The sequence below is a fragment of the Oryx dammah genome, unplaced genomic scaffold (assembly GCF_014754425.2).
Source record: "Oryx dammah isolate SB20612 unplaced genomic scaffold, SCBI_Odam_1.1 HiC_scaffold_8, whole genome shotgun sequence".
Lineage (NCBI taxonomy): Eukaryota > Metazoa > Chordata > Mammalia > Artiodactyla > Bovidae > Oryx > Oryx dammah.
Window position 1 is genome coordinate 36,868,400 of NW_024070192.1, and position 129,567 is coordinate 36,997,966.

General features: G+C 46.3%; 5 protein-coding genes and 1 pseudogene across 12 annotated transcripts; 2 read left to right on the forward strand and 4 right to left on the reverse strand.

Annotated features, from left to right (window-relative positions):
• Nucleotides 1–258: 258 nt before the first annotated feature.
• On the reverse strand, nucleotides 259–60,858 carry KIAA0753 (KIAA0753 ortholog). 5 transcript variants are annotated; one of them, XR_005721602.1, is made up of 18 exons: nucleotides 56,275–60,784; nucleotides 55,225–55,385; nucleotides 46,959–47,583; nucleotides 44,977–45,083; nucleotides 42,884–42,946; nucleotides 42,261–42,476; nucleotides 40,082–40,292; nucleotides 31,835–32,070; nucleotides 30,461–30,627; nucleotides 28,729–28,848; nucleotides 27,571–27,660; nucleotides 24,352–24,430; nucleotides 23,215–23,298; nucleotides 19,754–19,939; nucleotides 17,916–17,997; nucleotides 12,627–12,754; nucleotides 11,926–12,150; nucleotides 259–1,780 (listed from the first exon to the last, which is right to left on the reverse strand). XR_005721602.1 is itself a non-coding variant. In XM_040243691.1 (18 exons), exons 2-18 carry the CDS (start codon nucleotides 55,315–55,317, stop codon nucleotides 1,663–1,665), a joined length of 2,823 nt encoding a protein of 940 aa, XP_040099625.1. In that variant the 5' UTR covers nucleotides 55,318–55,385; nucleotides 60,791–60,858; the 3' UTR covers nucleotides 259–1,662. The 5 variants fall into 5 exon arrangements, 2 of the variants coding, with proteins under 2 accessions (XP_040099625.1, XP_040099623.1); XM_040243691.1 differs by lacking the exon at nucleotides 56,275–60,784 and adding an exon at nucleotides 60,791–60,858 and having other exon boundaries at nucleotides 12,634–12,754; XM_040243689.1 differs by having other exon boundaries at nucleotides 12,634–12,754.
• On the reverse strand, nucleotides 5,495–6,389 carry LOC120866147 (annotated as a pseudogene).
• Nucleotides 60,859–61,147: 289 nt separating the features above from the next.
• On the forward strand, nucleotides 61,148–63,679 carry TXNDC17 (thioredoxin domain containing 17). 2 transcript variants are annotated; one of them, XM_040243693.1, is made up of 4 exons: nucleotides 61,148–61,379; nucleotides 62,225–62,306; nucleotides 62,731–62,806; nucleotides 63,439–63,679. In XM_040243693.1, the coding sequence occupies exons 1-4, from the start codon at nucleotides 61,160–61,162 to the stop codon at nucleotides 63,505–63,507; spliced, it is 447 nt and encodes a 148-aa protein (XP_040099627.1). In that variant the 5' UTR covers nucleotides 61,148–61,159; the 3' UTR covers nucleotides 63,508–63,679. The 2 variants fall into 2 exon arrangements, with proteins under 2 accessions (XP_040099627.1, XP_040099626.1); XM_040243692.1 differs by lacking the exon at nucleotides 63,439–63,679 and having other exon boundaries at nucleotides 61,159–61,379; nucleotides 62,731–63,432.
• Nucleotides 63,680–64,916: 1,237 nt separating this feature from the next.
• MED31 (mediator complex subunit 31) lies at nucleotides 64,917–71,307 on the reverse strand. The gene is made up of 4 exons (XM_040243694.1): nucleotides 71,181–71,307; nucleotides 70,256–70,333; nucleotides 69,696–69,792; nucleotides 64,917–65,289 (listed from the first exon to the last, which is right to left on the reverse strand). The coding sequence occupies exons 1-4, from the start codon at nucleotides 71,206–71,208 to the stop codon at nucleotides 65,097–65,099; spliced, it is 396 nt and encodes a 131-aa protein (XP_040099628.1). The 5' UTR covers nucleotides 71,209–71,307; the 3' UTR covers nucleotides 64,917–65,096.
• Nucleotides 71,308–71,391: 84 nt separating this feature from the next.
• Nucleotides 71,392–107,489, forward strand: CUNH17orf100 (chromosome unknown C17orf100 homolog). Of its 3 annotated transcripts, none has more exons than XM_040243697.1 (3): nucleotides 71,392–72,357; nucleotides 74,397–74,555; nucleotides 107,142–107,489. In XM_040243697.1, exon 1 carries the CDS (start codon nucleotides 71,659–71,661, stop codon nucleotides 72,034–72,036), a length of 378 nt encoding a protein of 125 aa, XP_040099631.1. In that variant the 5' UTR covers nucleotides 71,392–71,658; the 3' UTR covers nucleotides 72,037–72,357; nucleotides 74,397–74,555; nucleotides 107,142–107,489. The 3 variants fall into 3 exon arrangements, with proteins under 3 accessions (XP_040099631.1, XP_040099632.1, XP_040099630.1); XM_040243698.1 differs by lacking the exon at nucleotides 107,142–107,489 and adding an exon at nucleotides 82,518–82,557; XM_040243696.1 differs by lacking the exon at nucleotides 107,142–107,489 and having other exon boundaries at nucleotides 74,397–74,603.
• On the reverse strand, nucleotides 93,603–120,014 carry SLC13A5 (solute carrier family 13 member 5). The gene is made up of 12 exons (XM_040243695.1): nucleotides 119,835–120,014; nucleotides 114,118–114,246; nucleotides 113,718–113,854; nucleotides 111,185–111,372; nucleotides 110,019–110,184; nucleotides 108,321–108,443; nucleotides 104,497–104,706; nucleotides 103,423–103,523; nucleotides 102,276–102,394; nucleotides 100,129–100,290; nucleotides 96,943–97,080; nucleotides 93,603–95,797 (listed from the first exon to the last, which is right to left on the reverse strand). Exons 1-12 carry the CDS (start codon nucleotides 119,934–119,936, stop codon nucleotides 95,672–95,674), a joined length of 1,701 nt encoding a protein of 566 aa, XP_040099629.1. The 5' UTR covers nucleotides 119,937–120,014; the 3' UTR covers nucleotides 93,603–95,671.
• Nucleotides 120,015–129,567: the final 9,553 nt, after the last annotated feature.

The window sequence follows — 129,567 nt, forward strand, 5'->3', positions numbered from 1 at the left end:
ATCCACTTCACATGGATATGAGGATTAAATAAATTAATACAGGGAAAGCATTTAGACCTATGGCTGGTACATAGTATGTGCTCAATAAATGTTAGCTTTCATTATCATGTATTTCTTTCTGGGGGAGGATGAGAGGTGGCAAATAATCCACTATACTCATATTAAATATAAAAGTATTCTCAGTGGTTCCTGTAAATCCCATTTCGCTTTGCCTGAGGGGAAAAAGGATATGTAAATTATTTTAAAGCAACATGTAGATACTTTAAAATATCAATTTTATTTAAAAAGTCAACAATAAAAACTGCCACTCAAATTATCAATAACAGACGCTTCTATCAATTCAAGTGTACATTATGTAATTCCTCAAATTAAAGACCTATAATTTCCCTTGAGGCCTTTTAAATTCTGAGGTTATATAAAATTAAGCAGGAAAACATTAACATTAAATGAAAATCAAATTTGCACAAGTACGTGTGATCAAGCAGCTTAAATTATCACCTGAAATCCTTGTACTTCAGAGGCAAATCCCAGATGACAACACTGTATGAGCTGTAAAAAGATTCACATTATTCCGTGGGGTGTGTCTCACGTCACTTGTTCTCTACATGTCTTTCACCAGGCCTCAGGCAAAAAAAAGTGAGGGGAACTTTTTCCAGGCAGTGGCCTTATTTTAGACACGTTCCTTTTCTTTTTCTGAACTCAGTTTCTGAAAGCACAAGAGGCTTTCCTCCTGGTAAAACAGGACTTATAAGACGTTCGAGGACTAAGCTGTTGTGGTTCTTAAGTTTATTCCTGTCTTGGGGGAGACCCTGTCATCTTCACACCATCCGATCTATTCTGTCCTCCCACTCAGGCTCCCTTCCGGTGCGGAGACATAAGACACTCGTGACCTCAGCAGAGAGGAGTGAGCTCGTACCTCCGCCCAAACCCCAGAGAAGGCCAGCCTCTCCTGAGGTCCATAAACCTCCTCTGAATTCAGAGTTTTGTGTATCAGAATACGTCAGCTCACAGCAACAGAAGACTTGAGGGACTAAAAATGTGAAGAAGCACCTAGCAACTGAGAATGAGAGGAGCGTGTGTTTGCTGTTACACGTGGATAACTGCTGGGTTCCTATTTTAGTAAGAGAGCAGGGCTGGGCAGCATAACCAAGTCCTGTGCTGGACAAAAGTCTATAACCCAGCAGGACAGGTGTCCTGGTAGGAACTGTCAGAGCAGGAAACATGAGCCAGGTGATGGGACCAGACAGTAACTGCTCTTGTGCAGGCATCAGGGCAGGTCAACAGCAACTTGAATCCCTGTGTGAAGCAGACTTAGTCTATTACCTTTCGGAACCTTCTGATCACCAAGCTGAGCCAGTGGAATGACCATGGTATTTCAATGGGAAAACTACACATTCAGAAAATATTATACTGTCATCGATTCATGTTTCCTGGGCACTCATAAATAAGGACACATCCCGTCATAAGCTATCAGAACCATTCGCTCTGACAATGAGAGGATCAGAGTGAGGCGGGTCCTTCCTCCCAGTGGGCAGGCGCGTCCTTCCTTCCTCTTCTGGGCCTGGAGGGACAGCTGAGGACAAAGCCTTCCTGTGGCTAAAACCAAGCGGGGGTGCCACCCCTTGGCCAGTGTGACACGAGGGGCCCCGCCTTGGAGAGCCGTCACGTAGCAGGTTCCAAGAATTCTGAGGTGAACACGGCTTCTGCGTAATCTTCACACATGTCCTGCAGTTCAGCAGCCACAGCCCCCAGGGCTTCGTCGACCAGCTCTTCTGAAAAGCTGGAAGACAAACAACACAGCTAAAGGTACATAGAGCCAAATATGGGAGCCGTTCTGTTACTCAGTTGAGGAACTTACCAAGTCACTTTTAAGATTTAAACGGAAATTCAAAAGACCAAGAATAGCTAAAGTATTTTGGAAGAAAAACAAGGTGAGAGGTCTTGCTTCCTTAGACAGTAAGAAGGTGGTGCTTAGACTCCAAAGTCAGGCTTGAGGTAGGGGCCTGTAACACCTACTGGAGGGACCTCACCCTCGAGACAGCTGAAGCCAGAGATGGCCAGACACTAACTGGCTTGACAGAGGTGGCCGGACACTAACTAACTGGCCCAGCCCACTTCCCACGGCTTACCAACTGCCTGACAGAAGAAAGGATGGGGGCCTTCTTTATGGGACAGGGGGCAGGAAATTGCCAGTTTCTCTACACACACACAAACACACGCAGTACTTCTGGATACATTTCCTGAAAACAAAAACATTCTCTTAAATAAGCCTGATACAATTATAAAAATCTTAACATTGACACACATACTACTACTATCTTGGAGAAGGAAATGGCAACCCACTCCTGTGTTCCTGCCTGGAGAATCCCACAGACAGAAGAGCGTGGCGGGCTACTGTTGATGGGGTCACAGAGAGCTGGACACGACTAAGTGACTAAGCACAAGCACAACACTGCTATCCAGTCTTACCCACAGACCTTTTCAATTTTTCTGCCAACTGTCCAAAAGAAGTCCTTTGAAAGAAAAGATTCTGTAGACTGTCCAGGACTCACTGGAGGACCGCGTGTGGCAGCCAACGGTCAGTCACACGTCTTCAGTTCCATCTAGAATGGTTCTTCAGTCTTTGTGCGTTATGATCTTAACATTTTTTGAAGAGTAGAAGCTTTGTTTTTAAGACTGTCTCTCAGTGTGGATTTGTCTGACGCTTCCTCATGGTCAGGTTCACGTTCTATGTTTTGAGAACAAATGCCCAGAAGGGATGCTGTGTCCCACAGTGCATTATTTGTCTTATTACGATGAGGGTTAATTTTTGTCACTTGGTCATGCTGATGTCTGCCAAGTCTCTACCCTGTAGTTACTACCTCCCCTTTGTAATTGATACGTATGTTGCAGGGAGATACTTTGAGACTATGTAAATATTCTGCTTCTCATCAAACTTGCAGAATCAATTATTACAAGGTTGCCAACACCGATTTTCTAATTTCATCATTCCTTCTCTGTTCAATAGTTGGCATGCTACTGTATGGAAGAGCTTTCCCTTCTCTATTACTTATTTATGAATTTATGTATCCATTCATTCATTCATATCAGCTTGGTCTTATGAATTCTTATTCAACAGTTTGCAATCTGTTTTTATTATTACTTATTTGATATTCAGTGTCCTCCCGAATGGCCGGCAGGAGCCCTTTCAAGTCAGCTCCTACGTCCTCTTGACATGCCCCCAACATTCTCTGAACACTTCCACTCTGGCACAAAATGAAGTTTCAGGCTCATCTTACATTTTCCCAGCCCCAGTCTCGGAACTGTCCAATTCTTCAAGGAGCCCTGGTGCCTTGTCATGGAGAAAAGTATCTTAGAAACCACAATCTGGGTACCAAGTGAGCTCTCTGCTACTACGTGTGTCACAGCTTCCAGGCCCTCTCAGCAGACAGGCTCAGACAGAGCAGTGCAAGGACACACCACCCGTGTCTATCTCTGTATCTATCAAAAACCATAGGTCATAATACCGCCAATCTCACTTCAAAACAGAGGATTCATTCTAGCCTCCCCCCTGAAACCTGACTCTCATTATTCACAATATACTTACTCAATCAGTACTAAAATACAGAGAAAGTAATTTTAGAATTGTTAACCCATGCTGCTGGGTAAAAGAAACTTACTTACTAGAATCTAACATGTGTTTACAGTCTTTGTCTTTAGCCAGAGGGTACAGAGTCAAAATACTACATTCAAAAGTGACTTAGACAAGTTCTTACCTGTACGTATCCCTTTAGTGTGGCTATTTCTTGGATATACAGTCAGTTTCTTCCTGTATTCCAATTTAGGGTCGCTCAACATCCTCCAAACCTTGTTGATTTGGAGGGTTGTATAGGAAACATTAACAATTCTGAAGTATACAAGAGATGAAATGAAGCTAAGTGTCCCTCCCCTTTTGCTATCCCTTCTACCCCATTCCTGTCCCAGCTGTTTTGTGGTTTTGTTTTTTTTTTGAGTGCGGGGGCAGCTAATCTGACCATCTTTAGTCTTTTAATGGGTGTGTAAAGTGCTCCTTCATTAATGTAATTCTGATACAGCTGACCTTCTACTACTAAAATACTAAGTATTTTCTTTATGTCTATTTGTTCTCTCTTCTTTCTTAACTTTTTTAGGATTCTGTGATTGTTTAAATTACTTTTTCACTTTTAATTTGGGTATTATACACTATTTTACTATTCTTTTAGGGGCCACTCTAGATTACAATAAGCATCCTTGACTTAAATTATAACATTAATTGATATTCTTACCAGTTTCCCAGACAATGCAAGAACCTTAGGACACTAACTCTATTTATCCTCTTCCCAATTTCTATGCTACTGTTATCATGTACTTCAGTATATATTCATACACCCCCATAAGATATCAGTTTATTGTTTTATACAGTCAATATTCACTTGCCTACTATTGACTTTTTCTTAATTCATGCCTTCTTGTATTTCTGACTTTTCATCTGTGACTGTTTTTGCTCTGCCTGAAAAATACCCTTTTGCTATTTCCTACAGTGACGGTCTACTGGTAATAAATTTTTGTGGCTTTGTTTAGAACCTTTCCTGCCTTCCTTCTTGAGGTACATTTCACTGGGCTTACATCCAGACTGGCAGCTTTCTCTTTTGGAGCTTTACACCAGGGCATCTAGCCTCCACTGTTTTTGTTTCTCCATCTTCTTTCTTCTGGCTGATTTTTAAGATTTTTTTCTCTTGGTCTTTCATTTTCCAACAATACTGTGATATATGCTACATATGGATTTCTTTTTTTTTCTTGCTTGGGACTTTTAGAGCTTCTTGAATCTGTGGCTTGATGTCTAGTGTTACTTTGGGGAAGTTATCGGCCATGATCTCTTTGGATGTCCTTCTGACTCATTCCCTCTCCTTCCTCTCCCACGACCCCAGCCACATGTGTATTAGACCTTGACCTTTATCCTCCATGCCCCTCATCCTCTCTCTTCATTTCCATCTTTTTGTGTGTCTCCATGTATCACTCATGGCTTCCCAGGTGGCACTAGTGGTAAAGAACCCACCTGCGAATGCAGGAGGCATAAGAGACCCAGGTTTGATCCCTCGGTAGGGAAGGTGCCCTGGAGAAGGAAACGGCAACCCACTCCAGTTTTCTTGCCTGGAGAATCCCATGGACAGAGGAGCCTGGCGGGCTACAACAGAGGGTTGCAGAGTTGGACACGACTGCGACAAATTAGCACAGCACATGCTTCACTCTATAGACATTTTCTTCTATGTCCAAGTCTCTAACTTTTTTCTCCCCCGACCCCAAAACAAGATATATTTTATTGGTCACCATTAAAGTCTGAGTTTTAAGCAGATTCATGGACTGGTGGCTCATATCCATCAGTTCGTCCAACTTTAGCACCTGTCTCTTCCCCAGGAGCTTTTTCAGAATGACTACCTTCACATGCAGCTCCATGAGTTTTCCCCATTCAAACTTAGCTTCCTCAGCATTTTTACTTTTCTAACAATAATGTCATGGAGCAGATAAACAGATTGGCAAGCTTTTCTGCCTTTTCCAGTGCTGTCTGGAATCAGTTTACCGACTGCCTCTTTCAAGTCACCTGTCTGCAGCTCTCGGTCATGATTTCCACCATCTTGTGGATTTGGTGAAACTGATGGTGCTGGGCATAAGAGGTCTTCCAAATCTTTTTGTTGCCTTTTTTTAGTAAAACCCACACAGAAGAGATGAAGCAAATAACTGTTGCTAGTCTTGACATCAAAGCGAGCTTCACTCATGGTCTGCCATTTTTTGACCATGGAGCACATTTTGTCAGACCATATCATAGAAATTAATCAGGCAGCGTTTGCCCTGAGCATCCACAGTAATTAGCTTGAATTTTCTAAATGCAACTGTATCAGTCACAGATCAGCAAGGCTGACTTCAAAAACATGACCCTTGAGGCCATCATATGTGATCTGGGTTGAGTTCCTGTGACTAGTGTTTTCCCAATATTTCTTATATTGAACATAGTTGGTCCTTTCACATCATACCAATGTTTCTTAGAAAATAGGTCAACCACTTTCTTCTTGGCTCCCTTTTCACCTCCTTTCATAAGATGCTTACTCATGCTAACAACCATGGTGCTACTCAGAGAGCCAAAAGGCTCTAATTTTTTCTTTTGATGTTTCTAATTTGTTATTAAGCCCATTTGATGAGTCGCTTATCCCATGGATGGAGGAGCATGGTAGGTTACAGTCCATGGGGTCGGTCAGATATGACTGAGTGACTTTACTTTCACCTTTCACTTTCATTTCAGAAATTGTATTTTTTAGTTCTTGCATGTCCACATGGATTTAGTTTTACTCCCAGTTCTCTGCCAAAATTCTACCTCTATGTACACAGTATGCACAGTTATTTTATTTTATTTATTTTTTTTTCACAGTTATTTTAATATCTGTGTCTGATGGCTCTAATATGTGGAGCTGCTGTGGGTCTGTTCTTGTTATTGTCATGTCTCTCTGCTGCCAGGCTTTTTTTACCATTTATCAGACACTAAGTTTGAAAACTGCAGGAATAATTTAAATCCTAAGATGGTGTTATAAATCTTCAGAGAAAAGTTAAGTTTGCTTCTGCTCAGCGGCTATGAGGCAACAATCTAGAATGACTTCAGTTCAGTCTCAGGAAGTGAGACAAAGAGGAGCTGAGTGGAGTCCTGGCAGGGCCTGCCGGCATCCAGGTCACCCTTATTCCAGAGTGCCACCCTTCAGGGTCCCCATCAGAAGTGAGCAAAGTTCATCAGGTCAGCCCTCGGCAAGCCCTTAATCCCCACCGCTATCCTCTGATCTGAAAAGACCACTGAAAGTGCCATTCACCTTCCCCCAGAACTGACAGTCTAGGGTCAGTCTTCTCCAGGATCCTGGCCCAGTTATTCCTTATTACCTAGTTAACTTCCTGGTGCCTTCAAGCATATATGTTTTATTTTGGATCTAGCTTTTCTATTAACAGTGATCCTCAGTGGGAGAGGCGGTCCAAATTACCAAGTACATTCTTACTAGAAGCAGAAAGGATTACTTGTGCTTTCGTTTTGTTTTGTTTTCTTTTTATGCTTGCTTTGCTTTCTATATTCCTATCACTAATTCATCCCCAAACTATGAGAGAAACACAAATACATTCAATGTGTGCTCCCAATACAAGCTCCAAAGCACATTAGGTAATGTGTTTGTTTTCTTCTTTTTTAACCTTTCTTACCCTTACCCTGCCTTCCCTGTCTGGAAACTATTCCTCCTAGAGCCCTCTGTCCTCCTATTCTAAAGGACACTGAATTTATGCTCACTGAAAAATTCTCTTGGAGGGACTCCCTTGGTGGTCTTGGTTAAGACTCTGCACCTCCTCTGTAGGGGGCTCAGTTTCGATCCTTGGGTGGGGAACTAAAGATCCCACATGCTGCGTGGTGCAGCCAAAATTAAAAAAAAAAAAAATTCTTGAAAATAGCTTTTGCCGTTTTCCTGGAAATTCCATGCTCAGTTCAGTTCAATTCAGTCGCTCAGTCGTGTCCGACTCTTTGCGACCCCATGAATCGCAGCACGCCAGGCCTCCCTGTCCATCACCAACTCCCGGAGTTCACTCAAACTCATGTCCATCGAGTCGGTGATGCCATCCAGCCATCTCATCCTCTGTCGTCCCCTTCTCCTCCTGCCCCCAGTCCCTCCCAGCATCAGAGTCTTTTCCAGTGAGTCAACTCTTTGCATGAGGTGGCCAGACTACTGGAGTTTCAGCTTTAGCATCATTCCTTCCAAAGAACACCCAGGACTGATCTCCTCTAGAATGGACTGGTTGGATCTCCTTGCAATCCAAGGGACTCTCAAGAGTCTTCTCCAACACCACAGTTCAAAAGTATCAATTCTTTGGTGCTCAGCCTTCTTCACAGTCCAACTCTCACATCCATACATGACCACTGGAAAAACCATAGCCTTGACTAGACGGACCTTTGTTGGCAAAGTAATGTCTCTGCTTTTCAATATGCTATCTAGGTTGGTCATAACTTTTCTTCCAAGGAGTAAGTGTCTTTCAATTTCATGGCTGCAGTCACCATCTGCAGTGATTTTGGAGCCCCCCAAAATAAAGTCTGACACTGTTTCCACTGTTTCCCCATCTATTTCCCATGAAGTGATGGGACCAGATGCCATGATCTTTGTTTTCTGAATGTTGAGCTTTAAACCAACTTTTTCACTCTCCTCTTTCGCTTTCATCAAGAGGCTTTTGAGTTCCTCTTCACTTTCTGCCATAAGGGTGGTGTCATCTGCATATCTGAGGTTATTGATATTTCTCCTGGCAATCTTGATTCCAGCTTGTGCTTCTTCCAGCACAGCATTTCTCATGATGTACTCTGCATAGAAATTAAATAAGCAGGGTGACAGTATAAAGCCTTGACGTACTCCTTTTCCTATTTGGAACCAGTCTGTTGTTCCATGTCCTGTTCTCACTGTTGCCTCCTGACCTGCATATAGGTTTCTCAAGAGGCAGGTCAGGTGGTCTGGTATTCCCACCTCTTGAAGAATTTTCCACAGTTTATTGTGATCCACACAGTCAAAGGCTTTGGCATAGTCAATAAAGCAGAAATAGATGTTTTTCTGGAACTCTCTTGCTTTTTTCCATGATCCAGCAGATGTTGATGTTGACAATTTGATCTCTGGTTCCTCTGCCTTTTCTAAAACCTGATTGAATATCTGGAAGTTCACGTGTTAGAGTTCCCAAATTTCCTAAATCCTGTCTTCCTCTTTCTCATGTTGATGGTAAACACCCTCTAGAAGCTTACTGAGAAACTACATTTTTTGATACTTGGCATACCTTAAACTGTCTTTATTCTATACTTTTATTTGATAATTTAGCTGGGCACAGAATTCCAGGGTAAACTTTGGAAGCATGCTCTTATATCCTGTAGCAGGGCTGCTACTGACAACACACCCTTCTCATTTCTGACTATTTGAATGTGCCCGGTTCTAACTCTGGAGCCTTGCGTTATCTTCTCCTTACACGAGGATGCTTGCATTTCCTGTGCACAACATGTCATGATGTGTTCAGTTTCATTTATTCATGCATTTATTCACCCATGCACTTGCAGTGAACAACTGGTGAATCCTTTCAATCATAGAGACTAATGACTTTCTGGAGATTCTTATAGTATTTCCTCATTAGTTTTCCATTCCTCCTTTTCCCCTCTTCTCACATTCTGTAAATCTTGTTAGTCCAATGTTTTCTGTTATAGTGGCCTCTGTAGCTTTCATGGTTTCCAGAAATGTTGGGATCTCTTAGTGATCTGCTCTATTCAAGAATGAAAATTTCAATTAAACCTCCTATGCTCTGATTCCCTTGCACCCATGCATCCCTAGTGCTTCTCCTTCCTGAGTCTTACCAAGATTCTTCTGCACAAATTAGCTTGATTCTTGGCTCCACCCTCATCAGGTTCTTTGCTCTCTCTGGTCTGGTAAGTCATTGCCCATTTGTCTAACTGCTCATGGCTTCCAAAATTTTCCTGCTGGTTCTTATCTGCTGTCATTGATGGTTTCATGCCTTTTATTCAGTCTTTCAGTGACATACAGTGAGATAGGGCTACAGGGAGTAGAGATAAATCATATGTTCAGTCTGTTCTTTTCAACCATCTCCTGATTTGTTTTTCCAACCAGGAATCCTTAAGAGTTTGCTTTCATTAAAAGCATCACCACCTTAAACCTTTCCTTTCAGAATCATGCTTTTATTTATATCCAGTTTATATTATCTGCCCCTTCTGATCACTGGAATAGTCCTTTTCTCCAGGTGAAGGGAGGAATGGAGACAGTAAAATAAAGAGGAAAAACTCAGCTGATTTCTCCCTCACCCAAGAGGCTATCAGATGAAGCCAACTATCCTTGGATATTTCTTCAAGATTAGATCAATACACTTCTCATCTTTGGGACACCCAAATAAGAACCAAGAGAGATCAAAAACAGAGCTAGAATATTTAGATGTGCTGTCACTTGAGGGTCAAGGACAAGAGAGGAGAACATCTGTGAAATTCAGGCATATTTTAACAACTCTAACCCCTATATCTTACCCTATTTGTCCTCACAGGGGGAGAGAGAGCTTCCCCCTACATTTACAGAACTGTAACAAAATGTATCATTAATCAAGTGGTAAGAACAATACAGGGAACAGTCTATCTTCTTTAGCTTATTTTAAATTTCCCAAGATGCTAGTTAGCCTAATCAATCCAGACAAGCTCTGTGCAAACCAATGGGCATGCTACAGGGCTGCAGGTTAATGCATGGAAGCAAGGCAAGTTTACTCTACTCTCCTCCCCAGGAAATATACGTGGCATCTCAACCAGAACAAAGGGTCTTCACATACTTCAAAGAGTACGTATATTATGAGAAATCTTAGGACTTCAGGTTTGACTTAAGGGAGTGGACATGTGATTATCTCTGATCCCACCCAAATCCCCATCATAATAAAAGGAGATAAACGAACATATGAAACTACATGGAGAAAAAGACAAAAGTAGATGAGACAGGTAATCAAAACGACTCAGCAGTTCAGAGGAAATGCAGAGGAAGCAGAAACCTTAGGGTGCATAGCGGAAGACACCAAGGAAAAGCAAGCTGATCTGTCTCACAGAACATTACAAAGTCTCTGGAAGTAAGAGAACCAGGAACCATGAAAGTGGAAAGAAGTACTGGGTAGGAGATGAGAACGCAGATTGAGACTGCAGGATGAGCTGGTAGACTGATGGGTCTCTACCCCTGCTCGTGGCAGCTACGTGACTATCCCTCCTTCACCCCCACAAAGGAAGGGAGGCATATTCTTTGGGAAAAATAAACCAGGAATTTAAAACTCAACCATATCATCAGTCAAATATGAAGATAAGACACTTTCAAACATATAAGTCTCAGGAACTGTCCTGTGATACACAAAGCAGTATAGCCTCCATCAAAGTAAGGGAGTAAACCAGGAAGGAGGAAGACACGTGGGAACAGAACACAAGGACCCTAACGTGGGAGGGAGAACCTCACGCCCAGGGTGGTGATGAAGACGTGTCAGGACAAGAGCCGCACCGCAGATCTAGACAGTGGTTGGGCCAGGCTGGGGTAGAAGGAAAGAGAGTCTCAGGAGAAAGAGTCGGGGTGGAGGTGAGATTAACCAACACATCAAATCATGAGGAAAACTATGTTGAGAGGTGTTGGCTAGAATGTGAAGAACTTGAAAAATATATTTAAAAAATAAGCAACTTGAAAAGAGGCAATTATTAACTCCTAGAACATGTTTGAAACCTGTTCAAGAAAGATGTCATAACAGTATACTCTGGGTTCACTGATGAAAATTATCTGCTCGTATATAATAAAACGATACTCGTAAGGAATTTAAATTTGAGCACTATTTCTAAAGAATGAATTTGCACACATCTTTCAATTGAATATTTACATGAAATGGGTATTCTTCAAATATCTAGCAGCAGTGGGACTGTCTTCTGACTCCACAGAACTCCCCTTTCTCAGGGGAGGCGACAGCCAGAAGGAGAAGATTAAGTGTAGTAAGGTCTATAGACCCGCTGTCCTGTTGCAAGTCTGACCTGACCATGAAGACTTCAAGATCGTAACTGCTTCCTGCCCAGTCATAATTCACGTTCTCTGATGACGCTGACCTCACTAACACCAACAGGAAGCCTGCCCTGAACAAAGTTTCTACCTCTGGTGGAAGGCTGTGGCATGCTCCTCGGGATGGCATCAGCCATGCTGTTTTCCCATCTCCTCTCCCTGAAGGAAGGCATTTGGCAGAGAAAGCCTGTTCCCCAGCCCGGAGCAGCCACTGGAACTCCAGGGCCCAAAAGCTCGGCCTGAGACCTTGGCCAGGCCTTTCTGCAGTCAATTTAACACATGGCACCCTGTTCCTCAACAGAGCACAAGCCCTCCTACTGACCTTTCAGCTATGAGCCATGGGTTGAAGGAGCCCACAGCCTCGTGCGCAATCACTCGCAGGTAGTGCTCGAAACGGCGGCAGTAGTCAAGGACGCTACGACGCATGGCCGGCGGGACAAAGAGGGCAGCTCGGCCTTCTGTCTGTTGAGCATCTTCTGAAAGGGAAGGAAGGGGAGCTTCTCTTTTCTCCGATCTCTCCTCTGTTCCCACACTTTCATCCAGGGAACTGAGAGCAAATGAAAATGATGAGAGCATTCAAAATCATCTACAAGTGAGAGTAAACCGTTAATGCATCCTGATGGTTGGACAACCAAAGGCTGACCTTCATTTTCCTTCCTCATGCTGCATCAAACCCAACATCACCACTCACTGTTTCTCCTTTACATGAACCAACCATCCTCATGGGAGCAACATCTGGACGAAAGAATTCTTAAAGCAAATCTTGCCGTAATGACTTGCAAAAGTCACCTGTGCCACTGTGATGCTTTCAATCGTAAAAATCAGCTGTTACTAAAGGCTCCTTAAGATGCAACACACTCAATGCCCATCTTATAAACACACTGTTTTGCTGGGCCATCTTGGAGTTTGGCAAGATCTTGGTCAAGAGAAGAATCTCTCTCTGTCTTGTGGTTATTGAAGGAATGCAAAATCTAATAAGGTCAAAGGTAACCAACTACAAATGAAATCAGACAGGCTCATTACCACTTACGCGCCATTGCAGGGCCCTTCTAATACGATGTTCACATCTGGGTCTTTTCGAGTTGCAGTCTTTGTGATCCTGATTGGATGAGGAGAAAGAGGCCTTTCACTTACTGCTGGAAACTTCTGGTCTAGAAAAGGAGAGGCATAAAATGACTATATGTAAAGAAATGCTGGAGTAGACATCAGAGCTGTCCTAGTGGCCCGTAACCTGTGAGGAAGTTCACAGGCATGTCTCTTAAGCGTAAGGGTTGAGCTGGCAGTGCAAAAGGCAGACAATGCCTCTGTTCTACCTGAAAAGGTGAATGTAAAAGTTATCAAGAAACAAACCAATAAAGGAGTTAGTTTTAAGAAATAAGGAACTTGTTTCAAAGCTTCTGTCAGCTCTGAGGTAGACTCCTTGAAGAGGCCTGTGCAAAGCCAGGTTCCATTAGGATCCACCCCCCATTCAAGGAGTCTTGAGCAGTTGGGTTTGTTTTTAACCTTTAAATTATCTGATTACTGGAGAAGGGGAAAAAAAAAACACTCAACACCTGAACACCTGACTAGCTGACAATTTGTGTCTGAGCTTCACTGGGAAAATCTGCATGATGATAGTCAAAACATTAACGTATTAACTATACATTGTGGCAGGCTTGACAGCTCTTTGGAGCTTTGGATTATTTATCATTTTAAACACATCTCAGATATAAAAAGAAAATTGCCCTTCTTTGAGGTAAAGAGCATGTATAAGTCAAACACCTTTCTCTGACTCATGTATTTCTTTGTTTATGATTTTTTACGCACAGGACTACTGTATAGTTCCTTCCCTGGTGATCCAGAGGTTAAGAATCCAGAGGTTAAGACTCCACACTTCCAATGCAGGGGGTGTGGGTTTGATCCCTGGTTGAGAAACTAAGATCCCACATGCCATGCAATAGTGGCGAAATGTTTTTTTTATTTTCAAGAACTTTAAAAAAATATTAACAAAAAGAAATACTGCATAAGTCAGTTTTTATAAAAATATTACTGAAAGCACAATCAATTTTCAATTGACTTCAGAAAAGAGAAAATAAGAGATACAGATTCGACACTGCACAATTCACAGATCACTTTAAATTTGGTTTATGTGATACAACTAAACATACAATCAGAATAATTAGAGATAGAGGGTTCTTATGAGGATTTCATGATTCTGGATTTAAAGTATCCACAAATTCATTTCAGCTCTCGGTGTTCTTCAAAGCTCCTTTGAAATGCATACCTAGACTCCAGCAGAGTCAGAGATAGTGACTAATAATTTAAATTGTCCTTGAAAAAGAGAACACTGAGTCCTTGGTAAGGCTATCTTTTGCACGATGCAACCTGACTGTGGCCAATGGCCAAACCAACAGTGAAACAGTTGCCCTTCAGCACTCCCTCTCCTCTGCTTCCAAACCGAAAGATGCTCACTGATTCACTAGGCAGTGATGAGAAGGCTCCTCCCCGGGTCATGCCCCTGCTAGGTGCAGCTGGGATACTACTTAATATGATAAACCTCTCTGGCTTATTTGGGAGACATAAGGACCCTCCCGGAAGCAATGGCAACTCACTCCAGTACTCTTGCCTGGAAAATCTCATGGAGGGAGGAGCCTGGTGGGCTGCAGTCCATGGGTCTCGAAGAGTCGGACACGACTGAGCGACTTCACTTTCACTTTTCACTTTTGTGCACTGGAGAAGGAAATGGCAACCCACTCCAGTGTTCTTGCCTGCAGAGTCCCAGGGATGGGGGAGCCTGGTCAGCTGCCATCTATGGGGTCGCACAGAGTCAGACACGACTGATGCGACTTAGCAGCAGCAGCAGCGGCAAAGACCCTCCACAAACATCTCTAACAGGGTAGGATGTGGCAGAAGTCTATGGGAGTTCACAGGAAGGAGTGAACATAAGGTGGGCCTGGACGAATGGTTCACCTGTCATGTGAGGACAAGCACAGAAGCTGGAGCAGGGCTAGGGGGGAGAGAGAGAATGAGAGGAACAAAGAACAGAGCTTGCAAAATTACCACAACTGGGGCTTCCCTGGTGGCTCAGTGGTAAAGAATCTGCCTGCCAATGCAGGAGGCACAGGTTTGGTCCCTGATCCAGAAGATTCCACATGCCGCGGAGCAACCAAGCCAGTACGCCACAACTATTGAGCCTGCGCTCTAGAGTCTGAGAACCTCAACCACTGAGTCCACATGCTGCAACTCCTGAAGCAGGCATGCCCTGGAGCCCCGTGCTTTGCATCTAGAGAAGTCACCACAATGAGAGAAGTTTGCCCACAACCAGAGAGCAGCCCCTGCTTGCCACCCACGCAGCATCGAAGACCCAGCACAGCCATAAATAAATAAACTACCAAATGGCACACTTTAAAAACAATTACCCAAACTGAAAGGAATGAATCTCTATTGTGTTTAGATGGCTCATTTTTCAGTCCAAATGTGACACAGAGAACACTTTTCCTAAGAGAATACCCCAAACTCATACTCTTTTAAAGAAGTATATGTACATATGCTGCTATTATAAATCTTCCATACCCACAACTTCCTTTCCTTCTCTTAATATTCACAGTACCAAAAATCCTTCAGAGGTAATGTTTAACCACATTTTATTTTCCTTCTTTCATTGAGTAAAGTAGTAACTGATAAGCATAAGTCAAAGAGAACTTGAGCAACACACCCCAGCCCAAACTGCGACACTGGCCTAGCAACTGCAGCCAAAAGGCATATGTATGAATTTTTAAAAGTGGAAGAGAAAACAAAGTCTTTTCAACAAATGGTGTAAGAACAAATGAATATCCATTAGCAGAAGGAAAAATGAACCTCAACCTCTACCTCAAACCAGAGGCAAGTTTTATTCAAGATGGATCACAGGCCTACACATACAAGCTGAAACCATAAAGCTCCTAGAAGAAAACAAGAGCTTCTCTTCTCAACTTGGAAATAGGCAAAGGTTTATGAGATCAAAGAAAACAAAATCTATACAAGAAACATTGGATAGCTTAGACTTCATCAAAATTTAAAATGTTTCCTCATAACAAAACACATTTGAGAAAATACATACGTGAGCTACAGATGGGGGAAAACATTTGCAAACACTCACCCGAGTAGATTAGTGGCTGCTGGGAAGAGATGGGGGAGAATGAGAAGTGATTGCTAATGGAAGCTGGGATTCTTGTTAGGGTGATGAAAATGTTCTGGAATTAGACAGCAATGACATTTGCAACATTCTGTAAATATACTAAAAACGACTCGACTTTAAAAGGATGAATTTTATGGTACATGAATTATATCTCAATAGAGCTGTTTTGAAAATAGTATATATATGGCAAAGAATTCACACCCAAATGCATGAAGAATTCCTATAACTGAAACATAAAAAGACAATCCAATTTTTTTTAATGTAAAAAAAAAAAAGGCCTGGACACTTCATAAAGAAAGATACACAAATGAGTAATAATTACCTGAAAATGTTCTAAACATCATTATTACCAAAGAAATGAAATTAAAGCCACAAAGACATATTGCTACGGGCCTACCAGAATAGTTACAATGAAAAAGACTTTGACAATTCAAATGTTGGCGAGGATCTCTAGCAGTAGGAACTCAATGCAGGGAGTGTAAAATGGTACAGTCACTTTGGGGAAATGTTTGACAGTTTTTTTATAAAGTTAGACATGTGCCTAGCCCATAATCTGGCAAATCTACTCAGGTTTTTATCCAAGAGAAATGAAAACCTATGTCCATAAAAAGATTACACATGAATACACTCAGCAGATTTCTAACAGACCCAAATCAGAAACAATCAAATGCAGATCTGCAGGCAAACGGCTCAGCTAGATGTGGTGCCTGTGTACAGTGGAACAATGCTCAGCAGCAAGAAGGAACGGACACCGACACAAAGCGTGGCAGGCTGAACAGCGGCTCCCCAAGACGTCCAGATTCTGACCCCTGAAACCTGTGAACGTCTCCCTCTATAGCAGGAGGTACTTTAAGGATCTTGAGATGGGGAAAGTAACCTGGATCACTGGGATGGACCCTAAAGGTAATCAACAAGTCATTACAATAGGCAAGCAGAGGAAGATGTGCTCAGGAGGAGAAGGCAATGTGAAGGCAGAAGCAGTCTGGAGTAATACAGCCAGGAACGGAGGCAGCCTCAGAAGCTGGAAGAAGGAACCAGCCCTGCCAAGCCCTTGCTTTTAGCCCTTTGAGACATTCAGACTTCGGACCTCCAGGAATTCGTTTGAGAATAAATTTGTTTTAAACCACTACATTTGTGCTATAACTTGTTACTAACTTAAGCTTGTTACCCTAGCAACAGGAAACGAGTAATAGATAAATTATAAGACATCATGCAAAATGAAAGACAAAGGGTTAAATACATGTATGACTCCACTTATATGAAATTCCAGAATAGGCAAAATTAATCTAAAGTTAAAAAAAAAAAGCACAGTGGTTCGCTGGTTAGGGGGGCACTGACTGGGAAGGAGCACAGGGTGACGGAAGGAGTGTGGGTAACAAAGATGCACCCATTTGTCAAAACTCATCAAATAGTACAGTTAAGATCTGTGTATTTCATTGATGTAAATTTTATCTCAAAAGGAAAAAGAACCCTAAGTAAATATGAAGCTCTAGTTGCTGATACACAGGTTGAAATGTTTCGGGTAAGATGTACTGATGTCTGCGACTTACTCTAAAATGCATCCAAAAGTAACATGAATTGATGGGTGCTTAAAGACTTTGATGCTGGGAGGGATTGGGGGCAGGAGGAGAAGGGGACGACAGAGGATGAGATGGCTGGATGGCATCACTGACTCGATGGACGCGAGTCTGAGTGAACTCCGGGAGTTGGTGATGGACAGGGAGGCTTGGCGAGCTGCGATTCATGGGGTCACAAAGAGTCGGCCATGACTGAGCGACTGAACTGAACATGTGTGCTCAGTCATCTCCGACTCTTGCGACCCCATGGACTGTAGCCCACCTGGCTCCTCTGTCCATGGGATTTCCCAGGGAAGAATAATGAATGGGTTCCATGCCCTCCTCCAGGGGATCTTCCCAACCCAGGGTTCAAACCTGCGTCTCTTGTGTCTCCTGCACTGGCATGCGGATTCTTTACCACTGAGCCACCTGGGAAGCCTGAGAGGCTAAGGAGATATATGATAAAGCAAATATAGCAAGATTTTAATTGTAGAATCTAGAAGTATATATGAGTATCCACTGTACAACTTTTTTCAACTTTTCTGTATGTGTGAAATTTTTTATAGTACAATGTAGAGGGAAAAGTGGGGGAACACTCACCATTTTTTTCTTCCTGCATCCAAAAATGAGGATCGGTATATACAATTTTATTATATCTTTGGCGAACTGTCTCCTGGTATTTCTTAAAAAAAAAAAAAAAAAGATTAATTTATGCAAAAAAAAATTAGTTTCATTACAAATCAGAGACTAGGAAGGTTATAACAGTCCAGCAGACATTTGATAGACACTTAGCCAGAAAGCAGGCACCTCCCAGGCCAGGAAGCGGTTAGCTCATGAGGGGTAAGTGTAAAATAAAATGAGGCAATTAATCTATACTAATTAATCTAATCTGGACCAGCACTGCCCACTAGAATCTGAATTGATGATGGAAATGTTCTATTTTCCCCCTGTCCAATGTACTAACCACTAACTACTGACCACTGGAAATGCAGTGATGTATTTAATTTTAATTGGTTTGCATTAAATGGCCATGTGTGTAAATGGCCGTGTATGTAAATGGCCATGTGTGTGGCTATAGACTACCATTTGGTAGTTACCCTCAAGAAGGGGAAATCAGTTACAAGACTAGGATAAACTACACATTTTTAAATTGTCAAAAACCAACTAAATGTTATCTTGCCTATGCTTTTGGTTTAGCAGCAAAGCCAAAACGAGATCTCATCCAGGTGGAATTAAAATGAAAATTCTGAGCTAGGAGTCAGGGACCTGGATTCTCAGCCCAGCTCTGGTGGGAACTTTTGGGTAGCCTTGGCCATGTCACTCACTCCCTTACTGTGTCTCAATTTCCTCCTCAGAACCATCCAGGGCTTGGTTTGCATAATGTCTGAGGTCTAGAATTCTCTAAGAGCATTCTAAAGCAGTGTCACAGGAATTAAGACAGGTAAAGTTATCTGTGTTTTCCCAGGATCCAATGGGAGGGCAGCATTTACAAGCTGAGGGATAGAGACGTTGTTGGTCCCATTTGTAGGACTGGGCTCTGGCCCAGCGTTTTTGGTATCACATATTAACGATGAGTTATGTGTCAGGTAGTATACAGACACTTCATACCTCATTTTGTCCTTAAAAACACCCTCACTTAATTAAAAAAGACACATGTACTCCAGTGTTCACTGCAGTACTATTTACTAGCCAGGACATGGAAGCGACCTAGATGTCCATCGACAGATGAAGGGATAAAGAAATCGTGGTGTACACACACACACACACACTGCAATATCACTCAACCATAAAAAGGCATGAATCTAAGTCAGTTTTAGTGAGGGGGGTGAACCTAAAGCCTGTTATACAGAGTGAAGTAAGTCAGCAACAGAAAAACAAATATCATATATTAACACACATCTCTCTCTATATATAGGGTATCTAGAAAAACGGTGCTGACAGGAACGGGGACAGCGGGGGAAGGAGAGGGTGGGACGACTTGAGAGAGCGGTACTAACATATACGCACTACCAAGTATAAAAGAGACACTAGTGGGAAGCTGCTACACAACACGGGAGCTCAACCCAGTGCTCTGAGATGACCGAGAGCGGTGGGATGGGCGGGGGTGGGGGGTGGGGTGGGGGGCCAGGGAGGTTCAAGAGGGAGAAGACATATGTATACTTATGATTCACTTTGTTGTATGGCAGAAACTAACACAACACTGTAAACCAATTATCCTCCAATTAAAAAATAAATTTTAAAAAAAGCAAAACCACCCCACTTATCAGAAAGGGTAAGTGACTTTATGAAGGCTGCACACTTGGCTGACAGTTGAGCTGGGATTTAAAAACTGAGGACCAGGTAACTCTGATGTTTTAAGCTATAGAACCATGAGGAGGAGCTGTGCTCAACAGAAGCCAGCCTCCAGCAGCCAACCGGAGCTGGCACCTGCGACCTACTTCCATTTCCTCCATTCGGAGCATCATCGTCTCCAGGTACAGGCTGTCCTTGCCGTCCCCTAAGGTGGCTAAGGCATCAGACTCCCAGATCTTAGAGTGAGTCACGGGCCAGTGCTCGTGAGTGGTATTTTCCAAAGAACCATCCAGCTGATGAATGTCACTGGATTTGCCATCAACAGCTGTAGCCTGCGAAACAAGTGAAGGGGATGAAAGGCAATATGAAGACTCCGTGAGACTTAAATATGAACACTGCTCATACACACCAACCGTGTGATGGTACAACAGGCAGTTTCTACACTGAATCCAGCCTCTCCTAAGTCAGTGAACATTGACAGCAGGAAATCCGGACAGTCAGGACAGTTTCTACCACAGTCATTTCAATAGTTGTGTCAACTGAGTAACACCATTAATGTCCATGAAAATTATTGTTACTACCTGTTTTGCCAGCTGGTAAAGCAAGTATCTGCCTTGTGCTAGACTCAGAAGAATGTCCAATACTGCACATGTCATGGGGCTTCCCTGATAGCTCAGTTGGTAAAGAATCCACCTGCAATGCAGGAGACCCCAGTTCAATTCCTGGGTAGGGAAGATCTCCTAGAGGGCATAGCAACCCACTCCAGTATTTTTGCATGGAGAATTCCCCTGGACACAGGAGCCTGGCAGGCTATAGTCCATGGGGTTGCAAAGAGTCAGACACAACTGAGCAGCTAAGCATACAGCACATGTCACGGTCTCCAGAGGACATACCTACACTAGTCTCTTTCAGTTCAGTAAAACATCTGTTTGTAAAAACATCTGTTCACAACATCACAGTTGATGATTCTTGTCTTTGTTTGAGACTTTCTACCACTAACCTGGGGGCTTCCCTGGTTGCTCAGACAATAAAGAATCAGCCTGTAATGCGGGAGGCCTGGGTTCAATCCCTGGGTTGGGAAGATCCCCTGGAGGAGGGCATGGCAACCCACTCCAGTATTCTTGCCTGGAGAATCCCCACAGACAGAGGAGCCTGGTGGACTACAGCCCATGGGGTCACAAAGAGTCAGACACGACTGAGCGACTAAGCACAGCACAGCACCCCTAACCTGGAAGGGTTTCACCAGCCTTTCTTGACTTTGTATCTACACTGAAAAAGCACTTTACAGCTTGCAAAACATTTTTATATGTGTTGTATTTCTGTTGATTCTAATAAGTGTCTATAATCTGCTCTGAAAGAGGCTTTTTAACAAAGACTGTCTGCTGGGGAAATGATATCAGGCTCTGGAAGGAGACATTTCTGGGACCCAATCCTGGTTCTGCCACTGATATGCCTCAAAGTGGGGGCAAGTGTGCTTAACCTCTCTGGGCCTCAATCCTCTGGTTTGTTATATAGAAACAATAACCCTACATTTCAGAGTTACAAGGATTATATGAGCACTTGTACACGGGAACACTTAAAAAATAGTGATTGGCACGAAGAACGGTTACCACCATAGTAATTTTTAAAACCTTTTAACGGTTTACAGAAGAAAATACATTAATGACCAAGAAAGAAATGTTCGACCTTGACCGAAGTTAAAGAAATAAAAATCAGCTGAATAGCCAATACAATAAAATTACCAAGAAATCTAGAGTTAACTGAACCAGTAATGCAGGTCTAATTAATTAAGATGTGTGTATCTCTTATTTTCATTCTTAATGTTTAAAGAATCAAATATCAAGAATCCTGTGAGATAAGGAAGGACCCAATGAGCTGATATGAAAAAGATCACCAAAATATAAAGAAGCTGGATACAGATGAGCATACAGTACCCATTGGGGAGATTTTACTTTTTACATGATACTTTTCCTGAATTGTTTGCCTTTTTATCCAGGTACAGCTTTCAATTAAGGGAAAACCTTACACACTTTGGAAAAATGTATTTCACGTGCAAGTTCAGTTAATGACAATAGTAGCAGCAGGAGACAAATATGCCATGATGGCACCCTCCCAAAATCTATTTCCTGACACCAGAGATCATCCTGTCTGCAAGCAAATCTACTGAGAGCTATAGCTGATTTGCAAAGTACAGCAAATGTCTCCTCCCTTTGAGAGATGAGAATTCTGGTTATCTGGGATCAAGGTCCCACAGCTCTTTTATAAGTTAACACAGCAAAATATCTCTTTTTTAACTTCATCATGCCAACTTCAACAAGTTTGCTTCTATTCAGTTATTTATAAACACTGACCCTCAATGGTGCTGCCTAGGAAACTCTTGTGTGGTGATGCTGAAGTTTAACAGCAGCTGAGAATGGTAAATACTGGACAGAGTTACTTTCCCTTTTTAAGAAATTGTATTAAAGCCCATTTAATGCCTACAGCATGGTTCTCATGTACAAATCTGATCATTTCTAGTAATATTCAAACATGTCTACTTCACTGACAGCATTTACGACCACTTCATTTCTCTTTCCTATGAAAATACCACATGAACTGCCTCCCTAGATGAGAGGTGAATCTCATTACTTTTCTGTACAAAAGACACAGCCATCGTGCACTTGGTCTGTAAGAGCCAGATGCAGGGTTTCAGCTTCCAGTCTCAGATGCCTCACCTCGCATGAGATTCTGTCATAAAATACTGGTACAATAAAATTACAACTGTAAAAATTACAAAAACATGCTAAAGCTAAACGATTGCTTAATAATTAGAACTGGGATACATCCTTGGAATCTACCATCTTCCTGTTCCTCAGGTCGTTGGGCTGGTGGAGCAGCATTCCAATTTCCTTCTCACTCTGAGACCGTCACCCTTGCTCAGCCCTTCACTTGCTCTGAACACAGAAAGCAGTAACTTCTCTCCACCCTCCACGAACAGCCGCCGGAGGCCGCCTGCACCTTCTTGTCCCTACGCTGAGGTGGAAGGGCAGGGAGGACAACATTCCCACTAATGGTGAACACATGTCCAGAGGAAGAGCACGGGGTGGACAACTACATGCTCTGCTTTCATTTTTCTCAAACGTCATCATTTGTTCCTGGGCCACCTTTTGCCTCTGCCAGGCCAGATACTGGTCATTACTAGGCACTCAAAACATGCGTGCCTAACAATACATATTAGGCCCTCAGTATAAAGGAAATTAGGCCAGTAATGAGCAAAACTAGGCTGAACGAGAGGAAATGAGGGCAGTCATTGTTCTGCCACGGGCCGTCAACATTCAGGCTCATGCAGCTACCCACACTCTGTCACTGGTAGGAAAGGAAGAGCCGCTGACAAAAACCTGTGGCCCAAGAGCTTTCTGTGAGCTGTTCACAAGGCTCATCGAAGTCATAATGCTAAAGATACACTGTAAGTATTAACACGCCAGATGTGAAAAACGACCTCCACCCTCCAGAGTGGGACAGTCTAGTGTCTGTAGGGTCATCTATGTATCATTTTTCCTTATACCCGAGGACATTATCATGTAATAATCCCGGTGTCAGTCCAGAACACCAGCCCCACCACACTCACCTCCTCTGTAGGCTGGGCTGTTGTTGAGATTTCTGATGGCTGATCCTTCAAATGAATATCTACTTCCAGAGAAGAATTGACTCTCTATTAAAACAGACAAGCACACTCATGAATTATGAAAATTTACAACCCATATTAGTACAAATGAATTCTACTCCCAGAATAACTTCTGTGTGGAACTGTTCATCAGTTTTAGCTATATTAGGCTTTCTGTGGAAATTTAAGCACTCTGTCTTCATGAAAATAAATGCCATGTGCTGGTCTTGGCTTTCTTCCCCTTTCCTTCCCTCAATTTTGAAAATGTTATCAGAGTAGCTATGTGTTTTTGTGCAATTACTCAACTTCTCTGTTCCAGTTTCCCCATTGACAAAATAAGGAGGTTGGATGGTTTGGCCTCTATGAACCCTCCCAGTTCTATACTCCTGAGATTTTCATTAACTCTATAAATGATTTAACATGTCTCAGTCCAAGAGATAGAGAAGTTCAGTGCCCTATTCAGAGACCCAGAATGTTGTTCAATCCATTTAAGATTCTAGTGCTCTTCCAGGGCTTCATCTAGTCACACAAACAAGAGCGTTCCTATTTACAGGATGGATTTACAGGGTCTGGCCATAGCATTCAGCTCACTGCTCAGAGGAGGATGGCAAAACCTACTAGTGATGCGTTATACAATTCCATCTCGAAAAAAGCACTAATTTGTGCACAGAAGCTGTCCTAACATTTCTCTCCTCTGGAAAAAATACAGCAAATCATTCCAGATCACTGAGTGAAAGAGCACAAAATTAAGAGTGGAAGCAGTGAACTGAACACTAATGCCACCGATAGTTTTATTTGATTAGGAACATAAATTGCAATTGAAATTCACTCCCCAAACGAAAATCTCACCTTTTGCAAAAGTGATACTTTCTCTCTCCTCCCCCATCTTGACCCCTCACCCATAAAGGAAGACACATCAGTAGTGTGGGTGCCCGAAAGGGGCCCTGGCAGCATTGTGCCCACACCACAAAGCACAAGAGCAATGCAGCTGCTGGCTGCCAGACAGACACACAGCCCTGCAAAGGGTCAGTGTGACCTCTGGGGCAACACTTTTTATTTGAGAGCTTCCAAAAGGCAAGCATATGGGATGAACTAGATTACCTGGGCCTTGGCCAGGAGAGGCTTCAAACGCTCCAGAACTGCCTTCTCTACCTTGTCTGCTAACTGGGTGGTGGAAACACTATTTAGAAATAAAATTGAAAATTAAAATCAAAAGCAATAAAATATCTTATTGTGCATATTTATTTACCACCCCAGGCGAAGGGAAATCAAATGATTATAAAACCACAGTGCTGTTCTAATTTTCATACAAGATCCCGGGGGATCTTGTTAAATGTAGATTCTGATGTGGCTGGCCTGAGGGAGGCCTGAGAGGAGCTGGTTTCCAACAAGCTCTCAGGTGATGTGATACTGCTGGTCCTGACCCCAACTTTGAGGACAAAGGCTGAGATAACATCTGAAGAAGTACATTAGGCTCTGAGTCCATTTTGAAAGAATAATGGCTGCCTTGAAACGACTAAAGAGGGCACATGACTCAACAAATGAAACTAATTTTGTTCCCTCCCAAAGCCCACAATAACAGAATCAGACATAAACTCACAATGACAATACGCAGGAAATGGTGCTAGAAACTCAAGGACCAAAGTGGTTAAGTAACGTACCAACCTGAGAAGGCTGGATTCTAGGGTTGTAATGGGGAAAGCCGAGGACTCACACAATTTGCACTGCTGACTTAAGAGGCTCAAGACTTGGAGCACCAGGTACCCCGAGGCCTAGGGGTAACCTGGGAGGAGGTGGCTTAACTATAAAAGACAAGAGTCAGATGATGTTTGAGAAGTTAGGGTCCTAGGTCCCGTCCCTCCTTCACACACTGGACCATGGCCTCTCAGCAACTCTGAGGGAAGATGGGTTGGTTGCTCATTCTCGGGAGGGGCCTCCTGACTCCTCAGGGAATGCCAACTGCATTGAGACTGTAGGTGCCCTACTGAAAAGAGGGATGCATGGATGCAAGCTGAATGCCAAGGGGTAAGACTCACAGCCTCCTGACCACCTCAGCTCCAAGGACACACAGGTCCTCACTCTCCAGGCAGCAGATCAAAAGACTCATCTCTGGAGAGCGTGGCGCACCCCAAAGGAAAGACCTAAAGAACTGCATGATGGTCCTTAACCAACAGTTCACCCAGATGACCCTAGTGTAAAGCTCAAGGTCAATAATCCTTTCATCAGATGGTGCTTAGACTAGCCAGATATCCACAAGGAAAACAATCAGTCCTGATAAGCATTTCATCTCACACACAGAAATTAATTAAAAAATGGGATCACAGATATGAAAAATAAAACTGAAACTAAAAAGCATTTTAGAAGAAAATACAGAATATCCTTGAAACTTCAGCACTGGTCATGATTACTTAATTCATAAAAAAGATTTAACTGTAAAATGAAAAAACTGCTAAGCTGATCTTAATCAAAATTTGAAACTTCTCATATTCAAAAGATCCCATTAAGAAAATACATAAGCAAGCCACAGGACTGGGAGAAAATATTTGCTGCACATATTCTGAAAGAGGCCTCAAATCCAGAACATATTTTTTGAAACTCTTAAAAATCAGTAATTATAAAAACAATAAAAAATGGACAAAAAACTTGAATAAACACATCACAATAAGCACTACCAAGTGTTCATCATTAGACTTCAAGGAAATGCAAAGTAAAATCCCAGCGAGATACCACCACGCTCTCACCAAAATAACTGAAATTTTAAAAATCGGACATTACCACATGTCAGCTGGGATGCAGAAAAACTAGAAGGGAACTTCTATACTAACAATGGAAAACAACCCAGAGGTTAATTCACGAGGATGGATAAACAGACTGTGGATGTGTGTATGTGAACAGTCATACTATGGAATACTACTTGGTAACAAAATGGAAAACTACACAAGGCAGCCCACTGTCCCCCTGACCAGGCCTCTTCCAGAGGTCCACTGCACCTCGTTCATCTCCAGATGCCCCAAATGTGGTAAGCCCTACATTTGCCAGGACTCATTCATGATCTATAAACTTTCCGGATGGGCACCTAAAAACTCCCAGGAAGTTTAGGAAAGACCCTGCATAGCCTGCTTTCCCCAGGAATCCTCATCTAATCCCAGCAGCACTGCCTTTCCAGGTTTGGGCCTGCTTCTCAGCTGCCCGGATGAAACAATATGCCATTAGGGACACACACAGGGTAACAGATTTATGAATACAAGAAATGAAAAGATGAAGACAGGAATCAGGAGTGGTGAGCTGTGGGAAGAAAGGAGGAGATGCAACTAAGGAAGGACCCACAGGGAGTTTGAGAGCAGGGGTGCTGACCTATCTCTTGGTTTGGGGGTGGTAGTGGTTCACGACACTAACCATCTAACAAAAGGGCCACAGCCCTTTTAACCTGGGAGTGGACGCTCTCTCATGACTGGTGATAGAATGCACAGCTGTGACAATGAGGATTCTGTTCATGTGACTTCAGGGTGACTCATTATGAGAGCAAGACAGATGAGCCAACTGCAGCAGTAACAACTAAGCCCGCTCATGAACTTCTTCGTGTCTGGATTTAGGTGGTGACACTCTTGGGGGCAAATGGGAAAAGCAACCTCACTCGAAAACCTTAGGCTGTGCTCAAGCTAACATGTGAAGCAGAAGTATCCTAGCAGACTGCACATGTACGCCCCACCTGGCCAGGAGACAAGCATCTCCAATGCAAACACAAACAGACATAACACTGATCTTTCAGATAAAACTCCCCCTAAACTGTAGATATCATTCAAACTGCACACAAAAGAAATACTTCCTAGAAAAAATACTGTGCAAAATACATGCAGGCATGCAGACACTCATTCATTCATTCATTTGGTGAGATCAGGCCCACACAGTCCAGGATGGTGGTGAAACTGTCCAGACCAATTTAAGAATAGGCAAGCATGTACCATCCTTCAGAAGCTAACACATATCTCAGTTTCTGACAACTATCCCTTTCTTCAGTTTTCAGCTCATTCAATTTCTTTGTTCTTCTGGAAGTTTCAGCATCAAGCTAATGGAGCCTAAAGAATACTATCACAGAGTCATCCCAACTCTCCTCAAACCAGCCAGGACTCCCAGGGGCTCCCGTCTGAGCTCCGCTGTTGGCTTCTTAGGTGACTTCAAAGAACCTTAAACAGTCTGACGGACAAGAGACGTGAAAAGTGTGACTACACCAAAAAACAATCCCAACAAGTTGTAAAAATAGCTAGATGATATAAAATAGGTCTGCTGTGTTTTTCTCTACCTCAGAAAACAGACAGTTACCTCTGTTTTTGCATTTTGTCCATTTGTTCGGCTTTTAATGCTTCTAATTCCTTCAATCTTTTGGAAGTTTCAGCATCTAGCCAAGCGAGTCTAGCAGAGAATACACAAGTCAGGCCAATTCTGCCTCAACCTGCAGGTGTCATTACCGCATAAACAGACCAGGAGTCGGGACCCCGCAGAGCACCCATCTCGGCTCCATCAAAGACTCAGGAGGTAACTCAGGCTCTGGGCCAGTGGAGCTCTCGGTGTAATGTTCCATGTAAAAAGACATTTACCCGCAAGAGCATTCCTGGTTAGCGTGCAGTGCCACAAAAACCTGGCCACAAATATTCTCAAGAAAACCAGCCTTCACTGCAATTAGAACTTCTTGCTCAGCTGTAAAACAAAGCTGCTGCTCTATCTTCTAGCTCAGACAAAGAAATGGGCTCCCAGGAGAGCCCTCAAGGCAGAGTGAAGTCAAATAAACACAGAAAGGAAAAGCTAACTCAGAACAACCTTATTGTATGTGTTAGGGCTTGATGCTTTCAGCCCAGGGTAGTGAACAGTATCAAATTATCTAATGGTCCACTTTCACTCTGGCTTCCTCATAATTGCAAGAACAATTCCAGCCAAATGAATGCAGGCAACCTGTTTTCACTGCTCTCCTGTCATGGAATGGCCTCACCTCATCACTCCCTATTTAAAGCCTATTCTTCAAATCCTAATTGATTTTCCATCTCCCTCCAGGAAGCCCAGATCTCTGCAGAGGTGTCCTATCCCCCTTCTGAACTCTCTCAGCATTTAACACTTCAGGTCTCAGGGGACATACACCTTTCTATCTTATAGTCAGTAACATGTCCTCCCTGTTGACTATAAATAAGCAGGGGCTGGGAGTCTGTCTTTTTTGCCCACTCCCTTTCCCTCTGCAAAGATCTCCAAAGAGCTCACAACTGTACCAAAACAAGCAACTGGTAGACAACTGAAACGCATATAATTTTTGAATGAATTAGGCAAGGAATAAAAGAGGGGCTCACTGTCTAAACTGCATAATTTGACAGGAAAGTTTAGTAATTTCCATTTTAAACAGCCAGTGTTATACATGGGCAAGAGGAGAGCTCGCTTTAGAATTCCATTTGAAAGGGGGCTCATTTCAAAGACCTGACAAACGCCAGCACAAACCTCACTGCTTCATGTTCAATAGCACCTCTCAACCGACTGTCCTCTTGCGTATCTTCCTGCTGGAGAGAATGTTCTTTGGTGGTATCTTTGGGGCTGGATTTCGCCTTGAGCCAGGCAGCACTGCAAAACAAGGAAAACTTACACCTTTGTAACCATTCCCTCCACACCCGATGACTCATAAAAGGTGCCAGCTCAGAAAAGACAAGAGTGTCACAGTACTGGTGATCTACAGGGGGGCCTCTACATTGGAAGCTGAATGTGAAGCAGAGTGAGAGCATTCAGGATTCAGGCTCAGTGTCAAAGAGAAGGTCCTTTTTGCTTCACAGAAGCAATCACTATTTTAAATGAAAACACAATTGTCAATTACAGAATAATGGGTGAAATTCAACAAAACCCTGTTCTAACATACAGATTTGGGTCACAAATTATATTTCACACTACACAGCAACTCTGTGCCTTTTATCAGGTCTAATACAGCACTTTGAACCCAAAAGCCTTCCCCCTTACCTCCCCTATCTACCACATGTACACTCTAGAAGACACTGCATTATATATTTGGTTTGCAATATAAACTCCAACCAACTTGTTTTCATGAGTTTACCAACTGAATTCACATCTCTACACTAGTACATACATTAAAAACAGAGAATTAAGAGCACAGAAATAAAGCAAAGAACCACATATATTATGAAATCAGAAGACGTGATTTTAGTCTCAGCTCTGCTATATAAGCAAGGCATTAGATTCTCTGGACAGTTTCTTCACCTTTAAAGTGAAAGCTGATGAATAAGCATAACCATCCACTGAGAATCACTCAGCCTTCAGGGGACCCCATCCCACCAAGCTTCTCATCACATCTCCTGCCAGCCTCTTAGAAGTGGGACCCTTCACGTCACCTACCTTCTCTCTCCTCCTCATGTGACTGCCTTCCTGTGACTGTCCTAGCTCCTGGTCCTTTCCACTGTGCTTCTGAGACCACTGTCCATGGTACACAAGCTCCCATTTTTAACCACTTCCCTGAAGACTGTAATTTCTGCCTCATTGGACTCTGAAGGACAATGCCTTCTCCCCAGCTCTGCAGAAGATTGGGCCCTCATTCTCTACGTGCTGTGAGTAAGGGTGCTGCTGCTGAGGCTAAAGTGCTTCACGACCCCATGGACTGCAGCCTACCAGGCTCCTCTGTCCACGGGATTTTCCAGACGAGAGTACTGGAGTGGGTTGCCATTGCCTTCTGAGTAAGGGTGACAAGGCAGTAATGTCAGCTCTATCCTAACTGTCCTCTGTGTCAGGACAACATCTATGAGGTTTGTATGGTTTTATAATTCATGTTGTCGTGACTTGGACTAGGAATTATTTTTAAGCATTCATTCAGCAAAGATTTACTAAATGCCTACTAAGATTGACTACATCAGGCACTGTACATTCAGATATACAGCACAGTTCCCGGCCTCAAGTAACCAGGATCTACTGGGTGTAGAGGCGAGTGAAGAGCAGCCCTCGAAGTCCACAGGGTCCTGGAGTGATCTGTGGGAGTTACTCTACCCACAGTCAGGTAGGAAAAAGGAACCAATGGGCTTCCAGTCAAAAACATTTCATGTATTACCCATCCAAATAAGCTTTTTTCCTTAAAGGGGACTAAAGCTACCGCTTCACTTGGTCTAAGCAATAGGTCACCTTTGATCTGTGGAGGAAAAGTAAAATCACATACCTGAATGCTTGAATTTTCACATACCATTTAGGAGATGCTGGTGGAGATGTGGGGTTTGGAGGTATCCAAGGAGCCCTACTGTCTTTCACAGGCTGTTGGTTCATTTTTAATCTGGAGGAGACTGTTGTCCTTTGCAACCTGCTTTTGCTGTAAGAGGGGGTTGGTCTACTTTTTTCAGCTTTGTGGAGTCCCTGCAAGAGATAAATATGAATTATAAAGCCAAATGGATAGCAAAGAAACTGGTTTTAACCTCGGGCTTACTGAAGGTTCAAATGTCCCTATGCTGTTCATGTATTCATTCAGCAAAAACTTAAGTGGAAAGCACTGTGGCAGAAATTTGGGGAGGGCACAGATTACACTAAAACCACCCTGGCTGTGGGGAGAGGGGTACACGTGTAAAGGAATCCCTGGCTTGGCCATCTTTATATATATATAATATATATATATTTCTTCCTAACTAAGCAAAAGAGGTTAAATTGTAAAACATTCTTGGTTAAAATATACCTCTCAGTCTTGTGGTTTCCTATCTGTAAAATGGGAGATAATGTCTTCACAAATTTCTAGAAGATTAAAAGAACTAATAGAGGAAGAGTATGATGAAGGCAGGAAGGCATATGCCACCTAAACAGAACAACTACCATAAAATGCTAAGGAGAACAAGGCTGTTTCAGAGAAATATTCCAGGCTGAATTTGTACAAGCTCAACCCTGACTTCCCAATGACCTCCCTTGAGAGTCTGTTTGAAAAGGAATAGACTTGATCTTAATCCATGATTTATGAGCAACAGGTGATTATGTTACAGAAGCCTATGGAGAAGCCATCAAATTGGAGTAACCACGTTAAGCATATTCAGACTAGGAGGTGGTCTGCCAGCCAGTTCTCCACTGGTAGGGCCTGAAGTTAAACTTTAGATAGAAGCTTAAGAATATAATGTACTTTGAAGCCAGCTGACTCCCAAAGCCATGTTAGAAAGTACTCACCCTCAGATACCTTTCAATATCAAATGATATATTATGTATCAATATTTAGCAGGAAATCTTCATCTTAACCCCTCAAATTTCATACTTCCAAATCAGAAGCAGAAAAAAACTGTATTTTAAAATAGCCTATCCAATGAAGACCATGGTATCAAATCAGAAAGGCTCTTACTAAACCTGGACAAGAAAGAATGCCCTGTCCTTAGTAATAATACTAAAACTTGTTTTTTGTTTAAAAAAAAACAAAAATTGCAAAAACAACCTGGAGCCAAGCTATGTCAGCTTAGACAGCTGAGCTCAAGGGCTCTGGCATTCAAATGCCCAAGATCTCAAATCCTGGCTCCACCACTTACCAGCCTCTGTGACCTTGGACAATGTCAGATTAATACAAATGGGCCAAAAGAAAGGAGTGATTTCATACTTGCTGTGGTCTTGCTGGTGCCAGAGTATCTTTCTTCCTAGACGGTGGCACATTCTCAGTCACAAGCTTCTTTCTCCCTGCTTTTATTTTTGCCAGGGCTAATGCCTCTTCTTTGAAGCCTGCATTTTGGTCAAGGATAGATGGAGCGTCTTCCTGAAGGATATCCGCCTCTAATCCATCAAACTCATTTTCCAGCCTCTGGGTCACTGGAAGCTCTGTGTCAGGTTGATACTTATCTACATGGAGATTTCAGAAGGACAAGTGGAACGCTATTCAAATCAAGTGAGAATGATTATCCAGAGGCAGATAAGCTCACAACACCCTCTTAAAAACTGAAGCGTCTTGCTGTCAAGAGTTGCTTCTGATCCTATGATTCCTATTGCAGTTCTATGGCAGAAACCTAAGTATCATGGCTGACTCCTAAATCTCACCTCCCACATGTACTTACTCACCCAGTGCCTCCCTAATTCTATTAGTAAAATACCTCTTGCCCTTTTCTTCCCTCCTGCCATTCCCTAAGGTCAGGCTTGCAATATCTTGTGACTGTAACAACAGCATCTTCTAACAGACCCCTTCTTTATCTTCAATCACACCTTCTCCTGACTACCATAATTATGTTTTTAATGTAAATATTTAAGTATCACTTCTCAAAACCTTCAATGGCTCCAAATTTGATACAGAATAAAGTCTGGACTCCTTACATGACATACAACCTGCAATGGGAAAAAAAGTAAAACTGTATTTGAAGATGAGATATTTTGTATACAGAAACAATCCAAAGAGAATCTACAGATAGGCAATTACAACTAAGAATAGAGTTCAGCAATGTTTCTGGATAGAAGAAGAAAATAAACAAAATTCAGTATCATTTGCACATACCAAAATAACTAATTAGAGAAAATGTAAGAGAAAAGGTACCCCATTAACAATAACAACTAAACTATAAGGCACTAAGGAAGAAATCTTAGGAAACATGTATAAGACTTTTTACCAAACAAAAAAGTTCAAAGATATTTTTGAAGGACAAGAAAGAAAGTCTGGATCAATTCTTTTCATGAATGAAAAACATACTGTAAAGCATCAGTTCTCCCCATGCTGCTGCTGCTACTGCTAAGTCACGTCAGTCGTGTCTGACTCTGTGCGACCCCATAGACGGCAGCCTACCAGGGATTCTCCAGGCAAGAACACTGGAGTGGCTTGCCATTTCCTTCTCCAATGCATGAAAGTGAAAAGTGAAAGGGAAGTCGCTCAGTCGTATCCAACTCTTTGCGAGCCCATGGACTGCAGCCTACCAGGCTCCTCCGTCCATGGGATTTCCCAGGCAAGAGTACTGGAGTGGGGTGCCATTGCCTTCTCCGAATTCTCCCCATAGTGAGCCTCAATTTCAAATGCAAGTTCAATTAAAATCTCAACAGATTTCTTTTTTGTGGATATAAAATTTTAATGCTAAAATTCTTACGAGGTGTAAAATTCCAAGACAGCCCAAATAATCCTGAAGAACAACAAAGTGAGGAGTAGGGCAAGGGTGGGAGTCTTATCTTCCCAGAGACAGTGTTTGTGATAAAGCTGTAATAATTAAGGCAGTGTGGGAGTGATACAGGAACAGGCAGAAACCAACGAAGCAGGATGGGTATGACAAAGGCAGTATGACAGATCAGTGAGTATGAACTGGATCGCTCAATAGATAATGCTGAAATTACTAGTACCCATAGGTAACTAAAGAAAAGTCTAAGTGTTCAGTGTGAGAATCCTCACTCTCACACTGAACACTTACATTCTAAATGTAAAGAAGACCTAAATGCAAAAGGAAAACTTTAAAGCTTTTAGAAGAAAATATGAGAATATGATTATGACATCAGGGCAGAAAATGCTTTCTTAAAGCTAAATATAATGTTAACATATGTAAACTTAATTACACTAAACTGCATCTTGCTTTTGACAAAGACACCAAAAAAGTCACAGACAAGCCAGAGTCTGAAAGTATATTTCTGTAAGGTATATAATTACTATAGGCCTAATATCCAGAATATATAGACAACTATGAATCTATAAGAAAACAAACAATGCAATAGGGAAACAGGCAAAGGACAGAAAATGGCAGAGAGAAAACCTAAACTGTCAATAAAAACGTGAAAAGATGAGCACCAGCAATCAGAAAAATTGAAATTAAAGCAATGAGGTACCATTTCAAATTCATCAGATTGGGAGGAAAATGTTTAATGTGACAATAACAAGTATAAACAAAGATGCAGAAAAACAAGTACTCTCACAGCTATTAGTACAGGAGTGAACTGGCACAGCTACCAGAAGATGCACCCACACTGTCGCCCAAGTTTCACTCCTAGGAACATACTCAGCCTTGAGGGACCCTCAAGCGTACATAGGAAGACATGAGCACAGTCACTTCATCAACGTTTATAATAGCAAAAAATCAGACACAACCCAAAGGTCCATCAGTTTTACTACATTTAGACTACTTTTAACAGCAGTAAGCGAAAGGCCAGATTCCCCTTGCATCACTTTTTTAATCTGGTACTTTTCAAGGCCATGGAGGTTACACAGTAAGGATACATAAACTGAAAGGAAAGAATGCTTACAACAAATCCTAGTCTAAAATTTAATTATTAACCCTCAGGTTTACATACAGCAAGGTAACTCTGACCTCTAGGTCCCGATGCCTTTCCAGTAACGATCTGTATAAACCAACTGCAAATGTAGTACAAGCTCCAGGGGCAGCTGAGTTTGAGGACATTGCTGGTGGTGGGGAGGGACTGTCCTTACGTCTGATGAGTTGTACTAACGCAATCCACCACTTCAAGAACATTCCAGCAGCTGCTAAAGAAATGCATCAGTTACAGAAATCACAAGACCAAATCAGGCTCACACATTTATTTCAAATGAAAATGGCAAAGATGTGATTTCTCAACTAACTGGCTCCCTATGACTTTTAGGGGCAGGAGGTCAGATTGGAGGAATTAGGTAGCGCAACATCTAAAACAGAAACAGACACCAAAACCTTCTGAAATCCGGTTCATAAAGACAAGAAAAAACAAACAAATAAATAAAAACAAGAGGACCACCACAACCTTCGCCATAAGCAACTGTACCAAATTTGCCAAGTGGCTAAGCATAATCACACCTCAATTTGTAATGATGATAACAATGATTTATCATCATCTCTTACATTTGTACATTTCTTCCGTTTCTAACATCCTTCACATTCACATTTGAGGCTCAACGTGACACAGAGCAGGCAGGGCAATGATTAACTTTTCAAATGAGGAAATGACAGTCAAGTGTTTTACTCAAGGTCAAGGACAGCAAGCAGCAGAGTCACAGCTTCTGACTCCCAGTCCAGGGTGAGGCCCATTCATTCTGCCCTATCAGGAACTGCAGCACTGTTCCAGACAACTGAAGCTTACACACTTCTGGATGAAATACCTAATGTGCTACTTTAAACAACTCAGTCAGTCACACAGGATAAGGACCACCAGCATACCTGAGAGAGATTGAAGGTTCGATTCCAGACCACCACAGTAAAGCAAATATCATGATAAAGTGAGTCACACAAGTGGTTTGGTTTCCCAGTGCATACAAAAGTTATGCTTATATAATATGTAGTCTAGTAAGTGTGCAATAGTGCTATGTCTTGAAAAAATGTACACACCTTAATTAAAAAATACTTTATCACTCAAAAATGCTAACCATCACCTGACAACACAGGGTTGCCGCAAACCTTCAACTTGTAAAAACCACAGTATCTGCAAAGTGCAGTAAAGGGAAGCACAATAATGTAAAGCATGTCTGTATTATCCGCATTCACAAATAGAAAAATGAAGGTTCGGAGAGATGAAATCACCCACCCAGGACCACAAGCGGGCAGCGCTGGGACTAGCTGCTGCTGCTGCTGCTAAGTCGCTTCAGTCATGTCCGACTCTGTGCGACCCCAGAGACTGCAGCCCACCAGGCTCCCCCGTCCCTGGGATTCTCCAGGCAAGAACACTGGAGTGGGCTGCCATTTCCTTCGCCAATGCATGAAAGTGAAAAGTGAAAGTGAAGTCGCTCAGTCGTGTCCAACTCTTCGCAAACCCATGGACTGCAGCCTACCAGGCTCCTCCGTCCGTGGGATTTTCCAGGCAAGAAGCCTGGAGTGGGGTGCCATCGCCTTCTCCGAGCTGGGACTAGAGGGAGGTCTTTTTGGTCCCCATTTTCCCCACAACGGTCTGTCTTCCTGCTTTCCCTCACTGGTACCTGTGGTGAGTTTTAAATGAACAGGCTTCCCAACTTTTCTCTCTGAAGCTCGTCCCTGCCTGTTAGTGCACTACACAGTTATGGGTCCCTCTCATCTTTTAACTCATTTGGGAAACCCTTCTCTGTGGGCAGGCCTGGAAAGTTCTCTACATTTCCTCCAGAGCATCGTAAACGAGCCCCTAACACCCAGAACTGAAGTTACCATGATCTGTTGCTCAAAGGCCTTTTCTTGCTCTACTACACCCTCTTCACAGCTGGTTATTTAAGCGCCTAATTACTGCCGGGCCCTGAGCTCCCACAGAGGATACATCATCCAATAAGCTTCACACTCACACTGAGCAGAAGGCGGCCCCTGGGTAGAAGGAAGGTGGCAGCATTAGTTCTACCTGCCTACCAATGAAGGGAACAGAATGCCACGGCACAGCAAGTAAATATCTAACAGTGACTAAGGAGGTTAGGTTTTGTTACATTCACGATACAGGCAGGGCATTACACTATGGAGGTGCCCAAGAATTAGTGACAAACTGAGAAACTGAACTGATTTATAACTTCAGATCAGTAGAAGAAACAAAATGAAACAAGAACTCGATTAACACAGTAAGTTACAACAAAGAAAAAGAAGTGGCAGATCAAAAATAAAAAGGGAGAAAGAAGTCCAAATGTGCCATTAATCTCAGTACATGTCAGTAGGTTAAATATAGAACTCTACAACAGGGTTAAAAACACTGACAATGAAGTATTTACAACAGACATTCTCAAAAGAGCAAAGACGGACTGCACATACAGGGATGTGAAATGTTATTCTTGGTAAAGGCCAAATGAGTTGGGTAGATGAAACAATATTTGTATCAAACAAAACAGAACCCAAAGTGAATAACATTAGCAAGACAAATACTTAATAATAATACATAAAATCCACCAAAAAGGATTGATCAGTAAGGAACGCTTATGCATCTAATAGCACGACTTCAAAATGCACTAAACAAAAATGAATACAAGTACAATGAAAAATTTTAAAAGTCTTCAAGTCTTTAACATACCTTTATATCAGTCGTCTAAAGATCAAGTAAATAAAACCAGAAAACTATAGAAAAAAAATAATAAGAGAAATAAAGATTGGGAAGGAGGACATAAACCAATGGTTATATTCATAGATGACATGACTGTATACATTGAAAAACACAAATAATCTGCAGATAAATTTACAGAAATAAATTAGCAAGGTTGCTAGATACAAGATCAACACATAAAATCAACTGTGTGTATACCCATAATATACGCTAGAAATTAAATTTTTAAAAAGACATCCTTCACAAGAGCACTGGAAATAGCAATACCAAGGAATAATTATAACTAAAGACGAACACACACACACACATTGTAAGTTACTAAGAGTATTTAAAGACAACTTAAATGAATAGAGGGACATATATCCTGCCTGTGGATTGGGAAATATAATTTTGTAAAGATACCAATTCCCCACCAAAATTTCAATAGGTTGTTTGTTGTGAGTGTTGAGAGAGAGAGGGCAGCGCAGCAACAAATTCTGATCCTAAAATTTCTAAGGAAATACTGAGGGTCACTGCTGACAAAAGCTGATTTAGAATAATTAAGATAGTATACACTAGCCTAAGAACCTACAATCAGATCAATGGAAGAGAACAGAGGACCCAGGAAGTGACCCCTACACATGAGGACACTTAACTTATAACAAAAGTGACATCGCCACTGTGAGAAAAAGGATAACATTTTCAAAGAAGAGTGCTACCTCAAGTAGATATCCACCTGGAAGAAAATGAACCTTTTCTAGAAAATAATATACGGCAAAGGGAAAAGCTTTTTTTTTTCTATTAAGTAATTCTTTATTTTTTTCCCCTGACCAGGGCATTATTGTTGTTCACTCGCTAAATCATGTCTGACTCTTTGTGACCCCATGGATTGTAGCCTGCTAGGCTCCTCTGTCCATGGGATTTCCTAGGCAAGAATACTGGAGTGGGTTGCCATTTCCTTTTCCAGGAAAAGCCTCTTAAACAAGACCCAAAAACAATCTTGAAAAAAAAAAAAAAAAAAACCTATATAGGAAAAGATTGCTACATTGGAATTCAGTGAAATTAAGAATTCTGTCCATCAAAAGACACTACAGCAACATTTAAAAGCAAGCCACATCTTATTTCTAAAAGAATATTTACAACACAGGTAATTGGGAAAGGGCCCATATGCAGCATACTCCTACGAAGAACTCGGCAAATCAATAACGAAAAGTGAAAGGAAAAAAGGAACAGAAAATAAGAAAGAGAGGGGGAGGCAGAGGGAGGACTGGGAAAGAGACTTGAACTGGCCCTTCACAAAAGACATGTAAATGGGCAATAAATATACGAAACAGCACTCAACATGAATCATCCAGAAAACGAACACTAAGACCACAATGACAGCCTCACACACCAGCCAGGTGGCTAGAATTTCTAAAACTAATAACAAGTGCTGACAAGGATGTATAGCGACCATTCTCATAGGCAACTGGTTGGAATATAAAAGATAAAACTACTTTGAAAAAAATCCGTTGAACAAATACATACCCTGATGACCTAACAATACTACTCCTGGGAATAAACCCAACAGAAATACACACACACATGTACCAAGAGACATATATGAAAACAATCACAGTAGTTCTCCTTATAACCACTCCAAACTGGAAAAAACCCAATGACTGTACAGTCCACTTCAGTTTATAAAAGGAAAACTGTTGTTGCTTAGTTGCTCTGCTGTGTCCAACTCTTGGCAAACCTTTGGGATTTTTCAGGCAAGAATACTGGGGTGGGTTACCATTTCCTCCTCTAGGGGATCTTCCCAAACCAAGGATCAAACCCCATCTCCTGTGTCTCCTGCATTGCAGGCAGGCTCTTTACCGATGAGCCATCATATATTCTACTTCAACTGAAATAAGGGAAACCAGCTGATATAATGGCACATTAAAATTTTCAATATTAAAATTTTAAAACTACTCTAAAGTACTATCAGTATAGATTTGTCAGTTTAACTATGAAGAAAAAAAGAGGACAAGAAAATCTCTCAGCAAAACAAGAACAGAAGAAAATTTCCTTAACTTCATATGCAGATTTGCCAAAACTCAAGAGTCAGCATCATGTGTCAAAATGCACTCCCTGGGAAAGGGGGGCAGGGCTGCGAAAGTTAAGCATCTTAAAAGAAAATATTTATGATATATGTAAAACCGAAAAGGATGAAGATCCAAAATACATAAAGAACTTCTGAAGCAAAGACAGGACCCAGTAGGGAGATGGCAAAGGATATGAACAGACAAATCACATTAGAGGAAGAAATAAACAAGGCCAAGGAACATGTGAAAGAAAAATATTCCTCACCAGGAATCAGGGAAATATAAAACAGTAAGATATTCAATAACATTTTCCACCAAGAGGCTGGAAATTTTCATATTTCATTACATACAGTACTTGGTAAGGATATGGGGTCAGTGCTAGGTGAGAACATAACTGTACACCCATTTTCAAGGGCAAGTTGGCAGTGTCTGTTTTAAGTCAGCAAACCATTTAAGCTTATAATTCTACTTACTGGAATAACAAGAATTTATTTATTACCTATGTAAAAAAAAAATCCATTCATATCAACCAAGTATGTGTTTGTGTGTATATGTATACACAGCTATCATTAAAATGTAAATAAACAAACTTAGAAGAGAAAGTAGGGTTTTAACTGCCAGCTCTATAGGAATTTACTTTGGTTAGCCCAAATGCAGGAAAAGGGAATTTTACTTTCTTCACTCTCCCTCCTCTATGGAAATACTCCAGCCTCCAGCCTAAAGTAGCATCTTGGTGGCTGTTCACTTATCCTAGTTCAAGTGCACTTATTGTTGACCAGACTTCGAAATCCTGACTTTTCCCTCAATGTGGCAACTGTTACAGCCCAGACAATGCCAAGGAATAAAGTATCTTGCAGTAAACACTTTAGGACACATACCAGCAAGGAGCTTCTTTGCCACTGAAGGTCGTCTTGTTTCCTGTGGAAGTATCTCCTTTGCTACAAAGGGCTTCCTCTCACTCTTTGGGGATGTGTTTCGCCATCTCTCTAAGGCCCTTTGGCTACCAATGGGAAATCTGCTCCGAATTTCACCAAAACATTTTTTTGCCTTTTTTGGAGACAGCTTCTTTTCCAGGAGAGATTCCAAAGCCTGCCATGAAATAGTCAATCATTCTCTTAGTTTGTCTCACAGAAGTCTGACTGTTGATCACAAAATGGAAAATGGGGACCCTGGAAAAATGTGTTGTTAAATGGCCATCTCCAATTGTTACTGAACCATCACTTACTGTTAAAACTTGGTTATTTAGGACATCCAGTTAATAAAAGGAATTCTGCATGTTCTTTTACATGTTTAGCTCATGAAAACCAATGATCAAAAAGTAAAAAATATCACTACTATTAAAGGTATTCAAATTCTAAAATTAAGGATCACCGTTTAAAAACTAACCACAGTCTTCAGAATATAATCCAATAGAATTCACTTCATTAATTTTCAATGAAAACCTCATAAACTTAAATAATCTTTTAAGTGGGCACACAAACTATAACGCACATCTTCATAAACTAAAGGAAACAGCATGTTAATGGCTCTGATCACTCATCTACCACAATGCGGGAGATCTGTCCCCGCCAGCCCCCTTTCCTGAGAGAGTCATGTGCTCTAACAAGCACCCACTCACTCATCACCAGGCAGCAAGGGCCCAGTCTCCCATGGTCAGTACATGTTAATGAAAACGGAACACAGCCAGGGACATTTAGTTCAGATAACAATCAGGAATAAGAACATAAACTGTGGGATAGTGTAGTACACATCAACAGGAATAAATTTCTTGTGCTACTGAATATTTTCAAATGTACGGGAGATAAAGGGTATGTTTAAGAAACATTATGTTAAGGTACTCTTGCCCAAACTTTGGGATAGACACTATATCTCTTGAGATCCTTTCTAGAATGATCAAGCTATGTTCTTCAAATAAAATTGCATTCCTGGGAGGTGGGAGGGGGGTTCAGGATTGGGAACTCATGTACACCCGTGGCAGATTCATGTCAATGTATGGCAAAGCCAATACAGTATTGTAAAGCAAAATAAAGTAAAAATAAAAATTAAAAAAAAAAATCAGGAAACAGGAAAAAAAAATTGCATTCCTGATAGTGATTCCATATACATAAATGTAAGCAATGTAAATCACAAATATATTTGCTGGGTAATGATAAAGGTAGAAAAGGTCTCAAAGATCACCAAGGGGTAGCTAATGGTAGAAATGGTCTGTCGCTTGGTCTAGAATTCTTCCCACTACAGCATGCTTCCCTAACAGTTTACCATTATATATCTCACACCAATATAAAGGCTTCTTTTCCTTTAATCTGGGGGTGAAAATGTGTGGTACAGTGGAAAGACAATGGCATGGGAGTTCAAGACAGCTGTTTGATTCCCGGCCTTCAAGGGAAGTGTCTGTGTCATGTCCCTGAGCTCTGCTTTTTTTAATATGTAAAATAGTAATGAAACCAACTGCAAATCACAGCAATACAGTAAGGATGAATGGCAGCATTCTCTAAACTTCAGAGAACTATCAAGATTTAAGGACAGACTGTTTTTGCTGTCTTCATCACCAATAAGAGCTAAGAACACTATCCATTCCTGACTAGTACATACCAGTTGGGATCTCCAGAAGTCTCTAGCCATCGCACAAGACTTTAGGCTTGCTTCCATACATTTTTGTGCTTCTTTTCAAAAATCTATCTAGATTGCACACTGATATGCTAACCTAACTACTAAACAGTTTTACTGTTTTCCTTTTATATGCTAATACATTCTTTATTAAATGGCATGGTCATGGAATGGAATATTCTGCTTAATTAATGGCCTGGTTATGAGTTGTTTTATGTTCTAGACTTAAGACACTATTTCTCAAAGAAGTAAGATACAATATTGACTAGACTATAAAAACAACGAAATTAAAATGAAGTGCTCCTTCTGCTCTCTGCAAAGCTTGAATTTACTAGGTACCAGATGAGTCTTGTGTTCTCCATGAACCTCAATGAAATCAGGCAGTGGTGAACATAACCTCCCCGCTTAGAAATAATGCACTTTAAATACAAATCGTGGTCAATTTCATACCTCGATCTGTTGCAGGATATCTATCACCACATCAGGGACAGAAGACTCGGCCTCCAGCTTGGCAGAACAGAGAGAGAGCTGGCGGATAAGACTGCCCAGCTCCTTGCACCAAGTAGGAACAGGGTACTCCCCTCCGGCAGTGAACTGAGTGACAAACGTCTGTAAGGCCCGAATTGCTCCTCGATGGGCAGCAGCCAGCCTGGACACTGCCCATGACTGGCAGTAAATGAGATGCAAGAGTTACTTCAATACTCAGAACGTCTACATGTTAACCTAACCCTTAACAAACATTTACAGTCAATCTTTCATGTAAGAACGACTTCCATTGTGAAAACTTTTTCATAGTAAAGGGAACTATAAAATTTAAAGGTTTCCTAATGACAAAGTGTTTTCCCTCTCATGCTCAATTTCTTATACCAGCTGCAACAACAATCTATTTTCAGAACCTGTTTCTTGGAAGGTGACCCCAGTAGTCAGGATATTTAAGACGCTCACTCCCTAACAAGTTTCTACAAGTGTTGATGATAAGTATCGGTGCAGAGAACCCAAACGTAATACCACCAAAGCACTGGAAATGTAGTTTATAAATAATAAAAATTAAGCATAATTAAATTGCATCATACCTTCTTAGTGTGTTTAATCTTATGTGGACTCAATTTATCCAATTCTTCCTGGATTTCTTTAACCTGGTTCATAAAGGGGAGGGGAAAAAATGAAAATCTTTGTACCTTTCCACTGATCTTTTTTGTAGAAAAGGATGCATCTTATCTTGTCCAAATATAACCATTATTGATTCAAGTCACTTGAAAATGAGAACAGACTCCTCATTCAAGCACTCCCACAACAGCTACTGGTTTCCAGTCTGAGATGGTGACTACAGCACAGGTTTCCCTTCCATCCCTTGATTCCCACTGTAAGAGGAATTTAACATAAAGGAAGTGACTCGAGAAAGGTAGGAGGCCACATAAGGAAGTTTTCAGTGCCGTGCTGCCAAAGAATCCAGCTTTTGGACTTTCCTGATGGTCCAGAGGTTAAGAATCCACCTGCTGATGCGGGGTTCGATCCCACATGCTGTGGGGCAACAAAGCCCATGTGCCACAACTAGCGAGCCTGCGCTCCAAGAGTCCTGGAGCTGCTACTACTGAAGCGCACGCGCCCTGGAGCCCAGGCTCCGCGGCACAAGAAGCCGTGGCACGAAGAATCCTGTGCGCTCAGGGTGCTCTCTCAGGGCCTAGAGAGTAGGCCCTGCTCACCGCATGGAGAAGCCTGTGTGCAGCAACGAAGAGCCCGCACAACCAAAGAGAAAATAATCAATCAGTTATAAAGAAAGAAGGCAGCTTTCACCCTCTTAGTTACAGAGAGCCAACCACACCTTTCAAGCAGAGTTCTGACAGGCTAAGATTCATGCTTCACAACAATCCCTATGACAGCAGTGTAGAGTAAGGACCAAAACAGAAGCCAACAAGAATAAGAACAAAATCTCACTCAGGCATTATCTTTCAATCAAAGAGCCCAGTTTGGGGTTCAAGCAAGAAAGCTAAAATGTGACCTAAGTGACCAGAAATAAGTTCAATGCTTACTAACAAGTAAGACATTAAAATTGAAAAAGTGACGTCACGTAGTCATGTCTGACTCTGCAACCCCATGGACAGCTCCTCTGTCCATAGGATTTTCCAGGCAAGGATATTGGAATGGGTTGCCATTTCCTTCTCCAATTAAAGCTGAAACAAACATTTTTTAAAAATCTACCCATAATATAAATAATATAAATGCCTATTCATCAGCCACTACATGTAGCCTGGACAGAGGAGATTGGCATGCTGCAGTCCATGGGGTCGCAAAGAGTTGGACACGACTGAGCAACTGAAAAATGACAAAATGCATCCTGAGTGACATTTAACATATTCTTCATTCTTTACTATTTAGTAAAGACAACCAAACTATCTGCTACATGGTGGTGGTGGTTTAGTTGCTAAGTCATGTCCGACTCTTGCGACCCCATGGACTGTAGTCTGCCAGGCTCCTCTGTCCATGGGATTTTCCAGGGAAGAATACTGGAGTGGATTGCTATTTCCTCCTCCAGGGGATCTTCCCAACCCAGGAATCAAACCCGGGTCTCCTGCATTGCAGGAAGATTCTTTGCCGACTGAGCTATGAGGGAAGCCCTTCTCCAGGGGATCTTCCCAACCCAGGGATCGAACCCAGGTCTCCCACACTGCAAGTAGATTCTTGACCAGCTGAGCCATCAGGGAAGCCCATCTACTATGTACTAAGCTTCTAATATACAATAAACATGCAATGGATGGGAAACTAACAAAGTCCCTTTCCTCTAAGACTACAAGGTGCGTTACTGGGGACCAAGGATTTCAGGGTAACTGATCCACTTAAACTTGTCTACAAAAATATGTGCTGTATAAGCACTTTTTTCCTGGGGAAAGGACACATAGCTTTCAGTAGATCCTCAAGTGTCTGTGACCCCCGAAAAGCAGAAAAAAACAAACAAAACAGTATTTAAGGAGTTTGGCTGTATACACACAGACACATAAAGACGGAGGGCGGAAAGAGGAAGAATTGTTTGTCCACACATTCAGGAAACTTAGTCGCACAAACATATCAGAATCCATGTAGGATGCACTGATGCTGATACTTCTGGCACAAAAGGAAAGCACGAATTCCCTGGGAAGGCCACCCCACCCTCATCCTTGCTCCTCCGCACCTGTTGCTGGAGGACATAGAGCATACGGGCAGAACGGACCGCCTGCTCTTGTCTCCTGACCCGGATCCTCCGCTCCTCATCAGGATCCAAAGCTTCTTCCACGCGATCTGAAAATATTTTTCCCCCCAAAGTGGATTATAAACCATACATAAAAGCTGATTAAAAACTTCAATGGCTCACAGAAATAATGAGGTTAAAGATCTTTAGTTTTACTAAGAAAAAAAAAAAAAAATGAGGTTGTCCTAACAAAAAATTTGTTTTCATCAGCCAAGAAACGAGCAAGGGGGCCTGTGTACTTGACTCCGAGATGGAAGAGACAGGAAGGTGTTAATCAAATCCGAATGCTCCGGACAGCCTAGCCCACTGTTATGCGGTTATTATTTTTAAGCTATTTATATTGAACCCAAATCTATAATGCTTTCCATTAAAAAAAATAATTTATTGACCTATTTTTTTTTTTTCCCGTCTGAGCAGTTCCGCTTTATCGCCACAAACTCTTGTATTGACCTATTTTTATATACAGCAAGATTTCTTTTATACTTTCTTATCCTGAACCCAGAAGAGGAAACCTTTCTGTAACATATTAAGATAGCAAGGGCTAAAATTATTTGCCAAAGCCTTCGTCTATTTGTCAGGAAGCAGACCCTTGTACACAATGCTGCTCCGTATTTTCAAACAATTAGTTCAAAGAAATTGTTTCTGGAAGACTACCTGAGCAGCTCTGCTCTAAGGCCCCCTATACAAGGCCCCCTCAGTAGGGTGGCATGCCTCGTGGCTTTGCTTCCCCCCACCTCACCCCAGGAGCACGGTTTCTACCACACTGTTCCATGGGGTCATGCTACAGACCACCACTGAGCAAAGTTAGGAGAAATGAGCCAAAACACTTCTGTTACTGTGATGTAGGAATGTTTTTGACTTGTTCATATTACACAACATATTCTTTATGAAGACCCACCAGAGAAATCTTCCAACCTCTATACCTGGCATAATTTTCTCCTTGTGCAATTTCTTTTTTCTTTGTAAATTCTCTAATTGATCACATTTTCCTCTTTAGCAGACTCTGTGGAAGCTTAGAAACAAATTTTTTGCCCATTCCTAATGTCTTATTTTGTACTTTCCTTGTTTTTTTTCCCATGCCAAAATACCTTCATTTACATAGTTTTGTTCTATTTTGTTCAATCTGTTTCTGTACCGTACCTTAAATTCATTACGTAACGTGCATATGCATACATTACTTGACTTTAAAATGCAAAAGATCATCATAGACTCTACTATCCTGGCACAGTAGCTCCTTTTGATGCCAACTCCCTATGCCTTGCAGTCTGAAAGCTAGGCTTGACTCCTCTACTTCTCAGCTATGGTAACCCCAAATTTTCCATGTGCAACCAATCTTCTACTCTCCAGGAAAATGCAAGGGCGTAGAGAACGGTGAAAGATTGTAGAAAACAGTATGAGAGAATTATATACCTTCCTTTCTACCCTGCGGTCAGATATCTCATACATACCTCTGTAGCTCCCTACCACTGCGGCATACTCATCTAAACATTGCCCAACTTAGAACTGTTTTTATCTAGAATATACATGTTTTATATAATGTTCTTTTCTGAACAACTAAAAATAACTTTTCCAGAAGGACTTCTGGATACAGAAGCAAAACATTACAGGATAATTGGCACTCAGGTGCCAGAAGACAGCAGGTACTATGATTACTAGGTGGGACCCTCAGTCATTCAACTCACCCAGCACAGCCTAAGGAAAAGGAGCTGTTCCAGGTGCCTCTGCTGGAAAGAGATGCTAGGGCAAACTCTTCAGAAAAAAAGACACTGGTCAAACTCAAAATTCATCTGTCTTGTCATGAATGCTCATTCTAGCGACAGAAGGACAGAAAGGGAAGTGATGAGGGGCAGGGGTCCTGAAGAATGTATTTGGCCTCTACCCTCTTGGAACATTTTTTTCAAAGTCAAGAGTCCAATTTGTCTCACCTCTTTTAGCTACTTCTTCAATTTTACGGATACAACTGCTCAATTCTTTCTGGAGTCGCTGAACTTCCAGCAGGCATTTGTGTTCACATAGGCTTTTGTGGTCATCTATCCTGGAATGTGGCTGAAGCCCTGGATCATGCGTGGGTGGAGAATTTGGCACAGGAAGAACTGATTGTCCTGGATGAGATGTGTACAGGTATACCTTGGCACCTGAGCTGGAAATCTCTACTTTGGACGGCTGGTGGCTGCCATGATAGGCTTCCCGACTCCTTGATTCCTCTCTTTCCACCCCAAGGTCAGACGTTTTATGCTGAGAGCGTCCACAGTTCCGAAAGACATGGGGTTGACTTCTGAGGTGATGCTCTTTTCTATGTTCTTCTAACTGTCTTCGTTTTACATCTCTTTTGGCCAGATGAACCGCATAGCTAAGTCTCTCTTCTGATACAACAGAAAATGAAACAGAGCTGCTCAGGCCAGGACCATCTCTAAAACCCAAATCTCTACAGTGGTAAGACTCATTATATGAGTGCTTCAGTTTCTCAATTTTAATTCCATGTGGGCAAGAGTATTGGGTTGCCAAGTTGCTTGAATGTGTAGGAACATTCCTATTAAACTGCAGCTGGTTCTTTAAAAAATAAATAAATAAAAGCAAACACATGTTAGAAAAATACCATATTGTAGAGCTGACATATGTCTACAATCGAGTTTCTAACATTTCACCCACACTATTATTAGTGCTTACACGGTATTTATTTTCCTGTTGCACTGAAAGAACTGGCCACTCTCACACCCTTGAATTGATCACATACCCCTGGTTTTATCCTATAGTCATCTGCTGCTGCTGCTGCTAAGTCGCTTCAGTCGTGTTCAACTCTGTGCGACCCCATGGACTATAGCTCACCAGGCTCCTCTGTCCACGTGATTCTCCAGGCAAGAATACCAGAGTAGGTTGCCATTTCCTACTCCAGCACATCTTCCCTACCCAGGGATCAAACCTGCACTTCCTACACCTACACCACCCTTCAAAAGAGGAGAAAGTACAAATGCACTTGATCATCTGTGCTAAAAGAAACACAAGGAAGAAAAATCAAAGATCCCAACCCAAGGATCAAACCCGTCCCTTCTGTCTCCTGCACTGGCAGGCGGGTTCTTTACTGCTGGTGCCACCTGGGAAGCTCTCAGAAATCACTGACTCGCCTGTATTATCCTTCTGGTTACTAGTAGCATACTATGATCCTCCTCACAAAGTTAACCCAGAAAGCTGCAAGCAAAACCAGTAAGTTCCTCAACTGCCCAGTGGTGGACTTCTGCCCTGTGTCAAAATGTCAGGTTCCAGTAAGTGAACAACACAGTTCATCACGAGTGTTCCTGAAAAGTGTTCCATAGACGTACCACCCAGAATCTAAGTCAATGACAATACTTCTTCAGGTCTTCCTGAGACTTTTTATCTGGTGGTTGGACCACATCTTTTATCCTGCACCTAAGTGCCTCTTGCTCTAAATAGTCCACTTACACCTTTTCATGCAGGTTTAAGATTTTGTAGGTTATTATCGTGATAGATGGGGCGTCCCTGGTGGCTCAGTGGTGAAGAACCCACCTGCCCCTGCAGGAGCTGCAGGCTCAGTCCTTGGGTCGGGAAGATGCCCTGGAGAAGGAAAAGGCACCCGACCCCACTATTCTTGCCTGGGAAATCCATGCAGAGGAGCCTGGCAGGCTATAGTCCATGGGGTCGAAAAAGAGTCAGACACAGCTTAGTGACTAAACACCATCATCATCATCATAGACACAGGTTTTGTTTTTCACTTAACAAACATAGGCATGCTTCCATCTTCCCACAAGTTTTATTATTTTTCATAGTTGCATTTTCCAAAATCCAATGAATGGCCTTTTCATGCTTATCCTGACTATAATCTTATTATTAAAGATTGAGATTGTTCCAGGTTTACCAATAATAGAAATATTAGTTCAATTAATATTCCCATGCATTTAGTTTTTTCCTCTTTGCAAATTATTTCCTGAGGATAAATTATCTGTTCTGGGATTACTATGTCAAAGGGAACAAATCGTTCTGTGGCTTTGGACCTGTCCATGTCTGTGGCAGGTCATCAGCCTTGAAAGATTCTGCCAGCAGGCTTGGCAAGGCCTGTACGAAGATGTCTTATTCGTGGAGACGGCCTGCCCAACTCTCACAGTACACACGATAATGTGTGTTTATATAACCATGTACATAAAGAGTCAGTTTAAAATAAACCCAGTGCGAGAAAACTGAAGGAAAGAATTTTAGGGAAAAGAAGTAGAGATTATGAGAGAGGGAAAAAAAAAGTTACCATCTGGAAAGTGCACAGAATGAGAAACAGTACTTGGAACTTGTGGGCTTATTAGAGAAATCCTTCCCCCCAGAGTAAAAAATGACCTAAAATACCTAGGGGATTTGATATATATACTAAAGTAAATAAACAAAGAGTGAATTGCTATTTAACCTGGGTGTAGAGAAAGGCTTTCCAACTATAACTCAAAATTCACATGCAATGAAACAGTGATAAATTTTATTACTTCAAGTAAAAATGTTAAAAACAACCTGTTTTTTATGGTTAAAAAAGAACACCATCTGGAAAGAACTGGAAAAATATCTGCAAATACAAAGGGCTCCCATATATAAAGAAATCTTAAAAATTGAGGTGAAGAAAAGATCAAAACTCAGTAGAAAATGGTAAAAACACATGAACAATTAACAACAACCAAAAAAGATATAAATATGACCTTTAAATGCATGAAATGTTGGTCAGGCTCATAAAAGTACTAAGTGAAAACACACTGAGACAGCAACAGAGCAGCAAAATCAAGAGACACAACAACACAAGCTGCTGGCAGGGCTGTGGGAAGACAGGCCTGCTCACAGGGTCCCCGTGGGAGTACAGGTCCCAGGGACGGGACTCTGGCAACAGTGAACAAAACCACACGTGCATTTGCCTTCTGACCTCACAGTCTCACTTCCAGAAATATATTCTGAAGATATATCCCCAACCATACATGCGCACAGGGTATACATGTGTTGCTTGCAACTGCAAAGCACTGAAACCGATCTAAATGCCCACGTAAAACCATGTCTCAGTCTATGGTACACCCACGCAGAGAAGTACCATGAAGATGTAAAGAAGAATGAGGAAGATGTGCAAGAACCCATGGGTAGGGATTTCTCAGGCATGCTGGTCAGTGCAAAAAAGAGTATCTGTAATATGTGCGTGCATGCGTGCTCAGTCGTGTCCAACTGCTTGCAACCCCATGGACCGTAGCACACCAGGCTCCTCTGTCCATGGGATTCTCCAGGTAAGAACACTGGAGTGGGTTGCAATTTCCTTCTCCAGGGGATCTTCCTGACCCAGGGATCGAACCCACGCCTCCTATGCCTCCTGCATTGGCAGGCAACCCTTCAAAAGAGGGGAGAGAGAGTTCATGAGAAAGTACACATGCAGCTGATCATTTGTGCAAAAAGAAACATAGGGAAGAAAAATCAAATAACAATAAGATAAAGTATCTACAGGGTATAGGGAGGAATCGGGTGGAAAGGACAGAGGGAATGGTTGGGGGTGGGGGGGTAATATTTCACTAAATGTTCTTTTCTGCATAGATTTGTTTGGAATCACGTTAATGTTTCACATACACTGGAGAGAAAGGAAGGAACAGAGAGGGGAGAAAGGGAAAGAGATAATAAACAAAATTCAGAAGGATGAAGGAAAACACTAAAAACGAATACTAACAGAAACCAATGAAGCAAATTGAAGTTCAAAGGACTAACACAACCACACTAAAAAGTGAGGGTTTAAAAAAAAAAAATCAACCCAATCAACTTTTGAACATACCATTTGGACTATCTGCCCTCAGGCTAAAGACAACAAGTTCTCTGAACAAATACTGAACTCTAATCTGTAGTGTTCTTTTTCTTTGCAGAGGCATGGATCGAATTTTCAAACAGTTTTGTACATTCTAGGATTAAGCAAATGAGTACACACACTGTGGGTAACTGGGAACTGGTTTTACACTCTTGAATATGAGAGTTACATATGGGAAGTGTTGGACTGGATTGGAGATACCTATGTGCATTCAGAGGGTTTTAATATAGACAGATAGGCAGACAGATAGGCAGACAGACACAGAGAAAGGAGGGAAAGAAGGGAGTAAGAAAGAGGAGAGGGGAAGGAAGCAGGGGAGGATGCAGATGTGCGTGCAGAGCTGCACATGAATTGTGTTCAGGCACACAAGTGTACACAGCTATTTCCCATCTCTGTCCTAGGGGACAGCATAGGACAAAACACTGACATCCAAGAACCAACGAGCATATCCAGTACCTAGACACTGACTTCTAAGATTCATTCACCACCAAAGGGATGAAAGCTCCTTTCAAGAGTGGCTGGGAAGGGGCAAAATGCTCTGAGCCTGGCATTATCTTTTTATACCAAAAAGTGGTCAAAGGCTGATGGCAACGTGAAAAGGACACTGAAATCTACTTGAAGTGACTCTCACTTCACTGACCAAACCAGAGACCGTTTGAATGTCATATTGAATTAAGTAAAATGCTAAAAGTATCCTCTGATATAAGTAAATCACCACTTGTCAATTGTCATAATAAAAAACTGATTCAGGCAAAAGTCATCAATGAATGCTAAAAGCAAATGAAGTCTGGGAAGTAAAAGGATATTAACATGGTCTCAAAGAAACTTCCAATTACAAAAGGTAAAAGAAAAACTTTACAATGGAAAACTTGGCAGACACCACCTTAATTAAACAATAAAATTGAACATGATCAGTAATGGGAATGAATCGATGTATGTACCTCCTGAGGTGATGCACTAAGAAAAACTCAGCATCACTTCGGTGGTTTTCCCACCACGGGTGCACAACCTGAATGTAACTATGAGAAAATTTCAGACAAACCCAAATTGAGAGGAAATCCTCAAATAACAGGTCTGCATTTTTCAAAAATGTCAATGTCATGAAATACAGACTCAGAAATCATTCAGATTAAAGAAAACTAAAGCAATGTAACGAAAGTCATGATTTTGGATTTTCTTTCACTATTAAGGACATTATTGAAACAACTAACAAAATCTCAGTGAGGTCTGTAGATGACACGATAGCATCATTTTAATGATAATTTCCTGATTTTGATCACTATACCATAGCTATTTCAAATCCTGAAACATGATGCTGTGAAAGTGCTGCACTCAACAGGCCAGCAAATTTGGAAAACTCAGCAGTGGCCACAGGACTGGAAAAGGTCAATTTTCACTCCAATCCCAAAGAAAGGCAATGCCAAAGAATGCTCAAACTACCGCACAATTGCACTCATCTCACACGCTAGTAAAGTAATCCTGAAAATTCTCCAAGCCAGGCTTCAGCAATGTGAACTGGGAACTTCCTGATGTTCAAGCTGGTTTTAGAAAAGGCAGAGGAACCAGAGATCAAATTGCCAACATCCGCTGGATCAGGGAAAAAGCAAGAGAGTTCCAGAAAAACATCTATTTCTGCTTTATTGACTATGCCAAAGCCTTTGACTGTGTGGATCACAATAAACTGTGGAAAATTCTGAAAGAGACAGGAATTCCAGACCACCTGACCTGCCTCTTGAGAAATGTATATGCAGGTCAGGAGGCAACAGTTAGAACTGGACATGGAACAACAGACTGGTTCCAAATAGGAAAAGGCGTACATCAAGGCTGTATACTGTCACCCTGCTTATTTAACTTCTATGCAGAGTACATCATGAGAAACGCTGGGCTGGAAGTAGCACAAGCTGGAATCAAGATTGCCGGGAGAAATATCAATAACCTCAGATATGCAGATGACACCACCCTTATGGCAGAAGGTGAAGAGGAACTCAAAAGCCTCTTGATGAAAGCAAAAGAGGAGAGTGAAAAAGTTGGTTTAAAGCTCAACATTCAGAAAACAAAGATCATGGCATCTGGTCCCATCACTTCATGGGAAATAGATGGGGAAACAATGGAAACAGTGTCAGACTTTATTTTGGGGGGGCTCCAAAATCACTGCAGATGGTGACTGCAGCCATGAAATTGAAAGATGCTTACTCCTTGGAAGGAAAGTTATGACCAACCTAGACAGCATATTCAAAAGCAGAGACATTACTTTGCCAACAAAGGTCCGTCTAGTCAAGGTTTTCCAGTGGTCATGTATGGGTGTGAGAGTTGGACTGTGAAGAAAGTTGAGCGCCGAAGAATTGATGCTTTTGAACTGTGGTGTTGGAGAAGACTCTTGAGAGTCCCTTGGACTACAAGGAGATCCAACCAGTCCATTCTGAAGGAGATCAGCCCTGGGTGTTCTTTGGAAGGAATGATGCTAAAGCTGAAACTCCAGTAGTTTGGCCACTTCATGCGAAGAGTTGACTCATTGGAAAAGACTCTGATGCTGGGAGGGATTGGGGGCAGGAGGAAAAGGGGACGACAGAGGATGAGATGGCTGGATGGCATCACCGACTCGATGGACGTGAGTTTGAGTGAACTCCAGGAGTTGGTGATGGACAGGGAGGCCTGGCATGCTGCAATTCATCGGGTCACAAAGAGACATGACTGAGCAACTGAACTGAACCATGATTATACAAGCACAAGTACTTAGGGGCAAAAGGGTATCATGTCCTTAAATTAATCTGTTCAGAAAACAATTTGCATGTGTGTGTGTGTGTGCGCGTGCACGCAGAAAACAACTGTATGCATTTGTGTATGTGTGTGTGTATGTGAAGCTGCTGCTGCTGCTGCTAAGTCGCTTCAGTCGTGTCTGACCCTGTGCGACCCCAGAGATGGCAGCCCACCAGGCTCCGCCATCCCTGGGATTTTCCAGGCAAGAACACTGGAGTGGGTTGCCATTTCCTTCTCCAGTGCAGGAAAGTGAAAAATGAAAGAAGTCGCTCAGTCATGTTGGACTCTTTGCAACCCCATGGACTGCAGCCTACCAGGCTCCTCTGTCCATGGGATTTTTCCAGGCAAGAGTACTGGAGTGGGGTGCCACTGAAAGAAAAGAAAAAGGAAGGCGGGAGGGAGAAAGGGAGAGGGGACATTTAATAAAAAGTTAACCTCTGGGAAATCTGGGAGAAGGGTATCCAGGAACACTGTGTAGCATTCTTGCAACTTTTCTGTCAGTCTGAAATTAAGTCAAAATTTTATCTGACATATTACTACACACCCACGAAAATAGTTACAATTTAAAAACACCACCAAATGCTGGCAAAGATGTGGAGCAGCTGGAGCTCTCATTCATTACTGGTAGGAACATAAAATGATACAGACTGCTTTGGGAAAGTCTGTTGGTTTGCTAAAAAACTAAACAGACACCTACTCTATGAGCCAGTAATTTTACTCCCAGGTATTTACCCAAGAGAAATGAAAACATGTTTACAAAAAGATTTGTATAAGAATGTAGCAGCTTCACTCACAATGGCTTAAACAATAGCCCAGGTGTCCATCAATTAGGGAATGAGTAAACAGTGGTATGGAACAGGACTCAGTATTTTAAAAGTAACTACTGATACACGCAACAAAGTGGATCAAGCTCAGAAACATTAAACCCAGTGAAATAAGTCTCATGCCGAAGAGTACATAGTATATGATTCTGTGTACATGAAGTTCTAGAACACAGCAACTAATCTGTGGTGAAAAAAAATCAGAATAGTGGTCGCCTGTTAAGGGTGGGCAGCACCACTGACTAGGAAAGGGCACAAGAGAACATTCTGAGGTAATGGAAATGATCAGTATCTGAGATGTGACTTACACATGTGTGTACACACTGGTCAAAACTTAGCAAATATGACAAAATGTATACATTTCAATATAGTCGCTGAAGATGCAAAATATACATCAAAAGAAAAGAGTATACAAAGAAAGAATTCTAGTGTACGATATGCATGCACAAGTACTTAGGGTATGCACATCTGCAATTTATTTTGATATGCATCCAAAAGTAAGATGGACTGATGAATGGATTCTGGAGGCATGGGCTGAAGGACAGATATATTCACTGTAAAATGCAGCTTGCTGTATGTGTGAGGATTTTCATTAATACAAAAAGACATTTAGAGGACAAGTGGGTGAAGCTGAAAGAAGACATTATTAGAGAATATGAGGGAATTACTTTTTTCCATTTTCTTAGGTATGATAATGCTTAAATCTAAGAGGTGATTTAAAATGTGTTCATTGTCCTTTTCTCTTTGTCTGAAAAGTTTCCTAACAAAAACTGGAAGAGAGAAACAAAACAAAACTACCTGGGTCTGAAGTTTCCTGGGGTCACTCCTCCCATCGAGTTGGACACCAGATGCTAGATGAACGCAGGCTGAGGCTGGTCTGCCTGGTCCCATGGTATCAGACAGTGTAGACGGATAGTGAAAGCTCAGTCATTGGCCAAATTTTCCCCTAAAATCACTGCCTGACATAAAAGAAAGCACTTTTAGACCAACCTTTTCAAAGTGAAAGAATAAGTAAAACACAATGCTATGCTCATGTAAGAGTATTCTAGTAGTCCATGGCAATCTCACACTACAGAGCGAATGCTTGTGTTGATGGTTTCTTTCACATACTAAAGCAACTACACTGTTGAAAGTCTACCTTCCACGAGCACAGGGGACACACCAGCCTAATGACATGGGCATTCCTCGTGGCTTGGTGGTAAAGAATCTGCCTGGCAATGCAGAAGACGCAGGAACTGTACTTCAATTCCTGAATCGAGAAGATCCGATGGAGACGGAAATGGCAACCTACTCAGGTATTCTTGCCTGGGAAATCCCACCAACAGAGGGACCTGGCGGGCTACAATCCACAGGGTCGCAGAGTCCCAGACATGACTGGGCAACTAAACAACAACGAGCCTAATGACTTCTTCTTGAGTCCTTCTCATTCCAAATTTCACATCTCAGGGGTTGCCAATAAGATGTTATTCCAAAAACAGAGCTCTTCTATGGTAACAAGCACTTTCCAGCAGGAAGTTTTATGGATATACAGCTTACGTTAATAAATTCTAATTCTAATCAAAAAGCAGTACACTTCACTCTTCTAGGTAGCTCAAAAGGATCTAACTCTGAATGACTCTAAATAAACCAGTGGCATCAGAATACCTAGACAGATGCCAGAAACGGCCAGGAACTAGCGGAATGACCTCTGTACCTCTTCAGGTTCACCCTAACTCCCCCCACCCTACAGCTGTCTAAAGACAGGAAAGTGTTTTGTAAACCACATGGGAGGGGCTCTCCCTGTTCTGACTGCCTCCTTATAGACACCATGCCCCCTGTACTCACCCACTTGCTTGTGTTGTTATTTACCTATTTCACACGCATCTGTCTCAGCTTCCCAGCTAGACAAGGTTCTTTGAGGGGAAGGACCTTGTCAGGCGCTTCTCTGAGATTTCCCCCAACAGTGTTTTGAGCACAGTAGACAATTCAACTCAATATTTGTCGAATCAAGCAGATTTTCCATAAGTTGACCAGTGTTAAAGGTATGAGGAGAGCTTGTCCTCTTAAAGAATTCAATAAGAACTGGAAAACTCGGAATTTCCCAAACTTCTGAATAAAGCCAAGGATTGTAGACTGGATTTGCTTAAAGCTGATACACGAGTAGGAATATAAAGATTCCTTGTTTCTAAGGCCGTAGAGATACGATCAAAAGCGAAGACGGGAGGAAGAACACGAGTGAGGCCATCCCAACGGCCTGATGTCAACATAGTTCAGGGGCTGGAGCCGCAGAAGGAAGGAGCCTGCAGAGTCGGGCTCTCGGCAGCTGGGACTTTTACGATGTCAATACTCCCTGGCTGGATGCCAAAGGCCTATGGGTCCATTCTCCAACAGGAAAAAACTAGGTGATCCCACAGTTCCAGAATACCTCAAGTGGTGCTACACATACACACAAACACAGACACACACAAAGTCCAGGGACACCGACCCCAAACCTTTCCCCCATACAAAGTTCCCCTACAAAGGAGAGGACATCCCTCTCCTTGCAGCCTGTCCCTTTCCCATTGCACCAGGAAACCTCCCGATTTGCCATCCCATATGTGGTGAGGTGTCTCCACAAAGCCTCTCTCCTCCATCCCGAGACACCCCTACACCACAGGACAAATCTCTCCCCAACCTGTTCCCTCCCCAAGAGCCCCAGGATCCCCCAACGCCATCCTTACTAGTGGAACGCCCCCCTCAATCTGTCCTCCCCCTCTAAACTGTCTCCCAAATTGCTTTCTCCCGCCCTGACGGCAGACTCTCCTCCAGCCTGTCTCCTCCCACCCTGCCGTGCGTGATCTCTGATGAGGAAGGTGCCTGTCTCCTCCTGTGAAGTTGGGGGCACCTCCTCAGCTTCATTCTCCCCCACAGTCGCACCTGTTCTGGACACTCCTGGCATGTTCTCATAGTCCAGTTCTTCCCCCGCTGACCTCAGGCACCTCCATGACCTGGTCCCGTGCCCACAGGCATAAGACACCCCCACTGGCTGGCTCCTCCCGGGCAGCCCCAGGACATTTCTACCTCCGATCTCCCCTGTGGGGGGAGCCCTGGGGCCCTCTGTGAACTGTCTCCTCACCCCCGGGAGGTCAGAAACAGCTGCCCTGGGTTCTTCTCCTGAAGGCCCAGTCACCCACACCACCGCAGGCCTGGGCCCTGCCATGGGAACTCCTACAGCTGCAAGCACCCCCAAAGACAGAGGCACCCTCGCAGCCTCACGGACGGCTCCGTCAGGTCTCCTCCACGGGTGTGCAATGCCTTCAGAGCCAGTCTCCCCGTCCACAAGTCCTGCAGCCCTGGCAGCCACAGGCACCTCAGTCAAGGGTCTCCTTCCCCATTCACCTGAGCCATCCCCAGAGATAACATCGCCCACTAGCGGTCCAGGGGCCCTGGCAGCTGTGGGCACCCCCACTGTCAGGGAAATGCTGGCAGCTGCCACCGGCACCTCAGCAGTCTGTCTACTTCCTGATAAGCTTGAGAAATGCCCAGAGAGCATCTCCTCCCCCACAGGCCCTGGCATCCCCATGGCTGTGCGCAGCCCCATGGCCACACATGCTCCCTGAGACTGTCTCCCTCCCGCCAAGCCTGAGATGCCCCCAGGCCCCATCTCTTCATTCATGGGCCCAGGCACTCTGGCAGTGCTGGGCATCCCCATTCTGGTGGGATCCACGGCATCCATAGGTCCCCACACTGTCTCTCTCCCCCCGCACAAGCCTGAGACACCTCCAGAACCAGCCAACTCTTGCACAGGCCGAGGCGCCCTGAGAGCCACGGGCACTCCCGCATCTGCAAACACCCCTGCAGTCAGAGCAACTCCTGCCGTCTGTCTCCTCCCTGGCAAGTGCAAGAAATCTCCAGAGCCAGTCTCCACCCCCAGGGAACCACACATCCCAGGAGCCCGGGGCACCTCAGCAGCCATGGGCACCCTGGCACTCTGTCTCCTTCCCCACGAGCCAGCATCCTCCCCCGCCAACCACAGCTCCTGGGGAGCCATGGGTACCCCTGAAGCCGTGGGTCTCCCAGCAGGATGAACCCCTGCCCACAGGTTCCAGTCCTCCCTGGAGCTGCCCTCCTGACCCACAGAGTCAGACACCCACACAGCAGAGGGCAGCCTGGCAGCTTCGCTCCCGGAACTTGGCGCACACGGAGCTAGGGCGCACCTGTAGCTGGACACCCCAGCTGTCTCTGGTGCCCTCACAAGCTCAGACAGCCCTACAGCCTGTCTCCTCAGGCAGAGGCAGGAAGAGTCCCCACAGCCAGTCTCCTGACACACAGATCCAGGACCCCCTACAGCGGCAGGCACTACAGCCTCCTGCTCCCCTAGAGCCTGCCTCCTTTCCAGGAGACCCAAGACGTTCCCACCGTAGGTCTCCTCTCTGACCACGGCCGGCACTGCCTCAGCCAGAGGCACCCCCAGAGCCTGCTGTCTAGCCCACAGGCCCGGGACACAGCAGCAGCTGGTCTGCACTCCTCTGGCCCCCGATAATCCCACAGCTTGGGACACCCCCAATGGCTGCTGTGTTCCCCACAGACCCAGGACACACCCACACCCTGTCTCTGTCCCGGGAGCCCAAGGCAGCCCTGTAGCCTGTCCTATACCCCAGTGGCCTGGAACACTGCCAGGGCCTGCCTCCTGCTCCTCGGAACCACACATTGCCCAGCCCGCAGTCTGGGCAGCTTCCCAGGACCCTGAGTTGCCCCCAGAGCCTGTCTCTGCCCACCCGGCCTGTCCCCTTTCCCTGCAGCATGGGTCACCCCCACATCTCACTCCCTCTTCAATCGCACAAGGCACCTCTACAGGCTGTCTGGTGCCCCACAGGCCAGGAAGTGTCCCGGGGCCTGTCTCCCCGACAGTTCGTCTCCTCAACCACACAGCTGAGGCATCCACAGAGGGGGTGTCCCCTTGGGCCGCTCTGTGCACAGCTGCGGTCTGCCCTCTCCCCCAGAAGCCTGGGGTGTGCCCACAGATCACCTCCTGTGCCAGAGCCCTGGGCACCTGTGCTGCCCGCTGTCTCCCCCAAGGATCCGGAGCCCCCCCACAGCAGAGCTCTCTCGCCACAGCTCTGGGTACCTCTACAGCCTCAGGCCACCCCGTGGCCCCGGGCACCCCCACAGTCAGTCCTTTTACTGAAGAGCTGGGGGCAACCCCATAGCCAATCCCCTCCAAGGGCCCAGGCACCCCCACAGCTTGTCCCCTCCCAGGCAGGTGTGGGGCAATCCCAGAACTTGCCTCCAGAGTCCCAGGCACAGCCACAGGTGGCATCCTCACAGCCTGGCCCTGCCCACAGCAGCCCATGGCCCTCTCACAGCCTGCCCCTGCGCCCGGAGGGATGGATAGTCCCCGGCCCCGGGGGGCTGCCCCAGCCTGTCCTTTGACCCAGGGTCCAGTGAGACCTTCACGGCTGGTCTCTACCCACGAAGCCCGGCCAGGAACCCCTCTTTCAACCGGCCCCTCTCCTGCGGGCACAGGATGAAGCTCAACTCTGCTTCGTTGCCCACCTCCTGAAGCTGCCCTCATGGCCTGCACCTTCAACCACAGTTCCAGAATGCTCCCATGCCCCATGGATCCCGGACGACCTTTTCTCTCACAGCCCGGGGGACTCCTGTAAACCGTCTCCTCCTCCCCAGTGCCAGTCACCCATACAGAGCCGACAGGCCCCACCACCTGCGGTTCCCCCACAGCCCCGTTTACCCACACGGTCCCACGGTCTCGTGCAGCCTCCATCGAGACTGCAGCGCCAGGTGTTCCCGCAGCCTCGTTTTCCCCCGAGGCCTGGGCTCTTCCCGCTGCTTGTCTTCTCCCCCATGGCCGCCGACGGTTCGGCAGCCTGTCCGCACTCACGCAGCGCGTCTCCCGCACGGAATACCTCGCCCGGCGCCTAGTTCCACGGCCTCGGAACATCCCTGCACCCCATCTCTTCCCCCAAGGCCGCCGGACTCCGCGTCCGGACCGGCTGGGTCCCACGCACAGGCCCGGTCTCTCTGCCGCGAGCTCGCGCACGCTCGGCCCGGGCAAGGCCCCTTGGCCAGCCGCCCCACTCATCGCTCCAGGATGACTCCCGCCTTCCCAACACAGCCCCAGGGCATTTTCTGTCTCAGCACCAGCTCCGAGGGCGGCTCCACACACGCTCTCACACACTCAGCTCTGGCCCTCGAAGCCTGCTTCCCTCCCAGCCCCCTACTCCCGCCCAGTCCCGGACGCCCGCCCCCAACTAACGTCTCGGCAGAAGAAAAGGTAACTAGTGCCGACAAGCGGCAGGACCCGCCCCGGGTCAAAGTCTCCTCTCTCTCAGATCTCTGACTCCTAACGCAGCTTCCCAGAATCCCCCCAGCTCTAGCTGGAGCCCACCTGGCCTGGGGAGCGTCGCGGCTACCAGGAAGCCGGCAGGGGGTGGGTCGCGACTAGGCCCCGCTTCCGGCCGCTGGCCCAGTCGCCATGGCAACAGGCCCAGGGCAACTTGGGAGCTGTTAAAGCTCCGGAGCCACCAAGGGGCTCAGGGACCGCGCCGCGGCAGGTTTTGCAGCCAGTGCATATGGGGCTGGAACCGGGACCAGACTGGGGCAGAAGCCGGGGTTTCGGGGTGCCACCGGCACAGAAAGATCTGACAAACCAGAGCAGATAAGACTGTGCGGAGGCGTTTTGGCCCTCAGAGGCTCCCATAGCACCGCAGAGCCGGGCGGGCTCCCCCAAGCCCCGCCCCACGCCCCGCCCATTCAGATGCTGCTTCGCCCCGCCCCGCCCCGCAGTGGCGGAACCCGAGAGATCCCTAGTGTTCCGAGGCACGCTTTCCCGATGGCCAGCTACGAAGAGGTGAGCGTGTCCGGCTACGAGGAGTTCATGCAGGTGGTGGAACAGCACAGTGGCAAGACCATTTTCGCCTACTTTTCTGGTTCTAAGGACGCCGAAGGGAAAAGCTGGTGCCCCGACTGCGTGCAGGGTGAGGCCAGGATTCGGGAGGCAGCAGCCCAGAGGAAGTGGCTGGAAGGCCGAGGTTATAGCCAGATAGCCGGGTGGAGAGGAAGCGGAGGGAGTCTTGCTCCTGGAGTCCCGCAGGGCGATTTGAGATTTCCTCCTGCCTTTTCCTATCCTCTTCCGACTCTCCTCAATGTATTAAGACCTTCCCGCCCCACCAAAAGTGCTCTTCTAATCTTTCGATCCAAGTAATCTTGGAATCTAGTCCTTTAGACGGGGAAGGCAATGGCACCCCACTCCAGTACTCTTGCCTGGAAAATCCCATGGACGGAGAAGCCTGGAAGGCTACAGTCCATGGGGTCGCTGAGGGTCGGACACGACTGAGCGACTTCTCTTTCACTTTTCACTTTCATGCACTGGAGGACATGGCAACCCACTCCAGTGTTCTTGCCTGGAGAATCCCAGGGACGGGGGAGCCTGGTGGGCTGCCGTCTATGGGGTCGCACAGAGTCGGACACGACTGAAGCGACTTACCAGCAGTCCTTTAGAACTTTGTGTCTTGCAGGACGCGTGAGATGGTCTCCTTTCCGTAATTCAGCAAAGATGTATGTCTTTGATTGTGCTGCGCTCTGTGGCCTGGGGACAAATCAGGACTGAGAGCCGGACCTTACCCTTAAAGGATTTCTGATTTCTCAAATCAGGAAAAAAAAAAAAAAAAAAAAACCACCTAACTTGTGTTAATCTCAGTTAACTGCACCGTAGTCTAAGTACTTACCAAGACTGAGGGGAAAGGAGAGGGACGCCGTTTGTCAGCGCCTGATTGTAGAGTTGGTGTGTAATTACTTTCATTTTTATCGACTTTTTAAAAAGCTGAACCAGTCGTACGAGAGGGGCTGAAGCATGTTGGTGAAGGATGTGTGTTCATCTACTGCCAAGTAGGAGAAAAACCTTAGTAAGTGGCAATGGGTACTCTATTTCTCAGACATGCACTAGACTTTTGCAAACAGGCAAGAAGGGCCTTTGTGATTCAGCTTCTGAGTTCTAAGGTTCAGTCATGGATAAGTTAAGCAAGTAAAAGATATTAAATACAAATTAAAATTTTGAATGTTCAGCCATTTGTATTAGGTAAGGGCAATTCAATAATTTGGCCTGATGTTAGTTCAGAACTTAATTGTCTTTACATTTATTTTATATCTTAGTATACATTCACTTAAATGAAATTTTGCACAGGAGAATAGGTCATAACCTCAAGGTTTTTTAAATGTTTACAACAAAAATGATTACTAAAGGCTAAAAGTGGGCATGTATCAAATATCAAGCAGACTTGAAGAAACCAGGTAAATCTTTTTCATGATCACTTTCTCTTTTTGAAATAGTTGGAAAGATCCAAATAATGACTTCAGGAAAAACCTGAAATTAACTGCAGTGCCTACACTACTTAAGTATGGAACAGTGAGTATCCTTTTTAACTGTTTTGGAGATGCAATTCACCCTATCAAAACTCTTCACTTGTTCTGGATTCAAACTTGAAAAGATCTTGACATTTCATCCCAAACATCATACTGCTCTCCACAATGCATTCAAAACAGACAACTTGGCCATTCATCCCTATGGCCAATCCCAATAACGTATTAATAATGCAAATACTGGGGGGTTTTTCGTGCCTTTTAAAAGCCACTCTTATTTTAAAATTCTGTAAGCACTGCTGAAGAAAGCTGATTCACATATAATTCCTTAGAAAAGCGGCATCAATAGTTGTTTTCAACTTAATTCATAATCCTGGAGGAAATGAAAGGGTACCTCCTCTAGTCATGGCCCTGTGATTCTCAATTAGAGTTAAGGGGAAGGGGTGAAATTAGGCTTGCTGTCTCCTGTTTTAGTCCACAGAACCAAGTATTTTAATGATTCACCTTAAGGTAAATATCTTTAACTATTTCATAAAACTTGTTACAACTAGTTATAGTTTCTGTATGGCCTAATTTCTCTGTTCCAAGACTTGTGTCATTCAAAGCATAACAACTTATTCCCTTCGTAATAACATTTTTGTAACCGTGGGTTAAGATATGACTGTTCTTCTCTTACAGCCTCAAAAACTGGTTGAATCTGAGTGTCTTCAGGCCAACCTTGTGGAGATGTTGTTTTCTGAAGATTAAGATTTGCTGATGGCAAATTGTGTCTATTTCCTGATTTTGCTCTACTATAAAAGAAACTGTATGCCTGCTTTGAATTCATGTTAACAATAAGTAAATTAATAAAGGATGATGTAAAAGAAATCGGTATATATCTAAACAATAGAGCACTATTAAAATGCTCATGAACCCTCAAGTTTGCTTTAACATAAGGGTATTTGGGGGCTTCTCCATTGGCTTAGTGGTACAGAATCTGCCTGCAATGCAGGGGATGTTATGGGTTCTATCCCTGGGATGGGAAGATCCCCTGGAGGAGGAAATGGCAACCCACTCCAGTATTCCTGCCTGGAAAATTCCATGGACAGAGGAGCCTGGCAGGCTACAATCCACGGGGTTGCAAAGAGACGGACACGACTTAGTAACTAAACAACAAGGGTACTTTTAAGCTACCGTAGATAAAACGTAGTCTTTTAGGAGTGGCAGTAGTAGCACAAAGGTATTAGTGGAGATGACAAATACCTAAAAGACCCTAACAGTCCAGTAGACAGCTTCCAAATCTTAAAGGAGTTAGGATCTTTTACCTTAAATTGCATGAATTTACAAAGAATCATCATTCCTAAAACACCTTTGGCTTTACAATGTAGAACTTAACCTAACCACTGAAGGAAAGTCCAGTGCCATCTACTCCAGCCTCTGCCTAATGCTGGCAGTGTTGTTACAGCTCTCTGGATGTACTTCACTGGGATGAGATGGGTGGCCGAGAGATCAGAGACTATATAACCTGGTGGTGGGAAGGACTCCATTCTGTGAGTCAGTCTCACTGATTATGACTAACTGTAACCCTAGGCAAGTTATTTAACCCGTCTAAACCTGTTTCCTCCTTTATGAACATGGATCATTCTGAGGATAAAACGAGAATGCAGCTAAGCCTAGGGCCTGGGTTTGTGGTACCCACCAAATGAATGTCAGCTTTCTCAAATGAGTACAAGTATCTGAGGCTCCTCGCCTTTGTTCTAGTCCAAGGTCAAGAGTCCAATTAGCAGTTAACCACCAGTTTTCTCCCTGCCGTTACTAGGTCAGTGACATACCAATGATTCTTCCTTAAAGCTCTCTTGCAAAGCAACCCGTGACACAGGTATGTCTCCGGCCTGTAGAATTTAAGAACCTAATGCAGTTCCTGGTGTCTGATGTCAAGAGGTCACTGACTATCACTCGGCAGAGGACAGGTCGGGTAGCTGATGTGAGGGACAGCAAGGCTCCAGGAGACAGACCTGTCCCAGGCCCCACTGTACATGAGGAGCAGGGTTTGGCTTGGCGGCCCTCCCCCTACCTCATGCCCCACTGCCTTAAATAGGTCTGCAGCACCTAACATTTCTGTTCTTCAGACATTTCTGTGTTAAATACTAATAAAAGCTTACAAATCCACAGGAAAATCAAAGTAAAACAATTCTGGTTTAAGAGAAATAATCTAGTAACAATAAAAGTTCAATTAAATAAGCACACTAACAGTTCTGGCTGCTACCATAATGAAGGTACATAGGAACAGTTCTTTTGTCTTCACTGTACAAAAGCAATATATACATGTCTTAGGAGCCTGGTCAGGATCCAGCTTTTTATTTTCCTGATGTGTTATTCTGCTGTTGCTGCTCCGCCAGGGCTTGCTGAAGGCGCATCCGCTTCCGGGAATAGTGCTGCCAGTGCAGAATCTGCTGCTCATCAATAAATTTCGCACACTGAGCATTCACCAGCTCCTTGCGGAAGTGTTCGTACTGGAGCAGTTCTAACATGTGTAAACACTGAGGGTACCTGGGGTTAAGTTTATAAGTTAATGATTGACATAATAATACCACGCTCTAGTTAACTCACTTAAACATGCTTTTGCACTCTATCATTTCTGTAACATTAACTTGGTATACTTTGGTAATACTTTTTTTTCCTGGTAAACAGAAAAGCTAATCATCAAAAGTCAGCAAAATTTTCAAATGTGAGAAAATGTAAGCTTAGATTAAATAATTTACCTAAGACCACACAGTAACTGGTAAACAGTGTTACTGTCAACTGGTAACACAATAACTGGTCAACATCTGGGGGCAAATCACACTATTTTCTGGTGATTTCCAAGGTAAGGGACAGGAACACTTTATTTTCATAATTATGTGTTTAATACCTATTGGTTTTCCATAAACTATGATAAAACAGCTTTTAAAAGTGAGTCAACTTCAGAAAAAAACTATGCAGATATTGTATTCCTGTTTTCCACAGGGATATAACAATTCTGAAATTATGTACATATACTCTGAGGTTGAGCACATACACTGTAAACAGAAAGCCAAACCTCTGGCTCTCAGAAAAGTAGTTTCAGATAAGGAAGGGGGAAGGCTAGAATGAATCCTGTTATTAAGTTGGAACTGAAAACATCAGGATGAACTCATGGCTTTATACACGTGTGCACACACACAGATATAGAAATAGATACACACAGACCCATTTCTAGCTTTATGTGTTGAGAGAGCCTAGAATCAATGACACTCCAGGACCGATGAGCACACTGAGTACCCAGATCATGGGTTTTAAATAGTATTATCCAGGGTTGGTTGGAGACGTGGCTGATGCTACAGCTAACACAGGGAAAGTAAAAGATGAGCCAGGACTATTACATAGTGGCAGAAAGAAAAATGCTCAAAAAATATACGGATTTGTTGAAAGTACACAGGAGCCAGTTTGAAGGCTCTACCATTGGCTGTATCCAGGATCACTAGTTCAAGAAGATACATAATTATAACCCACAAGATAAAGAATCCAGGAGTCCATACTGATGTAACTTAGTAAAATGAATAAATAAATTAGGAACAAGGAAATATTCTGTCCTTACAACTGAATTTCAACTAACAAATGAATAAAGAATTAAGGAATTAGAAAATCACAGAAAAAGCTTTCAAGCAAGTATTTTCCATAGACTGCCAAAGTTAGGTAAAAGACTGAAATATGAAACACTGTATTTACCGTCTCAAAGCATTCCCTCACAAGATAGGTATTAAATACAAAGCGAAGAACAAGTAACTTGATACAGAGAAAACTAGCAGCCACCAGCTGAACCAGGTCATCAATCTGGGGTGGAGCCTGAGCTCTGCATTCAATGCCCCAACACCATGTTTCCTTATTGAACATTTGCTTCCTATACTCCAGAGATACATAGTTGCTTGTAATTGTCAGCAGCTTTGGCCACCTCATGCGAAGAGTTGACTCAATGGAAAAGACTGATGCTGAGAGGGATTGGGGGCAGGAGAAGGGGACGATAGAGGATGAGATGGCTGGATGGCATCACTGACTTGATGGACGTGAGTCTGAGTGAACTCTGGGAGTTGGTGATGGACAGGGAGGCCTGGCATGCTGCGATTCATGGGGTCGCAAAGAGTCGGACACGACTGAGCGACTGAACTGAACTGAAGCCTGGAAAGCCCTACTCACACCTCCTCTAGCTATTTTGTTTTCATGAGAATGTTCTATCAACAAAGACCTAGGTTTGAAACCAGCTCTGCCCATTCTGCAGCTGGGTGTCCTTGAACAGGGTACTTAACCTTTCTTAAGGATTAGTTTCTTCCTCCGTAAAATAAATTAATGTGATAACCAAGAGGACTGTCTTCAAGTAACAAATGCTACTACTCAATAACTGGAACTTAGACATACAGTGATCACTTATAAGACTTGGAGAAGACCATGCTCAAAATAAGGGACTATAAATATTTTAATAGGCTACAATCATAGCATCAACCGACAAGATGAAAGAGAGGAGATACAAAAGCAAAGTTTGCATTTAGATTTTTTTAATTTTTATTTATTTATTTTTTTATTGTGGAGGAGAGGTCTGACAGAATGTGGTCCACTGGAGAATAGATTTTTTTAAAAACAAATGAGAAATAAATGGAGAACTCAACTAACAGCACTGATGAAAATGAGAACTGAAGGATTTTAGCTGACATAAGTGAAAGTGAAGTCACTCAGTCGTGTCCGACTCTTTTCGATCCCGTGGACTGTAGCCTACCAGGCTCCTCTGTCCATGGGATTTTCCAGGCAAGAGTACTGGAGTGGATTGCCATTTCCTTCTCCAGGGGATCTTCCCAACCCAGGGACTGAACCCGGGTCTCCCACATTGTAGACAGACGCTTTACAGTCTGCTGCTACTGCTAAGTCACTTCAGTTGTGTCCGACTCTGTGCAACCCCATAGACGGTAGCCCACCAGGCTCCCCCATCCCTGGGATTCTCCAGGCAAAAACACTGGAGTGGGTTGCCATGTCCTTCTCCAGTGCATGAAAGTGAAAAGTGAAAGTGAAGTCGCTCAGTCGTGTCCAACTCTTCACAACCCCATGGACTGCAGCCCACCAGGCTCCTCCACCCATGGGATTTCCCAGGCAGGAGTACTGGAGTGGGGTGCCATTGCTTTACAGTCTGAGCCACCAGCAAATCAACATTGTGAATCCTTGAATGTAAGAGAGAAATTACAGCTGCAGGTCGTGGCTATTAGTGAAATGGTGGAGGACACTGTCTAGAAGAGGTAGCTGCTGCTCTGCTCTAGCCAATGACTGACCTGGGAGAACAAAGACCTGGGGTTACCAGATCTTCCAGAATTTTAAAGAGAAGCTTAGAAATCTGAATCAAAATATAAAACTCTCCAATCTTTAAATGTTGGCAACTAGTAAACAAAAACCTTGTGTAGAAATGAAATGGGGGTTAATTTGCAGCCTCTCTTAAATTTAAATATCTGAATGGTTATTCTTCAAGAAGGCATAGATTGGTTCTGGATTAATTCAGAGTCAAAACTCAGAAAATGAGTTAAAATTACATAGAGGTATATCGTTATAGGACTTCCCTGGTGGCTCAGATGGTAAAGCGTCTGTCTACAATGCGGGAGACCTGGGTTCAAGCCCTGGGTTGGGAAGATCCCCTGGAGAAGGAAATGGCAATCGACTCCAGTACTATTGCCTGGAAAATCCCATGGACAGAGGAGCCCGGTAGGCTACAATCTATGGGGTCGCAAAGAGTCGGACACAATAATACAAGGAGGAACTTTCTGGAATCTAGCTAACAACGGAATTGGCTGCCCCTCAATGAGTAGTATGTGTTCACTAGAAACCTCCAGCCAGTATACAGATGACCATCTCAGCAACGTTGTGGGTAAAATTGAACCTGACGGTGTCTAGGGCTCAGTGTCCAACACTGAGTCTCTAAGTCTATAATACATACATATAACATGTTACAATCTAGTAAAAAAAATCTTTTCTCTGGATTATTAAATGAATAAGTGGTTCTTTTATAAAGGGCCAGTAACGGTGGAAAGGGTCCCACAGGCAAAAGGAGGATGTGGACTTCATAAATCAGCTGTTATTAGACAGAGAAAAGTGGCTTGGCCAAAGTACAAGTCTGAAACATTCTCCTCTCAAACTTGTGTTTGTTTAGGGGGAAAAAAAGGCTAGACATTTCACCACTGCTTTTTGACTATTTAAGACAAAGCAGAGGTGGGAGTTCAAGGCTTATTTTTAATCATTAAAAAGAAATGTTTGTGATTACAATATGCTCCTTGCATTTCAGTAAGCCTTAAAACGAGAGTATCTATTGCACAACCTGAATGATAAATTCATGTATTTATTATGTAAGATATATAAAATAAGAAAGCAGCTACTAAGACTCGGGTAAGGTTACCTTCTCCAGAAACCCTTGCTTACAAGTAAGTACCCCTTTCTATGTTCTTTCATTTTCAGGCTATGGCTGTCATTGCATATATAGACTGTGGGTTCCTTGAGGTCAGAAACTCAGTGAGATGCAGGGAGTGGTACAAGATAAGGTCAGAGAAGACAGGGACAGATCACACAGGGCTAAGAGATTAGATTTTCTTCTGCATGCAATGGGAAGCGACCAAAGGGTTCTAACAGAATGTAATTTCTATTTTTAAGACCAAGTTGACTTCTGTGTAGAAAATGGTTCTTCTTTGTTTGGCAGGGCAGGGAGAAAGGAGGAATACCAATGAGTAGATACTGCAGTAATCCCAGGTAAGTTAGAGATGAGTGTGTCTCGTATTAAAATGGAGGCAACTGAAAGGAGAGCAGAGATCCAACAGGTATTTTTTCCAACATGAAAGTAAGAAGTCTATTAAATATCAGTGCTTTGGGGTATAATAAAGTACACACATGTTTAGGACTATAAAAATTAAACTTACTTTAGATACTTGGCATATTCTGGTTCTTTCCAGTAAAGCAAGTACTTAAGATAATTAACAAAAGCTTTATCTTTGAAGTAACCTCTTTGGGCAAGAACTGAAAGGCATAAAAAAAAAAAATACATCTGTAGAGCACACCAGTCCTTGGACCACTGATTTGTGACTAATATAATCGTAAAGAATTTACTTACATAACATTCCCACCACCAACACACACTGAATTCAAAACAGAAGTCCCAGTTTGCTCAATTATATATACCAGTATAAGTGCAACAGTCATTCCATTCAGTTAAGAATGTATAAAACTAGATACTAAAGTCATCCCTCAGAATCCACAGGAAGTTGGTTCTAAGAGGCCCCGCAGACACGAGAATCCACAGGTGCTCCAATCTCCTGTACAAAACAACACAGTGCCATGACAGTGCTGTCACCCTCAGGATGGGCAGATTCCACCGAGGTTGCATCCAAGGATACAAAGGGCCGACAGTACTATGAATTTTGACTCTTCTATCAGAAATCATAACTAGCTACTCACTTCAATGAAGTGCTCAACAACTTACAGTTAAGGTAATTTGGGTTGGCTAAACACTGTACAAATTCCAACTCCAACTGAAACCGCAGTCGATTTCCAGCATCATCTAGGAGAGAAGATAGCAAAATCATCCAAAATCTCACTGTATATAATACTGATTTGTAGACAGAAAACAGCAGTACAGACACCTGACTAATGCTGAGTTACATAAAGAAGAGCATGCAAAGGTTTTCCTAAACTGGGTGTGGGAGGAGAAAAACCTTCCTTAGAAGTCTAAGGAAAGCAAAGCCCCGATTAAAAAAAAAAAAAAAAAGGTTTATCTAAAGTTAAATTATCAAAGAAAACGAGATCATACATGGAGCAGAACATTAATCACTCGTGAGCCACTATGTTGGGACTTCACAGTGATCACTAGGATAAGCTGCAGCAATGTGCCTTGCCTTATTTTGATAATTCGTTACAAGCTGTTAAGTGGTCAAGCTTAGCAAAAACAAAGTAAATGCTAAATCCATCAAGAGACGTTCAGAATGCAAGATGAAAGAGACCCTGGTAAGTATCAAGAAACGCGTGCTTACGTGAGACCCGTCAGTGGCACAGTAATACAAGAGTCCGCTGACGATATTTTAAACTTAGGCAAGCTCATCTGAGATGTAAAAAAACAACTCGAGGAAGCGGTTTATGATCCAAAATCTCTCCTTTAGTCTTGCCGGAAGCCGGTGGGGCCAGTGTTTGAATAACTAACGGGGAGAGAGGATCGGCCAACAAAACAAACTCTGAAAAGGCCAAAATTACCTTCGCCCTTCCAGTCGCTAAAAAAAGCCCTGGTCCCTCCCGCTCCGATCACTCACTCTGCCGGGAGTTGGGCCTGGATTCTCCAAAAATCCCGGGAAGCAGGTGTCTGGGCCCGGGACAGTTTCTATTTGACAAAACGCGAGGCTCAGAGCGCTACTCACCTGTCTCCATAGCGACGGCCGCGGCCATCACCAGCAGACACTCTAAGTCCCCAGCAACCCCACACAGCCAGGACCGGAGAAACGGAAAAGGTCCGGAAGTCGCAGCGTCCCCTTCCTGCCGCGGGGCAGTGTGGGATGCGGGGACGGGCCCAGCTTCGCAAGGGGGCTGGTGGCTCCGCCCATCCAGGGCCCGCCCCGCCCCAACCCCGCCTCCACCCGGACAGGTTCTTGACAGGCTAAGGGGCGGTGCCGGGGCAGACGGCGCTCTCGAGGGGACTAACCCGGCGTTCCCAAGGAATCTTGGGCCTCCCCGCCCCAAGATCACGGTGCCTCCACGTGGGTCGCGGGACCCTCGACCACCGCTCTGCCTGCATCACAATGGCATGTGACGTCGCTCCTCACCGTATAAAATAATCCTTCGGGGATTGTGGGGCTGTGGGGCCTCCAAACGTCAGCTTGGCCCTGTTACCCCCATAACATGGCCTCACCACTTCGGGGAAAGCCCTCTCCGGCCCGGGCGGAATCCATCCGCTCCGAGGAGACGGCGACGGTCAGCGTGGAGACCTCGTCCCACCGCGTGGAGACATCCTACCGTCACGTGCGGACATCTTCCCGGCAGGTGGAGACCACCCAGCGCAGCAGCGAGGGACCCTCCGTCTCCTCCTCTGGGAAGCGACTCCCTCGAGTCCTCGAGGTGTCCTCCCAGCACGTGGAAACCGCCTCGCAGCTCACAGAGACGGCTTCCCGCTACGTCAGGGCCTCGTCCCTGCGGGTGGAGACGTCTGTGCACCGCGTGGAGAGCCCGCCGCGGCGGGAGAAGCCGGCCGCCCGCCAGAACGTCCAAAAGGCCCGATGAAATGCTGCCTTCCTCGGGGCCACGAGGGGGCCATGGCCCTTGGCCAGAGCAGAATCGCCTCCAGTTCGCAGCCTGCCTGCTGCCAGGTGGACCGATCATCTTTGGTTTCCTGGAAACAGTCCACAAATCAATTTAAGAAAGAGGCAAGCTGTGGTTTCGGGACTTAGCCAACATTCATTGACCCTCCTGCACCTTGGACCAAAGGCAAGCCTTTGACCCAGTGAACTATTTTAATTTGAAGCCAGCATAAAAAGTTTTTAGGCTCTAGATACTGTATGTGTTAAGCTGATGGAAAAGAAACTGTTTGAGCCTCCAAGGCAGGTGAGTTTTTAATTTGGGGCCCTTTAAATGACCTTGGCTGCTTCAAACCTGGAGAAGGAAATGGCAACCCACTCCAGTATTCTTGCCTGGAGAATTCCATGGACAGAGGAGCGTGGCAGGTACAATCCATGGGGTCACAGAGACCTGGACACGGACTCAGCGACTATCACTCACTCACTGAATGACCTTGGCTGCTTCAAACTTAGGGACAAGGAGCAAACAAATCATAATCAGTGGAATTATATGCCTGCTGCAAACCTGAGTTGCAAGCAACAGACTTTCCTTAATTAATTAGTTGGCCTGTGTTTATGTTTCAGTATATTTCTTTTTATGCCAAGTCTTTGTGCCTGGTAGCCATACACACAGGTTTTAATAGAGGTCACATGTAGTTCAAAGGGAAAAGTGAAGGTCAACGTCACCAATCAAGAATAATCTTGGAAAGGAAACCTGACCTGTGATTTGGCGGGGGAGGAATATTTATTGAGCAGCTACTCTGTGCTGGGTGTGCATTTAGGCTATATCAGTGAACAAGGCAAACAAGGTCCTAGGCCTCGGGGAGCTTACACGCTAGTGAAAAGGCAGACAACAGATGACAAACCAAGAGTTTTCTATTGTGATGAGCACTTTGAAGGAAACAAACAGGTGATGTGATAGAGAATATGCTGACCAGTACCTAGTTTTTCTAAGTTAACCTGGTTAGCAACAACTGAAGGCAGGTCAGGACTACCCCCTAGATCAGCAAATCTTAACGGATTAGTAGGTGGAGCCATTCAAGGCGGCCTTGGCTGGGAATGAAGGGACATCCTTGCTTTCAACAATATGTGCTATTTATCCCATTTAGTAGGATGTAAAGACCTGGATTCTGTGGGACCTCATTGGGAGATAGAGTACTTGCTGTTGGCAGGCACTGTGATTCATTACTCACATTAATTCATTTAATTACAGGAGAGTGCACCAGAATAGGACTCAGGCCAGGGGAATGTCATAAAACCCCAGAGGCACCCCTGATACTTCTGCTTCATCAAACTTCTGCTATAGACTAATACTTAGACTTTGGAATTTTAGTTTTTAGTGAGCTTACTCACTCTTTTTAATGTAACAGACCATGTGCATTAGATACACACTCTTAATTGGTGTTTTTAAATGAGCAAAGTGGTTGCTTTTCTTTAACTGTTCTTTATTAATGTTTTCATTACAAAAATGATAATGTGCTTAATGTAACAAGTGAAACAATTCAAGACGTGTAAAGAATCTGTCATCATTGCTTTCCATTTTCCCCCTCTGGTAATAATTCGTGTCAGTAACTTGGTGTGTACCCTTCCAGACCTTTCTGCAATAAATGCTCCTGATCTGCTTATTAGTAGTACGTGGAACACTGGTTGAAAGGTTACTGTGAAGAAGCCAAGAACTTGATTTCTAGATGATTGACTCCCTTGGAATCTAATCCCTTTGTTTTACTTAATAAGGAGACTGAGGCACAGAGTGGGAGCACCTTACCAGTCACATGGCACTTAGCCTACCTGCAGCAGCACTGCCCCCAATGGACTCGCAGAACAGCAGAGATTTCACCACTGGAAACTCACTCATTTAGTTGTCAGTGGTCTGTCCACATTACCCGTTAAAGATACCAGGAGAAAGGGCTAGAATAATTAAATGGTTCTTTAGTGTATCTCTGATGAGATTCTTTACCAGTCCCAGGGCCACTTTATCCATTAGGCATGGCAGGCTGTAATCCTAGGACCTGCAAAAAAATTGTTGAAGCTGCAAAAATCCATTGGCTTCAAAATACAAGTAGAAGAAAATAGCAAAATTGAAATTAATAAGGGTCAATGGGCACACCTTGTAATATATGTGATGTGATATGGATCAGGACCTCCAAAGATAAGAATATCTAAGATCCAGGCTTAAAATGGCTCTACCAAGGTAGCTCCACACTGATATCTGGGCTCCGATGAGATGACAGGGTAGGGCCTCTCTCCAAAAATGTTAAGACTGATAACACTGATTCCTTTATTTTCTCTTTTCTCTCCCCTGACCAGACTGACCTTCCCACTGACTGAGAAACTAGACCTCCAATAAGTGAATGCATCCCTCTGGGCCTCACTGCCCCCACTGAAAATGAGATGTTTGGACCAATCTTTGAATATGTGATTCCCAAAGTGAGGAATGCAGACACTGCTTCAGGATGATTTTAGGAGGTATGAGAACATTTTTTATTTTGATAATTAAATATTTATTTCAGTGTTTTTCTTTTGTTCAGTCACTAAATTGTGTCTCTTTGCAACCCCATGGACTGCAGCCGCCAGGCTTCCTTGTCCTTCACCATCTCCCAGAGCTTGCTCAAACTCCATTGACTCGGTGACACTATATAACCATCTCATCCTCTGTCGCTCCCTCTCCTCCTGCTCTCAGTCTTTCCCAGCATCAAGGTCTTTTCCAATGAGTTGGCTCTTTGCATCAGGTGGTCAAAGTATTGGAGCTTCAGCTTCAGCATCAGTCCTTCCAATGAATATTTAGGATTGATTTCCTTTAGGATTGACTGGTTTGATCTCCATGCTGTCCAGGGGACTCTCAAGAGTGTTCTCCAACACCACAGTTCAAAAGCATCAATTCTTTGGCGCTCAGCCTTCTTTATGGTCCAACTCTCACATCCATACACGACTACTGGAAAAGCCACCCGGACCTTTGTCAGCAAAGTGATGTTTCTGCTTTTTAATGCTCTGTCTAGGTTTGTCATAGCTTTTCTTCCAAAGAGCAAGTGTCTTTTAATTTTGTGGCTGCAGTTGCTGTCCACAGTGATTTTGGAGCCCAACAAAATAAAATCTGTCACTGTTTCTACTCTTTTCCGCATCCATTTGCCATGAAGTGATAGGACCAGATGCCATGATCTGCATTTTTTGAATGTTGAATTTTAATAGTGAATTATATATAATATAAATATAAATGTATTATATACATATATATAATATGTATATAACTAACATTCATACTTGTTATTTCACCAATATTTTACTTCAGCTATAGTGGGCATTTTTTAATGTTTAAATGAATTGATTTAAAGAAGAAATAGATTCCATAAAAAGTTGGCCTTCAGTGTGGCCAAAAATTTAAAAGTGATATGGAACACACTGATTAGTGTTTGGGAAATGAGGCACTAATTTAGTTCCCTAAGTGAATGGTTTTTTAGATGCATGAGAAAGCCTGGGACTATGAGGTCTATTTATTGTATTGTAATCAGCATTTTTCTTACTCATGAAATAAAAAATAGAAAATATAGACTATATTAGAGTGTTCACACATAGTAAAGGTAAGAATTGCTTTGTGAAATTTTTCTGTATTGTCACAGTGTGCTAAGTTTCCTCAGTCATGTCCAACTCTTTGCAACCCTACGGACTCTGTCCATGGGATTCTCCAGGCAAGAACACTGGAGTAGGTTGCCACATCCTCCTCCAGGGAATCTTCCCAACCCAGGGATCGAACCCGGATCTCTCAACATCTCCTGCATTGGCAGGAGCGTTCTTTACCACTAGCACCGCCTGGGAAGCCCTGTCACAGTGTAAAATATGTTAATATTGGGAGTCACTATCCAGAAAGCTGAAAAAAGAAAATGCATCCTCTGAGTCCACGGCAGTGTCTGAGTTTGTGCCATGACAGACCGTGGACAGCAGAGGTCAGACCATCCCCACACAGCACGGCAGCAAAGGCTGATTCTTAGCTGAGCAGAGATCTCAGGGGCATGCCAGGCAGCAGAGAGGCCTGAGGCCAGGCCTGAGGTGACAGAAAATCACAGTTGTTAACAGACAATCCAGCTTGTTTGCCTGCGGCAGTGACCACTTCTGAGAGGGACCAGAGCGCCAGGAGCTCCCTGGCCCTCCCCAGGAGCACTCCAGGCGACACTGCTGCAGCCACTTCCCAACCTCCACCCACAAGCTGGATTCTCTTCTCTGAACTTTTCCCAACACCCTGGGGATGCTTCCATGTCTGGTGCTTCTCAGTCTAAGGCCCCGTGATTGAGGACTAGGCCCAGCCACATTCATCTTGAAAATCAAAGCATCTTCGTGTGATGCGCCCACACTGATTTAAGGGAGGACATTCGTGTTACATGTTCCATTCCAAAAGGAGCCTTGAGTGGAGACCAGCCAGCGCATGGTGAGGCCTCACTCTCCCCCAGGCACTGTTCAGAGCACCCCTGTATCCTTCACACCAGCATGAGGTGGATCAGAATACGGGAGCACAGAGACGTTAAGGCACCTACCCTGAGTGACCAGCCAAGAAGAAGGGCTGAGACCCAAGCTGACTCCAGAGCTTGTGCTCTTTAACTACTAGCTTCTGCTGACGCGAGAGGCTGGAGAGCCTGAGAGCCTTCCCATGTCTCTTTCTTTTTTTCCTTAATTTCTTTTTTTTTCCCCAAGTCTCTTTCTGCTAGTCCCAGTGTCACATCCGGCAGCCTCTTCGGTCCACATCCTCTCTGATCCTCCTGTAGCATTTGACCTCCTGTAGCATCCCCCCCTCGAAATTTTCTCCCCCATTGGTTTCCATGGAGGAGAAAATCCTGCTTGTCCTCAAACCCCTGCTCGATTTCTACCCCCACCAAGGAGGCTGGTCTTCCACCTGACCCAGAGCCCACCTCCCGAATCTTCTCACTCCCCACTGCTGCTCCCTCTGTTTATAGCACCCATGTGATTGCTCTTTAAATTACTCCTCGGTGTTTACTCCTGTCTCTCCCATGAGACTGAAAGCACATCAAGGGCAGGGACTATCACAAAGCCTCTTTGTGCCCAGTAACTATGCCCGGGGCCAAATGAACAAGGTTTGGTTTGTCTGGACACAGGCATGGTCACTGAACGTTCTCAGCCCCCCTGTAAGGCAAGGGCATCCCCTGGCAGTAAGCAGGGAAAGCACAGGGGGTGTAGCTTCTCCAGAGCACAATTAAGGACACATTTGCAAAGCCGGACGGGCTTTGAATAAAGACAGAATTGTTCAATGACACATGCTCACTCATACTACATGGTCTTTTTCCCTTCATTTTATTCACCCACAATTTACTGAATTCCTGCTCAGTGCCAGCTTCTGCGATGGTCGCCAGGAGCTAGGGGAAGAGGGAAACTGGATGATTCAACTCCAGAAGCACATCTATGCCTACTGTTGGGGTAGGCCAGGAAAGGTGACCCCATGAGCCCTCTTTCCCTTTGCCTTCTGTTATAAGTTGCCTTCACCTCATGATGCTTCAGCTGGGAGTCCAGACTGCAGCTGGCTTAAACAGATTGCTGAGCTTGAAAATAGCAAGACACTTCAGAGCCTGCAAAATCAAACTTTATCCCTTTTCTTAAATAAGGATGCAACTCTACTGTGTCAGTTCGGGCAGTGACTCAGCGGGCATTACCTAGATTCTCTGGGGCCACCCAAATGAGCTGGCCAGGTGGGCAGCCTCAGCTGAGACTGTCTCCCCACCAGTCTGAGGTCTGCGGGTCAGGCTTCATGGTTGGAGAGCTCCAGACAGGGAGTGGCAGGGCAGGTCCCTTGGGAAGACAGGAGTGTGTGAGGAGCCAATGACCACTGTTCCCCAGCAAGGGTGGGGCTGCCCAAACATCCAGATGGTGGGATCATGTATGTATTATTTTTTATGTACTGATAGTTTTATTTTCTGTTTATTTGCACATACCATGGTCTTCATATTCTCTATTTGTGTAAATATTTATAGCAGCCTTCCTATAGCATGTTGGACAGAATGGAGAACACTGCACTCGTCATCTTTTTATGACTGTTATTTTTCTGTTGAATTATTTCCTCGCAACCCACTCCCAGGAGTTTAATTACCACAGGCAAGGGGATGAACATTTTAATAGCTCGAGAGCTGTATTGCCTAATTCCTTCCCTAGAAGACTGTGCTAATTTGCAGGGCCCCTGACAGTGTGTTTAAGCTGGCTTTCCCACAGCCTCAGAGCACGAGATGTTATCATTTCCCTAATGAGTGCTAATTTAGTAGGTGTGGAGTGGCACATTCAGCTACTTTAACGTGCGTTTCCCTGACTACATGGAGGATGAGCATGTTGTAGGCACTGGTCCCTTCTTTCGATGGCCTTCCTGCTGCATTGTAGGCCCTGTGTGTCTGTCTCTGTCCGCCTCTCACTGACTGCATGTTGGCCTCTCTCCTTCTAAGCGGGTCTCCATCTTTCCACCTCTGAATCCTGTTTTTCTCTGGTTTCTAACTGGGCAGACACATGGCTGATTCGTGACGGTCCTGGACAAGCCCTGACAAGCTGCTGGCTGGACCCAGACACTGGGCCCTCCCCAGTGAACTCAGATGAGGTTCTTTGTTCCAGCGGGGGCTCCTCTGGGCTGACCTCCCAAGAAATGGCTGGGAATGACCAGGCTGTCCCTCCTCAATGAGCCCCTCTAATGATGTGTTCCAGGCTCTCCATCCTCAGGACAACGCACCAGACAGTCCTGCATGTCCTGGCAGTTGGGAATGTGGGGTCTGACAGAGCCAGTGAGCAGGGTCCCAAAGTCCAAATGGGTGACAGCAGAGGGGCCCACAGAGGCGAATGGCTCCAGCGAGCCCTTTGCCCAAAGTGGCAGAAAGAGCTCACTTCTGAGGCAGAAAAGCCCCTTGGCCCAGGTAGATGGAGAGCACGCCACACTCCATAGTGTGGCAGGAATAGGGGGCTGGAATTATCACTGCTCCACTTCCAATGGTCTTGAAGGTTCTTGGGCACTTGGGAAGATTCCAGAAAGACTTCAGAAAAGCAGCTGACCTCAAGGGGAACTCTGCACATGCACTCGGTGAACCCTCGTGCTTGGTGAGTTGCTGACTCCAGGCACCAGACCTGCCTGCCGCCACATGTCACTGAAGATAGACGGGTCTTGGGGGGTCTGGGCCTCTGCAGTCACCTCTCAGACTCCGTGGATGGTACTAGAACATTAGAATCAGAGAGATTGTTAAAAGCCAGACAGGCACTCTAACATCAAGTGTTCTGCCCTTTCATTTAATGTTTCCAGTGTAACTCAGCTCTTTCTAAAATGATTATTATATAACAAATGCATGAAAAAAGTGAAAGTGTTAGTTGCTCACTTGCTTCTGACTCTTTGTGACCCCATGGACTGTAGCCCACAAGGATTCTCTGTCCATGGAATTCCCCAGGCAAGAATACTGGAGTAGATAGTCATTCCCTTCTCCAGGGAATCGTCCTAACCCAGGGATCGAACCCGTGTCTCCGTAATTGCAGGCATATTCTTTACCAACTGAGCCACCAAGGAAGCCCATAAAAACGCATGCCCATTCTTAAATATTTGGGAAATACAGAAAACAACAGAGAAGGAAATGCAATACCATAGATTCACCAAAGATAATTTTAATTATAAATAAAAATAATATTTTTATTATCACCAAGATCATACAGTATACATTATACAATTTCATACGTACTTTATTCACTTTAAAGTATACATGATAAGCATTTTCAGCATAGTGAAATATTCTTCATAAACACTTTTAATTCCTACATACAAGTTTTGAGTGAGACACACAAATAAATAGATACTAAGTTAGCCAAAAAGTTAATTTGTTCAGGGTTTACTATGGAAAACCCTGGATGAACTTTTTGGCTAACCAATACTTACTGTTATCCCAATGTTTGTCATTATGTTTTTTTGTTTTTCAAGGATGTAAAAACACACCGGGGTGGCAGGGAAACACTGAGGTAAAAATCTTTCAAATATAAATCTTTGTCCACAATTTGAATTTTCCCTTAGATTATTCATACTGATAGGGTATAAACAGGTTTTTAGTCTTTCGACTTTGCTCGCCAGAAAGGTTGAGCTAATAACTTATATTTGTCTCACCACATATAACTACATGAAGAAATATCACTTTAAAAACATTTACTGATCCAAAAAGTAATGAGTCTATCGCCTCCTTTTAATAGGTAATTTGAGACTCGGTGAGGAAAAGGGACATGCCTGCGGTCATCCCAGGAATGTGTTATCTCATGCCATCCTCTCAACAACCTACAGTATCAGGGAGCTAAAGCACGTGGATGGGATAACCTGCTCAGACTCTCACTCAACTCATGAGACATGGAGCCTGTGAGTTTAATCCCACATAGTCAGGAACCCTGCGGCCTTCACTTCGGTTCTATGGCTGCTTGTTGTTACCAGACATGATGGTGAAAGGTGATTTGGGGCCAAGACCTGAAAGAACTAGGAGTTTGGATGGATTTACCCTATAGACAGAGGGGCGCCATTAATGGGTCTTAAGCCTCAAGACTGTGTTTTACAAAGATATTTCTGGTGGACTGGCTGGGGGAGGCTAGAGGCAGCGAGGCTGGTGGGGGAGATGCCAGGCACAGATAATGTGGACGACAGGCCTGCGCGGACCTATGTTCACGTGTGCTTGTGGGTTACGGGCCGTGGGCAGTCGGGAACATTAGGGGTCTGGGGAGGCCTCCTGCCATGCCCTTTTCACTGGGTAAGGGCCATTTTTATCTGCTACACGTCAGGCAGAACCTGTGCCAACTGCCCAAGACTGCACCTCAAATCTAGCAAATAAGAGAGAGGACGGTGTAGATTACGTTATATTTAAAACAAGCCCACACAATGCCTGTAATTTTTTATTCTGACTCCGTAATTATAGCCCAAGACCGGTCAGATCATAGTTATCCCCACACCGACCCACTGTTGAGACACATTGAATTAAAGGCTTTGCTGCTTCTTCAGATTCTATTTTGGACGCCAAGCACTGGCAGGTAACTGGCCTTTCACGAGACTCGTCTCAATGGAGCCCCTCCCAGAGCAGCCTGCACGAAGGCCAGGTCAGCACTGGGCCCTTGAGAAGACCCCTGATGCTGTGATGCTCTGCCTGGCCTGAGCCTTGGGCTGGAGCCAGGGCCTGGAGAGCTATGGAGGTGCCATCCTTGGAGCAGGCCTGCCTCCCACGGTCAGACCCATCTTGGAGCTTCTGCACTCTGAAAGATTCCTGCCACAGACCTTGACCAGGGTCCCAGGGTCAGATAGGCCAAGCCCTGGCCATCAGGCACAGTTGTCACAGATAGGCTGGCATTGTCAAAAGGGGCCTGGTTTAGAAAAGAGGAGAGAAAAAGCACAAAGGGCACAAGCCAGCCAGGCTCACACAGGCAGCCTCTGTGACTAACCCGGTCTGGGATCCACCAAAGAACACCACCTCTCAGCCCCTGATAGAGCAAGAGTGGGCTTGTCCCTGCCCACAGACCTGGAACCCCACTGCCCTTCTTCCCCGTGCCCCCCGCCCCCACACACAGGCCTGCCTCCAGGGGACCCTGGCAGGGAGATCCGCTAGCTCCCACTTTACATAAACTGCACGTCTGGGCTCTGTCGGAAGCCCTTCACTTGTATCATACCATTTATTCATGTCACCCCTGCCAAGAAGATGTGACTAGTGTTATTGCAATCTCCAGTTTAGGCGTGAGGACGTGGAGCTGAGCTGTCAAGCGTGGGGCTTCAGGCCACTAGTTCTTGTGTGAAGGAGTGGGAACCAGAGTCCAGTGGTCAAACTTCTCCCCAGATCTCATGGCTTGTCCACAGGCAGCTGGCCTGAAACCACCAGGCTTGCACCCAGCTGCTGGGTGGTAGTCTCACACCCCCCCAGCAACTCGCTTAGTACTTGGGCCCAAAAAAGTCCAGTCGCAGTACCAGAGCACAACTCTCCTGCTACACACGGCTCCTTGCCTCAGCCAGCTCCCTGCTCTGACCCTTGCTCTCACGTCCCACTATAGAACGGACAGTCCCTTCCTCTGGCCTTTGATGCATCTTGCACACACTTCTGCACTTCTGTTTTTATATCTAGGACATTATTGTCACTATTCACATGACTCTCCTACCAGACTTCTCAAAGGGAAGGACCTGTGTCCTATCTCTCAGTTACTATTTTGACACCTGGGACATAGTGGCTGCCTACTCTTTGTTGTAAGAAAAAAGGAGAGTCTGAAAAACTATTCATCCTTCAAAACTATGGCTAGTTCAGTTCAGTTCAGTCACTCAGTCGTGTCTGACTCTTTGCAACCTCATGAATCGCAGCACGCCAGGCCTCCCTGTCCATCACCAACTCCTGGAATCCACCCAAACCCATGTCCATCAAGTCAGTGATGCTATCCAACCATCTCATCCTCTGTCATGCCCTTCTCCAGCCCTCAATCTTTCCCAGCATCAGAATCTTTTCAAATGAGTCAGCTCTTCTCATCAGGTGGCCAAAGTATTGGAGTTTCAGCTTCAACATAAGTCCTTCCAATGAACACCCAGGACTGATCTTTAGGATGGACTGGTTGGATCTCCTTGCAGTCCAAGGGACTCTCAAAAGCATTTCACAACTCAAAAGCATCAATTCTTCAGAGCTCAGCTTTCTTTATTGTCCAACTCTCACATCCATACATGACCAGTGGAAAAACCATAGCCTTGACTAGATGGACTGAAAGATGAACTCCCCAGGTCGGTAGGTGCCCAATATGCTATTGGAGATCAGTGGAGAAATAACTCCAGGAAGAATGAAGGGATGGAGCCAAAGCAAAAACAACACCCAGTTTTGAATGGGACTGGTGATGGAAGCAGGGTTCAGTGCTGTAAAGAGCACTATTGCACAGGAACCTGGAATGTTAGGTCCATGAATCAAGGCAAATTGGAAGTGGTCAAACAGGAGATGACAAGAGTGAACTATGGCTAGATGGGACCTAAATTAACTTAAAAGCTTTTGCATAGCAAAGGAAAGCATAAACGAAAAGAAAAGACAATCCTCAGAATGGGAGAAGATATTTGCAAAAGAAGCAGCTAAAAAAGGATTCATCTCCAAAATATACAAACAGCTCCTGCAGCTCAGTACCAAGTAAACAAAGAACCCAATCAAAAGATGGTCTTCAAAAAATGGCAGAAGACCTAAATAGACATTTCTCCTAAGAAGACATACAGATAGTCAACAAACACATGAAGAGATGCTCAATATCACTAATTACTAAGAGAAATGCAAATCAAAACTGTAGTTATCACCTCACACCAGTCAGAATGACCACTGTCAAAAAAATCTACAAATAATAAATGCTGGAGAGGGTGTGCATAAAAGGGAATCCTCCTACTCTGTTGGCAGGAATGTAAATTGGTGCAGTCGCCATGGAGAACAGCATGCTGCTGCTGCTGCTGCTGCTAAGGCGCTTCAGTCGTGTCTGACTCTGTGCAACCCCATAGACGGCAGCCCACCAGGCTCTCCCGTCCCTGGGATTCTCCAGGCAAGAATACTGGAGTGGGTTGCCATTTCCTTCTCCAATGCATGAAAGTGAAAAGTGAAAGTGAAGTCGCTCAGTCGTGTCCCACTCTTCGCGACCCCATGGACTACAGCCTACCAGGCTCCTCCGTCCATGGGATTTTCCAGGCAAGAGTACTGGAGTGGGGTGCCATTGCAGCATGGAGGTTCCCTAAAAAACTAAGAATAGAACTGCCATATTATTCCACTCCTGGGCATGTACCCCAAGAAAACTGTAATTCAAAAAGATACATGCTCCCCAATGTTCATTGCAACACCATTTACAATAGCCAGTACATGGAAGCAACCTGCATGTCCATCAACAGAGAAATGGATAAAGACGATGTGGTACATATATACGATGGAATATTACTCAGCCAGAAAGAGGAACGGAATTGTGCCATTTGCAGAGACATGGACAGACCTAGAGACTGTCATACACAATGAAGTCAGAAGGTGAAAAACAAATACCATCTATTAATGCCTATGTGTGGAATCTAGAAAAAGTGGTATAGAGGAACATACTTGAAAAGCAGAAATAGAGACACAGATGAAGAACAAATGGACAGCTACCAAGGAGGGAAGGGGGTGGTGGATAGCAAGAATTGGGAGATTGGGATTGACATATTTACACCACTATGTATACAATAGATAACTAATGAACACCTACTCTACAGCCTAGGGAAATCTACTCAGTGCTCGGTGGTGACCTAAATGGGAGCAGAGAAAATGGGAGAAAAGAGAGGATATGTTTATAGGTATAGTTAATCCACTTTGCTATACAATAGAAAGCAACACAACATTGTAAAGCAACTGTCCTCCAAAATAGTCAAATAATTAAAAAAAAAAAAAAAAAACTATGCCTAGGGATAGATCCTGGGAAGCCTTCCCTGATTCTGGCTGAACCTGTCTGCTCCAGTACAACCAGGAGGAGGATTGTTTACCTGGGTATACCTTTGGGGGCCGAGACAGAACCCCAGTATTCCCTGTGACCCCATCTCTCAGCGCAGAGCAGGCATCTCACAGGGGTCAGTAAACGTAGGACTGAATTGCTCTTTGCTTCAGAGACCCAGATCAAGGGCACCGTGACCTGAACCAGCCAGCTGCCCAAGTCACCAGGCTGAAACCACCGAGAGCTGGCACGCCAAGGATGTTTGCTGAGGAAGGGAACACAGAAATAAAACCTGACTTTAAAAAAGAAACATACCCCATAGGTATTCTGTTTATACGAAAATCAGCTGGGATTTTAGTAACTTCCCTCCCACCTCACCGCGCCAAGGTGTGCCTGCCTTCCCACAGGGCGCCTCTACACCCCACACACCCAGTAATCATGGCCCTACCTGCCCCGTCCCCTCCTCTGTTTGCTCTCTGGGGTTTCCCTCGATTGCAGGGTGAGAGATTCCAGACGCCTCAGAGGCCTGGCCCCTGCCTGGCCCCAGACTCCCTCTCTCCCTCCCTGACCTGCCCTTGTCAGGGCCCACGGCCCGTGGGGTGGCAGAGGGGCAGGGCAGGGAGTCGGCCCCTTAACTGAGCCAGAGCAGGGCTCCAGAAGCCAGGCCCTGCTCCTCCCAAGTCTCTGTTGAGCCACAGGACCCTACTCCCTAGTTCAGACCAAACTCAAGGTCTGCATGGCACGGTAATAGGAATGGGGCTTTGGGGTCAGGCCTGGGGGTCCTCTGTCTCCTCCTGGACTGCCAGCATCTAGCCAGCTCACCTACCTCCCACCCTCTCCCAGCCTCAGACCCCTCCCTGGCCAAAAGGAGCCACACCTGCTGCACCAGTCTACTGAGGGCCACGCCACGAGGCACGGAAAGCACGGGGCTGGCCATTCTAGCACCGGAGCTGTGTGTGAAACCTGGCAGGGTGAGAAATTCCAGCTGGAGAGCAGCCACTCCATGCTTCCTGTGCGCTCACCAGGAATCAGGCTCCAGGCACTTCCCTGGTGGTCCAGTGGTTAAGACTCTGCGCTCCCGGTGCAGGGGCATGGATTCGACTCCTGGGCAAGGAACTAAGATCCATCATGCCGCATGGTGCGGCCTAAACAAAAGAGTGAAAAATAACACATAATCTTTTTTAAAGTTGTCTTTAAAAAAGAAGAGAGGGAAAATCAAGCCCAGGGCACCCCCGCCCTGGTTCTGTGAGCCTCTTCCTCTAGTCTCACCCTCCCCTCCTCCATCAGCTCCCTCATCCCAGAGTCCCATTGGGCCCTTAGGGAGCACCCCACTCTCCAGCAAGATTCCTGCTTTTCACGGAGGGCCAACTAGGTGAGGGGTACCAGGGGGCCCTCGGTATCATGGCAGGTCCCTCCTGCTTCCAGCCATATTCTAAGAGAGACCAGGGCAAGCCTGAGGCAGGGGGCTGGGGCTGAGGATCACCGTCCTGGGAAACTTATGAGCCTCCCTCACAGCTCAGCACCCAGGCAGGCACCCAACAACCCACAGCTGCGGTTTCCAGAGAGCCGGGCCTCCCACCGCAGGGACAGTAAGCTGAGAAGCACTGGAGCTATAAATGTGAAGTGGTGAGCCACAGGACACTGCCGCAGCCCCACAGCGGCCAGGAGCCGGCCTCTCCCCTTCTCCCTGCCTCCCCGCCCCCTGCTAGCTCCAGGGCCCCCCGCCAAGCCTCTGAGACAGCCCAGGCCTGTCCACCAGCTCGGCTCCGGACTCCGAGCAGCTTTGCTGCCGCACCCCCACCTTGGGAGGTCCCAGGCCTGGCTGGGGGCAGGGCAGGCAGGACAGCACACAGCACTTTGTACTGTTAGGGCCTCTGGCCTCGCCCCCCCAAAACATCATCTTATTTCATGTTGACTTACACAAGAGGAGAGAAAGAGAGAGAGAGAATGTGCGTGTGTGTGTGTGTGTGTGTGTGTGTTCAGTCACATCCAACTCTGTGACCTGATAGACCATAGCCCACCAGGCTCCTCAGTCCATCGGATTCTCCAGGCAAGAATACTGGAGTGGGTTGCCATGCGCCCCTCCAGGAGATCTTCCCAACCCAGGAATCGAATCCTCGTCTCCTGCATTGCAGGCCTAGTCTTTATTGCTGATCCACCAGGGAAGCCCCACACTAGAGGAGAAGGACCATAATGTGTTGGAGCTTACTACTTCTAAAGGTCTTCCTCCAGCTGGGGTGGTACGCAGTCACAGCTTCAGATCCATCTGGAGGCCACCTTGACCTTGGGCTGGACCTGAGGCTCCTGTGGTCCTGACAGGCATCCTCATAGCCCCTGTCAGAAAGGAGACTTCAAGAGCATGGCTGATGATATAAGAGCACCCCCTTCACCAAGTGCCCGCTCCCCCGTGTGCCCAGCCCAGAGCTCTCCGACTGAGGGAGGGCCATTGTTCCACAGGCAAGAGACCACACCCAGAGGGGAGGTCCAGTGCTCCGCTATGCCTTGGGTCTCCCCGCTACTCCCACACTTCAGGCCTGGCCCGGAGTGCAGTGCGAGGTGGAGAGCAGAGGCCCATCTGGAAGGGTCTCGGGAAACAGAGAAAGGGGAGAGAGGCCCCTTAAGGCCCCTCTTTCCTTAAGGCCCCTCTTTCTCTCCTCTCAGACAGAGCCTGCCAAGGACAGGTCAACACCCAAAACCCCTGCTCTGCTGGACAGTCTGTCCATTAGCACAGGCCCCTCCTGTCAGGCTGACCAGGAAAGGTAAGGTCACCCTCTGTCACCTGCCCCACACGAGAGCTCAGAGACGAGCCCTTGGGTCTCCGGGGAGGCTGCAGAAGTAGGATTGTCCTGAGCCACTCTCTCTTCAGTGTCCCTTAGCTGTCCCCCTTTCAGGAAGGAGGACAGAGATTGACACCTAGGAGGTGCCACTATCCAAGGTGGAGGCCTCACCAGGCGCCTGTGATGGGGAAAATGGACAACAAAGGGCCTCTAGATATGACCACAGGCCCAAGGGTCACCGACAAAGGAAATCACCAGGCCTCGTTCCCGGCTGACAGCCTGTCCTCCCTCCCTGTGAGCCAAGGAGTTTAGCTTCTTAAGTGCACAAATAGGGAAAAACAGCCTGGGCAAATGTTTAGTGCAAAAAGCATTTAGTATTTCTTATTTTTAAGTATCTCTTATTTATTTCTGGTCACACTTTGAGGCATGTGGGATCTTAATTCCCCAATCAGGGATCAAACCCTGTATACCCTACAGTGGGAGCTCAGAGTCTTAACCACTGGACCGCCAGGGAAGTCCTTAAAACTTTACAGGGGGACAAAAGTTGTAATGTGTGGGAAAACACCATTTTGTGGTATAAGATGGATCAACATGGTGAAGATGGCATTTCTCATCTAACCTAATATATAAACCCGCTGTGATTCATTTATTCATCTAATATGTATGGAGTCATTACTATGTACTCGGTGTGTTCTAGGCATAGGGGAAAATAGGAATGAACAAAACAAAAATTCTTGCCTTTGTGCAGCTTGCATTTTTAAAGATGGGAGAGAGAGAGGGACAAAGAGCCGGAGAAGTAAATTATATAGTATGTTAAGTGAGAAATGCAAGAGAGAAAAATCAAGGACCGTATAGAGAGCGTGGGGTGGATGGGGAGTTGTAATTCAGAACAGGCTGAGCAGTAGTAACACTTGAGCAGAGATTTGGGTGGGGGCGCCGCCGTCGGATCTTAGTTGCATTGTTTATTGTGGTGCACAGACTCCAGCTGTGGCTCTCAGGCCTAGTTGCTTCCTGGCATGTGGCATCTTAGTTCCCTCACCAGGGATCAAACCCATGTCCCCTGCATTGCAAGGCGGATTCTTAACCACTGGACCACCAGGGAAGTCCCTTAAGCAGACATTTAAAGGAGGTGATGAGGCAGGCGCGTACTTGGCATGCTCTAGGAGCAGCAAGGAGGCCTGTGTAGCTAGATCAGAGGGTGACAGTGGTTCTCAGATATTGGGGATGCCTGGAGGCATTTTTCATGGACACAACTTGGGGTGGGAGGCGTGGGGTTGCTGCTGGCATCCGGTTAATAGATGCCAGGTTGCTGTTAAACACCCTGCAGTGCACAGAGCTTCCTACAACAAAGATTTGTGTAGGAATCCCAGTCATGACAAGGTCAACAAACCCTGGAGAGTGAGACAAAGTTGGAGAAGAGATAGCCAGAGAGGTAACTATGAACCAGGTTTTTGTTTTGTTCTGTTTGAGCTAGAAAAGCTGATTCAGAAATTCTTACGGAAAAATATGTGAGAATAGCTGGAGGGGGCAGGAAGTGGGAAGGATTAAAAAGAAGAATTTTTTTTTTACCAAATTATAACATACACTATAAATATTTGGGGGCTTCCCTGGTAGTTCAGCTTGTAAAGAGTCCACTTGCAATGCAGAAGACCCCGGGTTGATTCCTGGGTTGGGAAGATCCACTGGAGAAGGGATAGGCTACCCTCTCCAGTATCCTTGCCTGGAGAATCCCCATGGACAGAGGAACCTGGCGGGCTTCAGTCCATGGGGTCACAAAGAGTCAGATGCAACTAAGCACAGCACATAAATACTTTTATGACAAACGACTAACTTCCTTAATATATAAAGAGGTCCTATATGTGAATAAGAAAAGGCCTTTAAAAAAAATCTCTTAGAAAATAAGAAAAAGGGAGTTTACCAAAAACAGAAAAAGGATACACAAATGGATAATAAATATGTGAAAAAATAATAAGTGTTGCTTGCAATTTAAATAAATAGGAGTGAAAATCATGAGAGCATTTTGCAACTATCAGAATAGCAATGATTGAGAAATTTGATTACTTAGGATATGTGAGAATATGGCTTCCTGCACAGTTCTTGAAAATATAAATTGACAGACCCTTTCTAGAAAGCAATTGGCAATATGTGTCCCAGATTTTTTTTTCTTTTTTCTGCAGCTTGTGGGATCTTATTTCTCCAACCAGGGATGAAACCCTGGCCTTTGGCAATGAAAGCAGAGAGTCCCAATCACTAGACCACCAGGAATTCCCCTCTGTTCCAGATTTAAAGACATATACCTTTTCATCCAGCATGCCATCCTCAAAAAATATTCTTCTTATATAAGTTTACAAAGGTTTAACTACAGCCATATTTACTATAGTCTTAGCAAAAGATTGGAAATGACCCAAATGCCCATCAACTGGGGTCTTGTTTATTATACAATATACAGGTGACTTTGTGGTAAAGAATCCACCTGCCAATGTTTGATCCCTGGGTTGGAAAGATCCCCAGAGTAGGAAATGGCAATCCACTCCAGTATTCTTGCTTGGAAAATCCCATGGACAGAGGAGCCTGATGGGCTACAGTCCATGGGGTTGCAAAGAGTTGGACACGACTTAGCAAATAAACACATACACACACTTACAATGGAATACTATGCAGCTTTTAAAAAGACTGAGGCTTACTCCTAGGCACACAGCCAAGAGAAGTGAAAACACATGTCCCCAGAAAGATTTGTGCAGAGAATTTTATAACAGCTTTATTCAGATAGTCTTCAACTGGAGCAACACTAGTGTCCATCAGAGAAAAATAAACAAATCGTGGCATAGTCATACAATGAGAAACTACTTGGCACAACAAAGAAAGGAAAGAATGCATACACACAACAGGAATGAATTTCTAAATTGGTGTTGCACAAAATAACTCAGACACCAGAGTGTGTACTGTATGATTCCATTGATGTGAATTTCAACAGGCAAAACCAACCCAAGGTGATAGAAATCATACCAATGATTGCCTCAGGAAGGTATGGATTCTTAGAAGGGGCAAGAGAAACTTCAGGGCATTAGGAAATGGAAATAAGGTACTGCTTATGTGTTGTATACAGTGTGTACAATCACTGAATCGTACACTTCAGATCTGTGCGACTCACATCTCATTTTACCTCACTTTAAAAACAAAACTGGGAATTCCCTGATGGTCTAGTGGTTAGGACTCCATGCTTTCTCTGCCAGGGTTCTGGATTCAATCCCTGGTCAGGGAACTAGGGTTCCACAAGCTGCAAGGAGCAGCCAAATGATAATTTTTAAAAATAAAAGCAAAATTAACTATTGAATGAGGGAGGGGGAGTCTAACTTCATACGTGCCGAATGGAATGATCTCCAAATAAATTAATGGGGAGGAATGGAAACAAGGACAGAAAATGTGTATAGTATGCTCCCAGATGTAATAAGGAAGACAACCACCATGCCGGATCTTGGACATGGAGGGCTGACTGGACTAGGCCATTTAATATAAGCCACCTGTGCATCCACAGATTTTGTTACCCAGGGGATCCTGGAGCCAACCTTCGAGAGCTAACTATGTATGTAACATGTCTGAAAGGACATGTAAGAAACTGCTGGACAAGTGTTGCCTTTCTGGAAGGGCCTAGAGGCCCCAAGGTCTGAAGGGGAGGGGTATGTCTCAGTGCTTTTTTGACCTGTTGGAATTTCTTTCACTGTGTTTATGTTAACTTTTTAGATATAAAAACTAGTTTAAATTTCCTGATTGGATAACACGCTCTCCAGAGGTTGGGTTGTCATATTTCTCTACCCTTGGTAGCTGAAAAAGCATGTGTGTGTTAGTCGCTCAGTTGTGTCCAGGTCTTTGCCAAGTCTAGGACTACAGCCTGCCAGGCTCCTCTGTCCATGGGATTCTCCAGGCAAGAATATTGTAGTGGGTTGCCATGCCTTCCTCCATGGGATCTTCTTGATCCAGGGACTGAACCCAGGTCTCCTGCATTGCAGGCAGATTCTTCACCTCTGAGCCACCAGGGAAACTTTCTCTGGTAGCTGGAAGCAGAGACAAGCCTGCTGCTCTAATACTGCCAGCAGTGGCAGGCCTGTGTCTCTGAGAGTGGAAGTTGGCATGTGCACAAGCCTATCAGAGAAGCTCCTGGAAGGCATGCCCAGGGCAGGGAAGTGAGAACCTGAATCCTGGGTTAAGACACCACGGTAAATAAACCAAGTATCTATCTATCTGGGCACAAAGATTTCAACCATAAATGATAAGCTTTCTGTTGAAGAGCATAAAAACCCATCCCATGACGGGGAAGATTTATCGTGATGAAATTTTTTTAATGTGAAAAAATGCTTCATTGGTGGAAAGGAAACAAGGCTTTTAAGTTGATATTGGACCAAGGGAGAGAGCACCATAGAAGGAGTTCTGAACTAAGAATAGGACTGCCAGGTGTAGTTTTTAAACAGACAGTCCAGCGTTTGACCTTTATTTCCACAAACAAGAATATGCCATCAAGGGTCCTGCCTGGGAATATCTGTATTCTTTTGAGAACTGGACTCTGTGCCACTGTGCTGACTCCCTGCAGAGCAACAGCTCCATCATCCATGATTTGTCTGCATTAGCAATGGTAGGGAGGAGACTTCACATGCCAGGGAGACGGCTCACTGGCTCTGCCACAGGAGGCCCTAAGGAAGTTCTCAGCGCAGAGGGACAGGGAAGGATCCCAATTCCAGGATCCAATAAGGAACTCTGGAATGCATAGGATCCTTGTGGAGTCCTAAGTCCTTGGCAAAACAGTTCAGAGAGCAACACATATGGTCAGGATATGTGTTCGGCTCACCTTGGGCCCGTATGTCTGATGGGTGCTGAGAGAAATCAAGGGTCTTGGGTTGAACCTCTTGACAAAATGGAAGAGGCAAAATATCAATGGGAAAAAGCTCTCAGAGTTTTCAGCAAATGGCTGAGACCCAGTGGGGGCAGGGAACAGGCCATGTAATAGACTTTAAGCTGAGACACCATGGGGCTGCACCTGGCCCAAGCAAGTGAAGGGTCAGTGGGTTGAAATGACTCTGGGGAAAGGCCCTGAAAGATGCTCTAGCCCAGCCCCTCCCTGATGGAAACTGAGGCCCAGAGAGTGGGCTTACTTATTCAGTATCTGACATTAGGACTGAGCTTGGTCCATGACTCAGACTCTAGCCTCCTGAACCAGTGGTTCTCCTGGAAGTGGAGGCAGAGGTGAAATTCTTGACCAAACACGTACTGAATGTGTTTCTACTGAATTCCATGGAAAGGGAGACACTCAAGTAGCCTGGAGTGAAGGCAGCCCTCTGAAAGAGTCAAAATACCAGACCCTGGTTCATCACCTACCCGAGGGCGCCCAGCCTTTTTTTTTTTTCCCTCCTGCCAGACTCATATTTCATAGTAGGTGGATATCTCTTGATTTCAGGAAACATAGGCCAATTTCCCAAGCCCAAAAGATGCATCCTAATTGGTCTCATGGTATTCCAGTTCCCCTTTGTCAGTGATTGGCCTCAATGTGGGCATATGATTTAGTTCTGGCCCACAAGACATAAAAGGAGGGTTGTAGGGGCTTTCTGAGAAAACTTTTGCTCTCCTACTAAAAGCAGAAAATGCAGTAGGCACCATCAGCCCCCATCCCGTACACCTGCCCTCAATGCAAGTATATATAGTGTGAGAGTCAAGCGTGACAGTAAAGCCACAGTATCCTTAAGATGGCAGAGTGGATGGTCAAGCCTGAGTCTTTGGTGGTCCAAGTGAGCTGCTGGTCCTGTGCCAGCAACTGTCTAGCTCCAGACTTCTTATTAAGTAGACATTAAATGCCCTTAATACGATGGCATCATTGACTCAATGGACATGAGTTTGAGCAAACTCCAGGAGATGGTAAAAGACAGGGAGGCCTGGTACACTGCAGTCCATGGGGTCACAAAGAGTTGGACACGACTGAGCAACTAAACTACAAATGCCGCTCATAATTTAAGTCACTGCTAGCTAAGTTTCCTCTTACTTGCAGCTGAAAGCAATCCAGATCGGCACTGGCCACAAGTATTAGTGCAGCTCCAGCCAAGTTCAAGAAAAGCTGTTTAAAAACAGCCTTTGGTCAGCCTCCTCGACCTTAGAATCTGCTCTCCTGAAGCACCACCCAGCTTTCTTATCATTCCTCAATCAGATGGAATCTCCCCACCCTTTCCCCCAGGCCACCACATCCTCCCCCATCAGCTCGGCCAGTCTCACTCATCCTTCACTGCCCACCTTGGATGACCTTCACCGGCCTTGCTCACTTACCACCAGGCGTGCATCCAGTTGACCATACTGATCATTTATTTACTAATCACACTTGCGGTGGCCTGCTGTAGTGGCAGCGCTGGACCCAGCAGGCTGTGCAAGTCCTCGGAGCCCTCACTGCGGGGGCGGGGGGCAGGGCAGACATGTCAGCAGCAGCAATGTAGGGAGTCGTGATAAAGGGGTGGTGCGGTTTCACCTTGGTGGGAGAGCAGGTGGCCCATTTCCACGCTGCTCTCTCCAACCAAAGGCTTTGTTTCTTCTAGGGCAAAGACCAGCCCTATCTGTTCCAGGACAGCTCTGAGCCCATCTCAGAGGAGGCAGCAGCAAGGGGCTCTTGTTGATGATCCCTGAGCAGACAGGGCCTTGGGTAGACCTGCTCTTGGTCACCCACCTTTCCCTACAGGCCCTACAAGGCCAAGGCCCTTAATGGCTAGAGGAAGCAGCAGTGGATGTATTGGTGGCAGGTCTGAATCAGAACCTCAGCCGCCACTAACTGGATGTGTGACTACTGGACACGATGTGGCCTCTCCGAGCCCCAGTACTAATGAAAGAAAGAGGAGGCTAATAACACCTGCCTATCTCACAGGCTGCAGCAAAGATTGAATGAGATCATTAGCAGGGTGCAGGGAGGCCTGGCACACTGGAAGTGGGCAATGTGTAAGTGTTCATTCATCCACCTGCCTCTCCCCACCCGCCGTCCTGCACACAGCAGAAAGCCAGAGACAGCCTGGTGTGCCTTCCACTGGAGACAGGATGGTCAGGACTCACCCCTCCGCCCCCCGCAAGGAACCAGCTGGTATACGCTTGGTCCCCGAGTAGAGAGAGTGGGAGTCTTTAGGTTCCCAGGGTTTCTCCTGCTCTGAAAAATACCATCAGTGGCACAGCACAGGAAGGAAAGAAAATTGGGTTGGTGGGCAAGAGGACAGGACTCCCTCATGCATCTCTCCCTGAGGTTCTGAGGGTTCCCAGGCCACTCTGGAGTCTTGGTCACACACTTCAGGTAGATTCACGCATGGGCAGGGGCTGTCTGCTCAGGGACCACTGGACAAAGCTGGTTCTCAGCGATGCTCTCTCAGTACCAGGCTTGGCTGCCGAGGCCAATCAGCAAAGGGAGCTTTCCCCAGAGGAGCCCAAACTCTGGCCTGACAGACAGACTCTGAAGGAAGCCTGCTCTTGGTGGTTAATAGCTATCCATCCCCCTGCACCTGCAGGTGAGGGTGGACCTAGGGCTCCAGCCATGGGCCCAAAGGAGCCTGTATGTAGTGTGACCACTGCCCATATATACTGTGACCCCAGGTGTCATGGGGCAGGAAAGCATCTTCCGGAAGAGACAAACCTGCTGGGGAGGATCCCAATAAATGTCAGCCAGACCACAAAGGGGTCTGAGGAGGTGTCCTGCAGAGCTGGGGAGGGGGTCCAAATCGTCAGTTACAGTCGAGCAGATTACAAGTGGGGTGCAGCAGGCAGTGTCATCTGGAAGTTAGCAACTCAAGTTCCTCATCCATGAGTATGGTGGTGGCATCATACTCCCAGTGGTCCCAGGAGGCTCTCGTTCCCACTCTCACTCTAGCAGTGGGGAGCTGCCCAGGACTAGACACTCCATCCCTGGGCTGTGGACTGACCCCTCCTAGTGCCAGGAGGGATCCAAGGCAGCCTAAGGGAAGCTGGGAGAGGCACGGGGCCTGGAAGTTTGTTTTCTCACCTCTCAAGCTGGGATCTGATTCCCATGTGGATGACAAGTGAACCCCAGAGCACAGCCCCAGGGGGCCAGCTCGAGGCTGAGTGAGGACAGGACCCTGACCGTCTCAGAGGTGATGGCAGGCCCCCAGCAAAGATGGATGCCAGCAGACTTATGGCAGGCTCCCTTCACTTTGGAGCCTGCCCTCTCAAAGCCCATCCCCAGCTGAGACCCCAGGCCTGGAGGAAGAGTTGGCCTGTCGGCTGGGTCTGCGTAGGGTGTGGGCATCATGGGGTCACTTTGGGACATGAACCCCAAAGCTCTGTGGCAAGTCATACTGGAAGGTTCAAGAGTCCTTGGGAGGGTGGGGGCCATGGGCATGGTCTTGCAACTCTTCCAAAGACTCAATGTGCTGTCACATTAGCCCAGTCGGGGAATTGGTCCAAGTCAAATATGACCCGTCCCCAGGTGTTGATGGCCAAAAATACACAGGTGATTCCAATGACGTTCATTATTAGTCCTGTTTTCATCTGGAAAAGAACAGGGTCAAAGTTAGCACCCTTGGGTCTGCCAGGCTGCCAGAACAAAGGTGAGTGGGGCACGGGAATCTGTGCTCTGGAGAAGGGAACCAAAGCTGTTGGTTGGGCCTCCCGTCCCCAGGCCAGGCTCTGTCCTCAACCCACCACCAGGCAGAGTAACTTCACGTCCAATACGAGTCATCACTGCTCAAAGCAGCCTGGGAAACAGGCAGGACAGGCAGACTCTCCAGGCCCACTGGGACGCCTGGAAAACTGGGCCTCAGGGAGGCAAGCGAGTTACTGAGGAGCCCTGGTCCAGGGCTCACCCCAGTGCCTTTGCGCTCCCACAGACGCACACCAGCCTTTCCAGAGCCTGAGCTGCCTTCTCTGCGTGGTCACTAATCCCTGCCCTCAAACCCTGTGGCCAATTTTTCACTGGGGATCAGAATTGAGCCTGCAGTCCCTGGTTTCCGGGACTGCCCTCTGTGTGAGAATGCCCCATGGAGTCCCAAAGATACCCAGGGGCGGTGCTGAGATAACTGACACCTGACTGGGTCAGGGGACGGTCCCTCTTCACTGGCCGCCCCTGTTTGCACACGCGTCTCCCCATTCTGCAGCTGCAGACCTGCCCTCCTGCCAGAAGAGTCCCTCCTTTGGCTACATTTGTTTCTAGGGCAGTATCTGCTCCTCCCAGGCAGTGGTGTCCCATCCCCAAGCCCCGCCCCCCACCTACCTGTCGCCACCGCCTCCACCACCTCCACCTATAGCCTCTATCAGTCTCTTTGGCTGCCATTCGTCTTTCCCCTATTCTCAGCCTCGCCCCTCCTGACTCTCCTCTTGGGTTCTTGCTAATTTGTGAAGTCTACATTGGCCATATGGAACCCCCACTCTCACCCCTTCCAAGTGCTCAGTGAAGGTTCCCCTAATAGCTGCTCAAGCACCTACAAATGGGAGATTCTGTAACCCACCTCTCAGCTTTGGGAGACAGAACAGTCTATGAAATAAGAGATGGTGTCAGAAAAGAAGAAAAAGTTGCCTATAAGTGCAAAGAAGGAGTTAGGTCTGGACATTTGGTCCCAAGCTATTTAACATCACAGGGCATCCCTCAGGACCAAAGGGTCACAGCTGATGCGAGTGAACAAAAGTGGTGGCGTTACCATGTCGGAAACCTTGAGGTGTCCATAGGAAAACACGATGGCATTAGGCGGGGTGGCCACGGGCAACATGAAGGCAAAGGATGAACTCAGCGTACAGGGGATCATGATGTACAGCGGGTTGAGGCCAATGGAACGAGACTGGAGAAAAACACAGCACCGCAATGTCACAGACGCAGAAAACAAAGCTCCCGGGACCATCAGTCCGAAAAGTGTTTCCCTAACATGCTAAGTGCGTTCCCACCTCTGTGCCTTTCTCCTGCTGGGTCCTCTACCCTTTGCCACACCTGGATAGTAACTCTGCTGGACCCTGAAGGCTAAACTCCCCAGCACGCCTTTTTGAACCCCCTTGATTCATTCAACATCTATTTCTTGGGCACCTACTATATGCCAGAGACAGCTGGGTGCTCCTGCCGCCCATGTGTGCACATCTGTCTGTCCTGACACAGAGAGCCTGGAGGGCAGGGACCACGTCTCTCACCTGTGTGTGTGCCTCAGTATGTATGTGTTTCTACACACATTTGGGTTCATTTTGCATGTGGAATTTGGTATCCATCTTTTTTACTCTCAAGCTTAAAATTCAGCCACACCTACTCTGTCTAGCACAGAGTAGACAGATGCTCATAAATATTTGTTGAATAAATCAGTGATATAATTTGTAATGTCTGTCAATATCTGCCAAAATGAATAACCCATCATGTGGGTCTACATGCACTTGAGGACAGACACACACGCAGAGCCGTTGGGTGCAGCATTGTAACAGCAAAACACACAGGAAACGGTCTCAACAGCCATCAATAGCAGGATGGTCAAATAAAATACATACGCACAAACAATGGAATCATTTGCAGCTGTAAAGAATTGAGTAGGTTTTACATTTTAACAATGGAATGATCTCTAACACGTATGATAAGATTTAATATATTAAGGTGCAGAACAGGACTATGAAATGCCATTTTTTAAAGAGAGGGTGCGCATGTGTGTGCATGCTTGCACATATGTGTGTGTTACACATCCAGAAAGATATCTCAGAAATTAACAATAGGAGTTATCTCTAGGGAGGAGGCTAGAGGGTAAGGGGCTGTATGCTGTTTATATTATTAGACATTTTTCAGCCATGTGTATGTACACATTTGAAAAATTACATGTCCCCATTTTATGAAGTATCCTTCAAGACTATGCTTTTTTAATGACTTAATAGTATTCCATTGTATGAATATGTGACATATTTCACCAAGCCCCTACTATTATGGAAGTATTTTTTAATCACAATTCTATGATGTGCATCTTTATGGTATAAACTTGTAAGCATGTCTAATAATTTTCCTAAGATAGACTCCTGAACATAAAATTCCCAGAGTCAAGGGGTGTGAGAGGGTTTCAGGTTACAGTTCCTATGAGTAAACAGGTCTCGAAAAAGGCTGTGCCAGTTGCATCTCTCTAGGATAACTAAGAGGAGCCAGTTTCCTTCCTGGTTTCCCTCATGATGTATGCGCCCCACGTGTCTCTGGGCCCAGCTGGGAAGTCACCACCTTCCCCTTGCCCACATGTGGTGCTGAGCCAGGATTGTGAGGCCTGTGGGGAATCTAACTCAGGGCTTCTGATTCTAGAAAAGCTTGTTTCCGAAAGGCCTGACCACCCACTCCAATGAAGACCCTCATTTATCTGACTGGTCTGGGAGTGAAAGCCAGGCCTCTGTGAGTGGAGGGAGTCCTCACTACTGCATGACCGACATCAAAAGAGGCTCCTTGGCATCTTTACATTCTGGGCCACCTACTGAGGGGTGGGGGAGATGGGCTCTTCCTAACTCTTCCATCTTCACTTGGAAAGAAAGGAGAAAGTCACTTGAGTTTGCTTTGTATACACATGGACACCCTGGCAACTGAATGAAAATTTACCAACTTCAGTCCTGTGCTGAGGCCTTTGTAAGTCTGTCCTCTGAACTCCAGAACATCAGAGGGTAGTAAGCCCCAGCTTCTCCCAGGCTCATTTCCCATCTACAGAGGGTTTTCACAGCCCTCATCCTACTTGACCCTCAGCGCACGCATAGGAGAAAGAACTTGAGTGATGTGTTTGGAAGATCCTGAACTTGATCTCAGGTCTTCTGACTCGAAACCTAGGCCTTTTTCTGTGCCCCCTTGAGTTGGTACTGCCATGTGATGAGTGACAGAAGGAAATGCAAGAAAAGATGGCAGTCGAGCTGCCTATACACTCTGCTTTCTTCTCAGGCCCAACTCAAAACTACGCTTGCCCAGAGAACACAGTTCCTTAGCCTGACACTCAGCACCCTCATTCACAAGCTCTCTAGGCTCAGTGCACACTGCTCCATGATACCTGAGCTTGCCAAGCAGGGCTTCTGGGAGTTTTCAGTCATGCAACCATTTCCTTTACATGGGCTTTGTCCAGCTGGGTCCTCTGTGCCTTTGTCCTGCTGGGTCCACTATCCTTTTCCACTACCTAGGCCTACCTTGAGGTTGGAGATGGCACCCCACTCCAGTACTCTTGCCTGGAAAATCCCATGGACGGAGGAGCCTGGTAGGCTGCAGTCCATGGGGTCACTAAGAGTCGGACACGTCTAAGCGACTTCACTTTCACTTTCTTGCATTGGAGAAGGAAATGGCAACTCATTCCAGTGTTCTTGCCTGGAGAATCCCAGGGACGGGGGAGCCTGGTGGGCTGCCGTCTATGGGGTCGCACAGAGTCAGACACGACTGAAGCTACTTAGCAGCAGCAGCAGGCCTACCTAAGACGCCACTACTCCATCTTCGCAGAACATCCTCTCCCCTCCCACCATCCCCAGGCTCCTGTTCCCCCAAGATCTCTTCCTGGTGGGCTCCAGCCAGTGGTGTCCCCTGTCCTGTAGGCCTCCTGCTCACCTGTGCTGCATTCTGAGAGACGCTCTATCATTCCCCCATGGCATCCTTGGTGCCAGCCCTGCCTCCCGAGCTTGAGAAATAATCAATTACATTTATAAACAAATTTAGAGCACTTGGTTCTTGCTGAGCACTTTGGGTCAGCATAGAGGATACGAAGAAGAACCAGCAAAGCACTGAGGGCAGGACCAGGGCCAGCAAGGGCTCAGGGACCTGGGTCTCCAAAGCCTAGCTAGGCTTGGGCCCCTGATGTCACTGCCTCTCACCCAGTCAGCTTCCTATGAAGTGATGACTCTCCCCCAGCCGAGTTTCTTACCATGGAGGCAAAGATGGGCAGGAACAGGGTGGTGGTGGCCACGTTGCTTGTGCACTCGGTGAGCACAGCAATGAGTGAGGACATGATCAAGGTGATGGCTGTCGGGGACACAGTGTGCAAGGGCTCCATCTGCTTGCCCATCCATTCTGACAGCCCTGAAGCCTGGGAAGCACAGGGAGAGCAGTCACCACAGGGCTACTGGCTCACAGTTCCTCCAGAGCCCGGAGGGACCTTCATCTCTCTCCGAGGAGCTCAAACCAGACTTCACTTCCAATTCTCTTTCTCTGAATACGTACCATAGGTGCTGTCATCCATGCCCACAGTTTCAATCTCCAACCTCACTCTGCTGTCTATGAAATCTGTATCTCCATCCCAGCTGGTCTGCTGTCTGGATTTCCACCCAGAAGTCCCAGGAGCATGTCAGGCTCAACACGACCCAACCTGAATTCACCCCCTCTAGCCCAGAATCTGCTCCCCCTGGGCTCCCCAGCTCAGTGACTAGACTCACCTAGCCTAGAAGCCTGTCCAACCTAGAAGGCTAAGGAGTCATCTTGGGGTCTCTCTCCCCCTTATTCTTTATGCCTGGTGACCATGTCACCCAAAACATCTCAAGTTCATCATCTCCTCTCAGTCTCCCACAGTTCTTGAAGCTCAACAGAATGATTTGAGCCAGAAACTGGGGAATTTATATTGGGGTTTTAGGCTGAGAATAGATTGTCCAGGGAGAGAACGAAAAGTGAACAGATAAGAGGCTAAGGATAGAACCTTCGGGAACACTCATATTTATCAGAGAATAGAGGAAAAGTCCGCATAGGAGGCAGACCAGGAACAGCTAGAGTTAAAAGGAGAGAATGATGTCTTGGGGACGAAAAGAGGAAAGAGTTTCAAAGAGGAGAGAGTGGTCCATGGAGTCCAGTGTTCTGAGCCTGTGTTAGATGAAGGCTGTACAGCATCTGCTGGGTCTCCCCCAAGCCCCGCCCTTCTTGGGCCTCCATTCCAGACATCCCAAGAGATTTTTCCTAAGTGTAGATCTGACCAAGTCACGCTCTGGCTTCAACCCTTCAGTAGCTGCCACCACTTTCAGAATAAAGTCCACACTCCTCATCTTGACCCTCAGTGAAGCCGTTTCTGGAGGTAACACCAGCCTTATTATCTTCTGCTGTTCTTCAGCTAGATTATTTCACACTTACTTCTTTACTCGTGTGTCACTTCTTTCTGAAATGCTCTTCCAGATATGCCCCCTACCTAGGATGGGAAATCCTCAAAAACAGAGACTGCATCTCAATCTCCTCTGTAATTCCTATGCCTGACCTAACAGACATAGTAGGAAGGTTTGATGACGAATGAATGAGAGATAAATAGATGGATGGATGAGTGGATGGAGAAGTGACTAAATGGATGGATATGTTCATTAAAAAAAAAAAAACAGTTATGAACCCACTACTTGCCAGGCTGTCCTAGATACTGAGCAAAGAGCAATAGTAAGATAGACCAAGTTTATCTATAACATTCTATTCCCAGATGGATGGACAGATGGATGAAGGACAGCAGCACCAAGGCAGCTCGTCCCCTCCCTCTCTAGCTCATTTCTCCCCTATTAGGGAAGGAGAGAGGGAAGAAAGTTGCATTTTGGAGGGTATTTTCTTCCAAATGCTGTTCTTTTCTCCCAATGTCACTACATACCTAGCTAGAGAAAAAATTTCTAAATGGCAACTGTATCAACAAAAGAGGTCAGCAGGTAGATGAAGCAAAGGAAATGGTGAAACTATTCACAACGAGTTGAAAGAAAGATTTGCCTTGAATAAATCAAAGCAGAGATCATTATTCCCACAGCCCCCCAGGAGACTTCCCAGCGACCCCCGCCTCTCTTGGCTAACCACGATTGTTCACTCATCTCTGAAATCAATCAGAGAGCACTCTCTCGGTTCCAGGTACTATGCATGATGCAGGGTTTGCAGATGACAAGACAGAGGCACTGTCCTCCTGAAATGTGCAATTACGCAGAGGAGACAGACAAAGAAACACAGAGGCAGAGCCCTGGGGTGCTGGGAAGGAGGGGTGCAGAGGCTCTGAGCTGCCCTCCCGGTGAAGGAAGAGGCCCTAGGTAGCCCCCCACCCTGTCCCCGCCCCGCGAGTGGAGAAGTTACCTCGCATCCTTTAGCCACAGCGAAGCCACCGCCCAGGAGAAGCACGATCCCCCAGGGCACTTTCTCCTGGGCCACCTTCCAATTCAGCAGTGGGGGTGGGTAGAATGGCGTTTTCCTTTCTGAGAAGAGACGATAAAAACACACACATACATTAGGAATTCCAGTGGTGGTCCAGTGGTCAGGACCCTGCGCTTTCACTGCTGATGGCCATAGGTTCAATCCCTGGTCAGGAAACTAAGATTCCACAAGCCACATGGCACAGCCAAAAAAAAAAAATCACACACAACCCAGAGCAGCATTAGCAAGCAAAAGAGATAAAAGTGATCTCATCAAGGGGGCATAAAAGCCTACAAGGACAATGAGTACCATCTCATAGCTGTAAATCAGCTAAAATTTACAGTAATCACTACATCGACTGCTGGTAAAGACATGATATATTAAAGCTATGCTCTGGTAGTGTTATAAATTGGTACAGCCTGTTTGAAAAGCAATCTCCCAATACATTTTAAAAGCCTTTAAGACATATATACTCTTTTACCCCAGCACCATCACTGCTAGAAATTTATCCTAAAGAAGAAACACCCTCAAAGAAAAAGCTATATATACAAAAGCATTCATTTATAATAATGAAACATTCAAAATAGCCAGAATGCTCCATAACAGGGGAATGGTTACAGCCCCCTGATACAATATAATGCCATAATTAAGAAAATAAATTTGAAGACTGCAACAGTAACAGGAAATGTTTATAGAATAACTACAAACAGAAACATGAAAACAAAATGCAACAGAAAACAGATTGAAATATGTTTTGATTATAGCTATATAATATCTATATGCATATTAACAAAGACTGGGAGGAAGAGAGAAACCCCCCAAATACTGATGGCATCATGGGAAAATCCCTTTCTGTTCCTCTTATAAAATAAATAAGATTTCAAATGCTTAAAAAGCAAAAGAAGAGGTCTTGCACTAAACAGTACCCGGGGAAGTCTTGGAAAACACCCAGTGCCCAGACTCTGTAATCTAGCCAGGCCTTTGCTACACGGTGAGGTTTTCTCCCTCCTGGGCCCAGAGAACCTCATGGAGACCCTTTGCTGCCAGGGCCCCAACCCTGATGAGCGGGAGGCCAGGACAGGAGCCTTACCTTCCTCAGTCTGGTTGCAGAAGTTGAACTTGGGCCTCTGCGAAGGCATGATGAATAGTAAGATGGCCACAAAGACGGCCACAGTGGCATCGGAGGCGTACCTGGGCAGGGACAAGCACGTAGGGTTAGCCCAGCTTGGCTGGAGTGACAGTCACACAGCGAACCTGCTCTGTGTCTGAATGCTCCTACGTGAGGAAGCTGGCTCCTCTGAGAAAGAAAACTGATACTCCGGACTTTGCTGGTGGTCCAGTGGCTAAGACTCTGTGCTCCCAATGCAGGGGGCCTGCATTCAACCCCTGGTTGGGGAACTAGATCCCACATGCTGCAACTAAAGCCAAATAAATAAATAATAAAAATGAAAAGAAAGAAGAAAGAAAAGAAAGAAAATTGATACCCCAAAGGCCAAGATCAGGGGTGCTGAGATAGACTGAATCCAGGCTGGAAACCAAGACCCCTACATTCTTGGCCTGGCTCTGCCACCATCTTTGAGTGACCCTGAGCAACTCATGTCCCTCTCAGCCTGTGTTGCTCTGTAGGTGAACTTTGTGCACTCTTCTCAACCAGATTTTCTGGATTCTGGGGTCACCAGGGCGACCACAAGGACTCTGGGGCTACCCCAAGCAGACCTTCAGAATGAAATAAGGCACTAATAGGTGGCTATCTCTCAGACATCTTCCGCCTTTTCTAGGATATGCATGGTCTCAACTTCTCTTCCTTTCTGATCACGACTTAGCCAGAAGAGAGGCTCCATATCTCCCTCTTGCCGAGTCTCTCTCTAAAGAAGCTTCTGGACCCTGGATGTGCGTCTCCAGAGGGACTCATCCGAATCTGGAGCAAGATAAGAAAGGAAAGCCAGGAACAGAGACTGGAAAACCGGAGCAATGGCGCCCCAGCCCTTGCCCAGCGAACTTCTATCACAGCCTGGCTGCTCTGAGGGACCACAAGAACACATCTGTGAGCTTGTCGGGAAGACTGGTGAGACAAAAGCAAGTCCGGAAACCAACAGAGCGTTCCAGAACTGGACGGCAGAAAAGGAGGAGAGCCACGGAAGGTGCTGCGGGGGGAGCCACTTACTTTGTCTTTCCCTCTGCCCAGGCGATCGACACCCAGCCGGGCATGAAGCCGGGGTCCCGGGTGAACCAGAGGCCAACCAGCAGAAAGAAGCAGAGCAGGACGTTGATCTCAGCAAAGGAGAGGGGCCCCAGCTTCCTGTACTCTGCCCACAGCACCTCGTGGGCAGACTTCTCCTCGCTCTTCTTTTCCAGGCTGCAGCCCCAGGACAGACTAGAGGAGGCAAAGATGACAGGGCGGGGAGAGTGTGTTGGTTGGCCCGGGACCATCACCAGGGGGCCTTGAGCAAGTCCCTCCCCACTCCACGTCTCTGTCATCTGCCCACTCGACTTCACAGGACATAGTGGCAAAGTCTGTTTTGTGTGCCCAGCATATGTCCCAGGGTGCCCCCAGAACTGGAGGGTGCCCCCAGAGGAAGCCTGAGAAGGCACAGGTCGGATGGCCAGTCTAGATCGAGAATCAGGAAGAGAGGATGGCCAGTAGGGTGGGAGACTGAGCGAAATGAAGTGGGGATGGACAGGAGCAGAGGGGGCAGAAACAAGCAGAGTTGAAGCCACCACTGGCAAGGGCGTCCTGGCCGGTACCAGTCGCCTAGAGGCCAGCTGCTGCCATCATCTAGGGGACGCTGAGAAATATGGAACCAGCTCACGGTGGAGCCAAGGCACCCTCACAAGCTCCGTGTCTTCCTTCTCCCACTGCGGCCTGGAGCTGCTTTCAATGGTACTGGCATGCCAGTCCTCATCATCAGGTGGCTCTGGAGGACACACGGAACAAGGACAGGTCCCAGCAGCCTGGGTCAGGCAGGAGTAAGGTGGGTGCTTACATTCCAAGAAGCTGAGGCATAGGATTAGGGACCCAGCAGACTCGGGGCTGGAAGTGAGTGTGACTAAGGCAGGGGGAGAAACCAGCCAGGTCCTGCTCTTGGATGGGCTCCCAAGGGACAAGAGCCCATTGGCTAACACACCTGCCCAGGGCACCCTGCAGCACATCTCCCTGGGGAGGATACCTAGCCTTGGGGAGAGCTGATTCATTGGAACAGACCCTGACACTGGGAAATATTGAGGGCAGGAGGAGAAGGGGGCAATGGAGGGTAAGATGGTTGGATGGCATCACTGATTCAATGGACATGAGTCTGAGCAAACTCTGGGAGATGGTGAAGGATGGGAAGCCTGGCGTGCTGCAGTCCATGGGGTCACAAAGAGTCAGATGCACCTGAGCGACTAACAACAGAAGTCTTGGGGAGGGACTGGCTGGGGCCACTGGCACACAGAATGCCGACCCTGAGGAATCCATCAGCCTGAAGGTGGTGGCAAGGCCAAGCTGATTGTCACTAGAGAGCCTTCCCTTCTGGGAGTCTTTCCTGGGACCCTAAGTCAGACTTGCAAGGAACACAGGAGTTGCAGAATAGGTGCCGAGGTGCTGAATCCTGGAGCCAGGGGAGAATGCAAACTGCCTTTAGGAGGGTGAGAGCCAGCCTGGGGATGTGGCACAGCCTGGAGCAGGGGCTCAGGGATGTTTGGAGACATCCTCCGTGGTGCTCAGGGTTTAGGAAAGGACGCGACGAGGGTGGGGGCTGGGAACTCAGGTCTACACAGCCCGCCAGGATCTCCGCTTTGGACAAGAGGCCAGGCCGTTTATCCCCAGGGTCACCCCAGGGACACCTTCTAGATCATCCAGCAGGGGGATGGCTCCGCTGGGGGGGGAGGGGGCCTCTCTGTCCTTGCCCCCATGGCATGAGAGTCTGTGTTCTACCTGCCACCAGTCTACTGCCTCCTGTAGTTCCCAAGACTCTGGGGCAGGGCCGGAAGCTGCAGGCTTCCAGAACAGGAAAAGAGGGGGACTCTGGTAGCCGCCCAGCTCTTTTCTGATGCTGGCGACCCATCCTGACAACACAGCAGCTGCAGACTCTGGGGCAGCATCATATATTCAGTTGTCCAGTGCTGGCCCTGCCGTAGTGCTGCTGCCAGGCCTTCAGGCCCCTCTGAGGCTAAGCGTTCCACGCTTATCTTTGGGTTAGTCCACCTGGTGACCTCTGGGCTGGCGTGAGAGCAAGGCGGGTGGATCCAGCCTTCCTGTGGGTTTCGGGGGGGGGCGGGGGGGGTGCACAGTATCGTTCTGCGGTAGAATGGCCTTCCTTGAGATGCTGATGAACGGGATAGACATGCTGCTGGAGAGGCCAAGGGACCCCGAGCCCTGGAAGGGGTCCGGAGAACCCTCCTCCCTGACTCAGAGCTTAGCCTGATGAGGAGGGCTGGGTGTAAGCCAGCAATAATATCCCACGAGTCCTGAGAGGTCCTGGGGTAGACCTCCTTGGCTGGACGTGGCCTAGGAAGCTGCCCATAAACTCTGGAAGATCCATTTTATCTGAATCAGGCTGGAGGGAATGACCCTGACATTGTTCTCCATGACCAACCAGATTAGGATTCAAGCTGGGCAGCCAGGCGCCTAAGGGAGCAGCTTCCCTTTCAAGAGGGGGTCAGGACACGGAGCAGGGTGGGGATGTGACGGAGGCCTGAGTGTACCTTTATCTTTTTATTACAGCTGCTCTGATTATGAATAGAGTTTTTGTTTTGCTGTAGTTTTCAAGACAATTCCTCCTTCGGAAGAAAACTTAACCAAAATGCCCCCTTTTCCCCATTAACTCACAGGTTTTCGTGGGCATCTTTGCCTTTCATCTCTGAAGTCTCCTCTCTCCTGCCACATAGGCCTGTTTTTCATCGGAGCTCAAGCTCCCTGTGAATCAAGGCACAGAGCACGTGGCTCACGGAGATAGGTCCGTGCCTTTAAAAATGACAGCTACAGGGACTTCCCTAGTGGTCCAGGGGCTGAGACTCTGCACTCCTGATGCAGGGGGCCCTGGTTTCACCCCTGGTCAGGGAACTAGATTGCGCACACCCCTATGAAGATCCCATGTGCCACAGCAGAGATCGAAGAATCCCAAGTGCCGTAACTAAGACCGGGGGCAGTCAAATAAATAAAAATAAATTTTTAAAAAATTAAAAATGACAACAACATTTTGAGGTGTTTGTCAGCCATGCGTCATGATTTCTGTGCACAGCCTGGCTGCTGTCAAGGTTGACCTCGGTGAACCATGCCTGTGTGCTGGGAACCAGAAGGTAAACTTTGCAGAAGTGGCGTGCTTCTGGGAACATTGTGAGCATTCAGTAAATCTGGGCTTGGATTGATTGGGACGCTCTCAGGCCATCTGCCGTGACCTGTCCTAAAAGACACTTGGGGCCAAGTGGAAGTCTGTCCAGTTCTACACCAAGAACAAGTGCTCGTTAATTGCTTTGACTCCCGTTCAATGGTGCACCTGCCCCTTCTCCCCGGGCTGGGCGCTGGGTGGTGGGGGAGGGGGTCAGAGAGGACTTACCCGCAGGCCACAGAGGAGCTTGCGGTGGGGGGAGGCACTGGAGCATGACTGCAGGTGCCGGGGTTGGGGGGGCAGAGCCTAGAGTGTCCAGGGAGGCCTGGAGCAGCGAGCAAGCTAGCAATCATCAGAACTGGAATGGCGGGGGGCGGGGTGGGGGGAAGCTGGGAAAGGAGTTGCCGAGGAAGAAACGTTCTAACTGGCCTTGAAGATTGAGGAGGCTGGAAGGGAGGAAGATAGGGAATGGCATTCCGGGGAGAGGGAACAGCATGTGCAAAGGCATGGGGAGCCACAGGAGTGGCAGGAAATGGAGGGCAAGCCAGCAGGAGATGGGGCTGCTGAGAAATGGTCGGAACCGGACAGGGAGCACTCTCTAGGCTCAGCTGCCGAGCCAGAGGGCTTTGCTGCAGGACCCGGCACAATCAGACCCACTACGGTGTCACCACCTCAGACTTACTCGAATCTCATGTACACGAAGCGGAGCCACAGCCAGGAGAGCAGGAGCATGATCAGCATGTTGGGGAAGGCGAATCCGAACCAGGAGGCGAAGTTCACGACGTCTTTGCTGTCCGGAAACAACCTGATGGGAGCAGCGCCAGTCCCGTGGCCAGTCTCCACCAGATGCTGGCCCGGGAGAGCGGGCAGGCCGGGCCCTCTGGACAGAGGCTGAGCTACAGCCGGGCCCCAAGAGGTGGCCTGAAGCAGGGGCCCCAGAACATAGCCACGCACAAGACAAGCCTGAGGTGTGACCAACCGGCCCTCCTAGGGGTCCACACCTGGCTGAGAAGCACGTGAAAAGCAAGGCCCTTCAGTCCAGAAGAATATACCTTTGTATACACATAACTGGCCAATAGCTCCAGGGGGTCCACAGATTCCTCAGAATCATCCGGTGGGTGTGGGCTTTCACAATAGAAGGGCCCCCTTAAAAGATCAAATCTCAAAAGCTTCCCAGGGTGGAATCAGACAATGTTTCCTGGGGGCTGGAAGAGGGTCACTTCCACCCCCAGCCCCAGGCACTGATCCCTTTAGCCCAAGAGTGAAGCGGCATAGAGCTTCCCTGCTGGCTCAGCAGTAAAGAATCCACCTGCCAATGCAGGAGGCGTGGGTTCGATCCCTGGATCAGGGAGATCCCCTGTAGGAGGAAATGGCAACCCACTCCAGTATTCTTGCCTGGGAAATCCCATGGCCTAAGGAGCCTGGTGGGCTACAGTCCATGGGGTTGCAAAGAGTCACGACTGGTCAACTAAACAACAACATAGCCACAGAGTTTTTCTCACTCAGCGCAGACAGGCAGCTTTGCCCAGAGGAGCTCTGGGGAGAAGCATAAGGCTATCATTACAGAAAACACTTGCAGTAGCAAAGCGGTCTGCTTGTTCCATCTCAAGTGTCCGCCCTGCCAGGCTTCAGGCCTGCCCTTCCCGCCTCCAAGCTGCCCTCCCCACCCCTGTCCAGGGTGCTTGTCTGCACAGGATGGGCACCACCATACTTCTGTTCCTTCTCTCTGTACCTACTGTGATTTGTACTTACATTCATTAACACATTTACATGACCCATCAGAATTCTCCAGGCATCTGCTACCCTCAGTTGCCCTCGAGTATCCCACTGGCAGGCCCCAGGACCCTCTCACTTCTGTGATCCCAGCCTCACAAGACCAGGCACAGAACTGAGTGAGTGAGTGAGCCGGTGAGGCACCAGCTGACCTAACTGCTAACCTTTCCCAACGTCATAGGACCATCATCATTAAAGAGCAAGGTCGTGAACCAGCTTTGAGGGGAGTATCTTTAGAGGTGTCTGTTTTCTACAAGTTTTAACCAAGGACCCTGCTTGTTGGACTATGTTGTCGTTTCCCATGACTGGCTCTGGGTTCAATCCACATTCCCCTTCTGAGCAAGAATCCTGAGCCCGGGAAAGAAAGGTGGGACTTGGCCCAGAGCGAAAAGCAGCCCTGTCTGTGGACATCAGCTCCCCGGCTGTGGGGTCCTGAGCGTGTGCAGGGAGGCTGGGCCACAGAGGCTGAAGGCAGCCCATCCTCCCTGCTCTGACATGTCCCCCCAGCCCTGGGGCCCAGCTGAAGAGGAGGCAGAGGTGGGTGGGCCCCTCCAGCCCCGTCCCTCTCACCCTGTTACTGTCCCCAAAGTCATGGCCAGCGACTCACTCTTGCATCTGGCCCAGTAGCACCACGTTGGGTCCCGTCCCAGTCAGGGTGGCGGTGCCTCCGATGCTGGCCGAGTAACATATGCACAGGGTCATGGCCTTGCACACGTTCTTCCTGTTGACCTCCTGCTGCTTCACAGAGGGACCTTCCAAAGTCGCTTGGTTCCCTGTGGTGGGCACACCGCCATGAGCTGAGCCAGCCCAGCTCCAGCTCCAGCTCCTGACCCAGCTGCTGACTTGAGGCTCTGGGCATGCCGGCTCTGCTGGCTCTTCCCCCAGGTTTTCCTTCCTCAGCCTCAAGTCCCAGGCTGTGGTCTGACCCCATCTGCCACCCACAGTCATGTCCCACAGCTCCTCAATGACTTGTGCAAAAACTCAGCAGCTTCAGACACACTCCTTTCTTTCCTGCCTCCTTGCTCTCACTCAAGATGTTCCCTTCATCTGGTAGGAGTAGGGGCAGGGGGTAGTCCCAAATCCATCTCAGACATCCTCTCTTCCTAGCAAGGCCTCTCCCTTTTCGGCACTTCCTCTGTGTCTGGTTTATGGCATTCTGTGGCCTCTCTCAAGTCAGATGAACTGACCGAGGGGCCTCTTGAGCCCACCCCACCAGGCTCTGTGAATCTGCAGTATGAGGGTGTCTGCTTCATCTCTGCAGGCCAGGACCTGGCCCAGGGTCTGGCCATCAGCACAGGCCCCGAGAGGCCATGCGGGGCCCTAGGGATGAACAACGCAGAGGAAAGACACAGGCACTCTGAATTCCTTGAGCTCAGTGTCCAGCAGGGAAGCCAAGGTGTGACCACCAACCCCAAAACCTGTGGGAATAGAGTGGCGGAGGGACTTGGCTCGTTCAGAGGAGGCCTCCCTAAGGATGAGAAGGGGTAGAAAGGATTCCAGGGCATCCAGTAGGTGCTCAAAAGATACCCAAATGAATAATCACATCAACACGTATTGACTTCTGTGATGGCAGGAACAGATGCAGGGGGAACTTGCTGTAAGCTCCACGAAAAGATGGAACTTTTATACACTAATCGCATTCCTAAAAGTTAGGAAAATGGCATTTCAAAGTATTTCTCTATGTGCTTGTGAAAAAAGAGGGCTCCAGAAAGCAGGGGAGGTGGCTCAAGTTTTTGGAAACAGAGGAGAGGACTGCCCTGGCCAGGGGCTCACCTGGCAGCTCGCCGGCCTTGCCCTTTTCTGCCAGCTCCAGGGTCCCCAGGCTGGCCTCGGTGGCTGCACTCGTGGCCTCCATCTGCTGCAGCACGGCCTCCACGATGGGCACCATCATGGCCGTGGTGGCCGTGTTGCTGATCCACATGGAGAGAAAGGCCGTGGCGCCCATAAAGCCCAGCATCAGCCTGCAGAGGAGGGGCAGAGAGGAAAGCCAGAGAATTCCCCACCCCCAGCCACCCCCAACCCCTAGAGAACTAGGTCCTGCCCCCTGCAGGGACGCCAGGGCCCAGCACCAGGGTGCAGAGGCCTGTTTGGGACTGGATAGTCTAGGAGTGATGCCGTGTTAATACCTCCCTCCCCACCTCCCTCCCTCTGCCACTCTCCACAAACATTACTGACGTCTACTCTGCTGGCTACTGGGTCACCACGAGGCCTCAGCTCCCATCGTGGCTCTAAGGAGCTCACGCTCTAGCAAGGGAAGCACAGGCATGCAGTTGGCGCCGGCGCAGCATGGAGTTGGCCCTGGCACAACCTAGGGGCGCACAGGAGGAGCAGTCCCAGCTTCCCATTTCTACCTGGAGGATTCCCAGCCCCCTAGATCCTGCTCCCCGTGAGTTCAGAAGGCCTACATGGAGTCAGGCTTCCAGGAGGGGGAGAGCCACGAGGGGCCTGGGGAAATGGGACCTCCCTCATGGCTAACCCCCGCCCCACCTTTCCACTCACACACTGTGCCCCCCTCCACTCTGCCGTGGATCAGAGCCCCAGAGAGTACTCAAAAAACATATTTCCTCCCCGTATGGCACCCCACTTTCCACCTCTGTCCCCGTGAGTCATCTGCCTGGAAAACTCCCCTCATGGGTCTTCAGAGCCTTCAGGCAACACCCCTTCTCTGTCACCTCCCCACCAGTTGACACCGGGTAGGGCTGACCACACCCTCCTCTGTCTTCTCTAGGATGCTCCTCCCTGGCTGGAGATGGAACTGTGTCCACCCACGTCTGCCCCATGAGCACGGAAGGTCTGATTCTTCTCCATGGGTCCCACACACTTGGCACAAGGCCAAGAGCAGAAGGCGTTCCAGGGTTGGGGAGCAGGAGGGGGTTGGCTGAATGGAACTCAACTTCTTGGTCCCCACACCCTTCTGCAGTCAGGCCCCTCCCCAGGGCCACTCATTTATTTGCCTGAAGAAGGGTCTGGGGGCTGCCCTGCACTGTGGTTTAACCGATGTCCCTGGAGGTAGACCTCATGGCCTCATAAGTACAAAGGTTGGAAGCCAGGCTTAGAGGAGGGAGCAGTGACTGGGGGGAGCAGATAAGCGTGAATGAACATCCTGGATGTGGTTTGGGAGCAAGACACTGCAGCACACTCCAGAATAAGGTCCACCCGCTGATGGAGAAAAGCCTCCCACTCAAAGGAGCCTAGGAACAAGAATTCAGGAGCCTGCAAGGCCTCATGTTTCTAGGCAATCAGTTCTGATGTGACCCTGAAAACCAATCGCTGGAGGGGCTCGATGTCAAGAAGGGTCACAGGTCAAAGAATCACAAGCCCTTACTCAAGAGAGCTGGGGTACCAAGGGTGCTCAGACACTGGTCTCCCGGAGGGCGGGCAGGTCTCTGCCTTCAGGGCCCAGCACTGTCCTCGACACAAGGACATCGAAGGACAGACTCACTGTGAACTAACCCACCCGCCTTCCCAGGGCTGGGCTGGGTCACGGCAGCATTTAGAAAGATGCATCCTGAGTTCCGGATTAGAGGGGGCAGGGCGCCATCAGACAGGCCAGGTCCAATCCCCATGTGAGGTCAGCAGACCATTTAACCCCTGTCTGCCTCAAATTCCTCATCTACAGAACAGAACATGGGTAATGAGAATAAACCCCAACCCTCAGAGGTGAGGGAAGAGTTAGAAGAGGTGATGAATAAGTCCCTGGTATCATGCCTGGGGTACTGCAGGCACCACAGGGCGAGTCTGCAAGATCAACTCCATGACTTGGCGGGAATGGCCTGTGACCGGTGGGGAGACCTTGGAGAGAGGTGAGACCACTGAGTGGTGGGGGGAAGGTGAGGTGGGCAGCAGCTTTGCAGAGGGAACAGATGTGCCAGCTTTGGAGAGATGACTTTTCTACTTCCCCCTGAGCTAGGTAGTTCAGCCATCTCTTTCCTGCTTTCCCCACAAAACTCCTAAGGGCATCAGGTACAGCTTGATCCAGCCTCCACCCACCTTGTCCCCTGGATCCTGCAGCCTTTCCCCCAAGTAAGTCTTCTGAACATGCAGGGACCCTTGATGAGCAGTCTCCTCTAGATTCAGAGAAACTTTACCCACTGCTGCTTACCATACACCTCCCCCCAGTTGCTCCCCTACTCCCACCATCCTTGCATCTGGCCTCCCTAGCTAAGATTGTAACATGACCCACCCAGGGGTCTGCCTGGCTGCCCTGCCCAGGTAAGACCATGGTCAGCCCTTGCCTGTGAGTCTGTGGCACACATTCCCCTCCCCAGCCTTGGACCTAACTGTGAGAGAGAGGAGGCATAATTACTGTGCAGGCTTGGTCCCCACCCAGAGGAGCGTGCGCAGGGCAATCCTCTTGTGCAGCTTCCAGTGCTCCACGGCCACAGCCACGATGAGACCGCCAAGGAACAGCATGTTGGTATCCTTCATGTACTGGATGCTCACCTGCGGGTGGGCACAGAGGCCGCATCAGACCCGCCCCCTGGCCACACACTACTTGGGCTCAGGGCCACCCAAGTCCCCAGAGACGGGCGAGCAGAACAGATGCTGACTTCAGGGCAGCTTGGAGTGGGGATAGAGGGTCGTGGGTACATCCCTCTGCCAGAGGGAGCCCACAAACAGGGTATGATCTGGTCCCCCGGATCCTACACAGCTGAGAGCTGAGCTCAGAGGATGAGTCATAGGGAGAGATGCTCTGGGGCGCTCACCTGCTTAGAGTCCAGAATCTTGAAGAGTGGGAAAAGCAAGGCAGGCAGGAGGGCAGTGACAGCAAGAGGGATGACTTCTGTGCACCAGTAAACAGCCATGACGATGATGATGTAGGCACACCTGACAAACTGAAGAGACAGCCCTGAGCTCCTGCAAACTGCTGCCACCTCGCTCCCCGGCCCAGAGCACTCAGCGTGGCAGCGGGCACGCGCACCTGTGTGCTCACTCAGCGTGGCAGCGGGCACACACGCCTGCATGCTCAGTCACTCAGTCGTGTCCGACTCTGCAACCCCGTGGACTGTAGCCCACCAGGCTCTTCCGCCCATGGGATTCTCCAGGCAAGAACACTGGAATGGGTTGCCACGTCATCTGATTTGAAAAGTCAGCTCATTGGAAAAGACCCTGAGGCTGGGAAAGATTGAGGGTAGGAGAAGAAGGCAATGACAGAGGGTGAAATGGCTGGATGGTAGCATCAACTCAGTGGACATGAGTTTGAGCAAGCTCTGGGAAATGGTGAAGGATAGGGAAGCCTGGCGTGCTGCAGTCCATGGGGTCATAGAGTTGGACAACCTCCAGGGGATCTTCCTGATCAAGGGATCTAACACGTGTCTCTTACGTCTCCTGCACTGGCAGCTGGGTTATTTACCACTAGCGCCACCCAGGTGCACAGCACAGCTATCTTCTAATTCAATCTTTCTACTGGCATCATTCCACACTGCTGCTTCCTTTCTTTTTTTGCAAATCAGATCGTATCACTCCTTTGTTTAAAAGTCTTTCTTTGCCTTCAGGACAGAAGCTAAATGCTCTAGCACTCTTTGGAGACCTTCTGCCATGGAGCCGGCCCCTCCAGCCACATCTCCTTACTCCCACTTTGAGCTCCACGACCCCAGAGCCATGGTGAGAACGGAGGCCGATGCCCCACCTCCTGCGGCTGCAACACGCTCCCTTGGCCTGGAGACAGAGCTCAGGGCTCAGCTCACTGCTGCTCCTTGGGCATCTCCCCCTTCCTGCCCCTAGCCTGGGTCTGCGCCCTTCCTCTGTGCCCCTGCCTCCACCCCCAGCAAGCAGCACACTGAGTTGGCATTATTTGTTTCACCAGCACCACTCCTGACCCACCCACCCCCTCCCCCAAAGAGTGGAGTCAGCAGTGGAGGGCAGAATCCGTGTCACTCAGCATCCAACACAAGCCTGATACCCCAGAGACACTCAGCAAGTGCTGATTGGAGGAACGACCGGCACAGCATGGGCTGTGACAAACACACCTGCGCACAATCATGGTTTATCATCACCTGAGATAACACGTGTTATATGCATGGAACATCACACAAAGAGACATTCTTTGTCTGGATTGTCTTATCAGTGATAAAATACCCCAGGACACCAGCACCCCAGGACACCTCCCTACTCTGAGGCAGGGTTTCTCAACCTCAGCACTATTGATGTTTTGGGTTAGATGGTTCTCTGTTGAGGGGGAGGGGCCTGTCCTGTGCATGGCAGGGTGTGTGGGAGCACCCCAGCCTTCATCCCACTAGATGCCAGTGGCACTCTCCAGTTGTAACAACCCCAAAGGTCTCTAAACTTTGCCAGATGTCCCCAAGTTGAGAAGGAGAGGGGAGTCAATGCTGGTGACACCACTGGGCTGAAGGCAGGACAACAATGTGGTTAGAAGCCCAGCCTTTGACACCGGGCAGGGCTGATCAGTGATCAGTATCTGCCATTGTGTGGCCTACCTTGTCTTTGAGGTCGAGAAAGAGAGGTAGGAATGATCTGCTGCAGGGGTGGGCAGTGAGGAAGGGGTGGGCAGTGAGGGAGTGTGCTGTAGAGATTTCAAACACAGTTGCTGTCATTAAGTCTTTTGCAACCCCGTGGTTGCAAAACCCCACCAGGCTCCTCTGTCCATGGGATTTCCCAGGCAAGAATACTAGAGTGCGTTGCCATTTCCTCCTCCAGGGATCTTCCAGACCCAGGGATCGAGCCCTTGTCGCCTGCATTGGCAGGCAGATTCTTTACCACTGAGCCACCAGGGAAGCCTCTTAAGCACAGTAATACTGTCTAAAACTCAGTCTCCTTCTTATCATCTGCTGCTGCTGCTAAGTCTCTTCAGTCGCGTCCGACTCTGTGCGACCCCACAGACGGCAGCCCACCAGGCTCCCCCGTCCCTGGGATTCTCCAGGCAAGAACACTGGAGTGGGTTGCCATTTCCTTTTCCAATGCATGAAAGTGAAAAGTGAAAGGGAAGTCGCTCAGTCGTGTCTGACTCTTAGCGACCCCATGGACTACAGCCCACCAGGCTCCTCCGTCCATGGGATTTTCCAGGCAAGAGTACTGGAGTGGGGTGCCACTGCCTTCTCCATACTGTTTCTCTACCTTTTTGTAAACCTATTGTTAACCTTATTATTTTACAACTCAAAATCTCTCCATAAAACCCACTTGTGAAATGTCTTTTGCAATTTGGTGGGAGGAAAAGATTTGTCTCCTACAGAGACTAATATGCTTCCTTTTTGAAAAGAAGAATTATGCAACTTATCATGTGTTCTTTTTTGTCTTGGCTGCCAGGAAGCTCCGAGTCAAATTGTGTGCTCCATCATACGATAGCAATTCTCAATGTCTTTGATAAAATGCTCCTCCCACTCCCAACCCTGGCCCCTCTCCCTGCTTGTTTCATGTCCTCACTTACAAATCAAGGCTTGAAGAGCACCCATTCTAAACATACGCCACATAGAAAGTGATGTGTTTATTATCTAAACGGCAGGTGACACATGTAAGCAATTTTCCCAGACAGTTCCTGGAGGCTCCAAACGTAGCCAATAGAAAGCACACGAGACTAACTACCCACTCTCCTCCATGCTTTTATCAGAAGGCTCAGGAGATGCCCCTGAATAACGTGCTAAGTCACTTCAATCTTGTCCGACGCTTTGTGACCCCCATGGACTGTAGCCCACCAGGCTCCTCTGTCCATGGAATTCTCCAGGCAAGAATACTGGAATGGGTTGCCATGCCCTCCCACAAAGTTGACCCTCCCTCATCTAGAATGCTCCAGAGAGTTGTGGGAAGAGCAGGAAAGGACAGGTGACCTTTGAGAAACCTGAAGAGAGGCTGGCAACCGTGCAGAATGAGATGGGTTCTAATTGCAGATGAGAGCCTGAACCCGAGTGAGCTCAGAGCCTTCTCTGTAGCAGAGAGTATGACCAGAGAAGTACTTCAAGCTGAGCTCACTGTGGACAATGGGATTTAAAGGTCAGCACCCAGCACAGTACTGAGCACAAAGGGTAGCTAAATAAATATGTTAAATGCACAACTGAAGAAAACTGTGGCTTATCATTAACCTAATTATTAAGAAGGGCATCCACGACATATTGTTTAATGGGAAAAGTATAGCTAAAAGAACATACTGTGTGTACATTATGGGATTTGAATATATTTTCATTTTCACTTTATACTTTCCAGACATTAAAAAATTTTAATAACGAATGTATTGTTTATTTAATAAAAAGCAATTTAAAAAAAAGAAAGAACCCAGAGAATGGGTAGAAAAGTGGAGGAGAGATGATGACTGGAAGGAAGCAAGGTGTAGGAGAAGAATAAAAGAAGGAAGCCTGCAGCAGAGAGAGTTCGGGGCACCAATGGAGGGGGACTCACCCTAGGAGTCGCTACCGTCCCCTTGGATGGTGCTGCCCAGGCTACTGAGCTCTCACAGCCTTCCCTGCCACTCTGCCCCTGACCCTGGGCTTCCTTGCAAACTTTGTGGCCCTGAGGGTGGGGGCAGGGAGCTCTTCAGTGGTGACCAAAACAGAAGCTCAAAGGGAGAAAACAAGGAGACAGGGCTCCAGGCTCCCGGACACCTGCCCCACCACCAGGCAAGAGAACACAGGAAGACAGCCTTTGGAATGACTGTCACTGATGGCTCCCCCTTCCCTTGCCTGATCCTCCCTCCCAGCGTAACACACAGACACAGACACAACCTGAGCTGGGGGTCCTAGCTCAGGGTCTCCACTGTATGTTGGAGGGGTAGGGGGCGGGTGGTCTTGGTCACACTCTCCTGGAGCAGGAGGGTCAGCAAAGTGACTGTAATTAGTCCGGGGAACATTACTCCCACCAGCAGGACTCAAATCACAGCTCTCCTGCCTGACTCCCTCCCACAGCCAGTAACAGCCCCAAATCTCTTTCTACAGAGGAAATACTGTGGATCACAGTTGATGTGGCAACTGAAGAGCCACCCTTGTTGGACCTCCTGTCCTCAGCCAAGCCAGGGTCTGTGATCAGCCTACCCAAGGGCTCCTCCTCCACCTAGGAACCAGCATGATCTCTTTTGGCCCCTACGGCCATAAAATGTCAAAACCAAGCCTCCTTGCTCCATTGTACAGATGAGAACATCAAGGCCCAGAGAACACAGGGGCTTGGCTAAAATCACAAGGATGGGTGAAAGGTAGAAGTCCACTTCTCTCGAAGCCTGGCTTCCTGACACCCAGTACAATCCCACTCCTCCAGGACTGCCTTCAGAACGCCCCCCAAAGAGATCCTCTGTTGCCCAAACCTGCCTGGGTTGTGGAGGGTGGGGGGAGCAGAGGTTTCCTGTCTGGGCTGAGAGTGAAAGGCTGAAAGAGGGAATAAGTAAGGAGCAGCCAGCAGCCACAAAAGGTTTCAAAGGGCTCGGGCCTCTGCCAAACGGGCCTCTCACTGCCCAGCGGGGCCTGGGCCAGCGCTCCCGGCACCGCCCCCACCCTGTGGCCAAGGCCATTCATTCTCTGCTTCCTTCCCGGGAGCCCTCGGAGGCCAGGGCTCGGAACGCAGCTTCCCCGCAACCCTGGGTCGTGCCACCCAAGGCGTGAGTTCTGGGAACATGTTCTGCCTCCTGCCGCAGCCACAGCGGGCAGTGAGCAAAAGCAGGCCAACCTGACCTGCCTTTTCAGCTGGGAGCGGCAGCAGGACTCTGATTCAGCTGTGGCTTCCTAGGCTTCAGAGCTGGAAAGAAATGTGCATCATAGATAGGAAAACAGGCTCGAAGGAGGGCCAGAAGGGGACAAAGATAGGACTCAGGATCCCCTGGTGGCTCAGATGGTAAAGAATCCGCCTGCAATACAGAAGACCTGGGTTCAATCCCTGGGTTGGGAAGATCCCCTGGAGGAGGGCATGACAACCTACTCCAGTATGTTTGCCTGGAGAATCCCTATGGACCGGGGAGCCTGGCGGGCTACAGTCCATAGGGTCGCAAAGAATCGGACACGACTGAGCAACTAAGCACAGCACAGGATCCACCAAGGTCAAGACTGTCCTGTCTGTCCCTGAGTGGCCTCAGAAGCCACCTACAGCTGGGAAGTCCCTCACTGAAGAGACAGGAGCGAGAAGGAAAAGACAAGTGCCCAAGCTCCCTGTTGGTACAGGTGACATTTAGGGACCCTGGGGACCGGGTCATGCACCTGGGAAATTCTGAGCCTATGGATGGGCTGTGTGGCCAAGATCTGTGCTAATTTCTAGGTTTGTGTGCTTTCCAAGACGGTTCTTGTTTCCAGGGATCTGTGAATCCCAAGATCCATGCCCCTCAGAATTCCTCGCAGGGCACCTCCCATGGCACCCGGAGCTCCAGAAGGTGCGTGCCCCCGGGGAAGTCGTGCCCGCCCGGGTATCCGTGCGCTCCACCTAATGGTCCCGGGTTTGGTGCCCCATAAGGGGTACCCGGCTCCCAGAAGCCACCATGCTGCCCAGAGACACAACTGACCTTGGCGGGCATCAGAATGATGAGTGGCAGCAGCAGGATCGGGGTGAGGAACAAGATCACGAAGGACTTGAACTTGGAGACATAGCTCAGTGCCGAGGCCATCGCGAAGAGGGAACCTGGCGGGAGAAGCGAGAGAAGGGCAGCCAGTCGTTGCACCGGCTTAAGAAGGGGCCGCAGTCCAGGGTGGGTTGGAGGGGGCGGCGGCAACTCCGCCTCCCACGACGGAGCCTCCCCTCGGCCCCGGGGGCGGGGCCATCCCGGCGAGGTCGGTGGGACAAGCCTGCCCCCAACTCTGCCTCCGGGCGGGGCCTGCGGGCTCCAGCGCTACGGGCCGGCGCTCCAGGAGGGGTCGGGTGCCCGGCACCTCCTGACTCTCCAAGCCTTTCCTGCAGTGCCTTAGACAGGCGTGCCCGAGGGCGTCCAAGCGGGAGGGATCTGTCATTCAGTCGGGGCTTAGACATTCGGGTGGCCCCCCGACCCCCCTCTGCATCTTCATCTGCCTTTCCTGGGCGCCGTCTGGGTCCCAGGTGAAGGTTCCCAGCGGTTTCTGAGTCTTTCAGACCCACCGAGCACCCAGCGCGGTCTGCTCCGGGGGCCTCTTCTCCTCGCCTCCCACCAACCCCACCACCCTCGTCCGGTCACGCTCGGTTTCCCTGCCGGGAATCCGCTGCTCTGGGCACAGGACCCGTCCCCCGCGCCCACTCCCTCTCCCACCCAGCGCATCCCGGGCACTCTCCAGCGATCGCGCAGGAGGTGAGGCCACTGTCCTCTGCTGTCCCAGCGGCTTTCGCCCTCCAGCGGATACCCGCTCAGCGGGTCCGACGCCCAGCTGGCGCTGCGTCCGCGGAAAGCCGACTGAGCCCGCCTGACCGAGCAGCTACTGTCCTTCTACAGGGAAAAGAGGGTCCAGAGAGGAAGGGGCTCAACCAAGGCTGCAACGAGAAGGTCGTTCATTCCCTCAGCCGCCGCCGCCTGCAGGGTACTGAGCAGCTATTATGTTCTGAGCCCTGTTTTGTGTGCTGGAGGTACAAGGATGCAGACGCTGCCGCCACCCCCAACTAACACTTTTCTTCCTTCTCTGCCTCCCTGTCTTCTCATTCTGCAGTTTTTTTTTTTTTTTTTTTTTTGGAGGAGTCCTATCCCTGTTTGTGGTTTAACCATAGCCTGCTCCATAGAGATTACTATCTTCTGTCTTTAGAGGATAAGATGTCTGAAGAGGAGGACAGAGGATGAGATGGTTGGATGGCATCACCGACTCAATGGAGATAAGTTTGATCAAACTCTGGGAGATAGTGAAGAATAGGGAAGTCTAGTGTGCTGAAGTCAATGGGGTCGCAAAGACTTGGACACACTGATCCACTGAAGAACAACAATCCTTGGTCTTCCACCTAGCTCTGGTGCCAGAGTCCCAGATTCTCCATATTCCCAACATCTTCCAGTCTGGATGTGTCTCAAGCCCCTAAACTCATCACATCTTAATCAGGTTCGCAAATCTTCTGCTGTGACCTCCACCTAACGACAGGTATTCCCCCAAGTCCTTCTTGCATCTATCTGCTTCTCATATACCTTCTGCTTTGTAACTCTCATTCATCTAACCCTGGCTTTCCTCCCATCCCACCCCCTGCCCCATCCCAGGGCACTTAGCACTATTTGTACCTATTTATTTATTGGTGTGATTTTTTATTGGATGTCTGTTTTATTCATCCACATGTGTCCAACCAGCACCTTTCTCAGCACCTGATCCAATGTGTGTGCGAAAAACTTTTTCTCTGGGATGTGTGAATGAGTCTAAGTTGTCAACAAAAAATGTCAATAGTTAGCCTAAGAAAACAATGGAAATTTTTATTCCAGCCAGCTGGAGGATTATGATTCAAGAAAGTCATTCAGAAAACTCTGAGCACTGCTCCATTAGAGGTCAAGTCACTTGAGTTTTTGAGACAAAGTGTATTACATCAAAGTAACATGTTGATGGTTTATATAGTCCAACGAAGTAAGCTGGTTACTGTGACCCCTTCCAGGATTGAAAGAGAAATGTTATCTCCTAAGGAACTATCTTGCTGGCACCAGGAGAAAATCTCCCTCCTCATTTTTTTTGAAAGTAGGCCTTCCTCTCTCTTCTAGGGGATCTAGTTTAATGTATAACAGGCTTCCCCAGTGGCTCAGTGGTAAAGAATCCACCTGCACTGGAGGAGAGGCAGATTTGATTCCTCGGTTGGAAAGTTCCTCTGAAGGAGGAAATGACAACTCACTCCAGTATTCTTGCCTGGGAAATCCCATGGACTGAGGAGTCTCGTGAGCTACAGTCCATGGGATGGCAAAACAAAAACAGTTAACGTATAATGCAGGTGTACAATGCACACTACAGGGAAGAAGGTAGTGGTTCAAATGGGCAGAGAGAGAATTTTATGTTTAAATTTTTCCTGCCTTAAAAATAATTTTATTTCATCCAAGTAAACCACTTCCTTACAATGATACAACTGCTTTTGTTACCCAACTGAACTTGAGTCCATTTGGCCAACTCTATTCTGGCCTGGAGAATTCCATGGGCTGTCTAGTCCATGGGATTGCAAAGAGTCAGACATGACTGAGCGACCTTCACTTTTCACTTTCACCAAAGCCAATCTACTGACATTAGGTTGTGGGGAATTGTGATGTTTGTTGCAGGTGCCAAGCAAGGTGATCAGGCAGCTCATGCTCAAAAAAATTCAAACTCTCCAATGACTTTCAGGGAAGAGCTTTTCAGGGCAACATTCGGGGTGAGAGTTGCAGGGGCATGACTTTCTTCTCATTGGTCGGTAATGGTGAGGGAGCAGGGTGGTGTTTGGGACTCTTAATCATCAACCTTCTGGTTCTAGCTGTCAGTTTTTAAAAAATGCACATTGTGAGAGTTGCAAGTTAAGTTTTATTGGGGGCAAAATGAAGACTGCAGCCTGGGGAGACAGCACCTCAAATAGCTCTGAGAAACTGCTCCAAAGAGCCAAGGGGGCAAGGTGAGTGTATATGTGATTTTTGGTGAAGGGGAAATACATGCAATCAAGCACATATTTTTCCAGAAAGTTTCTACTAGGCTCATGTAACCTTTGCTAGTCACGAGGAACAGTTGTCACCATGAAGGATTTTAGTGCTTTTCTAGATATGGGAAGATACAAGAATTGGGCTCATAAAATCAGTTCCTGAAAATATCTGACTATCTGAAAATCTACCCTGCCAGTTTTGCCCCCAAGCACAGAGTGCCTCATTCTGGTCTCCACCCTCAACTCCTTTCAGGGACTATTGAAGGCCAGCAGCTCCGGCAGCATACGACTTAATCCTTGTAGTGGTAGATAGGTAGATGGCAAGTGCCAATTTGTAGTTGACACAAACTAGTCTGGGGTCTATGCTTGTGGTCAACATGTATGCCCATCCTTCACCTGGTAAGAGGGGTCTTATTTCTTGCAGAACAAATCAAAGGTTTGTGTCGGACTGTATGTATATCCCTTGAAGAGGTACTAGTACTCCAGTGTTCTTGCCTGGAGCATCCCAGGGGCGGGGGAGCCTGGTGGGCTGCTGTCTACAGGGTCGCACAGAGTCGGACACGATTGAAGCGACTTAGCAGCAGCAGCAGCACTCTGTTTTGCTGCTGAGCTATTGTTTCTTGACTACTTTTCTTTTGTTTCGTGTTCCCTCACTTTCCTCACTAGTATCTGCTCGAGTCTGCTCTGTGGAATTCAGGGAAGATCTAGGAGGCCAAAGCCTTTTTCTACAAATAAGAAATGGACACAAGGGGTGTGTGCGTATGTGTGTGTGTTTTTAACCCAGGAGGGCCCCACTGGATCTTGTTTGGTTTCAATTCCCCTTTTCTTTGATTCTCCTCATATATCATGCTAAATGCCTGGCTGGATGACTCACAAACTGGAATCAAGATTGCTGGGAGAAATATTAATAACCACAGATATGCCACCCTATGCCACAGAGTGCCACAGATGATGCCACCCTAATGGCAGAAAGCAAAGATGACCTAAAGAGCCTCTTGATGAAGACGAAAGAAGAGAGTGAAAAAGTTGGTTTAAAACTCAGCATTCAAAATACTGAGATCGTGGCATCCAGTCCCATCACTTCATGGCAAATAGATGAGAAAAAAATGGAAACAGTGACAGATTTTTTTTTCCTTGGGCTCCAAAATCACTGTGGACACTGACTGCAGCCATAAAATTAAAAAACACTTGCTCTCTGGAAGAAAAGCTATGACAAACCTAGACAGCGCATTAAAAAGGAGCGACATCACTGCTGACAAAGGTCCATATATTCAAAGATGTGGTTTTTTCAGTAGTCATGTAGGATGTGAGAGTTGGCTGAGCACCCGAAGAATTGATGCTTTCGAACTCGAACTGTGGTGCGGAGAAGACTCTTGAGAGTCCCTTGGACAGCTAGGAGATCAAACCAGTCAATCGTAAAGGAAATCCACCCTGAATATTCATTGGAAGGACTGATGCTGAAGCTGAAGCTCCAATATTTTGGCCACCTAAGGTGAACAGCCGACTCACTGGAAAAGACCTTGATGCTGGGAAAAATTGAAGGCAGGAGGAAAAGGAGATGACAGAGGATGACATGGTTGTATGGCATCACTGATTCAATGGACATGAGTTTGAGCAAACTCTGGGAGATGGTTAAGCACAGGGAAGCTTAGCATGCTGCAGTCCATAGGGTCACAAAGAGTTGGACATTATTGGCAACGAAACAACGAAAGGGGATAGGGGCAGGACAAGAAAGAGAATAAAGTTAACGATAGAAAGGTTAATCACAAACTCAGCAAGGGAACTTGGTTTTAGGGAGATTAGATTTTACTTTAAAGAGGGTATATGTGGTTGGGGCTCAGTGGTAAAGAATCTGCCTGCAATGCTGGAGACTCGGGTTCCATCCCTCGGTAGGGAAGATTCCCTGGAGAAGAAAATGGCCACCCACTCCAGAATTCTTGCCTGGAAAATCCCATGGACAGAGGGGCCTGGCAGGCTACAGTCCATGGAGCCCCAAGAGCCAGATGTGACTTAGCAACTAAACAGCAACAAAGTGCAACTACAACAATAACAACAAAGCTAATAAATGGAAAGATTATACCAAGTTCATGGATAGGAAGACTAAACATCGTAAAGATAGTCATGCCTCTCAAATTAATCTATAAATTCATTACAATCCCAATCAAAATCCCAACTGAATTTTTATTTGACAAGTTACATCTAAAAGTTCTAATTTTTGCAAGAGTCAATTAAAAAAAATTGCACAGCATGAAAGTTGCAAGTTAAGTTTTATTGGGGGCAAAATGAGAACTGCAGACCAGGAGACAGCACCTCAGATAGCGCTGAGAAACTGTGCCAAAGGGCAGGGGGGGAAGATAAATATACAAGTGATTTTGGTGAAGGGGGAGTACATACAATCAAGTACATTATTCTTTCCAGAAAATCTCTGCTAGTCTCATGAAACTTTCCACAAGTCATGAGAAACAGTTGACACCATGAAGGATTTTAGTGCTTTTCTAGATATGAGGAGATACAAGAATTGGGCTTATAAAATAAGCTTCCGAAAATATCTAACTATCTGAAAACCTGTCTTGCCAGTTTTTTCCTGAGCACAGAGGGCCTCATGTCTGCCCTCCACCCTGAACTCCTTTCAGGGCGTGTTAGAAATCAGCAACTGCATCAGCACAGATTTAATGCTTGCAGAGCTAAATGGTGAGACCCCGTGGCCAGTGCCAATTTGTGATGGACACAAGAAGCCAAGAATAGTTAAAACAGTTCTGGAGAAGAGGAGGGAAATTGCCTATCAGAATTCAAGACTCATGAAGTGATAGTGATTGATGTAATCATTAGCTATTGACATGAAGATATTTGGGGTGGCCAACAAGTTCATTCGTGGTCAAGAGGCTGTGCTGCTCTACCCAAGCAGTAAAATTCTGTTGTTGTTTAGTCACTAAGTCATGTCTGACTCTTTTGTGACCCCATAGGCTATAGTCTGTCAGGCTCCTCTATCCATGGCATAGAGGATACAGGCAAGCATACTGGAGTGGGTTTCCATTTCCTTCTCCAGGGGATCGTCCCAACCGTGGGATCGAACTTGGGTCTTCCACATTGGCAGGCACATTCTTTTACCACTTTCCTGGGAAGCCGAGTAAAATACAACTCAGTGGTTAAAAAAACAGAAAGAACATACCTGGATGGATCTTAAGGGCATTACGCTGAGTGTAAAAAGCCAGTCACAAAAGGTTACAGGTGGTATGATTCCATTTATATAACATTCTGCAAGTGAAAAATTAGAGGGGAGTGGAAAAGACCAGGAGTTGCCAGTGGTTAGGATTGGGGGAGAATGCGACTGTAACACTGTATCACTACAGTAGTGATAGACATACCAATGTAGAACTACACACACACACCCCACAACTGGGCATGTTGTTCAGTCACTAAGTCGTGTCTGACTCTGTGATGCCTTGGACTGTAGCATGTCAAGCTCCTCTGTCCTCTACTATCTCCCAGAGTTTGATCAGACTTGTGTCTGTTGAATCAATGATGCTATCTAACCACCTTAGCCTCTGCTGCCCCTTACTCCTTTACTCTTCAATCTTTCGCAGCATCAGTGTCTTTTCCAAAGAGTCAGCTCTTCCCATCGGGTGGCCAAAGTATTGGAGCTTCAGCAACAGTCCTTCCAATAAATATTCAGCATTGATTTCCTTTAGGATTGACTGGTTTGATCTCCTTGCTGTCCAAGGGACTCTCAAGAGTCTTCTCCAGCCCCAGTTCAAAAGCATCTATGCTTCAGTGTTCAGCTTTCCTTATGGTCCAATTCTCAATTCATACATGACTACTGGGAAAACCAGATCTTTGAATATATGGATCTTTGTCAGCAAAGTAATGTCTCTATACGAATGTCAATTTTCTGCTTTTACTAGCACAGCCATGTGGAATGCTGTGTGGGGGCAATCTGGAGAATGGTATATAGGAATGATCTCTGCTATTTTTGCAGCTCATAAGTCAAATTATGTTGAAGTTTAAAAACTCTTTTTAAATTGCAGTGCATTGACTAATGAATCCAATCGCCCCTTTTATATTTATATGGCTGATATTGTAGCTAAGAAAAGGGTATTACTGATGAGATGATGACAGGCATAAGACACACCTAGGAATGCAGCTGGTGAATAGTTTTACTTAAGATACTTTACTTTAGATACTTTTATTTGAGACTATTTGCGTGTATTTGGGCAGGGTGTGTAAGTATTTCTATGGATTAGGGTTGCTGCAAGAACCGGTCACTGTAACTAAAAGCAGCCATGGTTTATTTCCAGGCTTTAACTTGGGAGCAGTGTTTTATCTGTAAACAAGTTTTGGTTGCTAAAAATTCAGAGCTTTATTTGCTCAGAATATAGGATGCTGCCATTAAAAGAAAGCATTGGTCAGCTTTCGCTAGGTTCGACTTGCAACAACAAATATTTACTCCAGAGCTGCAAATCGGCTGGGAGTCTGCGGTTTTCCAACTCTGCTCCCCTCTGTGGGTAGGTTGTGAGCAGCTCTATGCTCTCCTCATTCTGAACTGTGGGTCTGCTCGACTTCCGAGACCTAGACCGAGGCAGCGGGCACTCTCAGGACAGCACTGTTCTCCAGGTGGAGAGCAGGAGCAAGAGGGCTGGTGGGAAGCTTGCGGCACCTCTAGAGTCTCTGCTTAGATATGGCAGACTTCATCTCTCTTCTTCCACCTGCCAAGCAAGTCCCACAGCCAAGTCCAAAGTCAATGAGGTGGGGAATTGTACTGTCTGCAGGGCAGGATTGCAAAGATGGGAAGACAATGAATAACTGTGCACAAATAATGTGACCTACCACACAGGATACATATTATTAAGTTCAGGGCATTACACTTACATTTTTTATAAGTGGTGTATGTGGAAACAGAATCAACTTATATGAGTTATATGAGCTCGGTTACTTGGGCTTCCCAGGTGGTGCTAGTGGTAAAGAACCCACCTGCCAGTGCAGGAGACGTGAGAGACTTGGGTTTGATCCCTGGGTCAGGAAGATCCCCTGGAGGAGGGCGTGGCAACCCATCCAGCATTCTTGCCTGGAGAAGCCCATGGACCAAGGAGTCTGATGGGCTACAGTCCGGAGGATCGCAAAGAGTTGGACACGACGGAAGTGACTTAGCAAGGCCCTTGAGTTACAAGAATTCAGAAGTGAGACAGTTGTTACCGGAATATAAATTAACATAGCTATTCAGATTGGAAAGTGAAATCCTGCTTTTTTTTTTTCCTCAGAAAGTAAGTCTAATTTGTATGATTGTGTGTGCTTAGACGCTCAGTCGCGTCCAACTCTTGGTGACCCCAAGGACTGTAGTGTGCGAGACCCCTCTATCTTGGGATTTTTTCTGGGCAAGAATATTGGAGTGGGTTGCCATGCCCTCCTCCAGGGGATCTTCCCGACCCAGGGATCGAACCCAAGTCTCCTGCATTGGCAGGCGAAACACCAGGGAAGCCTAATTTGGATGATTGCTTTGACAATAAACACTGATTTTGCCAATGCGGTTATACAGAGATGTCTCCCATAAGCCAACTGAGCTAAATTTGTAGTGTCAATATTTTCACACACATATAGGTAAATCACATAACAGAAAATAACTTTCCTTTCTAAAAGGTGTATTTATATAGTAAATCAACATAAACATTTTAAAATAAATAAAATAGGAACATAGGAAATTGGAAAAAATAAATTGTCAGATGTACTGAAATCAATAATATTTTCATTTTCCCATGTCTTTCTGAGTATATTAGTCTTGAAAGATGCTTCTACATGAAAGATATTTAGTTATCATTTGAAAATTCTAATACAGAATTTTTGGTGTAATTCTTGAAAGGTGAACGAGAAAATGGCACTGCAGGCTTGAGCAACAGATGTGTTTCTGAACCAGGTAATTTCCAGTTCTTTTACGATCAGCAAAATTGAGTGAGAATCAAAGCAGGCTGCCAACTGATACGACATTCAAAACAGTTTCCTAGGATGGCTCTTTGTGCAATTTTTGGTGAATTTGGTGAAACTTGGGAAAGTTCACAGAATTAACAAACTCTGCTCTTAAAAATCCTTTATTCCTGTTTGTTTACAGGAGCAAAGTTGCTCAGAGCCCACATCTATAACAGAAAAGAAGGACAGAGTTGATGCTAAATCTTGCCTCTTCCAAGTAATGTGTAACATTCATCCATGGCAAATGGATAACAAATTAAGCCCCATCAACCTTATGCAGCTGCCTTTACAATCAAATTTCACTTTTCAAATTTAATAATTATTTATTTTAAAATTTGTCATAATTATGTTGCTTTGCTTAAGTGTATACTAATAATTGTTGCTGTAACTCAAAGCAGAAGAAAACTTGAACTCTTAGAGCCTTACTTTCATAAGAAATTTTAAAGCATGAGTATTTCAATCTATGTACATATTTTTATTGTGGAAAAATATCATTAGGAGAGCATTAAAAGACTTCAAATATATGTTAAGAGAAATTTTATTAACTAAATGGAATGGAAATATAAGATAAATGAGAAAAATAGCTATGTAAAATTTTGGACTGTCAAGGAAGAGTTTGAATATTTTTAAAGTGGATAATAGCAAGTATCAGATTACTCTGATGTTTAGATTCCATTGGATACATGTTGAAAAGTGGAGTAACAATTTTAGTTTTAAATGATATTTATATTAACAAGGCATGACATTCTTTGCAGCTATCAGTC

Excerpts from the sequence above, each read along its gene's own strand:
- MED31 (XM_040243694.1), bottom strand. The coding sequence starts at position 71,208 with ATGGCCGCGGCCGTCGCTATGGAGACAG. Across the intron at positions 69,793-70,255 it reads CAACCCAAATTACCTTAACT|TTCTTGCCCAAAGAGGTTAC; the intron begins GTAAGTTGTTGA and ends TATGCCTTTCAG. Across the intron at positions 65,290-69,695 it reads GAATATGCCAAGTATCTAAA|GTACCCTCAGTGTTTACACA; the intron begins GTAAGTTTAATT and ends ACTTAACCCCAG.
- KIAA0753 (XM_040243691.1), bottom strand. The coding sequence starts at position 55,317 with ATGGGACCAGGCAGACCAGCCTCAGCCTGCGTTCATCTAGCATCTGGT. Across the intron at positions 12,755-17,915 it reads GATGCAGGAAGAAAAAAATG|ACCAGAAGTTTCCAGCAGTA; the intron begins GTGAGTGTTCCC and ends CTCCTTTTCTAG. Across the intron at positions 1,781-11,925 it reads CCATGGCTCATAGCTGAAAG|CTTTTCAGAAGAGCTGGTCG; the intron begins GTCAGTAGGAGG and ends TTTGTCTTCCAG.
- SLC13A5 (XM_040243695.1), bottom strand. The coding sequence starts at position 119,936 with ATGGCCTCGGCACTGAGCTATGTCTCCAAGTTCAAGTCCTTCGTGATC. Across the intron at positions 111,373-113,717 it reads GTGGGGACCAAGCCTGCACA|GCTGATGCTGGGCTTTATGG; the intron begins GTAATTATGCCT and ends CCTCCTCTGCAG. Across the intron at positions 95,798-96,942 it reads ACCTCAAGGTTTCCGACATG|ATGAAAACAGGACTAATAAT; the intron begins GTAACGCCACCA and ends GTTCTTTTCCAG.
- TXNDC17 (XM_040243692.1), top strand. The coding sequence starts at position 61,160 with ATGCTGCTTCGCCCCGCCCCGCCCCGCAGTGGCGGAACCCGAGAGATC. Across the intron at positions 61,380-62,224 it reads GTGCCCCGACTGCGTGCAGG|CTGAACCAGTCGTACGAGAG; the intron begins GTGAGGCCAGGA and ends CTTTTTAAAAAG. Across the intron at positions 62,307-62,730 it reads CAAGTAGGAGAAAAACCTTA|TTGGAAAGATCCAAATAATG; the intron begins GTAAGTGGCAAT and ends TTTTTGAAATAG.
- CUNH17orf100 (XM_040243697.1), top strand. The coding sequence starts at position 71,659 with ATGGCCTCACCACTTCGGGGAAAGCCCTCTCCGGCCCGGGCGGAATCC.